We start from the raw sequence: 125653 nt of genomic DNA on the forward strand, positions 1-125653 counted from the left end.
GACTCACATTCGGGAGGACGACGGTTCAATCCCGCGTCCCGCCATACTGATATAGGTTTTCCGTGATTTCCCTAAATCGCTCCAGGCAAATGCCGGGATGGTTCCTCTGAAAGGGCACGGCCGACTTCCTCCCCCATCCTTCCCTAATCCGCTGAGACCGATGACCACGCTGTCTGGTCTCCTTCCCCAAACAACCAACCAACCAACCAACCACTGTTGTATCCACGGACCCAACCAACCAACCAACTCGCTGGCCACAGTTCCTATCGCGGCCGTCGGCGTCTCAGGGCGTTACCGCCCACGAGAGAGGTCGCACCATCGCTGAGCTCGGGTCTGCAGCGCCCTCTGCCTTTTGCATGTAAGCAATAGCGCTGGCCCCGAGACGGACAGTCTATTGTCGATTGTCTGTTGCTAGCCTTTCGCGGAGTTTATAGCGGAGCCATTGCAGTGTCATATTTGCTATTGTATTCAACCAGGCTCAGTACACGGATTACTCTCGGGTGTCACTCGGACTTGTTTTGCTAGTGCACGTTTCGTCAGAAACAAAAGAAAGTTATCTCTACATTCTAGCTGGCGCAATTCTTGTCATTAATTATTTTTCGGCCAACAGACGTAGCTACATCCTGGTCACTACCCACGCTTTATACAATTTGTGGTGGCTGCCCCAAAAGTACCGCCGAGGACCTTTGGTTTGGGAGCCGTCACAAAAATCACAACTGAGACATTGCATCTCATTCTCAAGTCATGCTTTGTTTAACTGTCCATACAGACTCGGTAACGCATCAAAAGTGTGCATATCTCAGCGTCATTGCTGGAAATTCTTTCAACACATATTAAACATTAAAATAAAGTTACTACAGTCTTCGAGAATGTTTTAGCTGTACAGAAACAGAACAATATTCATTGTGAGTCACTGTATTGGTGTCTAACTTGCTTCTGTCATTTAGGCAGTCGAATATTTTGTGACATTTTAACTTGAATTTGAGAATGACTATAAAGCCGAAATCTCTGTTACGTGAAATAAATGAATAGTAATTCACAATTTAATGGCGGAAATTTTCCTTCCAAATAGTCGCCCTTGTATCAGGAGCCGGCCGCGGTGGTCTCGCGGTTCTAGGCGCGCAGTCCGGAACCGTGGGACTGCTACGGTCGCAGGTTCGAATCCTGCCTCGGGCATGGATGTGTGTGATGTCCTTAGGTTAGTTAGGTTTAAGTAGTTCTAACTTCTAGGGGACTAATGACCACAGCAGTTGAGTCCCATAGTGCTCAGAGCCATTTGAGCCTTTTTTTTCTTTTTTTTTTTTGTATCAGGAATGTCGCGAGTACACGGTTATGCAGGGCGATTACAATTAAAGATAAGCTTTGAAAACGCTGTAGAAATAACACCATTGGTCAGAATAACGTCAAATAGCAACGGAATATTATCGGAGAATCGGCAAAACGTATGTCAGAAGAAAAAGGAATAGTTACAAAATGTAGCAATAGATGGCGCTGTAAGCATCATAGTTTAATAGTAGTCGATTACAAATGACAAATGAATCATACAACAATGCCTAGGGTGTACGGCAGAAGAAAAAAATAGTGTGAAAATTGATCAATAGATGGGGCTGTATGTGCCAGCATACGTACATGAAAACACCTGTCACCCGCACGACCCATTAAAGTTGGTATAAACACGCCAGGTACGCGGCTTTTCCTCCATTCACGTCTGCGACGTTCGCCATGACTGTCTCAATACAGGGTCACGCACTGCTCGTAAAGCTGTGTTACAAGGATGATGGCTGTGCACACGTCGCTCTGCGGAACTTCCGGACACTGAAATGTTTGAAAAAAGGCGTCGGTCCGATGACTGCCGTGGGTGTGGAGAAAGTGATTCGGAAATTCGAAAAGACGGCTTCTTTTGGTGTGCAACCTGGTGGAGGGAGGAAAAGAACGGACTCGACGTCAGTGGAAAGAGTGGCCACAGCAGAGCAGGAGGAGACGAGTGTTGGTGTACAAACGTGTAGTGCTCGGAGATTTGCCCGAACATTGGACACACCCGTGAGCACGGTGGGTAAAATCCTACGAAACATCCTTCTTTGCTAGCCATTCAAAATTACCCATGTGCACGAGTTCCTTCCTGTTGACCTGCTAGCAAGAGAGACTTTTGTTTAGAATTTCTTCCTCGCGTGTAAGTGGACAATGATTGGCTGTGGAAGAGTTTGTGGACAGACGAAGCCCACTTCCATCTGACAGGATACGTCAATATACAAAATTATCGAATATGGGCAATGGAAAATCCACACACAATTCAACCAGTAGCACTTCATTCTGAAAAGGTCACTGTGTGGTGCGGGTTTACGTCATCATTTATCATAGGGCCATATTTTTTTCGAAGAGACAATTACTTCCGGTCCTGTTACCTGTACCGTCACTGGTAAACGCTATGAGTGTCTTTTGCGTAACCACGTCATTCCAGCTCTCCAACAGCGTAGATGTGTGGATGGGGTAATTTCAAGCAAGATGGCGCACCTCCGCACATCGTATATTCAGTTAAGCAGCTGCTGAAGCGCCATTTCGGAAATGCTACAATTATCAGCCGACATTTTCCTACAGCCAGGCCGTCCCGATCACCTGACCCTAATCTGTGTAACATCTGGCTGTAAGGCTATCTGAAGGATGTTGTGTTCAACGTTCCGATCGCAAACTTAGCTGCATTGAAGGCACACGATGCGCAACACCTCCTGAACGTGACCCCGGAAACACTTCGATCAGTTGTGGAACGTGCTGGTTCAAATGGCTCTGAGCACTATGGGACTCAACTTCTGTGGTCATAAGTCCCCTAGAACTTAGAACTACTTAAACCTAATTAACCTAAGGACATCACACACATCCATGCCCGAGGCAGGATTCGAACCTGCGACCGTAGCGGTCACGCGGTTCCAGACTGAAGCGCCTAGAACCGCTCAGCCACACCGGCCGGCGGAACGTGCTGTTTATCGATTTCAACTTACTGCAGAAAACGGTGGTCAGCATACTGAACATGTTTTGCGCCAGTCACATGGCAATTAATAATACGACTTTATTTTGACTGATGCTTTTTATAGTGTTTTTGGGCTCAGCATAATTAAAAACCGATGTGATTGATGCTTTTTATGCGGTTTTTTACCTCAGGACAATTAAAAATCGATGCGATTGATGTCTTTTATGCAGTTTTTGCCCTCAGGACAATTAAAAACCGATTTTTCCCATCCGATATGATATGACCTTGCCGTGGTGGGTGGGCTTACATAACTAACAGTATAACACCCGTACACCCATGCACACTGAGTAGTACAGTTTGTTTAACGTCAAAAGTACACCCTAGGCATTGTTGTATGATTCATTTGTCATTTTCAGTCGACCACTATTAAATTATGATGCTTACAGAGCCATCTATTGCTGCATTTTGTAACTACTTATTTTTGTTCTGCCATACGTTTTCCCCCTTCTCAGCTAACATTTCTGTTCTGACTGACAATTTGAAAGTTTTTACGGCACAACTTTTATTTACGTGAGGATATATGGAAATGATTGAATAACAACGAAAAGTCACAATCACAAAGCCAGCAAAAATTTCCTACTAGAGGCAACAAAAGATAACTTCTGAAGTTTCCCACAAGAGTCGATGGTAACACACATACACTTAATTCCAAGTCCTGTTCCCATGGCGAAGACGTGGTATTCCGTGGAGACGTCCTTGAGGTCGGTATTCGTCGTGAGCTGACGTCCGGTGCTGTTTCTAGCCTTTAAATAGTATTGGCCAGCCAGTCAGATGTTGGTGTAGTAATACTTCCTGCAGATCCTACAATACCACTATATTCGCCCCCAATGAAAGAAACTACAGCACCCACCACACCACAGCCCGGAACCAACGATCCTACGGCATGTCACACACTTCTCACTCATGGTAACAACAGGAATCGTATAAACTGATTTAAGTACTGACTAAAACCTAAACAAAGAACCCTAGAAACTATTCAGGCAGATATAAATAAATTGAAAGAGTACTGAATAAAAAACTGGTGATTATATATAAGTTTAAGTCACTGTTTACTTACGATACGCGCGCGTGAAATTAAGCCTAAAATCCGTGCTATAGGCGCGAGAAGGAATATAAACTTCTTTCCCCGTTTAATCTTCTTTAACACTTCACTAACACTTCCACTAATGTAACAACACTTATATTTATACCAACTGGAAACTTTTACCTATAAGTTTAATTCACTGCTTACTTACGTTTCGCGCGCGTGAAATTAGGCCCACGATTCGTGCTACAGGCGCGAGAAGAAAAATGCGCTTCTTACCCCGTTTAATCTTATTTTATACCTCACTAACACTTCCACTAATTTAACAACACTTTGATTACTTTTATAACAACGGTAAACGCTTAGAAACAGCTTAATAACAATGCTTTTTTATAATTATTTATTGCAGAAAATACTCGAAGAGTCCGGGTCGGTGCAGTGTTGCCAACGTACATTAATGATCTCTCATCAGTTACACTGCCAGAAGCAGAGTTCGTTTAGTTTGCCGATGACACAAGTACTGCAATAAATAGTATGTCGAGTGTAGTTCTAGAAAGGTCTGCTAATGATATTTTCATGGATATTAATAAATGGTTTAAAGCCAACTCACTGACATTAAACTTCGAAAAGACCCGCTATATGCAATTCAGAACCTGTAAGAGGTTTCCACCCAGCATATGCATAAAGTATGAAGAAGAGCAGATAGAAGAGGTTGACAGTCTTAAATTCCTGGGATTACAACATGATAATAGATTCAGTTGAAAGGAGCACACCACAGAACTGCAGAAACACCTTAACAAATCAGTATTGGCAATTCGAGTGTTAGCAGACATAGGCGACATAAAAATGAAAAAGCTTGCATACTTTGACTACTTTCGTTCGATAATGTCATATGGTATAATATTTTGGGGTAACTCTTCAAGTCAAACATAAGTTTTCAGAGTCCAAAAGCGTGCAATACGTATTATTTATGGAATAAATTCATTGACGTCCTGTAGAAACCTCTTCAAAAAACTGGGTATACTAACTACTACCTCTCAGTATATTTACTCCTTAATGAAATTTGTCCTAAATAATATATCTCTTTTTCCAACAAACAGCTCAGTTCATACATACAATACCAGGAACAAAAATGATCTGCACAAGGACTTAAAAGCACTTACTTTGGTTCAAAAAGGAGTCCATTACTCAGGAACACTCATCTTCAATCATTTGCCAGAAAACATAAAAAAAATTTTGTTACTAATAAAGATCAGTTTAAAAGGAGCCTGAAAGACTTACTAGTGGCAAAACTCCTACTCCATTGACGAATTTTTTAATAGAAACAAATGATGTATTGTATATACTCATACTATTAGTATTGTTATTTCAGCTTTTAAAAAAATTGACATGTTCCACATCCACGAGGATCTCCTCAGCACGGATCTATGGAACGAAAAACTAATCTAATCTAATCTCCATCTCGAACTCACAGCCGATGTTTACCAATGCTTACGCCTTGGGCATAGACAACCTCGGTCCTGTGTGGCGTTAGATGTGTTGCCGGCCCATAGGGGCTACCTTGGCGACGGCGTAACAATTCCGTTGCAATTTGACACCATTCTGACCAGTTGTGTTGTTTCTTCAATGGTTTGAAAGTTTAGATATAACCACCTTGTACTTCCGAATTCGTGTACTCGCTCTCCTTTCTGAGCGAGTCGAGTCCATTAATTGTACGCCACAATAGGCTCATCCGACGAGTGGGCTGTGAAGGACACTCACGAGTCGGCACAGGGGATGGCGGGTTGGAACATGACGTCACAGGGCGAGTATACGGAGCTCATTTCTGATCTCCGCTAGGCGAAGCCACTCATCTATACTCATCAGCTAGCCCAGACGGTACCAGGTTTCGAACTGTGTATGCCAAGGTGAGGCTACCCTGTGGGTGCTACGCCTGACACTCCGGCCTGTCTCTGAGGGACCTGGGATCGGCGTGGGGCCTGAAGGCTTTCTGCCAGACGCCATAGGCCCCCTGCTGCCTTGTTGCACACAGTCCTAGGAACGCGAGGACACCGCCGCCTCAAATGGCTCTGAGCACTATGGGACTTAACTTCTGAGGTCATCAGTCCCCTAGAACTTAGAACTACGTAAACCTAACTAACCTAAGGATACCACACACGTCCATGCCCGCGGAAGGATTCGAACCTGCGACCGTAGCGGTCGCGCGGTTCCAGACTGTAGCGTCTAGAACCGCTCGGCCACCCCGGCTGGCCACCGCCGCCACACACTGCTGATTTGCTGCTTCAGCATTCAACACTGCTACTAAACTCAACCAGCTGCTGGGCCACTATCGTCAGAGTACTGCACGGAACCACAGAGCAGGGCAGCTCGTGCTACATTTTACCAGTATGATGCAAAATTACAAAAATGAACATATTGTGTTTCACTGTGACTTCATGATAGGCACAGATTAATATTTTTGCGATATGGGCTTTACCTAATGCACTAACATCAAGTATGTCGTTTATATGTTCATGTTTTCTATGATGTTTTTTTATTAATGCACTAACGCGCTGTGTGATCAAAAGTATCCGGATACCTGGCTGAAAATGTTCGTGGCCTCTATCGGTAATGCTGGAATTCAATATGGTATTGGCCCACCCTTAGCCTTGATGACAGCTTCCACTCTCGCAGGCATACGTTCAATCAGGTGCTAGAAGGTTACTTCGGGAATGGAAACCCATTCTTCACGGAGTGCTGCACTGAGGAGAGGTATCGATATCGGCCGGTGAGGCCTGGCACGAAGTCGCCTTTCCAAAACATCCTAAAGGTGTTCTATAGGATTCAGGTCAGGACTCTGTGCAGGCCAGTCCATTACAGGGATGTTATTGCGTGCAACCACTCCGCAACAGGCGGTGCATTATGAACAGGTGGTCGAATGTGTTGAAAGATGCAATCGCCGTCCCCGAATTGCTCTTCAACAGTGGGAAGAAAGAAGGTGCTTAAAACATCAATGTAGGCCTGTGCTGTGATAGTGCCACGAAACTGACACATAATATTTTTAGCGCAACGCAATCTGACTTTCAATAATACCTACAAAAGAATGGCCCTGACTAATAATAACCTATATCTTTCGTGAATCACTTACCTCACAAAAATCTTCGTTACTCAAACTACTGCAATACAGCGTGCGCCAATACTGCCAGCAGAATAAAAGAGTCAAACTACTGAAGGCACTAACTATTGACAGGCATAGTTAGCAAATGAAAGATTTTGATAGGGAACAAACAATCTATTTACCTTAATAATATTCAAAATTTATCATATATATATATATATATATATATATATATATATATATATATATATATCAGTACATGATATACAGTATTATAAATTTACTCTTTCTGATGGACACACGTCCAGATCGTCCGCTCTCAAAATTCTGCCATCTCTCTCCCCACATCCACCACTGCTGGCGGCTCACCTCCAACTGCGCAACGCTACGCGCTGTTCACATCCAACTGCCCAACACTACAATAGCAAACAACAATGCAAACCAGCCACAGACTGCACACAGCAGTGATTTTCATATAGAGCGCTATGTGGCGTTACCAACATAAAAACCTAAACAGCCTACTTACAGTGCTTAAAACATCAATTTAGGCCTGTGATGTGGTAGTGCTACGCAACAGAGCAAGGGGTGCGAGCCCCCTCCATGGAAAACACGACCACACCATAACATCACCGCCTCCGAATTTTACTGTTGGCACTACACACGTTGGCAGATGACGTTCACTGTACATCCGCCACACCCACCCCCTGCCATCGGATCGCCACATTGTATACCGTGATTCCTCACCCATACAACGTTTTTACACTGTTAAGTCGTCCAATGTTTACGCTCCTTACACCAAGACAGGGGTCGTTTGGCATTTACCTGCGTGACGCGTGGCTTATGAGCAGCCGCTCGACCGTGAAATCCAAGTTCTCACCTCATGCCCAACTGTCATAGTACTTGCAGTGAATCCTGGTGCAGTTTGGAATTCCTGTGTGATGGTCTTGGTAGATATCTGCTATTAAACATTACGACCCTCTTCAACTGTCGGCGGTCTCTGTCAGTCAACAGGCGAGGTCGGCCTGTACGCTTTTGTGCTGTACGTGTCCCTTCACGTTTCCACTTCACTATCACATCTGAAACAGTGGACCTGGGGATGCTTAGGAGTGTGGAAATCTTGCGTACAGACGTATGATAAAAGTGACACCCGATCACCTGACCACGTTCGAAATCCGTGAGTTTCACGGAGCACCCCATTCTGCTCTCTCACGATGTCTAATGACTACTGAGGTCGCTGATATGGAGTACCTGGCAGTAGGTGGCAGAGTAATGAACCTACTATGAAAAATGTATGGTTTTCGGGGTGTCCGTATACTTTTGATCACATAGTGTATGTCCTAACTCATCCACTCCCCCCTGTTTCCCATACACTACTGCTCCCAAGCAACAAACATGGAAAACAAGACACTGCATTGCGAACATTGCAGCCACAGATCGAACTCTTTTTATACATTTTCGTATTAAATTTTCTTATATATTCCTTTTTTACCGCTCTTATTGCCTCTTTACTTACAACTGTAACTAAAATGAATAAACACTGAAAAGTTTTCTGTTTATTTCTGCCAGGACTTAATTTCTGGAATGATGTATGGCTTTCTCAGTATTGATATCTGCAAAAGCCAACGAAGCATCAGTTAGCAATTTACACTCTATTCCCATACGCAGATTTTACTGAATAACAACAAGGCAACTAGACAACAATATTTGAATACTTTCCCACAAACTCCAGCATAGACGAAAGAAATCACTTCGGTACACGGCATATTGATAATTTTTACTTTTTGGACCGTCTGAGTACAACTGAATGAACCAAAATTTTCGTTCCATAGGCGTTTCGCCTTTATTCTCTGCAAGGCATCTTCAGTGGCCTGGAATGTGTACATATTTTTACTATGTAGTTTACATTTTGAGGCAATGTACTCATAGACTATAAACAGTTCTGGTGGTTAGTTTTTGCTATGATGCAGTAATATTTTTAATTCTACTTTTAGGTTGGGTGGACGAAATGTATGATACACTGAAGAGGCAAAGGACATGGTACATCTGCCTAATATTGAGTATGCCTCCCGCGAGCTGGCAGAATTGCCACAGTACGACGTGGAATGGGCTCAACTAATATCTGTAGTGCTGGAGGGAACCGACACCATGAATCCTGCAGGGTTGACCATAAACTTCGTAAGAGTACTACGGGATGGAGCTCTCTTCTGAATAGCACGTTGCAAGGCATCCCAGATATACTCAATAAAATTCATGTCTGGGGATTTTTCTGGCCAGGGGAAGTGTTTAAACTCAGAAGAGTGTTCCTGGAACCATTCTGTGCAACTCTGGACGTATGGGATGTCGCTTTGTCCTGTTGGAATTGCCGAAGTCTGTCTGAATATACAATGGACATAAATGGATGCAGGTGATCAGACAGGATGCTTATGTACGTGTCACGTGTCAGATTCGTATCTAGGCGTATCAGGGGTTCCATGTCACACCAACTGCACACATTTTGCTCCATTACAGAGCCTCCAGCTGCTTCAACCGTCCCCTGCTGACATGCTGGGTACATGGATTCATGCGGTTGCCTCCATACCCGTACACGTTCACTCCTCAAGGCCAATGCAATTAAAGTATAATCACTAGCCTAAGAGCTCGTAGGAAGTTGGAAAGACAACTGAAATACTAACTAGAAATCACAGAGGTAATGAAGCTGTTACTTTTAGTACAAAATAATGCAAGAAGGTGGAGCAGCAACCATTTGAAAAAACGTGACAACTGGTACAAAGATACCCTGATGGGTAAAAAGTTACCCTGACTGCTGTATGAAAGGGACTTTCCTTGACACATTAACAATGTTTATGGAGTCTAATGATTCGCCTGCACTTCACCTAACTTTCTAATACACGATAATTTTTGTAAATGTAAGTACTTTTGTTTCTTGAGCAAATGTGTTAAAGATTCTTGCTGTTTGTGGCACACATGTAGTAACAATTGTGGAACTGATTTCTTCTGTACTGGGAAACGATTTTATTACTGTTGACGTTTATTAACAAGTATGTGTCGTTTTCTCTTCAACTACAGCTGTGGTGGGGTACTATATACATTAAATAATGTAAGTATTGCGTTCCATACTCGTTTTCTACGTTCCACATTGACTGATTTGGCTGGAAGTGCAGCAAACAAAACTTCATGTTGTTGGTCCAAAAAAATGGCTCTGAGTACTATGGGATTAACATCTGAGGTCATCAGTACGATAGAACTTATAACTACTTAAACCTAACTAACCTAAGGACATCACACACATCCATGCCCGAAGTAGGATTTGAACCTGCGACCGCAGCGGTCGCGCGGTTCCAGACTGAAGCGCCTAGAACCGCTCGGCCACGCGGACCGGCCATGTTGTTGGCTAGATATACGTCTTTCTGTAAAAGGTCAGGTCTTCTAGTGTTTATTAGATTTTTTGTCTGACAAAGTAAAACTACATACTACAGTAAATATCGGTACTTCGGAAGAGAATTGTAAGTAAACTGCCCTGTAATGTACTGTTTCACACCTGCCAGGGTCCTTAGGAATCTAAGAAAAGACAAATGCGGTGTGATTTTCTACCTATTATCGAGTTTTATGGCACTACATACGCTCTCTACTGTAAAGAAAAACCTATGTTACAAATCAGTATACCGGGTGATCAAAAAGTCAGTATAAATTTGAAAACTTGATAAACCAAGGAATAATGTAGATAGAGAGGTAAAAATTGACACACATGCTAGGAGTGACATAGGGTTTTATTAGAACAAAAAAAAAAACAGTTCACAAAATGACCGACAGATGGCGCTGGACAGCAAAACGTCAGTGACTGCACATGACAATCGTGTATTAAAAAAAAGCTGCTGTAATGAGAGAGAGAATCAGATGCGCCTGCAATCGCAGCCTGGCTGATAAACACCTGCTGGAACGTACGATGTTTATGCAGGATGGCGCTCCACCCCATATTGCTAGACGCGTGGAGGATCTCTTGCGCGCGTCGTTTGTTGACGATCGTGTGCTCGGCCGCCACTTTCGTCATGCTTGGCCTCCCAGGTCCCCAGACCTCAGTCCGATTATTGGCTTTGGGGTTACCTGAAGTCGCAAGTGTATCGTGATCGACCGACATGTCTAGGGATACTGAAAGACAACATCCGACGCCAATGCCTCACCATAACTCCGGACATGCCTTACAGTGCTGTTCACAACATTATTCCTCGACTACAGCTATTGTTGAGGAATGATGATGGAAATATTGAGCATTTCCTATAAAGAACATCGTATTTGCTTTGTCTTACTTTGTTATGCTAATTATTGATATTCTGATCAGATGAAGCGCCATCTTTCGGACATTTTTTGAACTTTTTTTTCTAATAAAACCCCATGTCATTCCAAGCATGTGTGTCAATTTGCACCTCCCTGTCTACATTACCCGTGATTTATTCAGTTTTCAAATTTATACTGACTTTTTGATCACCCTGTAAATGATATTATTTCCACCCACCCAATATCGTAAACAGAAATGTAGCCTCCTGGCCGCTTGGCGCGCTGCTGTCGCAGTGGATAACTAAGACTGAAACACCTAAGTTGAAACAAGGGCCTGGGAGTAGACAACATTCCATTAGAACTACTGATAGCCTTGGGAGAGCCAGCCCTGATAAAACTCTACCATCTGCTGAGCAAGATGTATGAGACAGGTGAAATACCCTCAGACTTCAAGAAGAACATAATAATTCCAATCCCAAAGAAAATAGATATCGACAGGTGGGAAAATTACCGAACTATCAGTTTAGTAAGTCACTGCTGTAAAATACTAATACAAATTCTTTACAGACGAGTGGAAAAACTGGTAGAAGCTCAGGGAAGATCAGTTTGGATTCCGTAGAAATGTTGGAACATGTGAGGCAATACTGTCCTTACGACTTATCTTAGAAGATAGATTAAGGAAATGCAAATCTACGTTTCTAGCATTTGTAGACTTAGAGAAAGCTTTTGACTATGTTGACTGGAATACTATCTTTCATATTTAGAGGTGTAAGGTGTCAAATACAGGGAGCTAAAGGCTATTTACAATTTGTACAGAGACCAGATGGCAGTTGTAAGAGTCGAGGGACATGAAAGGGAAGCAGTTGTTGGGAAGGGAGTGAGACAGAGTTCTAGTCTATCCCTGATGTTATTCAATCCATATATTGAGCAAGCGCTAAAGGAAACAAAAGAAAAATTTTGAGTAGGAATTAAAATCTGTAGAGAAGAAATAAAAACTTTAAAGTTTGCCGACGACATCGTAATTCTGTCAGAGACAACAAAGTACCTGGAAGAGCAGTTGAATGGAATGGACAATGTCTTGAAAGGAGGATATAAGATGAACATCAACAAAAGCAAAACGAGGATAATGGAATGCAGTCCCATTAAATCAGGTGATGCTGACCGAATTAGATTAGGAAAAGAGACACTTTAAGTAGTAGATGAGCAAAATAACTGATGATGGTCGAAGTAGAGAGGATATAAAATATAGACTCGCAATGGCAAGGAAAGCGTTTCTGAAGAAGAGAAATTTGTTAACATCGAGTATAGGTTTAAGTGGCAGGAAGTCTTTTCTGAAAGTATTTGTTTGGAGTGTAGTCACGTATGGAAGTGAAACATGGACAATAAATAGTTTAGACAATAAGAGAATAGAAGTCTTCGAAATGTGGTGCTATCGAAGAATGCTGAGGATTAATTGTGTATATCACTTAACTAATGAGGAGGTACTGAATCGAAATGGGGAGAAGAGAAATTTGTAGCACAACTTCACTAGGAGAAGGGATCGTTTGGTAGGGCATAATCTGAGGCATCAAAGGGATCACAAATTTAGTATTGGAGGGCTGTGTGGAGGGTAAAAGTCGCAGAGGGAGACCGGGAGATGAACACACTAATCAGATTCAGAAGGATGTAGGTGGCAGATGAAGAAGTCTCCACAGGATAGAGTAGCATGGAGATCTGCATCAAAGCAGTCTCTGGACTGAAAACAACAACTAAAACGAGACGGGGTGATGTGACTGTTGAACTGTGGTATGAAGCTCAGAATCTTAGGGTCTGGTAAAGCAAGGGATACAACCCGTTGGCTTTGACAAATGACGTCTTACATTACTCATAGATAATGTCTTCACTTTCAGCCATAGATAGTAAAACTGTTCTGTGTTCCGGATAAACGCTATCATTGTACATTAAAATAATAGAATGTGATTTTAAGAGAGATCACTACATATAGCCTAGCTCAAAATATTCTTCGTGTGCATTTATTTAAATAATTGGGTCTTTGCAAATCATTCGTTACTTAATTTCACTCTTAGTGCTATTGAGGTAATTTGGACTATTAGTTTCTTATATTAGGGCAATTTTTAGTATCTTATTTTCGTTTGTAGGTATGGATTTATCTGTTCCGATGAACCTGGGTGATTTGTGAGAGACTATGGGCGTACACATGTTGGCCACGATTTTTTTTTTTTTCAAATGTGTGGTCTCGTTGCCGTGTATGTTCAATGTCGTGAGTGCGGCGAACATATGCGCCTCACAGGTGTATATCGTCGCCGTACTCAAGACTTACTCGTATGGCACTGCAGCAAAGATCTGCTGTGGCGGTCCATTAGACGAGGGACGTGATACGAAAAATCTAAGCTCGCCTTGAGAGACATTATGAAAATCACGTACTGCTGATGTTTGATATATCCTTTTTAGCTGTGTGTCCATGAATGTCGTGTGGGTAAGTGTACAGCTGTGGATTGGTACTCTTTTTGTAGGGAAGTTTGTGGGGAATACTTGAAATATAGGGGGCCGAGTGTTATGGTCGAAATTGTCGAGTCGCATTTTGGCAAAAGGAAGTACAACAGGAAGGAACCTCCGATGGGATTATGGGTTTGGGGGGCTGTAGTTTCAGGTCAAGAGTGTAACAATGTAGTGTTTAAAGTACTAACCAGTCGAAGGAACGAAGTTCCATTCTAATTTCAGATGGTTTTTCTTCATATAGGGATTTAGGGGAAAGGGGGTATCAGCATCTCGTAGTTAATCAGAGTATTGAGTTCAGATCATTATCCACAGGGGCATGCACAAATAGCATAAAGGATTATTGGTCAGCTGTGAAATCTCTTGTAGGGGAGGGGAAACGCCGGATTTCCACACTTCACTTAGACGAATATTCTTTGAGGCGCAGTATTCCCCAAACATATTGCCTCTTTAAATGTTTTGTTAAACATGTTGGGCAAATGTACCGTCCGAAATATGTTAGCTAATTTCGCATTAGGATTGGGGGTGGGGTGGGTGAATGTGTGTGTATGTCCGTGTATGTGTGTTTGTGTCTGTGTTCATGATGTTTTGTTTGTTGTGTATATGGGTATGTGATTTTTGCTGGTGTCTTTCTAGGCGGCTACGGTTCTTTTAAGAATTTCCCGTGTGAGAAGTTCAGTTTTCTATTTTTTTCTGTTACTGCATTTGACTATTTTGACGTATTTCATTGTAGTGTTACACCATTACGTATGTTTTCGTGTACTCCAGTACATTATAGAAATATTGCAGCTGTCGTTCTTCTTTCGTTTTCCAGCTCTAGTATCAGCACGATTTTTTTTTCGGATATGTACTAGCAATATTACAGGCAAAACGCCCGACACAACTAAAATTTGTATCTCGTCCTTCAGTTGGCCTTTACACTGGCACTACCTATTCGAAAAGAACGACATATGTAACATTGATTAAATTTGCCTATATATGTCAACAGGATACAAATGTTGTGTGTATAGCTACATAGCTCAACTAAAGAATGGGATATTATTGTCACTGATGTGATCAAAACTATAACTTTCTGTCGATACTATTAGCATCGAAGGCGAAAAAGCTGTACCCCATAGTAAAGTACGGGATACAAATTGCATATGTGTCATCTTACTACCTCTTCGCGTAGTTCAACTGAGGTACAGGTTGCAAATGTAATGTACGCCATTTCCACGTTTTCGTTAGCAGAGTACATGTATATAGGTCAACGGAAGTATGTATGGGATACATATATTGTGTAACTAGCTCCTGCCATCGGTAGTACTACTATCTACGTAAAAATATTAGTGGCAGCGGAGGAGAAAGAAACGACACATGTAAAATTTGTATCCCGTGCTTCAATTGACCTATTTTTTCAACTGAACAACAGGCTATTAATGCTAACGAAAACGAAGAAATCGACATACGCTAAATTATATCCCTTATTGCAGTTAACCAATACAGTTGGAATGAGGTTCGGGATACAACCCATATATATTTGACGTGAGGTATTCTATGCTACCGACATTTCCATCCATTTTCCCCCTCATTTTCCACAGAAATAATACGATACAAACCCGCAATATCCTTAACGTAAAAATGCTACTGTGCATCAACCATATATTTCGTCTCTCGTATTCCTTTGTTTCTGAAAGGTCTCGTCAGCTCTTTCATAAATGCTCTCTGGCCATTCTGACGTTATTGGTCAAAGCCGACGATTTGTATCCCCTGCTTCACTAGACGCGAAGTTTCTATATCTCCATGGGCAGCACGGGCCAAAACTATAAAAAAGGCCATTTACGGCATTTAGCGTGGCCTGTAAAATGTATATCTTTAGAGCTGCGAGCACTTGTTCATCTTCGATACCGTACTGTGAAATACATTCCTTCTACTAAATCTAACCTCCTGGCAAAGACTTAGCAAAAATCCTCTTGGTCACACCATGCTTTTTGCTGCAAATTCTAAATTCGTATTGCAGTATGATGGGACTGAAATGGATACACATTGATTTGCGTCACATATTTGCATCGTGCAGAACGAAATTGAAATTTGTCATTTCGATAATTAAGCGACAAACCTATCGATAGTGTTGATCAGCTGTTTGAAGATGCAATGGTTGCTAGGTAACACAAACAGCATGGCGGGGTAATCAATCAACGAAGTATAAATAGCATGGAGACAACAGTAAAGTAGGCGGAGTACATGTAGATAGTGTCAGTAGATAATGCAACATATGTTGACACGTCTGATCGAGATAAAAAAAATGACTGTGATTCGTAACGCAAAGATTAACGTTTATCAAACTTCTGTTGAGGTGCACAAATATCGTGCTTGATTTTGATGACATACATGGACCAAGTACAATAAAGATGGTTCTTGGCAGCCAGTCTACAGACTCCGGCCATAGATATATAGCAAAAATATGTGGTTTCTTCGCGCCTGCTTTCTTCCCTCCTCTTCATATTGGCGTCCTGTATTATTTCTGGAACCAGTACGCCCGAAAAGTTGACAGACATTTCTGTTCCTGCTCTTGCTGGGATACAGTATTTAAAGGTAAGTATTCAGTGTATGACATTCAGGTCATTAATACGCGTTTTTATGCAGGAGTTAATTTCTCTCTAACGGTATTTTAGTTGTTAACCGTTATTGCTGGATTATTTAATATACATCAAGATTGTATTTCCCACTATGTCAAGTGTTCTGTTGATACAATTCGAACTGGATCTTTCATTGTTCGTGTAAGGGGTTAAAAGACGCAGGAGGTCCTTCGGTTCAAAGGCTTGGATTTAATATTACCGCAGAAACTGTAGTTTTATTTTATTTATTTATTTTTTGCAACAGTGGATTTATTATTAGTTTACTATGTCACATTAGCTGGAGTACTGAACATGATAGTGATAGTTTATTGTTAATAACAGTGCATGTGTTACGTTTTTGTGATATGCTTGTCTATTGCAGTAAATGGATGCGTTGAGTCATTCTTCATCCCTGAAGGTTCTCCTTTTTGATCTACTGATCACAGTGAATGAATGGGTGACTGGGTGTTACATGACATTAAGTACTGTGTGAAACAATATCAGCTGTCACTGTGTTATCATATATTCATGAGCTTTATCAAACAGAGCTTGCCAAATAGCACAAGTTTGTAGAGTCTACCCACATAAATGGTCATATGACAATCTTTAATAAGATTTGTTAACTCTGTGTTATAGCAGACGTCATTTTTATACAATAGAAATACATTGAATAGTTACCAACAATGTGAAGTTCTCGTGTAAATATTTGGTGGTGTATTTTCGAGCAATATCAGGGTGCACATTAACAAATTAACTTATAACTATTATATAAAGCCATAAATCAAAAGAAATCAGATACATTGCTACAACACTCAGCTATTAATCAGTATGTGCTGCAGGCAATGACAGTCTCATCACAGTGAAAGCAGTCTGCTCTCGTTTCTCTCTCTCTGTAGGTTATCAATGTAATCGCAACTCAGTGTGGGTATCTCATATGAAATAAGGGCTGTAGCAGTAGAATTGTTTTTTTAATATTAACTAGTACACGGTAATAAGGCCACTGTGTCCCATGCTTTTTAACATGGTTCTACACAGAGAAAAGCTTCCAGCTCACAAACTCTGAAAATGTCATAACGATTGCTTCAAGGAATGAGATTAGATTTGTAATGGGAATTTTTACAGAGTCTCCAACAAAGGGTTGTCACTCACTAAGTTTGCATATCATATGTATCACTTGCTTATCATTTTATTTATGAAAACTTTCATTTGAGCTATTTACAATATCTGGCCGCGGGGTCTCGTTTACTTCATACTAAAGCAAAATCAGTGTGACATCTTGGGAAAGGTTAATTGGGGAGTTGAGAGGAGGGGGAGGCAGGGGATTAGACACAAAAGACGTAAGTATCTTTGTCGAAGTGAATGATAGAATTGTTTGTTATAGGTTGAGTTTGTACATGACATAATTACAAATTGTGTTCAGTATCAAAGACAAAGTGGGGGGGGGGGGGGGGGGAGCTTTGACAGCAATGTACTGTAGATGGGATAAGCAAGAAACTTGTTATTTTATCCAACTACTCCTCCTGAAGCCATAAAAATAATTTTTTTTATGGGGTTAACAATTTTTTCAACTAGTGGGAAAACCCTACTGCTAAATATAACGTTTATATTTCCATTACTTTATTAGTTCATTCACACATTTTATTTTCCATAAATATAACAAAGGAGAACTTTCAGGGAAGTGAAGAAAGTCAAGCTATACATTAACACAAAGAAGCAGGCAACTCCTCTACAATAGAGTCAATACTTGATTTGTAAGAAAAAAGGAGGTTCTGGTAATGTAACCTTCTGGGTGGCGGAGGGGCGGGGGGTGCATTTTTGCAAAATTTAGACATTTTAAAACATTGTTCTAACACATTTTTTTCACCAGTGGTAGAGGTACAGAGTACAGGCACATATCATCATAAATGGAGTACTGAGTAGGCTAATATTAACAGTTTCCTCTTACACTCCACAACTACTGCTTTTCAGACAAAATATTTATGTTACCACACAGAATGCTGTCTGCTGCCTGTATATTGATAAATGTATTTGATCTGAATGCTAAAGAATTTGCATATTTATGAGTCCAAATATTCTGATAAAATCATAGTAGTGGTCAGTAACATGCTCTTACAATAAATTTTTCTTTGAATGTATGGAGATTTTCAATAATCTGCATTGTGTCTACTGGCACCCTGACATAGGCCTCTGCAGCAGAATGTAAAACACTATGCTGAAACCTAGACAGAAAAGTGTAGCCGGGTCGACTGAAGCGTCCGATCCCACCCGTCGGCTTTGACCCGTAAGGTATGGCTGTTGCGGTGTATGATGTTGCGGCGGCACGGAATTTAGTTTGTGATAGTGACGTGTCTGTCGGTGTTGTTTTGATGCAATTGGTGGTGTTCTCTGGTGGTGTGTTTGGTGATGTTTTTGATTTAGTTTGCGAGTGTGGCGTCGTGTGTGAATTTTGGTAAATTGGTTTTTTTATGTCTTCGGTAGGTATGGATGTGACTGACAGGGTCAACAGTTTTCGGTTGTCGGCTATGATGGGGGACAGTGCGTTGTCTCTAATAAAGTTTCTTCAACTATTCAGATTTTTGGATAAAGTTGTGAAGTGTTCAGTATGTCATGAAAAAATGAGGCTTGCTTAAAGTTCTGATGTCTCAGACCAGGGATGGCTGTATGTGGAGATGTAAGGATAACAGGTCAAGGGAAGTGTTCGATCCCAATGTGTGGCTGTGAATGAATGTTGGTATTGGTATCGGGAGATGTTTTTGAGCTATATAGGTCAAGGGAAGTGTTAGGTTCTAATTTATGGGATCGGGAGCTGCTGTTGAGCTATATAGGTCAAGGGAATTGTGTTTAGTGGTATTTGGGGAGTTTTGTGATGTCGATTTTTTTCGTCGTTTTGCGTGGTTTTGTATGGGCGTGGGTGTCTAAATCAGTTTATATTTAGTTTGTCCCCACCCAAAAACTCCCTATTTCCCGCGCTTATCCCGTTAGTGTCATTAAGCTTTTTGTGGAATGTGTGTGTGTTTGTTTTTCAATGTATTTTTGTCCTCATAATGTGTACATAACGACTTTATATGCGCCATATTGGAATCGTAGTTTATGGTTGTTTCCGCCATATTTGTGACGTCATGTGTCAAAGCAGATGGGTGGGATCGGATGCTTCCATATTTCCTTGTGGCCAACATGGAAATTATATTTAGCCTACTTCTGCTATTGTGGTCTTGAATTCTGAAGTCAATTGTAAACACTGTATGTATTAACCACAAATATTAATAGGTAATAAATGTATTGGAATATGAGTTTACCAATTGCAAGGTCCTCAAGGCAACTTTTTTTTATGGCATGAAAAGTTACTGAATAAGAAACTTATCTAGGCCCTAACTGCAAGTACTTAATTTCATTAGTCTTCAACTTTATTGCCTACCACTTCAGTCACTGTGGAAGTTCATTTGAACCACACAAAACGACAAACAAACACATATTTTTACCTTGTAATTGCTGTACTACAATAAGCCACAAATACTCTGAGTTTATATGTTTTTGTTTGCGACATTGCTTCCGGTCAGGTCCACAACATATTTGCAACCATGTTCATTGTTTACTTCTACATCCACACTAGCAACAAACATTTTTGTATGTATATTTTCGTCATCTACTATGCTTGAAGTTGTCAGTAAACATTTCATGTTGTGTATATTTAGAGAAGAGTATGAACTAATTATATGTGGTGCTGTGTTAATGGTAATTAGCTATATAAATAGACACCGACAAAGGTGTAGTGGACAAAAACATATTATGTGAAACAATTACTAACAAAGAGATAGAGGGGCTGGCCAGTACTTACCTCAGCTCAGTACATCCGATAGAAACACAAAAAACAACCGAAAATTTAAGTTCCTAGCTTTCGGAATAAATGTTCCTTCATCAGGGAGGAGAGAGGGGAAAGAAAGGGAAGAAGGGAAAGTGGATTTAGTTACTCACAACTCAGGTTATGAAGCAACAGGGAAAGGAAAACAGGGAGGGTAGCAAGGATGGAGGCATGGTTGTCAGAGGGAAGCCAAAGATATTCTACTGTAGGTACTGTGCCAGCTTCAAACCAAAGAGGATGCATACAGAAGTAAAGAGGTGTATAGTATAAAGATGTAGGATGAAAAGCTGCATGAATGGCTAAAGAGGAAAGTGAAAGAGGAGAAGACTGAAAAGTAAATGGGAGTGAGGTTGTTTAACGTAGGTTCAGTCCAGGGGGATGGCGGGATGAAAGGATGTGCTGGAGTGCAAGTTCCCATCTCCGCAGTTCAGAGGGACTGGTGTTGGGTGGGAGAAGCCAAATGGCACATACGGTGTAGCAGGTTCCTAGGTCCCTAGAATTATGCTGGAGGGCATGCTCTGCTACTGGGTATTGGACATCTCCTAGGCGGACAGTTCGTCTGTGTCCGTTCATGCGCTCAGCCAGTTTAGTTGTTGTCATACCAATGTAAAAGGCTGTGCAGTGCAGGCATGTCAGCTGATAAATGACGTGTAGTTTCACACGTGGCCCTGCCTTGAATTGCGTAAATTTTACCAGTAGCGGGCCTGGAGTAGGTGGTTGTGGGGCAGGTTTTGCAGCGGGGTCGGTTACAGGGGTAGGAACCGCTGGGTAGAGAAGGTAGTCTGGGAATATTGTAGGGTTTAACAAGGATGTTACGGAGGTTAGGGGGACGACGAAAGGCAACTCTGGGTGGTGTGGGGAGAATTTTGTCAAGGGATGATCTCATTTCAGGGGTTGACTTGAGAAATTCATATCCCTGGCGGAGTAATTTATTGATGTATTCGAAGCCAGGATAATATTGGGTGACAAGGGGGATGCTTCTGTGTGGTCTGAGGGTAGGAATACTGTTGTTGGACGGGGAGGAATGTATTGCTCGGTAGATCTGTTTGTGGACAAGGTCTGCAGGATAGTTGTGGGAGAGGAAAGCACTGGTCAGGTTATTGGTGTAATTGTTGAGGGATTCGTCACTGGAGCAGATACGTTTGCCATGAATACCTAGGCTGTAGGGAAGGGAGCGTTTGATGTGGAATGGGTGGCAGCTATCAAAGTGAAGGTACTGTTGTTTGTTGGTGGGTTTGATATGGACAGAGGTGTGGATGTGAGCTTCAACAAGATGAAGGTCAACATCCAGGAAGGTGGCTTGGGTTTTGGAGAAGGACCAGGTGAAATTCAGATTCGAGGAAATTAAGGAGTGTTTCTTCACCATGAGTCCAGACCACAAAGATGTCATCTAGAAACCTATACCAGGCCAGGGGAAGCAGCTGTTGGGTCTTCAGGAAAGCCTCCTCCATGCGGCCCATGAAGAGGTTGGCATAGGACGGAGCCACCCAACACCAGTCCCTCTGAACTGCGGAGATGGGAACTTGCACTCCAGCACATCCTTTCATCCCGCCATCCCCCTGGACTGAACCTACCTTAAACAACCTCACTCCCATTTACTTTTCAGTCTTCTCCTCTTTCCCTTTCCTCTTTAGCCATTCATGCAGCTTTTCATCCTACATTTTTATACTATACACCTCTTTACTTCTGTATGCATCCTCTTTGGTTTGAAGCTGGCACAGTACCTACAGTAGAATATCTTTGGCTTCCCTCTGACAACCATGCCTCCATCCTTGCTACCCTCCCTGTTTTCCTTTCCCTGTTGCTTCATAACCTGGGTTGTGAGTAACTAAATCCACTTTCCCTTCTTCCCTTTCTTTCTCCTCTCTCCTCCCTGATGAAGGAACATTTATTCCGAAAGCTAGGAACTTAAATTTTCGGTTGTTTTTTGTGTTTCTATCGGCTGTACTGAGCTGAGGTAAGTACTGGCCAGCCCCTCTATCTCTTTGTTAGTAATTGTTTCACATCTTTATATGAGATTTTCCATTAATTAGTCAAAAACATAGCACATGTGGCAGGAATGGTATGCTGCATGAGCTGAATGTGGCAGACGACACTATTTTTTTGTAATGAGGATTTTAAAATTCTAACATTTGTTTCAAAGAAAACCACATATTTCTGAAAAACAGTTCCTGGAAGCAAAGTATTAGTACTAGGCTACAATTTTTGGTAATAAGAAGTTATTTTTAACAATTTGCATAGCTATTGTTTACTTCAAGGCCAGCTATATCTCAGACAGTCTCTGCAGTTTGTGAGGTAAAGTGGTCAAAGTATTGTACAAAGGCAGTCCAATTAAGTAAATAACACTGAAGCAAATATTGAGTACTTATAATACATTAATGACTAAAATCAAATCACCTTCATTATCAACACTCAGCACATCTTCTACAATAATGTGTCAACAAATGTGAATGGGGAATGTGATGCTACTGTCCATCTGCCTGCCATGCACATACTGACAGTTCCTCTGTTCTCTTGTATAAATTCAGTTCCGCCTCAGATAGTGCCCAGTACATTTCATCTTTCTTTTGTTGACAGAGATGTCAATTTCTTTTCTATGCCCCTGCTGCTGGTGATTAGTACAGCAGAGATTTGCTGTGTGGAGTCCTATTTTGACTCTGAATTTTTACAGTTCATGCTACACACATTCCACAGGCAGGCTCTGTCCCACAGTATGTGATAAGTCAAGTATCTATCTTCCTGACATAACAGATATTTGAACTTATCTCACTGTATGAGACAACACTATTATTGTACTCTGCTACATGAAATGATGAACTGATTTGTAACATAAAGAAACACTATCTCCTTATAGTTGCATTTAGTGGTACCGGATAAGAAACGACATTATCTGCGATTTGTACAGAGTGTAATCACATCAGCCTGAATGTAGTAGTCTCTCCTGCATTCCCTCTTTGGTAGCACATCAGTTTGTAGTCATGAAGCTAAAAGTATTAATGAGTATGGAATGGCGTCTGTTCAAAAACGTACGCACCACCACAATTTTGGTTGCATTTTACACACATTTTTTATCCTCAAGGTACTATTGTTTACAGCGACAAGTTTTCAGCTTTGTGTGATTAATACTGTGCAAATCAGCTCTGTACCCACAAACAACCAAGAGTGCAGTGGCAGAAGTCATTGAATAACTTGTAATCTCATTGAAGCACAGTCTTTTATAAACACTGTATAAGAATCAGTAGTAGTTGTAGCAAAACACTGAAACAGAGTGATTAAGTGCAGCACAGAACACTCCTCTTATTTACATTAAACATCACCATATACTATCTTGTAGTAATCCACCTGATAAAAGGACACAGCAGTAGTTCACTTAATTCTGTCCTCAGTGGAAGTCACTGTTCTGAACATTCACTTGTAACCACAACAATAGTTCAAGTTTCTTGCCAACACAATACAATTCACTCAAAAAAGTCATTAATTTGAGTGACAGAAATCACTTGAAAGTTTTCAGATGTTGACAGTACTGAGTCTTTGCAGATGCTGATACACACATTTTCATGAACACATTGCACATAGCTATTGTATAAGCAAACACTGGACATAGGTGTGACATGTATGTTAGCTCATCAGGTGTGGGCGTCTGATTATTTAAAGACTGACATCTGAACAAATTGTTGTTTTGGAAATTGCACAATCATTTGAGAAATGGCTGGTTAGATTTTGCTATTCAGGATGAACTTTAAGTATTGACAAAAATTTAGTTTGTAAAAAATGTGGTGGGTTAGGAATTTAGAAAAGTTTATGGAACCATTTTTTGGGTACATGTTAGTAACTCCTGATTTATGAGTACAAACACCATGATGAAAATTATAATAAATTACAAAAATATCTTAATGAGATAATCAGTTAATGAAATGTCCATAATACTCAAGCTGACAAAAGCGTAGTGGCAAAGGGTGGAATTTAATAAGCACAGAGGCAAAATCTGCAATGCACAATGTAGTTTTTTCTAAGACTGAATATTAATTAGGTTCACAGAATTTGTAATACATTACTTGAAAGTTGAACTGCCAATGTTTATAACTAGTGGTGTCACTATACCTGGAAATACATATTAGCTCACAAGGTTTTTGTTATTCTGAATGAGGTGGAATTTTCAGTTAGGTATAACTTATTTCCTAGTAATACTAAGTGCAGCATTAGGATCAAAAATATTATCCTGAGTAATGAATCTAGGATGGATACAGTTTAATTGATGTTTAGGAATATTTGAACACCTCCCACATGTGTACTATTTAGAAAGCATGCTTGGTCTGAGATACAAGGAAAGTGAAAAGGGGAAAAAAAGTTAATAACAGGAGTTGAATTCCTAACAGATGGAATAGTTCCAACTTGCCAAGTCACATAATGGTTCTTATGTATGCAACATTTTGAAAACATCGATAGACCAACAGTAAATGTAAAAATTGTTGCAATCATTGTTACAAAACAGTAATAGCGTGAGGCAAATATCGACTGTATGGGGAATGAGCACATACTTCCTCATTCGTCCACACTTGGCAACTGTGGCACCGAACATTAACACACTTTGTTGCATCTCTATGCCCACACAGATATCTACTTATTGGACCCAGAGAAGTAAGTCATCTCTTCCAGGATCCTATTTGGTCCTGCAGAACAAAAGTAATTCCAAATTTCTGTCTTCCATTTGTAAAATGCATATTTTCAGTCCCTATTGTTTTACAGAACTATCTTTTGGGACAGTGCACATAAAGTAAATAGTGTTTATACAGCAGCAGCAGACCCCCCCCCCCCCCCCCACCAAAAAAAAAAAAAAAAAAAAATAAATTAATTTAAAAAAAATCAGTCTTCTGACTGGTTTGATGTGGCCCGCCACGAATTCCTCTCCTGTGCTAACCTCTTCTTCTCAGAGTAGCACTTGCAATGTACGTCCTCAATTATTTGCTGGATGTAAAGAAAAAGAATGATATCGAAAGGTCCATTTGACACAATTGCACCATTATCTGCTACTAACTTGTCACAATGGTATAGATTCGTTTCAACAAGCACAGTGAAAAGACTGCTCTACATTTAAGCTTCTGGACAAAAAAGTCATCCTTTGGAAATAGAAAAAACACACGCATTCACACAAGCACAACTCACACAAATGGCAGGAGGCATTTGCCATGTATGTGTGTGTTGTGCTTGTCAGAATTTTGTGTTTTTTGTATTTCCAAAAGAGGACATTTTTGTCTGGAAGTTTAAAGGTTTAGCGATGTTTCACTGCACCTGTTTGCAACTCGGTGCCTTCTCTATGTGGTGAGTAGCACTCTATCCTTTTTGTAGTATCGTTCTATTCTACCCTTGACTCTCCATTGTTAAATATAAATACAGTTCGTCTACATCTACATGACTGCTCTGCAATTCACATTTAAGTGCTTGGCAGAGGGTTCATCGAACCACAATCATACTATCTCTCTACCATTACACTCCCAAACAGCTCACGGGAAAAACGAACACCTAAACCTTTCTGTTCGAGCTCTGATTTCTCTTATTTTATTTTGATGATCATTCCTACCTATGTAGGTTGGCCTCCACAAAATATTTTCGCATTCGGAAGAGAAAGTTGGTGACTGAGATTTTGTAAATAGATCTCACCGCGATGAAACACGTCTTTGCTTTAATGACTTCCATCCCAACTCGTGTATCATATCTATCACACTCTCTCCCCTATTACGTGATAATACAAAACGAGCTGCCCTTTTTTGCACCCTTTCAATGTCCTCCGTCAGTCCCACCCGGTAAGGATCCCACACCGCGCAGCAATATTCCAGCAGAGGACAGACGAGTGTAGTCTAAGCTGTCTCTTTCGTGGACTTGTTGCATCTTCTAAGTGTCCTGCCAATGAAACGCAACCTTTGGCTCGCCTTCCCCACAATATTATCTATGTGGTCTTTCCAACTGAAGTTGTTCGTGATTTTGACGCCCAGGTACTAGGTTGAATTGACAGCCTTGAGAATTGTACTATTTATCGAGTAATCGAATTCCAACGGATTTCTTTTGAAACTCGTGTGGGTCACCTCACACTTTTTGCTATTTAGCGTCAACTGCCACCTGCCACACCATACGGCAATCTTTTCTAATTCACTTTGCAACTGTTACTGGTCTTCGGATGAACTTACTGGACGGTAAATTACAGCATCATCTGCGAACAACCTAAGAGAACTGCTCAGATTGTCACCCAGGTCATTTATATAGATCAGGAACAGCAGAGGTCCCAGGACGCTTCCCTGGGGAACACCTGATATCACTTCAGTTTTACTCGATGATTTGCCTTCTATTACTACGAACTGCGACCTTCCTGACAGGAAATCACGAATCCAGTCACACAACTGAGACGTCCTTCCTTTACACACCGACAGATGATGGCCGTGTGGATAGTGTTCGTGCTGCGATTCACAGAAATCGTAGTTTAGCTGTTTAGGAAGTTGTTGAGGAGGTGGGCACCAGTGGGGTTCCATCAAGTTCTGAGTGAAAGACTTGAGATATGTCGTGTCAGTGCAAAATTCGTTCCATGTTTGTCGATTGAAGGTGAGAAGCAGAAGCGTGTTGAAATATGCAAAGAACAGCTTGCCACTGTTAGTGGCAACGAAAACTCTTAAGAACGTAATAACAGGCGATTAGATGTGGGGGTACGGCTATGATGCTGAAACAAAGCTGCAGTCATCGCAGTGAACGGATAAAGGGTCACATCGTCCAAAAAAAGCACAAGAGTCGGTCAAAGATCAAGGTGATGTTGCTTTTGTTTTTTGACTACAAAGGCAGTATTCATCATGGATTTGTGATACTTGGGCAGATGGTAAACAAAAAAGTCTGCCAGGGAACCCAAGTGCACATGAGGGATGTAGTGCACATGAAGAGGCCTGAACTGTGGCGAAAAAAGTTGGATGTTGTAGCATGACAGTGCGCCAGCTTATGCATCACTTCTTGTCTGCAGTTATCTAGCAAAACACCACATTCCTGTTGTGCCCATCTGTCATATTCTCCAGACCTAGCCCCAGCAGACCTCCTGTTTCGCAGAGTGAAAAACACAGTTGAAAGGATGTCATTTCCAAAGCGTAGAGGAGATACAGGACAATGCGACAAGAAACCTGCACACCATCCCACAAAACGTGTTCCAGAAGGCATTCCAAAACTGGAAGAAATGATGGGGGTGGGGTGTTGCCAGTAGAGGGGACTATTTTGAAGGGGACAGTGCTTAAAATGTTGTACAGTAAGCAATAAAGCTGATACAGCAAAAGTTCGGATTATTTTTGAACACACCTTGTATCTGTCAATGATGCAGCACTTCTGCCTTTTGGTGAGTTTTCTCCTTTACTCGTAAATAATTCATTATTCTCAACCAGAACTTTAATACACTGTCACACTGGCCCATATTATACAGTTAAAACAGAGGAAACGCAAAATGTTGTATATGCTTATGAAAATATCTATGTTCAAAGAGAACAAAAAGCTTTGCACATAACTAGCACTGCTATGGAAGCCAATACTTTCAACAATGTGCATCACAGAGGCAGCAAATTTGTTGCAGTTCCTTGGAATTAATTACTTATAACTAAGTTTCGGTTCCTATAATGAGATATCAAGTAATTTTTGTTGTTGTTGTGGTCTTCAGTCTTGAGACTGGTTTGATGCAGCTCTCCATGCACCTCCATCCTGTGCAAGCTTCTTCATCTCCCCAGTACTTACTGCAACCTACATCCTTCTGAATCTGCTTAGTGTATTCATCTCTTGGCCTCCCTCTACGATTTTTACCCTCCACGCTGCCCTCCAATGCTAAATTGGTGATCCCTTGATGCCTCAGAACATGTCCTACCAACTGATCCCTTCTTCTAGTCAAGTTGTGCCACAAGCTCCTCTTCTCGCCAATTCTATTCAATACCTCCTCATTAGTTATACAATCTACCCATCTAATCTTCAGCATTCATCTGTAGCACCACATTTTGAAAACTTCTATTCTCTTCTTGTCCAAACTGTTTATCGCCCACATTTCACTTCCATACAAATACTTTCAGAAACGACTTCCTGACATTTAAATCTATACCCGATGTTTACAATTTTTTATTCTTCAGAAACACTTTCCTTGCCATTGCCAGTCTTCATTTTATATCCTCTCTACTTTGACCATCATCAGTTATTTTGCTCCCCAAATAGCAAAGCTCCTTTACTACTTTAAGCATCTCATTTCCTAATCTAATACTTTCAGCATCACCTGATTTAATTCAACTACATTCCATTATCCTCGTTTTGCTTTTGTTGAGGTTCATCTTATATCCTCCTTTTAAGACACTGTCCATTCCGTTCAACTGCTCTTCCAAGTCCTTTGCCGTCTCTGACAGAATTACAATGTCATTGGCGAACCTCAAAGTTTTTATTCCTTCTCCAAGGATTTTAATAACTACTCCGAACTTTTCTTTTCTTTCCTTTACTGCTTTCTCAGTATACAGATTGAATAACATTGGGGATAGGCTACAACCCTATCTCACTCCCTTTCCAACCACTGCTTCCTTTTCATGTCCTTCGATTCTTGTAAGTGCCATCTGGTTTCTGTACAAATTGTAAATAGCCTTTCACGCCCTATATTTTACCCCTGCCACCTTTAGAATTTGAAAGAGAGTATTCCAATCAACATTGTCAAAAGCTTTCTCCAAGTCTACAAATGCTAGAAACGTAATTATTAGGACACCAAAAAAAATTTTAGTACATGCTTATGTGACAGACAAATGATGCAAAAATTTAAATAGTATCTATCCTTCAACACGACACCTACAAGAAACATTTGTGTGACAAACAGCTTAAAAATTGACCTTATCATACTTACTGACAGCCGTTTTACTGATTTACAATGTGCTTAGTATCTGAGAACGTTCACAAGACCACTCGCCAAAGGAATGAAAGCTTATTAAAACAATGACCTTAAAATTTACATTCAGTTCCCCAAAATGGTGCGCGTGCATCCCCGTGCATCCCCGTGCATCCCCCCCCCCCCCCCCTCTCTCTCTCTCTCTCTCTCTCTCTCTCTCTCTCTCTCTCTCTCTCTCTCTCTCTCTCTCTCTCTGTCACACACACACCATCATCTGATGTTAAGCCTATTACTTCAAAATCATTCTTAACCGAATCCAGGTACCTTCTCCTTGGTGTACCCCGACTCCTCCTACCCTCTACTGCTGAACCCATGAGTCTCTTGGGTAATCTTGCTTCTCCCGTGCGTATAACATGACCCCACCATCTAAGCCTGTTAGCCCTGACTGCTACGTCTATAGAGTTCATTCCCAGTTTTTCTTTGATTTCCTCATTGTGCACACCCTCCTGCCATTGTTCCCATCTACTAGTACTTGCAATCATCCTAGCTACTTTCATATCTGTAACCTCAACCTTATTGATAAGGTAACCTGAATCCACCCAGCTTTCGCTCCCATACAACAAAGTTGGTCGAAAGATTGAACGGTGCACAGATAACTTAGTCTTGGTACTGACTTCCTTCTATGCATAAGAGAGTAGATCGTAGCTGAGCGCTCACTGCATTAGCTTTGCTACACCTCGCTTCCAGTTCTTTCACTATGTTTCCATCCTGTGAGAATATGCATCCTAAGTACTCGAAACCGTCCACCAGTTCTAACTTTGTTCCTCCTATTTGGCACTCAATCTGTTTATATTTCTTTCCCACGGACATTACTTTTGTTTTGGAGATGCTAATCTTCATACCATAGACCTTACATTTTTGATCTAGCTCTGAAATATTACTTTGCAAACTTTCAATCAAATCTGCCATCACGACTAAGTCATCCGCATATGCGAGACTGCTTATTTTTTGTTCACCTAGATTAAGGAAGGGGAAACCTACGTTTCTAGCATTTGTAGACTTAGAGAAAGCTTTTGACAATGTTGACTGGAATACTCTCTTTCAAATTCTGAAGGTGGCAGGGGTAAAATACAGGGAGCGAAAGGCTATTTACAATTTGTACAGAAACCGGATGGCAGTTATAAGTGTCAAGGGACATGAAAGGGAAGCAGTGGTTGGGAAGGGAGTGAGACAGGGTTGTAGCCTCTCCCCGATGTTATTCAATCTGTATATTGAGCAAGCAGTAATGGAAACAAAAGAAAAAATCGGAGTAGGTATTAAAATCCATGGAGGAAAAATAAAAACTTTGAGGTTCGCCAGTGGCATTGTAATTCTGTCAGAGACAGCAAAGGACTTGGAAGAGCAGTTGAACGGAATGGATAGTGTCTTGAAAGGAGGATATAAGATGAACATCAACAAAAGCGAAACGAGGATAATGGAATGTAGTCGAATTAAGACGGGTGATGCTGAGGGAATTAGATTAGGAAATGAGACACTTAAAGTAGTAAAGGAGTTTTGCTATTTGTGGAGCAAAATAACTGATGATGATCGAAGTAGAGAGAATATAAAATGTAGACTGGCAATGGCAAGGAAAGCGTTTCTGAAGAAGAGAAATTTGTTAACATCAAGTATAGATTTAAGTGTCAGGAAGTCGTTTCTGAAAGTATTTGTATAGAGTGTAGCCATGTATGGAAGTGAAACATGGACAATAAATAGTTTGGATAAGAAGAGAATAGAAGCTTTTGAAATGTGGTGCTACAGAAGAATGCTGAAGATTAGATGGGTAGATCACATAACTAATGAGGAAGTGTTGAATAGGATTGGGGAGAAGAGAAGTTTGTGGCACAACTTGACCAGAAGAAGGGATCGGTTGGTAGGACATGTTCTGAGGCATCAAGGGATCACTAATTTAGTATTGGAGGGCAGCATAGAGGGAGACCAAGAGATGACTACACTACGCAGATTCAGAAGGATGTAGGTTGCAATGGGTACTGGAGATGAAGAGGCTTGCACAGGATAGAGTTGTATGGAGAGCTGCATCAAACCAGTCTAAGGACTGAAGACCACAACAACAACAGCATCTTGATCTCACCCAGCCAGTCTATTCTTCTCAACATATGATCCATTAATAATATGAACAACAGTGGAGACAGGTTGCAGCCTTGTCTTACCCCTGAAACTACTCTGAACCACAAACTCAATTTACCGTCAACTCTAACTGCTGCCTGACTGTCCATGTAAAGACCTTTAATTGCTTGCAAAAGTTTGCCTCCTATTCCATAATCTCGTAGAACAGACAATAACTTCCTCCTAGGAACCCGGTCATATGCCTTTTCTAGATCTATAAAGCATAGATACAATTCCCTGTTCCACTCGTAACACTTCTGCATTATTTGCCGTAAGCTAAAGATCTGGTCCTGACAACCTCTAAGAGGCCTAAACACACACTGAATTTCATCCAATTTGTCCTCAACTAATACTCACACTTTCCTTTCAATGATAGCTGAGAAGATTTTACCCACAATGCTGATTAAAGAGATACCTCTGTAGTTGTTACAACTTTTCTGTTTACATGTTTAAAGATTGGTGTGATTACACACACATCAAAAAATAAATTAATTAAAAAAAAAAAAGCCTAGACAGGTACAATGTTGTGTCAAGCACAGTCGCACATTACAGGTACGTACGAGTCGGGCATCGCCTCGTACAAGCACATGTACTTCAACGCGACGTCCAACACGCTCAAGATGTGGGTGGTGACGGTGTTGTTCGTGCTGGGGCTGTACGAGTGCGTGCGCTACCTGGCACTGCTGGCCCTGCAGCACCGACTGCGTGCCTCCATGCTGGTGCTCTTCCTGTCCTCCATCTTTGCGCACTACTATGCGTGGTGAGTACCGGAAGCTGGCACGGCCGACTTCAGACGAGGTCTGCTGTAGCTCTGTCGCATGCTCTTCTCTTTTGGGCATTGTAACATTGACTGGCAGTGGTCGACCTGTAAGAGGAATAATCGTAAAGTTTGAGTTGCGCCTTGAAAAATTAAAAGTTAATAAATCAATTTTTCGTTTGTTTCCACTTCGCAAGATCCCCTCACTTCTGAACTAGTACTATTATTATTCGGCTTAGCCGCGAGTCCGTAGAGGGTGGTATATGTGACATACAGTATAACTGGTCAGCATTTCCACCCGGAATTTGCGAGTGTAAGTCGGACATTCCTCGATCCGCCTCGGTGGGTCGTGTCGTCAGATTTCTTCCTACCTGTGCGCGGTGCAGCTCTCGTAAATGTCGTCCCGTGCAGATTCTTCATTGGTGCACTGGATGTCTCTGTCGGTGGAAGCTAATTATCTGAAATTGCTGTCAATCGACTTTGGGGTATCTATTTACTCGAAATTAACATTCAGAATGCCGCAATATGACTTTTTTTCCTATTAGATCAATAATGAAACACTCGTGTCACAAACCACTCGTAACCGAGAGCGTGGCTACCATCGAACGAGACAGGAAGAGCTCTTAATGCTGACTGCTGACATTGGCGCGCAGTTCGTATCTCTTATTAGTTTTGTCACAGTTTGTGGATTTCCAATCGAGTTCCTACTTACTAAGATATGCATTTGTTAATAAACGGGTGTGAATTTTAATGAGGCAAAATTTTGATAAATAGTTTTAAACATCCAGAGGCTCCTAGTATTCGTGTTGTCATAAATGACTTTAATTATTAAATATAAAAATACAAAATTGGTTACTTTGGCGCCAAGATGGTGTTACTTCCCGTCATGTATATTTCCCAGGCTGACGCTTGTTGCTACAGTCCAGTGCCGAGCCCCACCCCACTACGCGCGACATATGGTCACTTCGTCACCTAGCCAGCCAGTGTGGGAAATGCTCTCCGACTCATGGCCGGCTACGGACTACATCACTTCCTAACTATCGTGAATACATCAATAAGAGACAATAATTTATTAAAACTGGTAAAAATGTCTTCCTCACGACAACCCATGTGTCCTATACACACTGAAACCCCTACACTACAGTTCATGGTTATTGTACATGACTGAAGCCTTTTCATAAAATCAGTGTAGCTACATTGACGTATTGTCAGAAAACTGAATGTTCACATAGTAAAACTCTGAAGGTTTTGTGTTATTGCAACAAGTTTAGATTTCTGCCACGAGAGTGCAGTAGTGAGCAGTTTGGTAAGATGGTGACGGGCGATGAGAAAGTGTAGGTTACCCTCAAAACACATTCACATCCGTCTGCCGAAATAGTGTGACAACACTTCAGAATGAAGTTCAACATTAAGCCACCAACTGACAACTCTATTTCACAATGGTATGTGCAGTTCAAAGCTTCAGGTCACCTCTCCAAGGGGAAATCAATGGGTCAGCCTGCAGTGAATGAAAAATCGGTTGACTGCGCGTTGATGATTCTCACACACAGCCCACAGAAGCTGAAGAAGAGAGCGAGCAGAGAGCTGAATGTACCACAACTGACCGTTTAGAAGATCTAAGAAAACAGCTGAAGCATTACTGTTACCAATTGCTGAAAGTTCTGACTCCCTATGATGCTTTTAATTTTCCACACAGTTGCAACAGCTTATAGAAGATGACAGGTTTTGTGAGAAACTCATCTTCCGCAACTAAACAACATTTTTGTGAATGGCACAGTGAACAGGCAGGGTGTGTGAATCTGGGGCACCTAGAATCCCCACACCATCTTCCAGCAAATTCGAGATTCACCAGAGGTTAATGTGTTCTGTGCAGTCTCACTGTTTAAAGTTTACGGTCCCTTATACTTCTGTGAAAAGACCATTTTAGGATATATTTATCTGGACATGCTGGAAAATTGGTTCATGCCACACTGTCAGTGTGTATTTCGTCTACCAAAACGATGGTGCTCCACCCCCACTTCCATCACGATGTTTGTGGATTGTTAAACAGAGAATTGAGAAACCGATGCATCAGTCACGGTGGAGCTGACGATCAGCAACTTGTGTTGTGGCCTCCATATTTTCCCAATAGATCTAACCCTGAGTGATGGCATCTTTTTTTTTTTCTTTTTTTTTATGTGGGTTTTTGTGAAAGTTGCAGTGTTACACCTCTTCTACCCACAAACCTACCAGAACTGTGAACTAGCATCGGCAAGGTTTTTGAACTTATTGATAGGGACATGCTGCACTGAATGTGGAAGAGCTAGATTATTGACTCTATATAATGCAGAAACAGTTGGAGAACATGTGGAGCACTTGTAATATGTCAAAAAAGAAAACCCTTTTTTGGTTTTATTATGTATGTGTGAAGCCATCTCAAAATATGTCAAATAGTATAGCTGCAGCAAATTTGTGACATCACTTCAATCACTTATAATAAACTCGGAATGTAGCATGCCACTAGAGTGGCCGAGACAAAATGTTGCACGCCACTGATAAAGCAGAGTATTGCGTGGGTCTTTGTTTTCTACATTTGAAGGAAATAGTGCTGCAGCAATCTGTGTGGAGTTAGTAAAGTGTACAACAAGAATACACCATCATATGACACAGTGGTTGTGTTGTACAGATGCTTGCTAGTGTTCATGAGTCTGACTGGTGAAGAACAAAGTGTCTCTGTGAAGGAGTCAGAATCACAAGAGAATTGAGTCCCTGGTGGTCCTAGAGTGTCTTTTCGCAAATTGAGGCAATATCAGAAAAAGTGAAAATCAGTTGTGAACCAGTTTTTGACTTCTTGCATAACTGCTCACACCTAATCAGATGCCCCACTGAACTGAGGCAGCAGTGGAAATGGTGCAACTGTCTCGGCCCGACATCTTTAGCCACCTTATTTCTGTGAATGAGTGCTGGCAGTATCACTATGCCCCAAAACAACAGAGCAAAGCAAGCAGTGGAAATGTGTGGATTTGTCACCGTCAAGAAAAGCAAAGATCTTACTCCCGCCCTATGGACAAGGCGATGTTGAATGGGTTTTTATGATTACTGTTGTGTCGCTAACAGATTGTGCTTGTAAGGGACAAACCATCACAGCAGTATCCTACCAAAAACCCCATGCCATCACAGAAGACTGTAAAGGTGGAACACCACAGGAAGGTGTCTGAGTGTGTATTCTTCCTCCACAACAACACCCCAACTCATTCTGCATAAGACTCATTCACACGTTGCCTCTTTGGCCTATCAAGTTTTACCTCAACTCACGTATTCTCCTGACACAGCAACCGTTGAAGGGTTTTTTTCTTTGCACACGGAATCCACTGCATTGCTGCCATTTCCAGAATGAAGATGGTAGTTTTTGAGGCCGAACGTGTAGGGAACAGCCAGCATGTCCACTCAGTCATCCGTCACTGGGAAAGAAACATGTTGCATTGTGGTATATAGAGGACTAACTCGTGGTCTCAGCTTGATTTTCTTTTACAGGTAATTGAAACTTCATGGCTAGCTCTCATGGTATAGAAACAGCCAAAGCTATTTAATGGAATTTATTTTCATGCTACCTGAACCCATTTTCAGATCATCTAGACAGATGAAGCAGTATTTTCCAAAACAGCATAAACCCTGTCAAGATTGTACACTTACATACAACAAAGTTGACACACACACCAGTTGCTTAGAGTGCCCCCAGAGATTATAATTCAGAGGACTAAGGTCAGGGGAACGTGGAGGCCATGAAACTGGTCATCCTGTACCTATCATATGTAATGGAGACTGATATGTTCTGGAGTTCCATCACGCATAAATCACATGCTGATTCTTGTTTGCAGGGGCACGTCTTCTTGCAGGTCTTGGAGGGTGGACTGAGTAAAGTCCTTAAAGAAGCACCTGTAAGATGCGCCGGAAGAATGTGTGGCAGTAACAGGCAGTGACCTACAATTCCAGCCCACACATTTATTTTAAATGGTTACTGATGTCTAGCCTGTACTGTAGTAAGGGAACTGTGATTCAGTCACACATGTCGGTTATGGAAATTCGTTATAACATCTATTCCAAATGTTACATTGTCTATAAACAAAACTGAAGAGACAGTGGGCTGGCAGTTTGTGCAACAAACCATTAGCAAAAGTTCTCCCAGGTGGGTGGTTGGCAGTCACCTTCACAAGTTGAAGTGATATAGATGTATGTCTTGCTGGTGAAGTATCCTCCATGCTGTTCTTGAGCATGTACTTCATGCCAGGGCCATTTGTCGGACATTGATACCTGATGCTTCTTCAATGGCCTGTAGAACATGCTCTTCCTGGTCAGTCATACGAGCAACACATGGTCTCCCTCAGTCAATAGGCTGTGGTGCTACAAATCCTGTCTCAAAAGTGTGGCGGCACACAGCACCAAAGGTTGGATGACTTGGCTGTCTTCAGTCTGGAAATGTTGTTTGATACAGCTGTGCAGCCTCATGTTGAAGCATCCCCAACTCTCTTGTGGTTCCCTTTTTAGATACTCCACGTCGACGTCTGCTTGTAGATACGTATCGTCGGTAGGTTTTCCGGCTTTACTTCCCGACATGACAGCGACGACTCTCCGATGAGGTGTGGGCCTTGTGTTTTGCTATTACTCTGAGTCTTCTAAATATCACTTTTATTTAGTAATTTTCCTGGCTAAAACTCTCCCCCTTTTATGATTAAGACAGCCTGTGCCACCTTTCGGCGTCAAAGAGTCACAAAAGTTCATATTAATTAGACCATAAAACACGTAAACGTTCACTTCAGTTAGTGTTTTAGTTAATGCCTACACTTTCCGCTAGATGGTGCTGACTTACTGCTGGATATCTTTGCTTCCGTAAAGCCTTCACTGATTAGTACTAGGTAAATGAAATAAGTACAACACTCTTGTATTTCACTTTCACTCTATATTCAAGGATTAAGATGGTGATGGATGATGGTCTATTTAAAAGGTTCCTAGCCTGGAGGAATCTAAGTAGTCTGCAAATGCCGATATGCACGCGCTTTACATCCAGATTCGCAACTACCGGCACACGACACTTTCAAAAGTCCACACGTTAATATCTGAATACCGGTACCTCTGAATTCACTCGTATCAGCAGATAATTTGAGTTTCTGCCGTCTATATGTCCGTAAAGTTCCAATCTAGCAATAAAGTCCTAAAATCCCCTTAATACTCTGTTGCCAACAGTCAGAGATCGTACACTACATCACCTTTAATCTCCGTAATATTCTAACAGTTTATTGTGAATCTTAACACGATAAAGTCCAATTTAATTATTGTCTCACTGACTGACACGGGTTCCAAGCCCTTTAACAAAACAATCAAGGAAAAAAGGTGGCAATAATGATGATCAGACCTTTTTATAGGTTTTTCATCACAAGAGTTTAACATCACTGCCGTCTCCATGATGGAGCTTCCGTGGCTTTGCTATACTTAGACCTTTAACTACTTGCTGATATACTATAATTTTGATCTGCAATTACCGAACTCTGATTCTACACTATTTTCCCCTCTAAAAATTCTGTTCTTAATTTTAAATTATTCTTTCTATAGCTTTTATCACTGTAAACTGAACCGAGGTGTTACAATGTCCATTACTATTAACACAGCCATACACAAAAATTATGTCTGCCTGTTCATGAAATGAATGTCCCTCACCGTTTGAACTGAGCAATTTCAGTTAACTCATTACCCATGACACATGTACACAGTGGACGTGTTGAAGACGGACAGATGATGAATGTAAACAAGTCTACCTCACAACATGAGGCCAATGAGTAAAACGGGTGCGTAGATAAGTGAAGTTGTTGTTGTATCTGGGAAGCCATTGAATGTTAACTAATGGGTGTGTAGATAATTAAAGTTGTGGATTGTATCTGGAAAACCTAAGAATGTCAATTTTCGTCAATAACTTGAAAATAGGGATTTTTGGACATATATTTATACGAACTTTTTTCTTGTTTTGGTGTAAGGAAACTGACCCTGAAGTTAATTGAAATATTTTTGAAACACACAGTATAAACTTAAATTTATTATCTGGTTGGTTATATTGAACATGCTGACTTGAATGGTGAATTAATTTCACTGGAAGCTTTGTTAATTAGAAAATGTGGCTAATTGAAGTTAATATAATAGATAGTGATCCAATATGCAATTTCAGATATGTAAACATACACTATTCAAAAGGCAGTCATCCCGATTTCTAGTAACATACTTTGAATTGTTTTTGTTCATCTGTGTACATCATTTGACACTTCCACACTGGCGTTCCAATCTCTTGGCAAACCAATGACCAGGCATTTTCAGTGGTTGAGATATCTGGAGCACCTGCTGGCCAGGACAATTGTCTAACAACCTCTGTATTGAGACATGTGAGACAGCATGGGTAACATGCAGTCTTGTGATATCTTCTGGAAAGTTAATGTCATTGAAGCCTTGAAGTTATGAGACAGCCACTGGCCTTAACACATCAGAAATGTCATATCTCCTGTCCAAATTACCAGCACATACCAGCTGTGCGAGCGAAAAGAGATCATGCTGTGTACCCAAATGTACCTCGTACCATCTCGCAAAGTGTTGATCCTGTAAATAACAGGTTTGCGTCTTCAGGTGTTGGTTGCCAGGGGCAGTGAAACCCTGCATGGGGTTGAATATGGTTCTCCTGAATCCTTTGATTCCATATTTGCATGACAGACATGGGATTCCAACTGACTTGAGCAGTATCACCGAACAATAAACCTCAGTCTCGACAGGCCACTATCGAGCCAGTGTCGAGTCCCGACTCTTGCTGGTAGATGTTTATCTTTCTGATGTCTGGCATAACACAATCTACTCCGAAACACTCAACACCCAAATGCTATTACTGAATGACAAGCCCAGTGTGTAATAGTTCCTTGTACACAAAATGGAGATGACATTACTCCTCTGTACTTCGTATGGATGCGGTGAAATGCTGTATTTCTTCCAACTGGGAAACTGTAGCACAGCTATAGACAATAATTTTATTCATTATTCATTTGTAGATGGACATTCTGCTAGTAAAAGGGTAAATGGCCTTTCAGACCATGACACACAAATTTTAACACTAAAAGCTTTTTGTACTTAAACAAATATTATGTCTAATTACAAATGTGGAAAAGCTAATGCAATAGCAATAGAGAGTATTTTAAACCTTATTAAGGAACAAGAGTGGCAGGATGTGTATGGTGCTGACAACATAGATGAAAAATATAATGCTTTCCTTAATACATTTTTCATGCTCTTTGAAAGTTGCTTTCCCTCTGAACGTTCTAAACAGGATACTAGCATAAAATGCTGCCTGGGTGGCTGACTAGTGGGATAAGGATATCATGTAGAAGAAAGTGGGAATTGTATCAAAATGTTTGAAGTAGTCACAGTCGAGCTACAGCAGCCCATTACAAACAGTACTGTAAGGTGCTTAAAAACGTTATAAGGAAGGCAAAGAGTATGTGGTACGCAAATAGAATAGCTAATTCATAGGATAAAATTGAAACCATATGGTCAGTTGTGAAGGAAGTGTCTGGTCAGCAGCATAAGGCCAAGGATATGAAGTCAACACATTGTAAAAATGTTTCTGTTACTGAAAAGTGAGGTGTATGTACTGTATTTAACCTTTCTGATCATAGCATAGTTTCTACAGAGAATCATATAACTCTCTTGGAAAATGCCTTTCCGAGACTGATATCTGAAATACTCCTCTGTGATACTGGCAAGGAGGAGAATGAGTCAGTAATTAAAACACTGAAAACTAAAGACTCTCATGGAAATAATGGAGTATCTAGCAGAATACTAAAGTACTATGGAACTCATGTTAGTCCTGTTCTTAGCCATACTTATAATTTTTCCTTTAGCAATGGTCAGTTTCCTGAATGATTAAAGTACTCAGTAGTAAAACTGCATTATAAAAAGGGAGAAAGGGATAATATAGATAATTTTAAACCTATTTCTATGCAGTTTTGTTAAAGCTATTGAAAGGGCTGTGTGTTGTTGTTGTTGTGGTCTTCAGTCCTGAAACTGGTTTGATGCAGCTCTCCATGCTACTCTATCCTGTGCAAGCTCCTTCATCTCCCAGTACCTACTGCAACCTACGTCCTTCTGAATCTGCTTAGTGTAGTCATCTCTTGGTCTCCCTCTACGATTTTTACCCTCCACGCTGCCCTCCAATACTAAATTGGTGATCCCTTGATGCCTCGGAACATGTCCTACCAACCGATCCCTTCTTCTGGTCAAGTTGTGCCACAAACTTCTCTTCTCCCCAATCCGATTCAATACTTCCTCATTAGTTATGTGATCTACCCATCTAATCTTCAGCATTCTTCTGTAGCACCACATTTCGAAAGCTTCTATTCTCTTCTTGTCCAAACTATTTATCGTCCATGATTCACTTCCATACATGGCTACACTCCATACTAATACTTTCAGAAATAACTTCCTGACACTTAAATCTATACTCAATGTTAACAAATTTTTTTTCTTCAGAAATGCTTTCCTTGCCATTGCCAGTCTACATTTAATATCCTCTCTACTTTGACCATTGTCAGTTATTTTGCTCCCCAAATAGCAAAACTCCTTTACTACTTTAAGTGTCTCACTTCCTAACCTAATTCCCTCAGCATCACCCGTCTTAATTCGACTACATTCCATTATCCTCGTTTTGCTTTTGTTGATGGTCATCTTATATCCTCCTTTCAAGACACTATCCATTCCGTTCAACTGCTCTTCCAAGTCCTTTGCTGTCTCTGACAGAATTACGATGTCATCGGCGAACCTCAAAGTTTTTATTTTTACTCCATGGATTTTAATACCTACATCGAATTTTTCTTTTGTTTCCTTTACTGCTTGCTCAATATACAGATTGAATAACATCGGGGATAGGCTACAACCCTGTCTCACTCCCTTCCCCACCACTGCTTCCCTTTCATGCCCCTCGACTCTAATAACTGCCATCTGGTTTCTGTACAAATTGTAAATAGCCTTTCGCTCCCTGTATTTTACCCCTGCCACCTTCAGAATTTGAAAGAGAGTATTCCAGTCAACATTGTCAAAAGCTTTCTCTAAGTCTACAAATGCTAGAAACGTAGGTTTGCCTTTTCTTAATCTAGCTTCTAAGATAAGCCGTAGGGTCAGTATTGCCTCACGTGTTCCAACATTTCTACGGAATCCAAACTGATCTTCCCCGAGGTCGGCTTCTACCAGTTTTATCATTCGTCTGTAAAGAACTCGCGTTAGTATTTTACAGCTGTGACTTATTAAACTGATAGTTCGGTAATTTTCACATCTGTCAACACCTGCTTTCTTTGGGATTGGAATTATTACATTCTTCCTGAAGTCTGAGGGTATTTCGCCTGTCTCATACATCTTGCTCACCAGATGGTAGAGTTTTGTCAGGACTGGCTCTCCCAAGGCCGTCAGTAGTTCCAATGGAATGTTGTCGACTCCGGGGGCCTTGTTTCGACTCAGGTCTTTCAGTGCTCTGTCAAACTCTTCACGCAGTATCGTATCTCCCATTTCATCTTCATCTACATCCTCTTCCATTTCCATAATATTGTCCTCAAGTACATCGCCCTTGTATAGACCCTCTATATACTCCTTCCACCTTTCTGCTTTCCCTTCTTTGCTTAGAACTGGGTTTCCATCTTAGCTCTTAATATTCGTACAAGTGGTCCTCTTTTCTCCAAAGGTCCCTTTAATTTTCCTGTAGGCAGTATCTATCTTACCTCTAGTGAGATAAGCCTCTACATCCTTACATTTGTCCTCTAGCCATCCCTGCTTAGCCATTTTGCACTTCCTGTCGATCTCATTTTTGAGACGTTTGTATTCCTTTTTGCCTGCTTCATTTACTGCATTTTTATATTTTCTCCTTTCATCAATTAAATTCAATATTTCTTCTGTTACCCAAGGATTTCTACCAGCCCTCATCTTTTTACCTATTTGATCCTATGCTGCCGTCACTATTTCATCCCTCAAAGTTACCCATTCTTCTTCTATTGTATTTCTTTCCCCCATTCCTGTTAATTGCTCCCTTATGCTCTCCTTGAAACTCCGTACAACCTGTGGTTGTTTTAGTTTATCCAGGTCCCATCTCCTTAAATTCCCACCTTTTTGCAGTTTCTTCAGTTTTAATCTACAGGTCATAACCAATAGATTGTGGTCAGAGTCCACATCTGCCCCTGGAAATGTCTTACAATTTAAAACCTGGTTCCTAAATCTCTGTCGTACCATTATATAATCTATCTGAAACCTGTCAGTATCTCCAGGCTTCTTCCATGTATACAGCCTTCTTTTATGATTCTTGAACCAAGTGTTAGCTATGATTAAGTTGTGCTCTGTGCAAAATTCTACCAGGCGGCTTCCTCTTTCATTTCTTTGCCCCAGTCCGTATTGACCTACTACGTTTCCTTCTCTCCCTTTTCCTACTACCGAATTCCAGTCACCCATGACTATTAAATTTTCGTCTCCCTTCACTATCTGAATAATTTCTTTTATTTGATCATACATTTCTTCAATTTCTTCATCATCTGCAGAGCTAGTTGGCATATAAACTTGTACTACTGTAGTGGGTGTGGGCTTCGTATCTATCTTGGCCACAATAATGCGTTCACTATGCTGTTTGTAGTAGCTTACCAGCATTCCTATTTTCCTATTCATTATTAAACCTACTCCTGCATTACCCCTATTTGATTTTGTGTTTATAACCCTGTAGTCACCTGACCAGAAGTCTTGTTCCTCTTGCCACCGAACTTCACTAATTCCCACTATATCTAACTTTAACCTATCCATTTCCCTCTTTAAATTTTCTAACCTACCTGCCCGATTAAGGGATCTGACATTCCACGCTCCGACCCGTAGAACGCCAGTTTTCTTTCTCCTGATAACGACATTCTCTTGAGTAGTCCCCGCCCGGAGATCCGAATGGGGGACTATTTTACCTCCGGAATATTTTACCCAAGAGGATGCCATCATCATTTAATCATACAGTAAAGCTGCATGCCCTCGGGAAAAATTACGGCTGTAGTTTCCCCTTGCTTTCAGCCGTTCGCAGTACCAGCACAGCAAGGCTGTTTTGGTTATTGTTACAAGGCCAGATCAGTCAATCATCCAGACTGTTGCCCCTGCAACTACTGAAAAGGCTGCTGCCTCTCTTCAGGAACCACACGTTTGTCTGGCCTCTCAACAGATACCCCTCCGTTGTGGTTGCTCCTACCATACAGCTACCTGTATCGCTGAGGCACGCAAGCCTCCCCACCAGCGGCAAGGTCCATGGTTCATGGGGGAAGGGCTGTGTATGTAAGGATAATTAATCATTTTATATCGTACAATTTACTACCAAACGCACAGTTCGGCTTTAGAAGTCATTTAACATCTGAAAATGCTATATTCTCTTTTCTCTGTGAGATACTGGATGGGGTAAACAAAAGGTTTCGAATGCTAGGCATAATTTTTTATTTAACTAAGGCGTTTGTTTGGTAGTGTTGATCACAAAATATAGCTCCAGAAGTTGGACCATTTCGGAATACGGGGAGTAGCACCTTTTCCATAACAACAGACAGCAAAAGGTAAAAGGTCATTACTCACAATGTTGAGAATGGCTGTGATTGGAGGGTTGAGTGTGGTACGGTCAAATGGGGGGGGGGGGGGGGGAGGGAGGGGGGGGTGCCCCAGGGATCACTGTTGAGGCCACTCCTGTTCCTAATTTATATAAATATATAAGTGATATGCCCTCTAGTATTTCGGGTAATCCTAAAATATTTATGTTTGCTGATGACACTAGCTTGGTAGGAAAGGATGTGTGCAACATTGACTCGGTTTCAAACAATTTCTGACACACAATTCAACAAAACCCGACATTTTAATTTCACAGAATGGGAATGTAACTAGTGGAACTGAACAGTTCAAATATCTAGGTGTTCAGATAGATAGTAAACTGTCATGAAAAGCCCATGTTCACAATCTTGTTCAAAGAATTAATGCTGCCATTATTACTATTTGAACGGTATCTGAAGTAAGTGATCATTCAACACAAAAATCAGTCTACTTTGCTTATTTTCATTCACTTATGTCATATGGTATTTTATTTTGGGATAACTCATCCCATTCTAAAAGGATATTTTTGGTTCAGAAATAGGCAGTTCGAGCAATAAGTGGTGTGAGTTTGCGAACCTCTTGTCGACCCCTGTTCACTAATCTGGATTTTGACATTGGCCTCGCTATATAATTAATACTTGCAGAAATCCAATCTGCATTTGGATCACACTTCCTTATCTCCTGCGCACTATACTGCTGCACCCATTTCCAATAAGCTACCACAAGAATTCAAAAATCTTACCAGTAATCTGTGTGCTTTCCAATCTGAACTGGAGAGTTTAGCACAAATCTGAACTGAAGAGTTTACTTATGGGTCATTCCTCCTGTTCAGTTGAAGAGTTCCTTGAAATAATTAAGCTGATTCCTGTGTTATGTTGTTGATTGTGTTTACATAATTTTATAACTTGGTGTCTTTTTAGGATTCATAAACATATTATTTTATCTGTTATTACTTTTCTGTTCTAATTTCACATTCTGACACATTCCATGATCATGGAGATTTGCTCCTCAGTTTGGTCCTATAGAACTAGTTGTGTAAAATAAAATAAAAAATAGACTCAGTGGTGGCCGGGTTGTAATTTAACCTGACCCAAAATATAATTTTTTTAACTGCAAAAAAACCCAAGCAGCTGTTTACTGTTACAAGAACTTATTTTATTAATTTTGTGTTTTAACATTCCTTGCAATAGAAGAAACGCAGCTAAATAACCTTAACACTTCCAGAAAAAAAACTATTAACTTAATGTAGAATCGTAATGACTATAAAGTACAGTTCACTGCTACTTGGAAGCTTCAGAAATTTATAGCTTTTCACTAACTTCTTGGGTCTTGTCTCTCCTAAATTTAATTAGTTCTTAACTTTGACCAAACAAGCCTGTAGGTAGAGTCCCTCAGTGGATGCAGTGCTGGCAGGACAAGAAAAGTTGCACTAATAAAGTAGTTCTAAAACTGTGTTAGTGTTTCGAAAAAATGAAAATAAAAAGAAAAGAAAGAAAACCAAGCTTCCTCATGAAAACCTAATTTTACTAGTAGTTTGGTTTTTTAAAAAATACCCTGATTTTTCTCAACCCTGCTCATGCAAAATTTTACATGTGTACTATAATGTGCTGGCATAGCCTTTTGACTTGCAAGGGTAGTAATCATAACTTAACTGAATATATTAATAATATTATGAAAAGGAAAGTTGGTACTGAACATATAGCAGAGATAATTAGTCACAGATAGGCACAACAAAAAGTCTTGTCACAAATTAGCTTTCGGCCAGTATGCCCTTTGTCAAAAATACATGACACACACACACACACACACACACACACACACACACACACACACACACACACACACACGCACACACAGACGCACACACACAGACTGCAGTCTCTGGAAACTGTCTGAATATATTAATTTTATGTATGTAAAATGAGCTGTTAAATAGATTTAAATTATATAATTAACAGTTTAATATTGCGAAGAATAACAAAAATGACAGTAACAGCGGAAATCGAACTTGAGCTGATGAATTGCCAGTCAGTGCAACTTACCAATGGTCCATGGTGCCATTATGTCACCTGCTCCTCAAAAATCCCTCATACTCTATGCGTGCAGAGTACTTAACATACACCTTTAAAGAAAAATACTGACCTGCTGCTGTGAGCAATAGTACCAAAAGGAACGAAGTAGCATGAGAACACACACACTTGATAACAGACACCTGCATCCCTTCTCTGAGTTAATTGTAGCATGGCTGACCATGGTGTCTAGTTATCGCAAGGGGAGTACTACAAAAAATGTTTCCGTTCATTTTATGTGCATATCAGGAGGCATTTGAAAAGAAATGTCATAATTTTTAATGTGGTTTCTGGCTTGCATTCAAAGAGAAATGATGTAATTTTAATGTAAATGTCCAGCTCATGTTCGAAGAGAAATGACGAAGTTTTAGTACAATAGTTACAATAGCATATTATGAGCCCTTCACTTGTGTATCAAAACATGTAGTACAGTTTATACCAATGTGGTGGTTATTGCATATTGCCTTCCAACTGTTGAAATTTTAATAGACAGCAGACTGTTTGCTAGCATAGAGATGATGTGGTGTCAGCTCCATGTTACAATGTGTCACTTTTGCATTTCTTGGCACTTTTTACCGTGTGTGTTCTCTTTTATTCCATTTTTCCCTTTTCTCTTTTGTGGAACTCCCCATACTGTTACTTTCTTACATTTCTCCCACAGGTGGGCGTACATAAACTACTGGAACGACGAGTTCTACTCGCAGTGGAACCACCAGCTGTTCTTTACCGTCACGGAGCTGGCCTCGACCGCCCTCGTGTTGCGCATGGCGGACGCCAGCTTCTCTGTGACACCCCGAGCAGCTTTTGGGGTGGCGGCCATCGCGACCCTGCACCTCGTTACTGGTGCACGTGACCAGTTTGTCGATAATCTCGTGCGTGGTGCGGGCCACACTCACCAGGTAAGTTGAAGCGTCAGTAGAGTATATCTTGATGATAGAAGATGTGATTAGAGTAAGGACTTGTCCGTAAACAGTTATTGGTGTATGATCTTCTTCTGATTAATGTCTGAACTTCTGCTTTAGAATCTCATAATCACAGTTACACATTCTTTGAAGTTCTGAAGGTAGCAGAGATACAGTACAGGGAGAAAAAGGTTATTTATGAATTGTATGGAAACCAGACTGTGGTTCTGAGGGTCAAAGGCCACAAATGGAAGCAATAGTGGAAAATAGAGTGAGACAGGGTTGCAACACATCCCGATGTTATTCAATCTGTACATTAAATAAGCAGTAAAATCTGTGAGAAATTTGTTGAGAGAATTAATTGTGGACACGTGACGTAGTGGATGCCAGTAGCGCCATAATTACCAGGCTACCTGCTGGTGACGGAAACACTGCCTGTTGCAGCGGCGGCTGCCATAGTTTCCTGTGACATCAAACTGTTGCTGCTGTTGTTGTGCTGAACTGTTGTTTGGTTCCCACTAACATGCTGCTGTTTGGTCTATTTTGTTGCTGTTGCCATCCAGACTACTGAGTTTGTTCCTCAGTGACGCAGCTCCAGCAGGCCCGCGATTCAGCAACCTACAGAAATGGGCTGTATTGTTGGTGGACTGCATTTCTGGATACTGCTCTTGTCAATCTTCAGATCATGTATTGTATCATTAGTTCTTACCCAAAGATCCTCACAAATTATTTGCTCTGCGCTTGTAATGTTCCTATCTGTTTGTAAGTGGATGACCAACACAAACACAGTTTGTTGCAGACAGTTAAATGTCCACTTTTAAAGTGATTTATGCACTTGTAAATTTCTTGTTCACTGAGGAGACACGTCACTATAATGCAGCAACATTCTGCAAATAATCTCTACACCTTTAGTAATGTCAGAGTAAAGAAAATTAATCACTGTGTAACCTTCCGAAAGACTTTGTCACACATACCGACAGATACTTGCATAAGGATACCAATCATCATCCACAACAGAAAAGAGGTGTAATTAAAAGTCTAGTGGACATAGCTAAAAGGATTTGTGTGCTGAAATACACGGACGCCAAGTTAAAACATCTAAAGCAGGCTTTTGAGAAGAATGGGTACCCTAGTAATGAAATAAATAGAGTTTTGCGACCGGATAACAGGGCACCTAAGGACAATGATGGGACACACTGATGGAAGAACACTGTATCTCTACCCTTCATCAAAAAAGTAACCGATCAAATTGGCAAGATTTTAAGGAAACATAATGTTCCATGTACATGTGGTATAGTCTACATTGGAACTACAAAGAGAAGTGTGAATACACGGTTGAAGGAACATGAAAGTCTTTGCCGACTAGGGAATACAGACAAGTCAGCCGTGGCGGAACATACTCTTCAGGCAGGTGATCACGTAGTGAAATTTTCAGAAACTGAAGTTTTCTGTACTATGACGAACTATTATCCACAGCTAAATAGAGAAGCCTTCGAAATACATAAACATGGGGATAATTTTAACAGAAAAGAAGAGGCTATGAAACTCGTGGATAAATGGACAGTGGCACTACAGAATTGATCAGAAGTTTTTATCTTTGACGTACTGTGATCGATAGTTATATTTTATCCTTGACAAGGTTTATCTCTGCTATCACGTGAAATCCACACCACACCCACTTTCTGCAGTATTTAGGCCGACTCGTCAGTTGGCAAGACTCAGCACAACCAGGAGCACCTCCGACCTCCGAAGATGTCCAACGTAGCTTTGGACGAAATGTCGGGATAGAAGAGTTCCGTGGACCATGGCCATACAACCCGGAAGAATTCTCAGCAGCTACAATTTTTATAGCAGTAATGGATATTGTATGGGTACAGGTTATGATAGCGCTTCTATGTATTGTATCTTCTTTGACCTACCTCTGCTGTCGGGTTGGGGATGCCCCGTCAGCTAGCAAGTGGGGTGAGCTTTTGCCGCTTACAGTAACTGTGCGCAAGCAGGCAGTCTGTGGAGCGAGGTCTGAGTGAATACACATGAGTCGATGTCAATACAATCGGAAAGAAACATATACTACAATGAAGAGCCATCCATTGAGATTTGTTCTAACTCAGCACATGCTCAATATGTCCACCATTTTGTTCCCTAACTTCCTTCAAATGAACACTGAAGTTAGTGATTACCCTACGGCACATGTCTTCCGTAATTTCACTGCAAGCTTGAAGAATAAGTCTTTTGAGCTCCATTAAATGACGTGGATGTTTGGGAAAAAAATTTTTCCTTTAGGTTCCCCCAAAGAAGAAAGTCACACGGATTGAGGTCTGGACTAGTGGGGGGCCAATTTTGTCCGTCATTGAAGCGACCTGGAAACCTGAGTGAAATGATCTGCATGTCAAAATGCTCGTGTAAAAACTCCAACACAGTGTTTGCAGTATGTGGCCTTGCTCCATCTTGCATCAACCACTGTGTGTTGAAGGGCAAGGCAGTAGCAAGATGCTGTGGAATGAAGCTATTGCGAAGCGTGCTCAAATAATGCTCGTTATTCACAGTTTCTTCAAAGAAACAGGGTCCAATAAGTCCGTGACTGGAAATTGCTGCCAACTCTGTAATCCTCGGAGCACAATGTTGTTGTTCGTGAAGCACTTGTGGGTTTTCAGTGGCCCAAAAGCGTACATTTTGTTTGTTAACCACACAGTCTAAATGAAAATGCGCCTCGTCTGAAAACCAAACGTTGCTGAGAGTTTCTTCCCTATCCTCCCCCCACTGAGCAAACAGTAGTCTCTGCTGCTTGTGTTCTTCAGTGAGCTTCTGTGCACAGGTCATCTTGTATGGGTACATATGGAGGTCACTTTAAAGAATGCGTTGAATGGAGCGTCTGGATATTCCCAGTTGCACTGCTGCCTTTCTACACGATTTCCCGGGACTTCTATGTACAGCAACTCGTACCACTTCAATATTCTCTGGCGAACGAACAGGCTTAAACCGAGGTCGCTTCGCTTCAAATACTGTTCCTTCCTGTACAAATTTATCGTACAACATGTGGATGGTCTTCTTGCAAGGGACCCATAGTGTATTAAACTGTTGTCAAAAATGCCTCTGAGTCACAGCAAGGCTTTTCGTTTCATGAAAAAGTAACACAATTGCTGATCGTTGCTGTTGTCAGTCTTCCATTGTCAGCCATTGCTGCTTACTAGTCTCCTAGCGACAGTATCGTGAATTACACGTCATTTGTTTTTCTATGCTCTTCTGGTACTGCTGTAGAGATCCCAACAGCATATCCAACTTGCGTCATAATTGTGAAAGAAACAATTGGTAACACATTTCGTATGCCACCCTGTAGATGTTATGTCCTTCCCACATTCTTTGTTAATCAATATTAATGTAATTTCTCTGGCCACTGGTGCTTCAAAAATGACTTTCTTCAAAACATTTTTTTTTATTAAAGATTAATTTTGATTTGTGGAAATTGAACACTGTATCCACAGTAAAACAACCATTCTCCAGATGACATCCACTGTCTGCGAGCTGTTTCCGAGAATTTCCTTTCTCAGATAGTTCTAATGCAGAACTGATTCACAGAAAATGTGTGCACTAAAGTTAATAGAAAAGAAACTCAAAATTAATATACAAAACTCATTAATAAATTATGAGGCAGATTTGCTGACCAGTACATATCTTCAGCAGGCGAAATGTTGTAATGACCAAATCCATGTAAGATTGCAAGAAAAAATTCACCTAAGAATGAAGATTAGCTGTAATCCTTGTAACCTCAGTAGAGTCACAGAGCACAAGCTGTTTTCGTCAGTCCTTTAAGAGATAATACGCATTAAGAAATTGCTTATTTCACATACACTGACTGTGAATTGATGGTAGAAAAGAGATGCAGTCGTATATCATCATTAACTAAACAGCCTCAGTGCCATATACATAGGACCTGAAATGACCGGCAAGGTAGAATTAGAGAGTTACAGCAAACAGAAGGGGTCCAGTGACAACAACTTTGGATGGATGAGCCTACAGAAAATACTGTGTAAGTGAGCAGTCAGATAGATAATGTGAACAAGAAAATTAAAGAGGCCTTTGGATAACAGAGAAACAGCTGTATGAATATCAAGAGCTCGGATGGTAGACCAGTCCAAGCAAAGAAGGAAAAGCTGAAAGGTGGAAGGAGTATATAGAGGGTCTGTGCAAGGGCGATAAACTTGGAGGAGGGCAATGTTATAGAAAGGGAAGTGGATGTAGAGGAAGAAGAGATGGGAACTGTGATACTGCAAGAAGAATTTGAGAGAGCTCTGAAAGATTTTTAAGTTGAAACAAGGCCTCAGGATTAGACAAGAGCCAGCCATGACAAAACTCTTCCATCTGGAGTGTTAGACATATGAGACAGGTGAAATACCCTCAGACTTCAATAATAATGTAGTAATTGCTATTCCAAAGAAAGCAGATGTTGACAGATGTGAATAGTATTGAACTATCAATCTAATAAATCATGGTTGCAAAATACTAACAAGAATTCTTTACAGAAGAATGGAAAAACTTGTAGAAGATGACCTCGGGGAAGGTCAGTTTGGATTTCAGAGAATGTAGGCACATATGAGACAATACTGATGCTATAATGTACATTAAAAAATAGGTTAGGTTAAGGAAAGGCCAACCTACATTTATAGCATTTGTAGACTTAGAGAAGGCTTTTGACAATGCTGACTGGAATATTCTCTTTGAAATTCTGAATGAAGCAGGAGTAAAAGTGAAAGGCTATTTGCAACTTGTACAGAAAAGAGATGGCAGTTACAAGAGTCGGCATGAAAGTGAAACGGTGATTGAGAAGGGAGTGCGACAGGGTTGTAGCCTGTCCCCAATGTTGTTCAATCTGTACACTGAGCAAGCAGTAAAGGAAACCAAAGATAAATTTAGAGTAGGGATTAAAGTTCAGGGAGAAGAAATTAAAACTTTGAGGTTTGCCAATGACATTTTCCCCCCTGTGGGTTCGGGGGTAAGAATAGGCCCACGGTATTCCTGCCTGTCGTAAGAGGCGACTAAAAGGAGTCTCAAACGTTTTGGCCTTGTGAGATGGTCCCCTAACGGGTTTGACCTCCATCCTTCTAAATTTTCCGAAGAGCGAGCCGATTGGGGAAGGGCGCCTTACAAGGAGCGATGTGTCCATCAAGCATTACCATCTCTAGCCAGGTTTGTCGTCATCGCTTAGCAGTCCCGCTCACCTACCATCTCTTGGGCGTGGATTTGTTCTTGGGTGCGGTTTCTTGCAGTCTGCTATGCTGTGTCGCTTTATGCGCCAATGACGATATTGGACTACATCACCTAAAATCCAGCACGGTAGCCAGTCCGTTGTGGTGGGGCCGCCATGTACCCTGTTGGTTGTAGCCCCCTGACTACACAGGGATCGCTCTGCTGATGCCAGCGCCGTTAACTCCCCACGTATGCCAAGGAGTAGATGCCTATCTCCTTGGGGCATTGGGACTCCCGGCAATGGCCATCCTGCCAGGTGGTCGTTGCTGAGGCTGGGTGGCGCCCGTGGGGAGGGCCCTTGGTCGGAGTAGGTGGCATCAGGGCGGATGACCCGCAATGAAGCGTGGTACATCATCTCTTGCTGGTGGCCAGCCGCCAGCAGTCTCTAAGCGTTCCAGGGCTCAATACAACGCAACTACATATGACCCCAAATCGTTCCCCTCCCTGGCTACACCATGGGAGGAACGAAAGACTAAGGATGCCAGCGAACCATACTCGCCCCGCTACCTGGTGTGTACGAGAGCTGATGGTGAATCCTTTACATCCATGAAGCCTCAGTTCTTCGTCGAGCACTTAGAGGACAAGTTCGGGGAGGTGGAGGGCTTGTCCAAAATGCGCTCGGGCTTGGTTTTGATCAAATCGGCGTCCTCCGCCCAGTCCCGCCGGTTACTCGATTGTAACAAGCTGGGGGATGTTCCGGTTACAATCACGCCCCATAAGAGTCTTAATATGGTCCAGGGCATAATATTCCATCGGGACCTTCTATTGCAGTCCGATGACGAGCTTCGCGCCAATTTAGAGCGGCGAGGTGTTCACTTCGTCCGGCGCGTACATCGTGGTCCAAGGGATAAGCAGGTTGCCACCGGTGCCTTCATCTTGGCCTTCGAGGGTGATACTTTACCTGAGAAGGTCAAGGTGATGGTCTATCGTTGTGACGTCAAGCCATATATCCCTCCCCCGATGCGGTGCTTTAAGTGCTGGAAGTTCGGGCATATGTCTTCCCGCTGTACTTCCGGCCTCACATGTCGAGATTGTGGACGCCCATCACATCCCGATACTCCATGTGCTCCGCCTCCCATCTGTGTAAACTGCGGAGAGCACCACTCACCTTGCTCGCCGGACTGCAGGATCTACCAGAAAGAGCGCAAAATCATGGAGTATAAGACCCTGGACCGCCTGACATACACTGAGGCCAGGCAGAAGTTCGAACGCCTCCATCCTGTTCGAATGACTGCCTCTTACGCCGCGGCTACTACTGTTATGGCCCCATTGGCTCTCCCTCAGACTGCCACCTCTCAGAGCCGGAATGCTACACCTGCCCCCTTGATGGTGGGGGGCACTTCACTCCCTGCTGCTCCTGCACTACCTGCCTCAGGAGCAGCAACCGCCCAACCATCGGGTACATCAGTCCCCACTTCTAAGCTGGGGAAGCCTCAAACTTCCCCTGCTCGAATAGCACGGAAAGGGTCCCTTGGGTTCCTTCCTTCCCAGGTTTCCGCCTCTGGGAAGGGTGACGTCAGCCAATGGAAGAAAAGCAGACCAGCGGCTGATCGCAGGGCTTCCCGCTCCTCCTCCGTCCCGGAGACTGACTCGCTGGAGCCCTCCCAGCCAATGAAACCCAAGGACCAGAGAGACAAGACGAAGAAGAAGACCTCTAAGGCCAAGGACCACGCGGTGGCATCCACCCCACTGCTCCCTACAGGCTCTGCGTCCGGGGATAAGGTGGAGATCCGGGCGTCCGCTGAGGACCTGGATCTCGCCGGACCCTCAGACGCCATGGAAGCAGATTGTACTGGTCCTCCATCGGTGGCACCAGGTGACCCAGTGGCGTGATCTGCCTCCTCGGCCCCTTCACGCCTTTTTCGGACATGGACAAAGCAATACTCCAGTGGAACTGCAGCGCTTTTTTCCACCACCTTGCTGAGCTTCGCCAACTCATTAGCAGTCACCCTTTCCTCTGCATTGCCCTACAGGAAACTTGGTTTCCGGCAATGCGGACCCCTGCCCTACGTGGGTATCGGGGTTATTACAAGAACCGGGCAGCTTATGAGAGGGTATCTGGTGGAGTCTGCGTCTTCATCCTTAACTCTGTCTACAGCGAATGTGTACCTCTTCACACGCCTTTAGAGGCTGTCGCTGTAAGGATGTGGTCGCCTCAGCCTATTACTGTCTGCAGTTTGTATCTTCCGCCAGATGGTGATGTCTCGCGTCATGTGTTGGCTGCATTGATAGCACAACTGCCTCCTCCTTTTGTGTTACTGGGCGACTTTAATGCCCATAACCCCCTGTGGGGTAGCGCCGCGATTACTGGCCGGGGTAGAGATGTCGAGACTCTTCTCTCGCAGCTTGACCTCTGCCTCTTAAACACGGGAGAGCCGACACATTTCAGCGTCGTCCATGGCACATTTTCGGCCATCGACCTTTCTATCTGCAGCCCCGGACTTTCACTATCCATCCACTGGAGTGTCCATGACGACTTATGTGGTAGTGACCATTTCCCCATCTTTCTGTCACTACCACAGCGTCACTCTTCTGAACGCCCCTCCAGATGGGCTCTGAATAAGGCTGATTGGGGCTTGTTCTCCTCTCTCGCCACTATCGCACCTCCTTCCCCTGACACCATTGATGCGGTGGTTCAGTCGGTCACCACCGGCATCGTTTCTGCGGCGGCATCTGCGATTCCCTGTTCATCCGGGTCCCCTCGGAGGAGGACTGTGCCTTGGTGGGCGCCCGAGATCGCAGAGGCGATTAGAGATCGCCGGCGGGCTCTTCAACGCCATAAGCGGCACCCGTCCTTGGAGAACCTCATTGTTTTTAAACAGCTCCGTGCCCGTGCCCGACGCCTTATTCGCCAACGGAAGCAGGAGTGCTGGGAACGGTATGTTTCCACCATTGGCGTCCGTACCTCTGCATCGCAGGTTTGGGCTAAGATTAGGCGACTCCATGGCTATCGGCCGCCTGTCTCTGTCCCTGGGCTTTCGCTGAATGGAGTGGTGTGTACTGACTCCGACACGATTGCGGACCGGTTAGCAGCGCATTTTGCTCAGTGTTCCGCATCTACAAATTACCCACTGGCCTTCCGCTCCCGGAAAGAGCGGTTGGAAAGTTGGAGGCTTTCCTTTCACACGCGCCACGCGGAGTCGTACAATGCTCCTTTCAGCGACTGGGAATTCCAGAGTGCCCTATCTGCTTGCCCTGATACGGCTCCTGGGCCAGACCGCATCCACAGCCAGATGCTGAAACACCTCTCTGTGAATTGCCAGTGACGCCTCCTAGATGTTTTCAACCGCATCTGGGTTGAGGGTGTGTTCCCGTCTCAATGCCGAGAAAGCATCGTCCTCCCCGTGTTGAAACCTGGCAAGAACCCGCTGGAGGTGGACAGCTACCGCCCCATAAGCCTCACCAACGTTCTTTGCAAGTTGCTAGAACGTATGGTGAGCCGGAGGTTGAGTTGGCTCCTCGAGTCTCGAGGCCTTCTGGCTCCGTCTCAGGGTGGGTTCCGCAAAGGCCGCTCTGCCGTCGATAATCTGGTCTCCCTAGAGTCTGCCGTCCGTACAGCCTTTGCACGCCGCCAACATCTGGTTGCCGTCTTCTTCGACATGCGGAAGGCGTACGATACGACTTGGCGATATCACATCCTGGCCACACTTCATGGGTGGGGTCTTAGGGGCCCGCTCCCGATTTTTATTCAGAATTTTCTGTCGTCTCGTTCCTTCCGCGTGCAAGTTGCTGCGTCCCATAGTTCCTCCCGGGTCCAGGAGAACGGGGTCCCACAGGGGTCTGTCCTCAGTGTCTCCCTGTTTTTAATTGCGATCAATGGGCTCGCTGAGGCAGTGGGATCGTCCGTCGCAGCTTCGTTGTATGCAGACGATTTCTGCCTCTACTACAGCTCCGCTGGCATTGCAGTTGCTGAGCGCCGGCTGCAGGGCGCTATCCGCAAGGCGCAGTCGTGGGCTGTAGCGCACGGCTTCCAGTTTTCGGCCGCTAAGACCTGCGTTGTGCATTTCTGCCGGCGTCGCACGGTTCACCCTGAGCCACGCCTTTACCTTGACGGTGAACCTCTTGCTGTGGTAGAGACGCATCGGTTCTTGGGACTGGTATTTGATGCCCGGTTGACTTGGCTGCCTCATATTAGGCAGCTTAAACAAACATGCTGGCGGCATTTAAACGCTCTCCGTTGCCTTAGCCACACCGGATGGGGTGCCGATCGGTCCACCCTTCTCCAGCTGTATCAAGCGCTGATCCAGTCCCGCCTTGATTATGGGTGTGTGGCTTATGGTTCGGCGTCGCCATCAGCGTTGCAATTGCTGGATCCCATCCATCACTGCGGGATCCGACTCGCCACAGGAGCATTTCGGACAAGCCCTGTTGACAGCTTACTTGTGGAGGCTGGTGTTCCTCCATTGCGGATCCGGCGCGACCGACTTCTGGCCGCTTATGCTGCCCACGTTTGTAGCTTGCCAGGGCATCCCAACTACCGTCTCCTGTTCCCGCACTCGATCGTCCATCTTCCAGACAGGCGGCCCCGGTCAGGGTGTACGATCGCGGTTCGCATCCGGGCTCTACTGTGTGGGATTGAGTTTTTTCCTCTCCCGCCTGTTTTCCGGGCCAATCTCCGTCTGCCCCCTTGGTGTGTGCGCCGACCATGCATTCGGCTGGATTTGGCACAGGGTCCGAAAGACTCGGTCCCTCCGCCGCCGCTTTGTTGCTCTCCTTGCCGAGTTTCCCGGATCTGCCGTGACCTATACCGACGGTTCGATGGTCTCTGGTCGCACTGGTTACGCTCTTACTCTAGAGGATCATTGTGAGCAACGGTCGCTGGCACCCGGGAACAGTGTATACACTGCCGAGTTGGTTGCCATCTATCGCGCCCTAGAGTATATCCGCTCCCGCTCAGGTGAGTCCTTTGTCATCTGTAGTGACTCCCTGAGTGGTTTACGAGCTCTTGACCAGTGCTTTCCTCGTTCCCGTCTGGTGATGGCCATCCACGAGTCGCTCCATGCTCTTGCCCGTTGCAGCCGCTCCGTGGTCTTTGTTTGGACCCCAGGTCATGTCGGCATCCCGGGCAATGAGCGGGTTGACACGCTGGCTAAACAGGCAGTGAGTTCACCGGCTCTGGAACTCGGCCTTATGGAGTGTGATCTCCTGTCGCTTTTGCGCAGAAAGTGCTTGGTGCCTGGGGTGACGAGTGGCGCACCCTGCCCACGCCCAACAAACTTCGGGCGGTGAAGGAGACGACCCGTGTGTGGCGCTCTTCCATGCGGGCCTCTCGGAAGGACTCTGTCGTCCTCCGCCGGCTGCGCGTTGGCCACACGTGGCTGACGCACGGCCATTTGTTGCGCCGGGAGGACCCACCGCTATGTCGCTGCGGGGCAGCTCTGACGGTGGTCCACATTTTGGTGGACTGCCCGCTTTTAACAGGACTCAGGCAGACGTTTGCGCTGCCTGATACCCTCCCTGCCCTTTTATGTGATGACGATGCTATGGCGGACCTCGTGTCGAGTTTTATTCGGGCAGGGGGTTTTTATCGTATGATTTGAGTGTTTGTCCTTCTATTTCCTGTATTGACTTGGGCCTTTGGCCTGTGGTTTTAAACTGTGGGTTTTAATGTCATTTGGTGGTTGGCTTTTCCTTATTTTCATGGTCGGCCAACCACCTTCACACTCGGTGCGATTTTAGTTCCGTTTGTCTGGTCTTTGTCTGCCTTTCTTGTATTGTGTCGTCCCTTCTCTCAGTTCTCCGTTTTTAACGACTGACAGTTTTTATTTCGTGTGATTTTATCGTGGAACAAGGGACCGATGACCTTAGCAGTCTGGTCCCTTCAATCCCACACCCAACCAACCAATGACATTTTAATTATGTCAGAGACAGAAAATGTCTTGGAAGAGCAGTTGAACGGAATAAGCAGTGATTTGAAAAGTGGGAAAAAGATGAACATCAACAAGCAAAACAAGGATAATGGAATGTAGTCAAATTAAATCAGATAATTTAGATTAGGAAATGAGACACTTACAGTAGTAGAAGAGCTTTGCTATTTGGACAGCTAAAAATGTATGTTGGCCAAAGTAGAGAAGATGTAAAGTGTAGGCTGGCAATGACAAGAAAAACATTTCTGAAGAAAAGAAACTTGTTGAAATCGAGTATAGTAAGCGTATGGAAGTGAAACATGGACGATAAACAGTTTAGACAAGAAGGGACTAGAAGCTTTTGAAATGTGGTGCTACAGAAGAATGGTGAAGATTACATGGTTTATCACATAGCTAATGAGGTGGTACTGAATATAATTAGGGAGACAAGACATTTGTGACACAACTTGACCAAAAGAAGGGATTGGGGTAAAAGTCATAGAGGGAACCAAGAGATGAATATTGTGAGCAGATTCAGAAAGATGTAGGTTGCAGCAGTTACTTGAAGATGAAGAGGCTTGCACAGGATAAAGTAGCATGGAGAGCTGCATCAAATCAGTCTTCAGACTGAAAACCACAACAGTGAGCAGTCAGACTCGGTTAACTTTGTCCACTAAGGAGGACTTGCATAGCTTGGCTCTGGGCTAGGGTTATTGATTTCCATTGTTCATTTGTCTACTGTTCCTATCACTTACATTGTGAAGATTACTTGAACCTAAGGGTTTAATTAGAACAATAGAATCTGACACTTACGTGGTTCTTGGTTTGTAGTACCATACATTATCGTACATACCTGAATCTTAATAAGGTTATAAGCTGGGATGGCTGTTTGTTCTGGTAATTGGTTGTTAGCATCATCTATATCTTACACTTACTGAAGTCATAAACTAGTGTCTATGCTTTTCTGCATGTTTGTTGCTAACATGTGCAGAAGCAATATAACACAGACCATTAAACTGACCCAGAGTCTTATTTTCCTTATCATACCCCATACCTACCTCCTTAGCCCAACATCCGAGTTATTTTGTACTGTCTCCAATCACAGGGCATGAAAAATCTCAGCTCGACCCTGTCGCTGTTTCACTCCTGTACACGTCCGCTCGTGTACTGAGAGACAGACGACCGAAAATTCCCCCTTCACCTCCGATCGGAGCGTGAGCTTCTAGACTAAGTATGTCTCGACCCACGTCAGATTATGATAGTGTGCCGATGGATACATGTAAAAGAAATACGTGTCCTAGCTTTTGTAACTAATAATTTCTTCCTTGGGGGAGAAAATAGGGATAGTCTGGGAAAGATCAAAACAGAAGTGCAGGTCACTCAGACTCTAGGACGAGAATGAGGATGTACCCTGTTTCTTACCTGAGGTAATATAAGGGGCGTTCAAATGAAACCCGGTCACTAGTGTAAAGTAACGGTAATGATTTTATTAACTCAAAAATGTAGTTATACACAGTACACATACTCAAAAAATAGTCACCTAAACTGTTGGCACATTTATCCTATTGTGACACTAGCCAGTCGATTGCATCCTTGAAGAAGCTAGTGGGTTGCTGTCGGATCCAGGCCTGGACCCAGTCATACACTTCATCATCCGTCGCAAATCGATGTCCGCGAACAGCTTGTTTTAGTGATCCAAACACATGATACACACGGTGAAAGGTCGGAACTGTGTGGTAGATGTTCCAGCATTTCCGACCGAAACTGCTGCAATGTAGTCTTCACTGCATTGGCCATAAGTGGGCAGACATTATCGTGCATGAGGACAACGCCATTGGACAACACGCCTCGGCATTTCTGCTTGATGGCTCGTATGAGGTTGTGTGAAGTGGCTTGATAACACTGAGTGCTGATGGTGGTTCCCCGTTCCAGGATCTCGACAAGCAGTGGGCCATTGTGGTCAAAAAAGGAGGACATCGTGACCTTACCATAACTGGTGTGCACGGCCTTTGATTTCTTTGGAGGTGCTGAAGTCGCATTTTTCCACTGCTTGCTCTGATACTTGCTTTCTGGTTCAAAATGGTGACACCATGTTTCATCACCTGTGACAATATGTGGCAGAAAGATGTATTCCTCTTCACGATAATGTTGCAGATGACTCAACGAGTGCCATTCGAATATTGTGCCATTTGGCGGTCAGCGGTCAGATTTTCGCAAGTTCAAGTGTTGATGCGTTATGATGTGGGCGGTGCCCACGCTCATACCCAGTAACTGATGGATCTTGTCCACGATGATTGTGCAGTTTTCCAACACTAAAGCATTCACTTCTGCAATCATTTCAGTGTGATGAAATGATGAGCCTGTCCAGGATAAGCATCGTCTTCCAGTGACTCGTGCCCCTCAAGTAATCGCTTGTGCCATTCCACAACACGTGGACGACTCAGACTGTACTCACCGTGCACAGCCTTCATCCGTGAATACATTTCATGGCCTCCAACTCCCTCTGCTGCCAAACATTGAATCACTTCTCGTTGTTTCCGCTTACTCGCCTGCACGTTTTGTAGTGGACGATAACTTGTGTGACCATCTTCTCTTCAGTGTGAAACCACACTGGCACTATGCAATATAAACCGGTGTGCACACATCAGTCTCTCTACCAATAAATGGCGCCACCATACCTGCATTTAAGTGGTGACACCTTAAGTGTAAGGCTAAGGTAGATGCACTGGCCAGGTTTCATTTGAATGAACCTCAATAAACAATAGTTCTGAAAGGTGTGACTGAAGGTATGTACTAGCCAGTGATTTTGTCTCATAATTTCTTAGTTTTCTTTACTTAATTTTCATTTGATACTAGGAAATACATTGACTTTCATCACAATACAGGTCCTTTTTTATTTTTTTATCTAGATGGTTTTCAGTTACATGCTACCTTTCCTTTTATGCGTTATGTTTTTATGTTTATAGACCTTGATTTGAGGACTTTTGCTGTTGTAAATACACTGACAGACAAAAAAAGAGAAGCACCAGAAAAAGAGGAGGAGGAAACAAAATGAAACTTCTTGGGTTGATGTGGTAGACGATGTTATTTGAGTGATTACATTTACTGGAGTGTTTTTTCTCATCTGTCTGTGTGTTTTAGTTGATGAATGAATGCTACAAAGCATATTTTCTGTGGTTGCATATGTCATAAAATTATTGGGTGGGTGCATAAGTTTGAAGAGTATTTCCATAAGTTTAATAGACACAACAGATACACATAACAGAGACTTTAATCATCAATAATATGTTATCTTTCATTATTTCCAACAGTCTGCCAATGTTGGGGTAACTTTCCAATTCCACGAGTGTATAAACTGTGTTATTTTGAGGCAACGAACTTGTCGAGCCATGTTCATAGCGCATTTTCATCTGGAAAAGAAGCTGTTCGAAGGTTGTTCAAAAGAGAGCAGAAAAACTGAAACGCTGAGTGTGCAAGATCTGGTGAATAAGATTTGGTGTGGAATCACACCTCAACTCCTGTGTAGTGATTTTTGTCTATGTAGCTTAATGTTGGGAAAGGGGGGGGGGGGGGGTGTAGTTGTGAACCAGCATCACTTTGTGCAGTTTTTCTGGTTGTTGTTCTCCGATTGCACCTGCAAGACATATCACTTGTTGACAGTAGCTGTCAGCAGTTGTATGTAAAGTTGTTGCTTTGTGTGGACTTGACCATTCCTTTCTTTTCATTTTGTTAACATAAAGTCACCATTTTTCATCACTACTAATGGTACAAGATACGAATGGTCAGTGTTGTTCACAAGCCAATTGATGATGACACACACACAGATTTTTTGTGATTTTGGCTTACAGCATGCAGAACCCACACACCTGATTTTTGAATCTTCCTCATTGCATGCAAATGTTGCACAATGATGGAATGATCACAGTTCATCACATTTGCCAGTTCTTGAGTACGCTGGCATGTATTGTTGTGGATTAATGTGTTTAAACCATCTTCATCAAATCCTGAAGGTCTTCCTGAATGTGGAGAGTCACTAGAATCAAAACAATCCTCCTCAAAATGAGAAAACCTTTTTTGTGCTATGCACTGTTCAGTGGCATTATCCCCATATGAGCTGCAAATGTTTCTGGCTGCCTGCGCTGCTGTCACTCCTCTTTGAACTCAAACAGAAGAATGTGTTGAAACTGTTCTGATTTCTTCACTTGGCACTCCATTTTCTAACATCCACAGCTCCACATACTATCTCTAAATGACAATATGTAAACTCTAATCGCAACAATAAATGATAAATAAAAAATGACAATTGATAAACAATTGATAAACAAAAGCACTATTAGTTGAGTAGCCCATAGCAGGTGGAGGCAATAAATTCATCATCCCTTCTCACAGATTACCTCGTATTACCTGCACATAATAATAAACCATTTCTCTGACAATATGCTGACTATAACCAAACTGTTAATAACAACATTTAAATATTACAATTGTCTTTCATCATTGAGAAGGGCAGAGATTTTGCTTAAAATTAAAAGGTGTACTACTTTGCTTCCACCGTTTTTTCCCCAACATTTGAGACTTTGATGACAGAAATTGGTTACACATGTATCATTCAAAGTATTTTCCATTGCCGGCTACTACTTTCTCCCATCTTCCGGGCAGTGTACGAATCCCGCATTGAAAAAGTTATTCACCTTTTGAAGCGATCCACGAATCGATCCATTTTGTGACTTCTTCATGGGATTGGAAGTGTTGGTCAGCCAGGCCATGCGCCATTGATCTAAACGGGTGATAGTCGGAGGGAGCAATGTCTGGAGAATATGGTGGGTGGGGTAGGACTTCCAATTTCAACGTTTCCAAGTATGTTTTGACCTCTTTTGCAACGTGGGGTTGAGCGTTGTTGTGCTGCAAAATCACTTTATTGTGCCTCTTGCTGTATTGCAACCATTTGTCTTTTAATTCTCTGCTCAAACACATTTATTGCATTTGATAATGAGCACCTGTGATTGTTTCACGCCTCATAGTACACGATGCCGAGCTGGTATCACCAAATGCAGAGCATGATCTTGGAGCTGGAAATATTGGGTTTGGCCATCAATGTGGAAGCATGGCTGGTATATCCCCATAATTTTTTTGCATTTAGGGTTATCGTAATGAACCCATTTTTCGTCCCTGGTCGCAATACGATGCAGAAATCCCTTCTGTTTTTGCCTCTGAAAGCAACTGTTTACAGACACACAAACGCCGTTCAACGTGTCTTGGTTTCAGCTCACACGAGACCCAAGTTCCTTCTTTCTGAATCATGCCCATAGCCTTGAGACGTTTTGAAATGGCTTGCTGTGTCACTCCCACTAATCGTGCCAATTCTTCTCGAGTTTGACATGAGTCTTCTCAGCAATGTCTCCAATTCTCCATCTTAGAAAACATTCTCTCTTCCACCACTATGCCGGTCTCCGACGTTAAAATCACCGTTCTTGAAGGTTGAAACCACTCACGCCACATTCTTTCACTAATAGCATCCTTACCATACGTACTTGAGAGCATTCAATGAGACTCAGCTGCTGTTTTCTTCATATTGAAACAAAACAGTAACACCTCCCGCAAATGACAAGAATTAGGCTCATAAACTGATATTTTCAATCAAGAACAACTTTATGATTTACACACAAATCGACTAATGTTTGAATGCGGTAATGTTGATGGTGATCCAAGCTAACTGCCTGACGTCTGCGATCTGTTTCTTTTGACCGCTACTTACTGTTGTCAGCAAAGTTGTACACCTTGTATGTGTTACACCTCACTATTAAAATTTAGAAAGAAATTGGCACTATGAACCCACTTATCACTATGCAGAGTCTTGTACCACAAGGAAGCAAGGGAGAAGATGTTGTTATGGGTGGCCGAGATGCTCTTTCTACAACACAAATGCACATGTGGATTAATACGGTTCTTTATTTACACGAATGTTTACTTAACTTGAATAGATTCCACATGTTGTGGTACAAGCTCATCAGTAATAGTCTTCTTGCAGACAGTATTGGTAATCTCGCTATTACAAACTTTAGTCTCACTGTTGATCAAGTACAAGTCCCACAGTAGTCACTAATCTGGTCGCAATGTTCTGTCATAGACTATGATGAACTAAACTCGCTCCGCGTGTAACTGACTGAAGGCAAACTTGTTAGAGTCAGGCAGTGACTGAGGCCCTCCGGTCAGAGACGGCAGTCTAAATACCTGCTGTCTAGAGGACATTGGTGGTGTGTTTCTCGCAGGTGTGTCTCTGGCCTCTCTCGTGAAACGTGCACTCGATCCGGCACCTACTATCGATCTTCGCATTTCACCTTTGCCAACTGGTGTGCCAGTGACAGCTTACGCCGGTACACAGTATGATGTTGTATCCCTTACGGTGTGAATGGGTGCACTGATTCAGACAGAAAAGAAGTCGTAAAGCCATCGTATCCTCTCCTGAGACGAGCTGGCCCACAGCTGTCATAACTGGTCTTTGATCTCCCAGATACATCCTGGGACTGGTCCCACATGTGTGTTCTATCAGGGACAGATCTGGGCTTCTTGTCGACCACAGGAGTACCTCGACACCTTACAGACAGTTCGAGAGCTGTGGGCATTGCCTTGTCGAAATATGGCACCGTGAGAGGTAACTCGTGAAGATGCAGGAAGTCTGTGATATGCCATTCTGCCATTGTAGTTCCCTCAATCTGCACTATCCTCAATCTGTAATCCTATCTGATGGCTTTCCACACTCTGATGCCAGGAGTAACTCTGCTGTTCCTCTCAAAAACATTCAAAGAACTAGAGCTCACCCCAGATCGCTGCCATTGTCACTAACGGTGGTCATCGGGGGTGGTGCAGAATGGTCACTGAATGGAATGCACTGCCATTCATCAGTAGTCCGCAATTCCCAGTAAAGGCACCACTTGAAATGCAATCATTTGAATTGTGCTGTTAACGGCAGCCTACATGTGGTATGGTAATTCTCTAGTCCAGCTGCTGCTGGTCTCTGACTGATGTTGCAGGGAGTCCATTATTTGTTCAGACGGTGAGTGCACCGAGTATTCCTATCACTGTGTTCTTGTGCAGTTAACCTCGGGGCACATTCATAATCGAATGCCCAACAAATCTAGATACTGCACAATTCGACGGGTCAGCCAAATGGTGACCCACGATGATGTCCCTTTCAGATTGTGTCAGGTTCTGATACCACGCACATCAGTGCACAGCATCTTTGTGTCCTTTGCAGTTATCATTCAACATTTGACACTATTCACACCCCTTATGCAGCCTCCACTAGTCACAGAGAATGGCATCTTCAGTCATCTACATCGCCACCGACGGTAGGTACGTGTGCAAAGTTACATTGACACCCGACAGTGTCATGTGGGTGCTTTCCTCTGTGTGTCAGTCAGGTTTCAAACTTGTGTGTAGTGATTGCAAAAGCTCTAATTGAACATTTAATGTTACAAAACAAATCACCTGATTCAATTTACAAGTTCTGTACAAAAATTATGAAAAAAATTATAATCTGATCGCCACCAACGGTATGTACGTGTGCAAAGTTACATTGACACCCGACAGTGTTATTTCCTCTATGTGTCAGTCAGGTTTCAAACTTGAGTGTAGCGATTGCAAAAGCTCTAATTGAACATTTAATGTTACAAAACAAATCATCTGATTCAATTTACAAGTTTTGAACAAAAATTATGGAAAAAATTATAATCTGACAGAGATTGTAGCTTTACAAAATAATATGCAAGACCAAATACCTGCTTTTGCAGTTACAAAACTGTGATAGATTGACAGGACCACACTGGTGTATGAAATATTTGACAGCTTGCCTCTCAAAAGGTACTAATGATCTGATCGAAACTGCTCGTCACAAAAACTGTACAGGAAATTCTCAAATTCTCCGAGTCACCGCAGTTGTGTCATGTAAACCATTACTGAACTGGCCGATGCGCCCTTACAAAATTATAGGGAATGTTCGAGCACAAAAATATTGCAGCTATAAAAACATAATTAAGCCTACTGCAAACTGGAAGATTAATGCCGATTTGTACTGTATTTGACATTCTGCAGGTGGTCCGTGACTTGGGTCTCATGGTGCCAGATGTGTTGCACCTGGTGCTACCGTTGGTGGAACTGGCGCGCAGCAAGCACCGCGCGTCGGCCAGTTTCGGCAGCCAGCTGCGCCGTGAAATGACGGGCCTCGTCCTGCTCGTCGTGGGCGGCTTCATCGTTTGTGAGCAGCTGTAGTCTGGCTCTGGGTCGGGGTTTGCCTGACCCCACACGGCAGATTCTGATACTAAATTGTGTGCTGCATTTAGTTCTGGGTTTGCTACACTTCTTGCATCTTGGAGCAGATTTAGTGTATTTTGTTGAACTCCACATGTCTCCTCAGAAGCCTTTTGCTCCAGGTCTGGGAGGTGGAAGTATGCTTATTCACTAAGGAAATTAGTTCGTCACTTAATGCTCTTCATTTCTCTTCCATAGATTGTCAACCAATGTTCTCTCATTTTATTTAAGGAGCTTACATGCCCATTTAAAAAATTAGCGAGCAAACTGTCGAGTTTATCTGGGATAATATTATTTCTTCTTCCAATATTTCGACTGATAATTGTATAGCAATCGTTGAGGTGAGTCGCTGGCAGAATTTAAAACATATTTGGCTAAATACTGTGGAGTTAACAGTTTGCTTGCTAGTTTTTTTTACTATTTTGTAGGTAGTTTTACCCTTTTATTCTCTTGACTAGTACAATATTTTGTGCAATTACGTTCTGGAAGTATTACAAAATAGTACCTGCTGATACCATCCTTCTGCTTTGACCCACAATGTCAGCAAATTGGACATACAACACTTGTCAGAATCCGATATGGGAAAAATTTATGATGTTACAAGAATTATAGTCAGTCTTGTAATGCCACATTTGTCGGATTTTTCAACTCGCAACCAAATTGTCACCTTCCAGTTAAACCGAGGCCACGAGTTATGCTACAGATCAGTTTATCACCATAACCTAAGGTTGTAAAAATAGTACAGAAACAAAATAAATATTGCCAGTGTCCTGTACTGTCTCACTTAGCACTCTTATTTCAACATGTGCCATAACAATTTTACATCACAGATCAAAGCTGGCGTCTGGTGTCAGTATGTTCAACTCACCACAGATGTTTGCGGTGCCTTACTTAGCACATAGAAATTGTGATTCTTGAAGTTTTACTAGCAGAGATAATGTTCGATGAGGTTTTAGGAATACAGCCGATTCATCGAGCCATCCTACAAAACGTGTGTAGTATAAGACAAATGGCACAACTGGTTCTTCAGGGAAGTAAATGTAATGTAGCTGTGTATAGTGTCTTTATAGGTCATCTAATGAAACATAACATTCTGGTTACAGGCAATGCCTCATCTTTTGGGAATTTGTGCTAAGAAAACAGTTGCAATACTGCATACATCACTTAATGTAAATGTCGTGTGACTAGGGCCTTCCGTCGGGTAGACTGTTTGCCAGGTGCAAGTATTTTGATTTGATTCCACTTCGGCAACTTGCACGTCGATGGGGATGAAATGATGATGATTAGGACAACAGAACACCCAGTCCCTGAGTGGAGAAAATCTCTGACCTAACCAGGAATCGAACCCAGGTCCATTGTTAGAAAAAGAGCAAGAGCTTGAAAGCTGTGTGAATAATGTTTTCTGTTATGTATCATAAATCAGTCTATATAAGTGAGTGGCTGCCTTTCATTTACTTTACTTTACTTTACTTTACATAATTAAAGAAAATTACATTTACAAAGCCACCCTAATGTTACTCCATGGCAGCATGTGCGTGTTTTCATTTGGATGCTGCATGGAGATTGGTTCATTTTACCTTCTCTGTAAGAAGAATTTTTGCTCTGAAATTTCACTATTGGGTGTCCTGATGCCTGCCACTCACTTCAGTGGCCTGCCTGGAAGAAATAAATGTGAATTGCCTAAAATGACTGGAAAGTTCCTAATTGAAACGTTGATCTGGGAAATACTAATGATATGGCTGCACTCCCAATACCTCACCAAACGTGCTGATGCAGTGTCTAAAATGTACGGTATAGCATAGTGGCCGCAAGCACACCTTTTTTTTTTTATATGCCCTCCAGTTACTTAATTCTTCTCAGCCTCAGAGTACATTCCTGTAGCTGTTTGCTGTTGTGCCCAATTCTGTAAATCATCTCTCATTCCTGATTTGCCACGGATTCTCTTTTGTGAATGTGTGTAAAATAAAAATAGATGTCACCCTTACAGGTGAGAAATTTTTAATTTTGTTCATAAGTTTGTGCAATAATTTCGTGTTATGTTCCAGCCTGTCAGCAGTATTTTTCCTTATAGCTATTTCTTGTTATTTATATAAATTTGCAGTTTTTGTTTGGGGATAATTGTTACATTTATCGAGAACATAATTTTCAATGTTGTCAAGTATTACCGTGTCTGTAATGGAGGCCGTCCAGTGTAACTTACATGTATATTTTGCACTATGTGATTTGTACATAAGGCTTAAAATGAACATAGTTTATATTTAATGCATATTACTATTTATCTGATCATGTTATTGTTGTTAGCGTGTCAATTGTTCCATATTGAGCATATTACTCCTATTTTTACCTTTCTATCTTTGTGTTAACAAAATAACAAGTAACAGTATTTGAAAGAAAATACCAGGAATAATAATAATAATAATAATAATAATAATAATAATACTGGCGGTAGTTTAATTGTATTGAACTGATGACCTGTCTTCAACTTTTAAGGTTATTGCCAGCATTTTTAGGACAGTCCATTGGACTTTGAAAACTTTAAAGCAACGGTTATTCCTAACATATATCCGTAAACATCGAATTCTGAGACAAAAAGAATCCACTGACACTCTATTCGAATACGGATGTATGAAACAGCTGTGCTAACTCTTACTCTTCCAGTGTACATGTTACCTGTGTTCTTTCCAAGGAGTGTCTTTTGCTCTCAGGTTTCTGTTTCACAAGTGTATTCTGAAGCTTATTGTGGTCTTCCTTTTTGTTAAATGTATATATTGATTCTTCATTCTGTCAGTTTGTAAGGTTGCCTCAGATATTTTACTTGTAAACAGAATTATTCTCTATAGTCACTGATATTTTTAGATGGAGTTGTCACAGTTGTTCATAAGAACTGTGCTTGTGATTCACTAAATGAAAATTGCAAATTCTTTGTTTTTTTCTGACAGTCAGAGCAGACGACTGCGGTTTTTAACAGAAGGGGCACTACATTACTAGTGTTCCACTACAGTTTTTCCCTGCTCATCACTGGGCCAGGTTTGACTGTCATCAAAGATGATAATTTGCAGAAAACACAAAAAAAGTACATGACAGTTATTATGGTGGGAATTTAATGTTTGTAGTTTGTATACTATATATGTACAGTGACTTACTCCATCACAGTAATGCCTGTTCTACTGACATTTAATTACTTTCTCAGGGTTTTGCTTTTGGTGTGTCTGTGCCATCAGAAATTATTCTAATCAAGTGCATGAAGGTATTTTGTTTTCGGATAAAGTAACTGGATAGACAAAAAGATCTACTCACTACTTGCTGCAGGACGACACACAGAGAGAGAGAGAAGCTTTTAGGTATGCAAGCTTTCGGAACCAGTGGCTCCTTCTTCCGGCAGAAGAGTTGAAGGATATGGAAGAGGGACGAAGGAATTTTTCTTCAACAATAATAAGAAAATGTAGATCTTTTATCTATCCAGTTACTTTATTTTGTAAAAAAAAAAAAAATTTAAAAAATCACTATTTGTGTTTGTTGTAGCACTTAATATTTTATCATATTTTATCATTGCACTGAAATATAGTAACATCGTATAGAGAGGCCTATTTTGTATATGGTGTTTATTTATAAAACAAATAATTTGTTGTCTTCATGTTTACTGTGTGTGTGGCTTTTTTTTTATATAGGAAGAATGTGGTAATCCCACAGTGCTGGGTAGGCAAGGGTCATAAAGGAGATGCTGGTATGCCGTATTTATTTATCTGATCAACCTTTCTTATATAACACACATAGCAGCATCATTTCGATCACTGCACTGCACACAGCTTGTGAATCTGGTTATGTTATGGATAAATACAAAAGTCTGGTGCTATAACATACAGAGAAATGACAGGGAGCTCATTAATTCCCCCATGAATAGTGAACTTCTGTCAACAGTGAATTAAACAAGATCCGTGTAAAAATGCTTGCTACTGCCGCTCTTTCTCTGACAGGCTCTTTCTGAAAAATTACTTGTAGCAGTGGAAGCCATCAAGTTGAATACCACATTTTGGATATGACTTACTGACCTTAGTATCTTATATTTGGTCTTCTCAGTAGGCTGCATGTCAGGGATCTTTTCTTTTTTTTTCATTCCTTTATTTATTTATTCTTTGGCTTCTGCTCTTTAACTACTTGCAGAAGACTTTAACTTTATCACATACAATTTGATTTCTCCTTATTCTTCTCCTGTATCGTGTTTGTGTCTTTCCTGAAAAGGAGACGAGCTGTTATACCTTTCCTCTTTGTGTGTGTCAGTCTATTCCGTCCAAAACAGCCATCCAAGATTGACATATGGTCTAGTTTAATCATTTTTTTGCATGGCTTTAACAAGGTATTGTGAAGCCGGCATGTGATTTTTAAATGATCAATAAGAGTGATAAACACAAGCTTTTTTGTATATTACAATTAAGTGCTAAATATTTGGAGAGAAATATCCAGTGCTTGATTTGATAGTATGCCATACCTGTACCTGTGGCCAAAAAAGCATTAAAATAATGTTTCAAGACATCTAAATTAAAAAAAAAAAAAGAAATGCCACAAGGCCACAGTACCAGAACCTCTGTTTTTACAAATCAAGCACAGCATTGATCAATAATAGTCTTAAAAATGCTATGATCCGTGTGACTACAGCATCAATAAATCTTTGCAATATACATACATTTTTGTAACTGAACTGCGTGATGTATATGAGAATTTATATTTTTTTAAAATGGAAAAAATGTGATTATTATGAATGCCAAATGTGTCACTTTCATAAAAGAAGTAATTAACTAATATTCATCACTTGACTGCACTCAAAAATTGAGAGAGAAAATAAAAATGTATATATTTTGCTATTAATTTGTGTGACCATTATTTTCCTGTTTTTTGGAATAATTTTTTGTATCAAGTTGTTCAAATGTACACAACATGTTACATGTAAAATGTGTATTAGAAGGCATTTATCATGGAAATAGCTGCATGTCATGGTAGTCATATTTTTAGGCATGAGAGCTTTTGGATTGGGGGGTTACTTAAAACTATTTATTACTTGCAAATGAAACTGATCAGTATTTCTAGGTATTGGAGGTGCTGAGATGACGTCTCCAGAACTTTCATGTATCTTCTCTCAAGAGATGGGGTGGTAAATTGTCAGCTGGTGATTATTTTACATCTCTGTAGGGTACATAATCACATCCTAACCATCATCTTCCTGTTGTGTTTCTTCAACACTGTCTACTGGTTTGTTGCAATTTCTTATATCACCACCTTTTGTCTGATTCAGTTCTGGCCTCTCTTCTAGTATATCTTTTTTTTTTTTTTTCTATCTATCTACTACAGCTGATACCCTCTGCTATCAGTTCTACGTTTTCTAATCTCTGCCCACTCTTACAATTTATGTGGTCTATTGCTCCTTGACGTATATCTACTGTAGTAGATATATCTTTAAGTAGTTCCTTCTAGTAATGGATTCCGTAGGCATCTTTCTTTGCATGGTCTATCAACTATGCCTTTCACTCTATGACCTACCTGTTCACTTAATTTTTAACACCCTTCTGTATCAGTACATTTTAAATGGTTCCAGTTAGGTTTTTGACACGGCCTTTGTTCCACTCCATACAATTTGTGCTCCAGATGTACACGTTTGAGCACTATTTCCTTATTTCCATATCAGATTTGACATCAGTAAAGCTTTTTGGTTGAAGTACACTATATTACTTGCTCCTTTCTTGATTGGGCCATCCTTTATTGTCTTTCATAGGGAAGAGAAGTTACAACTTCTACAACTGTTCTAATCACAATTTTGATGTTTACCAGGTTCCTATTTGCCACTTGTTCTTCATAAAGTTTCTGGTAGTTCCACTGAATAATCTTTCTGTCAACCTGAAGAGTGACACTTTATGAATCTTAACATTGGTATCAGATCCTCTTGTGTGTTTATTGCTTTTACAAAAGTCCCTATCATCCCCCACCCCCCCCCCCCCCCCCCACCCCCTGCCCACAGCATGTGTGTTAAACTTGCCAGTGGCGAAGAGCTACAGACCTGCCTCACATCATTGTCTTTCTCACTCATATTTTATGACTCCTCCTTTATTTTTGGAAATATTGTAAATTAATTCTCTCTCTGTATTCATCTCATATTTGAAAATTCTTTCTAGGTCTACAAATGCAATAAGTTTGTCCTGAATTAGTCTTCCTTTCATTAATAAGTGCAAGACCAGATTTGGCTCTCTGAAATGTTTACTTGCTTAATCTTTCTTCAGTGCATCTGCTGTTCCAAACAGCAGTGTATGAAAGTTAGATGTCTGACTGATCACCCACTAGTTTTTAAGTTAATTCATTGTCACATAGTAGAGCCCATTAAAGAATTGTAATGACATGTTCTGCATTAACAGCCAATGCAGGCTTCTTTGGTAAATGAAAATAATGCATTGAGTATACTTTGGTAGTGTGATGGCAGCATCTTTCTGGAAATATGAGGGCAGATTTCCAGTTTATTCCATTGGTTTTGGTAACTCAGAAAGTCTCTTACTGATCCTTGCTCTTTTTTTTCAGTCTCTCATCATTCAGTGCTCCATACTGGATAAATAGTTTCATACTGCCTAACCATTTTCAGTAAAACTTACCTTCAGTGTACTGCTACCACCCATCTTTTCCTACTCTTCTCATCACACAAAACTCACAGTTGAAACATTCTTTTTCCATCTTTCTTCAGGCATTTAACCAGCTCAGAACCAATTTTTAATATATTCTGAGTGACTGTTTTGCCACATAATCTGTTAAAATTTTTCACTTGTTATGCAAAATAAATTCTTTTGCATTTCACAATATCAGAACCAATTTTTAATATATTCTGAGTGACTGTTTTGCCACATAATCTGTTAAAATTTTTCACTTGTTATGCAAAATAAATTCTTTTGCATTTCACAATATCAGAATTTTTTCCCCTTCAGACATGTTTTGTTGTCAAACGTATTGAAGCACTGTAATAAATTTTACTATGCTGTAGCATAGAAAATAATGAAAACATTACCACATGGAAAGTGCAGCATTTCAATTTTTATGAAAGCATACATGTTCATGCTCTGTTGGTGGAACCATTGCCACTATTGAGTGTTCTATACAGCTTTATTTCAGAATTTAATAACATAGCAGTGAATATAAATGTCATCTTCCATGGATCAATGTGAACTTCCACATCTTATCATACAGCACAGTTTGTGTACACTGGATCTGATGAGTTCCCACCCTGTTAAATTGTTTTTCTCCTGCAACACAACACAATGCAATGTTATGGATAAATAAAGCAATGTAACAGAATAACAGTTGCTGGTCTGTTCAAGGTTTTTTAAGGTACACCAGTGTCAATGACAGATACATTTACCACGTTTATTCTACATGAAGAGGGGCACAACTGCTCTCATCTGGTAACATAAGTGGTAAGCATTTGTGGCTATTTCCATTCTCCCTCACAATCCTTTATTGGATATCAGACAAAACATTTACATGGCTACTTAATATTTGTATTGTTATTTTTTTTCCAAAGAGACATTGGTCTTTGAGGAGTTCCCACACAAGCATCAGCAAGTATTAAAAACAGGTGTTGGTGACATGCAGCTATGGACACATGTATTGTCATAATTTGATGGGATATCTTGCATATCTGTAAAAATACCTTCCATATTTCTTTGTAGCTTGTAAAATACTGTACAATAAAGTTGTGAGTGTTGGATCAACTGAATGCTTTGACAGGTGAACCTTGCTGAAAGCAAGTTTATGTTGTGGAATTACATGCAATTTCTGCTTTTGTGCAGTCTACAAAACAGCTGTAATGAGGAACATATAGTTTTACACAGAGGGTATGTATAGAATTCAGTTGATCCATATTTCATATTTGTAACTACCTTGGATATTGTCTCAAATATAAACTGAAATTTGTGTAACCTAAATGTCTGCTTGTACCTCTTACAAAATAAGCATTCATTTCTGGTACAATGTAAGTTAGATTAACTTAGATTCCCCTTGGGCAGCATCATTAAATTCGTACTGTCACCCTTTTACACTGCATGTAGATGATAGCCTAACACAGTCGCACAGTCGAGCATTACTTAAGCACAAAAGGAATTGTTTTTCAAATGACGACAACAATGTTGTTACATGGAATTGATGTGTGTTCTGATGTGATCCCTGAACAGATTTTTATGCACTATTTTTTTAATATGGAAAAAATATCTTTTATAGAAATTTTGAAAGAGGGATTGTTTTTTTTATCTTTACTTTTGAGATACTGTCACTGGTATTGCATTTTGTTTGTGCTCCTTGTAGTTAGTACCAGTTCTTGTAAAAGCATTTTAGGCTTTTATATGTAGTGAGGAGGACTGTTTCTCAGTATCTACACAGTAGTGTTTAGTATTTACATACTTAATAGCTGGGAATTTATATTGGTAGTGGAACACAGGAAATGTAGAGTAATGTGATCAGAATGCTCTGACCATTTGTAGACTGTCTGTAGTATTGTGGTAATAAGGGAATGCTACACACAGCCAGAAATGTGGTTGGGAGAAGGGATCTAATGATCTGTTGGATTTTTTTGAATGTTTCCTTTTCCAGGGCAGCCATGTTGGCTGCAGCAGAAAACGTAGATCGTGAGTGTACAGAGCAAACATTTTCTCATTGGTGAGTGACAGGTTCCTCAAAATCCTGTGAATGAAGAGGCAGTTTGTCATTCACTTTTTTAAACTAACATGAGACTTTTGTAAAATTATAGATGTTTTGATTTCCTTAAGCTGTGCAAGCTACATTGTGGTCTTTTCATTTGAGAAACTGGGAGACCCTAGTTATCTTTTCTACAATGTTTCCAATATGGGTATGGTAGTTGAAAGTACTTTGTTGAATATAAATAGTGAGAGGGATATAGTTGAAATGCCTATAGGAACATAAAGACTGAAAACATTGTTAGCTTTTGGACAAATCTTCCTTCAGAGCTGCCGAATACTCGTACACAAGCACAGCTTATCGTGCGCACCAAAGCTCAACAGGGTTGAGGGGAGAAAGGATGTGGGGGTCGGTGATAGCTAGAGGGAGATACAGCAGGTGCACGGGATATAAATGTGGCAACAGTCTAACTGGCTGCAAGCAGGGGGAGTTGTGTGTAGCGCACAGTCACAGGGAGGAATGGGATATAGAACAGAGGAAGAGGAAGGTGAGAGTGAAGGGGCAGAGGGCTGGTGGAAGGGTTACGGCATTGAAGAACGTGTTGCAAGGAGATTGACATCAGTCGGAGAAGCTGGGTGTAAGGGGGGGAGGGTCCAGATGGCGAGGGTCATGAAGTATGATTCGCAACAGGGTGGTTAACTGCTCCGACTTACAGTTTGGCAGTGGCCATTTGTGCAGGTGGACAGCTGGTCGATGGTTGTAAAATGTTGTGCAGATGTAACAGCAGAGCTGGTATGTGATATGGAACCTTAAAGATCAATTTAGAAATCAAAGTATCTGGCTGTGTTTGTTGTCATAGTCTATAATAGTAAATTATAAATTGTGTGTAACCTATTTGAGATATCAGAAAAGTGTGTCATTTTCACTTTCATTCGAATAATGAATGTTACTGTCCTCATAAGACCGCTGTGTACGTGTATATATACTCACTAATGTGATATGTGTAACTAAAGAAAATTGTGTTAAAGTATGTTTTGGTGCAGAGTGTAAGATATAAACAAATTAGTTTCATAAAATAATTTATTATGAATTATTTTGCCATAAACATCTAGTATGAAAATTATATTCAACTGTTCAGTATTATTGTTGATTTACTTACTTTTTCCTCTTTCTTGAAAACATTTAATTTATTTTAGTGAAAAGTGAAATGTTACTTGCTTCAGCACTATTAAAAATTATAAATATATATGTGTATTACATCTGCGATAATACATATTACTGAATTTGTGACAAGGGTATTTCTTTCCTTGCTGTCACCCAAAAGTATGTGAAGGCAGGTGTGAACTTGACACTAATTTACGATGTAAACAAGTTTATTTTTCATTATTTCCAACAGATAATAAAGATCTGCTAACTTAAAAAAGACAATGCTTAATCACTTACTTTCCAACAGACTATTTTGAAACATTTCCTACTGCATTGTCCCTCCCCTTCTTTTTGCAGAACAATTATACGTAACGACTATGAAAACACTGAATCTTCCTCAAAGCTGATGGAATCAAATGCTTTAATAAAGTCTGGTAATGTCAGTGTTGTGGCTTATTTCAGGTTATCGGTTACTTTAATTGGTGCAGTGTTTGCACTTTGTTCACAGAAACTGGACAGACATTTGTCTTTTAGAGTTAGTGTTCAGTTGGTTGATCACACACATGTATTCCACAGCTTTGGCTATAGCAGGTAAAATGTTGATTGCTCTCAAAAATCTTACTGCATGCCTAACATTGCAGTTAACAGAATAAAGAACCTCAGCCACTACAGAGAAAGTCTTGCAAACACTTCGGAGGCACCAGTTAACGTACATCAGCCACATACCAAATATCACTTGCAGATGCTCACCTACTGCAATGCAGTGTATGAACTGCCATCATTGAGGGGTATGAAAAGGTACTTTTTGAATCTGCACAGTGTATATGCAATGACTGAGAGGCCTCAGTCAGATCTCCAGGTAGGAGCAACTTCGATGTCCAAAACACAAAGATGTACTGAGAAGAAGACGCAGATTTTTCAAATCTGTACATATAACCGTCGCTCTTTGACAGGCAATGAGAAGCTATAAGGGATCGAGAAAGAGCTTAGCAAAAATCAACTGGCGTATTGTTGGTTTAAGTGAAGTATGCAGAAAAGGAAAAGACTGTCTCTGTTTGCTATCTGGCGACTCGTTCTACTTTTGTGGCGACTCGGAAGGAAAACTCTGTGCAGTTGCGTTCTTAATTAACAAGAATATCGCTGATAGAGTATCTGTTTCAGAAGGAACTTCCAGTAGGACAGCTCGAATGGTCCTTAAGGTGTCAAATAGGCATAAAATACAGACTGTTCAGGTGTACACTCCCACCTCAAGCCACCCTGACAAGGAAATTGAAACTTTTTTTTATGAAAGCCTGGACAGCACCTGTAAAAAAGGTAGCAATTGTCATTTCCAGTTGGTTATTGGCAGATTTTAAAGCAAAAATTTGCACCGAGAAACAAGGTGACACAGTGGTGAGCAACTATGGGATTGAGGACCGAAATAATAGAGATGAGAGATTAGTCCAGTTAGTTGAGTACACCAGTATGTCCATCATGAATATGTTCTTTAAGAAGCACCCTGACCCAAAGTAGACTTGGAGGAGCCCAAATTTCAGTGTTAAAAATGAGATAGACTTTATTCTATCAAACATTATGCAGACTGCAAAAGACGTATCGGTGCTAAATCAGTTCAACACTGGCAGTGATCACCATCTGGTGAAAGCAAGGGTCAAACTCGATGTAAGAGATGAAAGGAATAAACTTATGAAAGGGAAGAGAAATATAAGTAACCTCAAAAACCAGGAAGAACATTCGTTGAAATTCCAAGTAGTCCACCAAAGCAAGTCTCACGTAATTAAAGATGAAGATTTGGCGGAAGTGATGGCAAGTCATGCTTAAAGTCAGCTGAACGCAAACTCACAATCTATAAAAAGCAGATTATCGCACTTGAAGGAAATGACAGTTGAATCACTGAAAAGGTGGTGGTTTTGAAGTTCCTCAGAGACTTTTATAGCGATTTGTATAGCAAACCCAGGGAAAATTTAAGTGTATCTAAATTAAATGATGTACCTAGTGTTCCAGTGCATGCAGCATTACTGTATGGTTAAATGATGATGGTGTCCTCTTGGGTAAAATATTACGGAGGTAAAATAATCCTCCATTCGTATCTCTGGGCGGGGATACTCAAGAGGACGTCGTTATCAGGAGAAAGAAAACTTGCGTTCTACGAATCGGAGCGTGGAACGTCAGGTCCCTTAATCAGACAAGTAGGTTAGAAAATTTAAAGCAGGAAATGCATGGGTTAAAGTTAGATATAGTGGGAATTGGTGAAGTTCGGTGGCAGGAGGAACAAGACTTCTGATCAGGTGCAACAGGGTTATAAACACAAAATCAAATAGGGGTAATGCAAGAGTAGGTTTAATATGCCAACTAGCTCTGCAGATGATGAAGAAATTGAAGAAATGTATGATGAGATAAAAGAAATTATTCAGATAGTGAAGGGAGACGAAAATTTAATTGTCATGGGTGACTGGAAGCCACCTGTAGGAGAAAAAAACGTAGTAGGTGATTATGGAATGGGATTAAGGAATGAAAGAGGAAGCTGCCTGGTAGAATTGCATAACTTAATCATAGCTAACACGTGGTTCAAGAATTATAAAAGAAGGTTGTATACATGGAAGGAGCCTGAAGATACTGAAAGGTCTCAGATAGATTATATAATGGTAAGACAGAGATTCAGGAACAAGGTTTTAAATTGTAAGACATTTCCGGGGGCACATATGGACTCTGATCACAATCTATTGGTTATGAACTAAAGATTAAAACTGAAGAAACTGCAAAAAGGTGGGAATTTGAGGATATGGGACCTGGATAAACTGAAAGAGCCAGAGGTTGCAGAGAGCTTCAGGGAGAACATTAGGGAATGATTGACAAAAATGGGGGAAAGAAATACAGTAGAAGAAGAATGGGTAGCTTTGAGAGATGAAATAGTGAAGGTAGCAAACGATCACGTAGGTAAAAAGACGAAGGCTAGTAGAAGAGATATTGAATTTAATTGATGAAAGGAGTAAATGAAGCAGGCAAAAAGGAATACAAACATCTCAAAAATGAGATCGACAAGAAGTGCAAAATGGCTAAGCAGTGATGGCTAGAGGACAAATGTAAGGATGTAGAGGCTTATCTCACTAGGGGTAAGATAGATACTGCCTACAGGAAAATTAAAGAGACCTTTGGAGAGAAGAGAACCACTTGTATGAATATCAAGAGCTCAGATGGAATCTGAGTTCTAAGCAAAGAAGGGAAGGTGGAAGGAGTATATAGAGGCTCTATACAAGGGTGATGTTCTTGAGGACAATATTATACAAAGGGAAAAGAATGTAGATGAAGATGAAATAGGAGATATGACACTGTGTGAACAGTTTGACAGAGCACTGAAAGACCTGAGGCAAAACAAGGCCCCAGGAGTAGACAACATTCCATTGGAACTACTGACGGCCTTGGGAGAGCCAGGCCTAACAAAACTCTACCATCTAGTGAGCAAGATGTATGACAGGCGAAATACCCCCACACTTCAAGAAGAATATAATAATTCCAATCCCAAAGAAAGCAGGTGTTGACAGATGTGCAAAATTACTGAACTATCAGTTTAATAAGTCACAGCTGCAGAATACTAAAACAAATTCTTTACAGACAAATGGAAAAACTGGTAGAACCGACCTCGTGGAGAATCAGTTTGGATTCCGTAGAAATGCTGGAACACGTGAGGTGTAAAGTGATAAGCAAAGCAAATGAATACCCAGCTGCCTCTCTGCATTGCCTTTGTTGATTTTGAAAAGGCGTTTGACTCTGTTAGCTGCATAGCTCTCCTGCTAGCTTTGAGTGAGCAAGGAGTGGGAGAAGCGGATATTGAAGTGCTTAGCAATATCAACGAAACTTCAGCTTAAGATAATATCGGCGAATCAACTCATGAATTCCGCATCATGAGGGGTGTCAAATAATGCGAATCCATCTCCCCAAAACTGTTCTCAGCTGTACTGGAAATGGCTGTGTCAAAGCTGAGCCAGAAAGGTAAGGAAATTATAATTAATGGAAGAAGGTTTACCAACTTGAGATTTGCTGCTGATATTGCCTTACTGGCCTACGACTTGAGCTCCAAAACTTAGTTACAGATCCTGCAATGGAATGTCAGCTGGTTGGCTAGAACATGAACCTTTCCAAAACAAAACAAAAGTAATTTCCAACAAATTTCCCAGTTGGAGGTTGATGATTATTGGCGTGTGGGCACTCAACTGCGCGGTTATCACCGCCCATAGAAATTCCCAACCTTTGATCAGTCCAATCTCGCCACTTTCATGAATGATAATGAAATGAGGAGGACAAGACAAAAACCCAGTCACCTCGAGGCAGGTGAAAATCCGGTCCCAGCTGGAGTTGTGAAAGTCAAGGACAGTCCATTAGAAGAGGTCAGTGAATATATCTTCCTTGGCCAGATTATAAATATGAAGGAAGATGAAAGACCAGAAATTTATTGGCACATCAACTTGGCTGGCAACCATTTGGGAGGAATTCAACAGTATTCACATCAAAAATGCCAGTAAATCTAAAGAAAATAGTATTTGATCAATGCATTCTTCCTGTGCTGACGTACAGTTACGAGACACGGACACTGAACTCATTTACAAAAGGAAACCTTAGGACAGCACCGACAGCCATGGAAAGATCAATGCTGGGCTACACAAGAAAGGATAGGAAAAGGGTAAATGACATCTGGTATTGAGACGAAGGTTAAGGACATCTTAGAGACAGTAGGCTCTTTGGAATGGCAGTGGGCTGGCCACATGGCGAGAAGAAAAGAGAGCAGGTGGAAGAACCTAGTACAGGAATGGAGTCCGAGAGAGCTTCGGAGGCCTAGAGGAAGACCACTGGACAGATGGGACCAAGATATCAAGAAGATCACTGGTAACACCTGGCAGAGAACTGCCCAAGACCGTCCCACTTGGAGAGGACTGTTGAAAGCCCACCTGAATCCATGATTCGAAGAGGACACATCACTTGATGATTGAATTGGATGCTGATGATGATGATACGCAATGAAAGGAACTTCAACAGTACTGCTGCAGGGTGTGTATGTTGGTCGTGTTTTTTATTTTATTTTATTTTTATTTTTTTCCTGAGAGAAGATACTGCTGAAATCACTGGCAGCATTTTCAGTCTTATTTATGTGAATGTCACACACCCAGTCCCTGACCTACCTATTTAAACATTGTCACAGAGGGAGAAGTGTTACAAATGTTTACTTAGCAGTCACAGATTTAATTATATCTATGAGAATTTACTTAGTTGTGGCAAGGAAGTTACATACAGCTAAAGATGGGGAGGTTAAGAGCTGTAAACATCTGTTTTATTACCAATCCCATCAACTTGTTTTCATCTTTTGGCATAATTTGCAGCACTTTATATTTACATTACATAAGAAGTACTTGCAATTAACAACACTGTTTATTACCTAGTTTCCATGTATGAATAGTTCTGTTTGTACTTACACTCTTCATTGCCTTTACAACACTAATTTCATTCAGTTTATCATCACACTGGAATACACTCCTGGAAATTGAAATAAGAACACCGTGAATTCATTGTCCCAGGAAGGGGAAACTTTATTGACACATTCCTGGGGTCAGATACATCACATGATCACACTGACAGAACCACAGGCACGTAGACACAGGCAACAGAGCATGCACAATGTCGGCACTAGTACAGTGTATATCCACCTTTCGCAGCAATGCAGGCTGCTATTCTCCCATGGAGACGATCGTAGAGATGCTGGATGTAGTCCTGTGGAACGGCTTGCCATGCCATTTCCACCTGGCGCCTCAGTTGGACCAGCGTTCGTGCTGGACGTGCAGACCGCGTGAGACGACGCTTCATCCGGTCCCAAACATGCTCAATGGGGGACAGATCCGGAGATCTTGCTGGCCAGGGTAGTTGACTTACACCTTCTAGAGAACGTTGGGTGGCACGGGATACATGCGGACGTGCATTGTCCTGTTGGAACAGCAAGTTCCCTTGCCGGTCTAGGAATGGTAGAACGATGGGTTCGATGACTGTTTGGATGTACCGTGCACTATTCAGTGTCCCCTCGACGATCACCAGAGGTGTACGGCCAGTGTAGGAGATCGCTCCCCACACCATGATGCCGGGTGTTGGCCCTGTGTGCCTCGGTCGTATGCAGTCCTGATTGTGGCGCTCACCTGCACGGTGCCAAACACTCATACGACCATCATTGGCACCAAGGCAGAAGCGACTCTCATCGCTGAAGACGACACGTCTCCATTCGTCCCTCCATTCACGCCTGTCACGACACCACTGGAGGCGGGCTGCACGATGTTGGGGCGTGAGCGGAAGACGGCCTAACGGTGTGCAGGACCGTAGCCCAGCTTCATGGAGACGGTTGCGAATGGTCCTCGCCGATACCCCAGGAGCAACAGTGTCCCTAATTTGCTGGGAAGTGGCGGTGCGGTCCCCTACGGCACTGCGTAGGATCCTACGCTCTTGGCGTGCATCCGTGCGTCGCTGCGGTCCGGTCCCAGGTCGACGGGCACGTGCACCTTCCGCCGACCACTGGCGACAACATCGATGTACTGTGGAGACGTGTTGAGCAATTCGGCGGTACGTCCACCCGGCCTCCCGCATGCCCAGTATACGCCCTCGCTCAAAGTCCGTCAACTGCACATACGGTTCACGTCCACGCTGTCGCGGCATGCTACCAGTGTTAAAGACTGCGATGGAGCCCCGTATGCCACGGCAAACTGGCTGACACTGACGGCGGCGGTGCACAAATGCTGCGCAGCTAGCGCCATTTGACGGCCAACATCGTGGTTCCTGGTGTGTCCGCTGTGCCGTGCGTGTGATCATTGCTTGTACAGCCCTCTCGCAGTGTCCGGAGCAAGTATGGTGGGTCTGACACACCGGTGTCAATGTGTTCTTTTTTCCATTTCCAGGAGTGTATTTCCCATGAAATGTAGTGAGTCTTAAAGACATTTTCAGGCAAGTACCATTTCTCTTCATTCACATGTAATTGTTAACCTGAAACACTTGAACCAGTAAATTTCCTACACATTTTATTAATAACTTCTCATTACACTACTTTGCCCTAAATTCTTTAATGCTTCCTTTTTGCACTTCCATTTCTTACCTTCTGCTGATAATTTTATCACACTTAACAAACATGCTATTAAATATAACTGGTTTCATCCAATATTCTTTCTACCTCACACACACCGCATCTCAGTACTCTCAGCTCGTATCCAGCACTACTGCAGATCGGTTGAAAAATCTGTGTTGTTGAGAGGAATGTGCCTCACAAATGCTCATCTCCCCAAAGCACTGGAGACCCTGTCTGACACAATACCCTGCAAATCATTGCAGTCACATTGGGAAAGTGTCTTCTTGTACACGACAAAACAATGACCAGACAGGTACGAGTAATATTATTGAGCAAGCGTAAGACAGTGGACACTTCGTGACAGAGGAAAGAGTGTCATCTCAACCGTGTGCAGTTTGTTGGAGGCAGAAATAGCCCATCGTGCTTGCAAATCTCTGCCCAGTATCTCTCTTACTGAGGCCAGCTGTGTAACTGATCCCTCTCTAAGCAATCTACTCTCTCATTCCCCGAGACTCCTATACAATTTAGGATCCAAAGGCTAAGGGTGCCGGATGGCTGACATTGTAATGGTCACGGGCAGCACACGCTACCAGATGCAGAGTGGAGCATTAGTGCTGATAAATGAATATGCTAAAGGTATTCATGATAAACTGAATTACTTAACCAGAGTTGAATAGTTGCAACAGGATTCTACAGATTCCTGGGCCTAATACACATCTATGTACGCGGTGTATCGCAGACGCCATTGGTGGCAAGGCTGGGACGTGGCACGAGCAGGACGTCAGCAGTTCACACTGAAGTGGCGCTCTCAGAGAGACCGGGAAAGTTGTGCTATGTATGGATCAGAATATTTCATCTTCATCAGATGGAGACATTGATGCACTGAGTCTTTTGTTACTCGTAAGTGCTGAGCAGTGAAGAAGATATTAGATATATCCACTACAGTTGAAATAAAGGGAAGAAATACGGCACATTCGATGTAATGAAAGAACTGAACATGTGTATTGATTGAACTCTTTACAACATTTTTAAAGAATGTCTCAAAGGGGTTTTTCTATTTCGTTAAACGAAGTGAAGGGCAGTGTTCAGAGAAAAGTAAGGAAACAGGAACATTTTGATCATAACTCCTGTTTTTCATAGTTTTCTTTTGAACGTACGCCTAAATGTTGCTGATTTTGTTAGAGATGTTCAAAATAATTCGACGCTTTTCCAAAATCTGATCATCCATACATATTACACTGTTGTAGACCAGAAATTTCTCATTACAGGGCTTAGCTTCCTACCATATGAAAGAGATTTTGCCCTTACAGGAAAGCACAAAATATCCTTTCACCCAGAAAACAGGAATCCAGTCATTGTCAATGCCGAGGGCAACGAATCCTTCTGTGCAAGATGGAACAAGAGGATTTCAGTGATCTCAGTACACTAGAATAAGTATTGCACATAGATTCTTTCAAAGTAACAGAGTATGTCTGGCTAAATACATCATCTGACAATCCTACTACACTAAGAGGATGGATAACTCATAACATTCAGCACATCTGTCAAAGCATTGTATAATAAAATTAGCCAATAAAAAGTGCCAAGAAGAAAACCTTACTTGACATGAGACAGTATATGAGCCTGAATCAAGTGACAAGTGGATTTGCATATCTGTCTGGCAAAATGCAATTACTAAGGACAAGAAATGTAATGCTGACGGTACATGTTTAGTGTGATGGCAACAGGAAGTTGAAGTTTTTTGCATCTTTTGCTGCAGCTGCTGCTTGTGCCGATTTGTATTTCAGTGCAAACTTTTCTACCTGTGTTGTACTTTCTGAAAATAAGGTTTCTGTTTCTGCAATAAGTAACACAGAAAAACCACTGTGTTTCAGCACCACAACATTGTAACTACACAGATTCAACATTGCCCACAAAAATAAAAAAATAATGCTATTTTTTCAACGATAACCTAAGTAATTACTTTACAAAAACATGCAAACAGACAGTTTCTCTAATGTATGCTGCCTACATTGAAAAACCTCAAACAGATAAGCATAAAAGACAGCATAAAATATCCCTAACACTTCAGTAACTGTTATATAAATAGTAAACTCCTGTTTCTCATTCACTGTTCCCAGGATCACATGCCATTTGTCTGACAATACATGAACAAAAATAGTTACTGAATATTTTGTGACAAACTGTCAGTTTAGGCAAGAAAAATTTACGTATACAGTATATAGGTAAGTCTGGGTTGGAAAAAGAAGAACCTTAAAGGAAACTGCAATGCTTTTGCAGATGATATGGCACTGTTTGCTGAAACAATGGAAGAAGCATGGGGGGGGGGGGGGGCCAAATTCTTGAACTAAAGAAACAAGCAGCTAAAATAGGTCTTCACATCTCCTTTGAAAAAACTAAGATATTGACAAACATCGAGCACTCATGTAAATACCTCAAAGTTCAAGAACAGAAGATTGAAATAGTAAAAGAATTCAAATATCTTGGAGAATGGATTAGTTGCAATGCCGGGGAAAGCAAAGCAATGGAATCCAGAAAAAATAAACTGGAATTGGCCTTCCAACTAACAAAAACTACATACAACAAAAAATGCCTTTCCTGGAGGTCCAAAATTACATATTACAAGACAGTGATTAAGCCAGAAGCACTGTATGCAGCAGAAACACTTAACATGAATTTCAAAGGTCAAATGGAGAAACTTGAGCTAAAGGAAAGAAAAATTTTAAGAAAAATCATTGGGCCAAAATTCACGTCAATAAGTTTGTTGTTGTTGTTGTGGTCTTCAATCCTGAGACTGGTTTGATGCAGCTCTTCATGCTACTCTATTCTGTGCAAGCTGCTTCATCTCCCAGTACCTACTGCAACCTACATCCTTCTGAATCTGCTTAGTGTATTCATCTCTTGGTCTCTCTCTACGATTTTTACCCTTCACGCTGCCCTCCAATACTAAATTGGTGATCCCTTGATGCCTCAGAACACGTCCTACCAACCGATCCCATCTTCTGGTCAAGTTGTGCCACAAACTTCTCTTCTCCCCAATCCTATTCAATACTTCCTCATTAGTTATGTGATCTACCCATCTAATCTTCAGCATTCTTCTGTAGCACCACATTTCGAAAGCATCTATTCTCTTCTTGTCCAAACTATTTGTCGTCCATGTTTCACTTCCGTATATGGCTACACTCCATACAAATACTTTCAGAAACGACTTCTGACACTTACAAACCTATACTCGATGTTAACTAATTTCTCTTCTTCAGAAACGCTTTCCTTGCCATTGCCAGTCTACATTTTATATCCTCTCTACTTCGACCATCATCAGTTATTTTGCTCCCCAAATAGCAAAACTCCTTTACTTCTTTAAGTGTCTCATTTCCTAATCTAATTCCCTCAGCATTGCCCGACTTAATTCGACTACATTCCATTATCCTCGTTTTGCTTTTGTTTATGTTCATCTTATAACCTACCTTCAAGACACTGTCCATTCCCTTCAGCTGTTCTTCCAAGTCCTTTGCTGTCTCTGACAGAATTACAATATCATCGACAAACCTGAAAGTTTTTATTTCTTCTCCATGGATTTTAATACCTACTCTGAATTTTTCTTTTGTTTCCTTCACTGCTTGCTCAATATACAGATTGAATAACATCTGGGAGAGGCTTTAACCCTGTCTTACTCCCTTCCCTACCACTGCTTCCCTCTCATGCCCCTCGACTGTCATCTGGTTTCTGTACAAATTGTAAATAGCCTTTCGCTCCTTTTATTTTACCCCTGCCACCTTCAGAGTTTGAAAGAGAGTATTCCAGTCAACATTGTCAAAAGCTTTCTCTAAGTCTACAAATGCTACAAACGTAGGTTTGCCCTTCCTCAATCTAGCTTCTAAGATAAGTCATAGGGTCAGTAGTGCCTCACGTGTTCCAACATTTCTACGGAATCCAAACTGATCCTCCCCGAGGTCTGCATCTACCAGTTTTTCCATTCGTCTGTAAAGAATTCGCGTTAGTATTTTGCAGCCATGACTTATTAAACTGACAGTTCGGTAATTTTCACTTCTGTCAACACCTGCTTTCTTTCGGATTGGAATTATTATATTTTTCTTGAAGTCTGAGGGTATTTTGCCTATTTCATACACTTGCTCACCAGATGGTAGAGTTTTGTCAGGACTTGCTCTCTCAAGGCCGTCAGTAGTTGTAATGGAATGTTGTCTACTCCCGGGGCCTTGTTTTGACTCAGGTCTTTCAATGCTCTGTCAAACTCTTCATGCAGTATCGTATCTCCCATTTCATCTTCATGTACATCCTCTTCCATTTCCATAATATTATCCTCAAGTACATTGCCCTTGTATAGACCCTCTATATACTCCCTCCACCTTTATATACATCAAAAATGAAACTCTCTACAAGAAAATTGAAAAACTTTCAGTTTCTATGTGAAAAAGGAGAATAAATTTTTATGGTCATCTTCCCAGAATGAATTCCAACAGATTAACTAAACAAATCTCTGACTTCTTCCCTAAACACAAAACGAAACCCAACTGGTTTAAAGAAACTGAGAAAGACCTAGTAGAATTAAAGATTTCAGAAAATTCACTTATTGATTGAACAGCTAAATTAATTACTAAAGATGAAAACATAAGGTTCCAAGACAAATCCACACACAAGTCCGAACCCTTCATCACGGAAGAGGAGAGGAGAAGTAGTTCAGAAAGAATGAAAAAATACTGGGCCATAAGAAAAGAACAATGCACAAAGAAATGATTGATCCAGCAAAGAGGGTGAAACGAAAGAAGAAGAAGAAGATAGCTAAGTCTGATGCTGACTCTGCGACTGTCTACTTCTAGTTTTAAAATGACAACACACAGTAAGGGGGGGGGGGGGGGGGGGGGAGAAATTGCAAATCCAAGGAGTAGTTGCGTGACAAATGAAAATGGGTAGGTGTGTTTCTACATCTGAAATGTGATGTTGTCTCTTCAAATTTTGCGACAGTCGCAAGAAGAGCGGTGACAGTAGCGCAACTATGAGGATGTGAATCAGGTTAGCTTTAATTATCATGAGCATTATTTATGTACCTTTTAAGACTGGATGCGGTGAGTCAAGAATGCCTCTGAGGTGACAAATACACAATTATTAATACCTCTCCGAGTTTGAACGAGGCTGCGTAATGGCACTACGAGAAACCAGATGTTCCTTCGCGACAGTGCACGAAGACTTGGCAGGAACGTAGCCACCGTGCGTGAGCGCTGGCAGCGGTGGTCATAAGAATGTACGGCCACAAGAAAACCGAGCTCCAGACCCCCAAACAGCACTACTGAGAGGGAAGTCTGGATGATTGACTGATCCTGGCCTTGTAACACTAACCGAAACGGCCTTGCTGTGCCGGTACTGCGAACAGCTGAAAGCAAGGAGAAACTACGGCCATAATTCTTCCCGAGGGCATGCGGCTTTACTGTATGGATGAATGATGATGGCGTCCTCTTGGGTAAAATTTTCCGGAGGTAAAATAGTCCCCCATTTGGATCTCCGGGCGTGGGCTACTCTGGAGGATGTCATTATCAGGAGAAAGAAAACTGGCGTTCTACGGATCGGAGTGTGGAATGTCAGATCCCTTAATCGGGCAGGTAGATTAGAAAATTTAAAAAGGAAAATGGATAGGTTGAAGTTGGATATAGTGGAAATTAGCTAAGTTCGGTGGCAGGAGGAACAAGACTTTTGGTCAGGTGAATACAGGGTTATAAATACAAAATCAAATAGGGTAATGCAGGAGTAGATTTAATAATGAATAAAAAAATAGGAGTTCGGGTAAACTACTACAAACAACATAGTGAACGCATTATTGTGGCCAAGATAGACACGAAGCCCACACCTACAACAGTAGTACAAGTTTATATGCCAACTAGCTCTGCAGATGATGAAGAAATTGATGAAATGTATGATGAGATAAAAGAAATTATTCAGGTAGTGAAGGGAGACGAAAATTTAGTAGTCATGGGTGACTGGAATTCGAGAGTAGGAAAAGGGAGAGAAGGAAACATAGTAGGTGAATATGTATTGAGGCTAAGAAATGAAAGAGGAAGACACCTGGTAGAGTTTTGCGCAGCATAACTTAATCATGGTTAACAATTGGTTCAAGGATCATAAAAGTAGGTTGTATACGTGGAAGAACCCTGGAGATACTAGAAGGTATCACACAGATTATACAATGGTAAGACAGAGATTTAGGAAAGCAGGTTTTAAATTGTAAGACATTTCCAGGGGCAGATGGGGACTCTGATCACAATCTATTGGTTATGAACTGTAGATTAAAACTGAAGAAACTGCAAAACGGTGGGAATTTGAGGAGATGGGACCTGGATAAACTGAAAGAACCAGAAGTTGTACAGAGTTTCAGGGAGAGCATAAGGGAACAATTGACAAGAATGGGTGAAAGAAATACAGAAGAAGAAAAATGGATAGCTTTGAAGGATGAAGTGGTGAAGGCAGCAGAGGATCAAGTAGGTAAAAAGACGAGGGCTAGTAGAAATCCTTGGGTGACAGAAGAAATACCGAATTTAATTGATGAAAGGAGAAAATATAAAAATGCAATAAATGAAGCAGGCAAAAAGGAATACAAACGTCTCAAAAATGAGATCGACAGGAAGTGCAAAAGGGCTAAGCAGGCATGGCTAGAGAACAAATGTAAGGATGTAGAGGCTTACCTCACTAGGGGTAAGATAGATACTGCCTACAGGAAAATTAAAGAAACCTTTGGAGATAAGAGAACCACTTGTATGAATATCAAGGGCTGAGATGGAAACCCAGTTCTAAGCAAAGAAGGGAAAGCAGAAAGGTGGAAGGAGTATATAGAGGGACTATACAAGGGTGATGTTCTTGAGGACAATATTATGGAAATGGAAGAGGATGTACATGAAGATGAAATGGGAGATATGATACTGCATGAAGAATTTGATAGGGCACTGAAAGACCTAAATCGAAACAAGGCCCCGGGAGTAGACAACATTCCATTACAACTACTGACAGCCTTGGGAGAGCCAGTCCTGACAAATCTCTACCATCTGGTGAGCAAAATGTATGAGACAGGCAAAATATCCTCAGACTTCAAGAAGAATATTATAATTCCAATCCCAAAGAGAGCAGGTGTTGACAGATGTGAAAATTACCGAACTGTCAGTTTAATAAGTCATGGCTGCAAAATACTAACGCGAATTCTTTACAGACGAATGGAAAAACTGGTAGAAGCCGACCTCGGGGAAGATCAGTTTGGATTCCGTGGAAATATGGGAACACGTGAGGCAATACTGACCCTACGACTTATCTTAGAAGCTAGATTAAGAAAAGACAAACCTATGTTTCTAGCATTTGTAGACTTGGAGAAAGCTTTTGAGAATGTTGACTGGAATAATCTCTTTCAAATTTCTGAAGGTGGCAGGGGTAAAATACAGGGAGCGAAAGGCTATTTACAATTTGTACAGAAACCAGATTGCAGTTATAAGAGTCGAGGGGCATGAAAGGGAAGCAGTGGTTGGGAAGGGAGTGAGACAGGGTTGAAGCCTCTCCCCGAGGATATTCAATCTGTATATTGAGCAAGCAGTAAAGGAAACAAAAGAAAAATTCGGAGCAGATATTAAAATTCATGGAGAAGAAATAAAAACTTTGAGGTTCGCCGATGACATTGTAATTCTGTCAGAGGCAGCAAAGGACTTGGAAGAGCAGCTGAACGTAATGGACAGTGTCTTGAAGGGAGGATATAAGATGAACATCAACAAAAGCAAAACGAGGATAATGGAATGTAGTCGAATTAAGTCGGGCGATGCTGAGGGAATTAAATTAGGAAATGAGACACTTAAAGTAGCAAAGGAGTTTTGCTATTTGGGGAGCAAAATAACTGATGATGGTCAAAGTAGAGATGATATAAAATGTAGACTGGCAATGGCAAGAAAAGCGTTTCTGAAAAAGAGAAATTTGTTAACATCGAGTATAGATTTAAGTGTCAGGAAGTTGTTTCTGAAAGTATTAGTATGGAGTGTAGCCATGTATGGAAGTGAAACATGGACAATAAATAGTTTGGGCAAGAAGAGAATAGAAGCCTTTGAAATGTGGTGCTACAGAAGAATGCTGAAGATTAGGTGGGTAGATCACATAACTAATGAGGAAGTATTGAATAGGATTAGGGAGAAGAGGAGTTTGTGGCACAACTTAACTAGAAGAAGGGATTCGTTGGTAGGACATGTTCTGAGGCATCAAGGGATCACCAATTTAGTATTGAAGGGTAGCGTGGAGGGTAAAAATCGTAGATGGAGACCAAGAGATGAATACACTAAACAGATTCAGAAGGATGTAAGCTGCAGTACGTATTGGGAGATGAAGAAGCTTGCACAGGATAGAGTAGCATGGAGAGCTGCATCAAACTAGTCTCAGGACTGAAGACCACAACAACAACTCGGACAGACAAACTGACATCTGGCACTTGTACAACACAATGCATGCGCATTTGCATGTTTGAATTCAACATTCTAGCAGTTACACTGGATATTAATGTACCAGCATTTCACATTTGCACTGGCTTATTGTGCACTCATATTAACCTGTGATCTTGCAATGTTAATCATTTGTCACCTAGACAAATGTATTTCTGAAATTTCATTACTCTACCTTAATCAATTTTTTGGTGTTGTGAGTTTTTTTCGTCAGTGTAACTTTTAATGCAATATTAACTTAAAATATGATTGTAACTGACTTCCCACAAATCTGCTGTGTGTTGTAGCAAACTGCAGCCAAACAAAAAAATGTATCCCTTATTACTCAGGACTGGAAAAAGGTATCACTCTCCTTACACCATTAAAAACAATTTTGATATATCAGTATATTTTGTACACAGCAACGTATGTCCTAAAATTCACCAAATGTAAACTGGCCAGCAGTATTCACAGCAAACTTTTCAAAATATGCCCTGAAGTTTACTTATTCGGAAAGTATCACAACTACTATGGGCAATAATGATAATAATACATCACATGATCACACTGACAGAACCACAGGCACATAGACACAGGCAACAGAGCATGCACAATGTCGGCACTAATACAGTGTATATCCACCTTTCGCAGCAATGCAGGCTGCTATTCTCCCATGGAGACGATCGTAGAGATGCTGGATGTAGTCCTGTGGAACGGCTTGCCATGCCATTTCCACCTGGCGCCTCAGTTGGACCAGCGTTCGTGCTGGACGTGCAGACCGCATGAGACGACGCTTCATCCAGTCCCAAACATGCTCAATGGGGGACACATCCGGAGATCTTGCTGGCCAGGGTAGTTGACTTACACCTTCTGGAGCACGTTGGGTGGCACGGGATACATGCGGACATGCATTGTCCTGTTGGAACAGCAAGTTCCCTTGCCGGTCTAGGAATGGTAGAACGATGGGTTCGATGACGGTTTGGATGTACCGTGCACTATTCAGTGTCCCCTCGACGATCACCAGAGGTGTACGGCCAGTGTAGGAGATCGCTCCCCACACCATGATTCCGGGTGTTGGCCCTGTGTGCCTCGGTCGTATGCAGTCCTGATTGTAGCGCTCACCAACACGGCGCCAAACACGCATACGACCATCACTGGCACCAAGGCAGAAGCGACTCACATCGCTGAAGACGACACGTCTCCATTCGTCCCTCCATTCACGCCTGTCGCGACACCACTGGAGGCGGGCTGCACGATGTTGGGGCGTGAGCGGAAGACGGCCTAACGGTGTGCGGGACCGTAGCCCAGCTTCATGGAGATGGTTGCGAGTGGTCCTTGCCGATACCCCAGGAGCAACAGTGTCCCTAATTTGCTGGGAAGTGGCGGTGCGGTCCCCTACGGCACTGCGTAGGATCCTACGGTCTTGGCGTGCATCCATGCGTCGCTGCGGTCCGGTCCCAGGTCGACGGGCACGTGCACCTTCCGCCGACCACTGGCGACAACATCGATGTACTGTGGAGATCTCACGCCCCACGTGTTGAGCAATTCGGCGGTACGTCCACCCGGCCTCCCGCATGCCCACTATACGCCCTCGCTCAAAGTCCGTCAACTGCACATACGGTTCACGTACACGCTGTCGCGGCATGCTACCAGTGTTAAAGACTGCGATGGAGCTCCGTATGCCACGGCAAACTGGCTGACACTGACGGCGGCGGTGCACAAATGCTGCGCAGCTAGTGCCATTCGACGGCCAACACCGCGGTTCCTGGTGTGTCTGCTGTGCCGTGCGTGTGATCATTGCTTGTACAGCCCTCTCGCAGTGTCCGGAGCAAGTATGGTGGGTCTGACACACCGGTGTCAATGTGTTCTTTTTTCCATTTCCAGGAGTGTACTTATCTGCTACTCAACAGCTGCCCTGCATTGTGGAAAACAGTTTTATTATGTCACTGTTGATATTGAACCTCCTTAGTTTACTATTAACATATCAATTAATCAGCCTATTATTTTTTTCCATAATCCCAAAGTAATTTAATAGCCAATGTTTAGTTATTAAAAAAGAACAATTGTAAGTATTTCAGGAATATTTTATTTACAAACTTCTATATTTGTCACATTACATTCTTTTTTACATATAAAAATAAAACAATCAACGCAACAATTGAAGTGTGCAAATAATTTTCAAGAAATTCAATGAAAATCATAAGGAAATTATCTAGACTGCAAATTTCCAAGTTTTGATCAGAGAACTGAAATACGAAAATGATAGATGTTTCCTTTGCCTTATCTTCTACACCATCGAGTAGCTCATAAGTACGTGTATCCACCAGTTTCTGCACAAATCCTCCATTTGAGCTACAAGTAGAAATAATACACTTTGGCACCTAATAAGTAATACTACGGCTTTTCGAGTAGCTGTGGTATTTGTGGAAGCCAAACATTTACTAAGATGCTCTAAAAGGTTTCACATCAAAACTTTAGGAATGACACTTTGTAACATTCTCGTCAAATTTGGCATGCGACAGACATTATTCCTCAAGAGTGTCTCGAATATCCGATACGATTCACACAGACCATATGTCACATTACATTATTACTAATGAATGAACCATGTAGCTCCTACTTGCTATCAGATACACCAAAGTAACGTAAAGTATTCTGCTCTCAATGACACGTGCCCTAATAAATGATCTTATTAACAATTCTGCAGACACTTGTCACAATTAATATTACTGCAATTAACAAGAAAAAAGTACAGCATAAATTTCTTTTGCTATGGAAATGTGTGAGTGATAAAATGGCCAAAATAAGTCTAATACAGTAATAGCAAAGAAACCCAATTTGGTCTAACTTGTAGCATTCAGCTGTGAACTGTTCTCACAATATTCTGTTTGGTCACTTTAGTATTAATGGGTGCAACCTGTAAAGAGTGTAGGAAAAGGAAAGGAAACCAATCCAACTTAATCACTGTGAAAGGTAAAAAGTAATGTATGCTCATGCACTTCTGATGCAGTAGCGTTACATTAGCAGTTTGTATTGTTGATTTTACTACTGTGCATTAAAAGCAATTTTGTTCCATGCAGGACTTCCTCAACGATTATGATGTCAGAACAGATTTATCGTCACACACACTCCACCCCATAACCTACCTTGCTATTTTTCTCAAATCCTAATAATTCCTGACAGATTGTGAATGAGAATTTGCACTATTAAATTAAATAGTATCTACAAATAATAGTATAGGAACTATACCTTCAATAGGAAGCAAGTTACCAACAAGCTTTTTCTGGTGTTCACCACAAGCAGAATACTTGGTGAGCAATGTAATACTAATTGAGCAATGGATGTTGTAAATTTTAAGATATCAAGTATTTATAGAAAGCTCTGCAGTAAAGTGAATGAATGAGACTAATAAAAATAGCCTGAAATCTTACAAAATGTATCCGAAAGCAAATGGCTACACTTACATGACAAAGCTTCAATAAGCACATTATAAAAAAGCACAGTACACAGAAATGAAAGTAATACAAACAATGTTATACTGACTGATTCACTTTTCCCTTAAGTACACAGTGCACCTTTATGAGTAACAAAATTAGTACAACATTTTTCTTAACACTAATACAACATCTCTGATACACTAAACACAGATAAGAAAATATGCTTTAAACTTCACAATACCAAGAGGGCGGGGGTAGGGGGGCAGTTACTTCATTCTCAGCTTTTGAAAACATTGTAATTTAGCCATGAACTTTATACACACACTTGAATGGTTTCCTATACCAAATTCCAAAACAGTTTTAAATTTTTCAGCAAAACTTAACCAAAAAATTTAAGTTGTAGTAGTGAATGTGACTTTTTACAAAAACTGTTGTTCATATTTTCACGTTCAGGACCCTTATTACACATCTATACATCTTTAGAAAGTATGTTGTGAAAAAAAAGGCAATGAATAATCAACGAAATTTGCATTTTTAAAACTTTTCTATGGTCATAAAGTACCCTTCCCGCTCGCATACACATGGTGGAAAATGTGATGATATTGCTGAGATTGTGCTAAGACATTTTCAGGTCCTGGACGCTACTTATACAACAGTACCTATTTAAAAATATGTTGTTAATAAAGATTAACAACAATTAACAAAATTTTCTTTTTAATATTTTTTCTGGTGGGTGGAAAGTCTCCCACCCTCCCCTCCCCCTTGGTAGTACACATTATGGAAAATGCGTTGATACTGCTAGGATTAAACAGGAATGCCTGCTTGATAAGCATGGAGATGATTACTGGAATGATATCACTTACAAACTAATTACAATAAGAAATAACATTTATGATAAATTGCAATCTCCTGACTTTACACTGCTATTGTACAATGGCGAAAAATTTGCAAAATGTATAACACTAGACCTAACTACTTCTTTTGTTTGACTAGTAAGGTGGTGGTAAGATGTTACCAGAGAGGATGTGGGATGGGGGTTAAGGGACTTGGAAAAATGTCAAATTGCATTATCAAACAGTAGAGATTCTCAGTGATAGTGGCGGTACTACAACACACTTCAAACAATCCCAAACAAATACAATAGTGAAGCACCTCTTTTAATCTTTCAGGCCACTCTTTTCCACATATGTGCGGTATATACAGAAAAATTTTGCTAGTAACTGGAACATCGAAGAACAGCCAACAAAACTATAATTATAGAAATTGCATTTAATTATGATGACAGCAGTGACGGATATACCGAGAATGGAAACTGTGTTGCTCCTACTCTTCCCCAGTACCCCTCTGTGCAACTGCTGCACTTCTTCCACTTAATTACTCCACGCCCGCTCTGCTCAAAGAATACTGAAGATGATTATCTTGGCAGTTTAAAAAAAATGAGAAAATAATGTGGAGGCTCTGGACAGCAAAGACATGTCTAATGACATGTACAAATTCCTTAACAAGGTTTTTATAGGCCACTCCTAATTAGTGACTGAGCTTTCTGGACTTCACCATTTCTCATGTGAGTGAATATGTTGTAACCATATTTTAAACAATAATTAGAGTTGAGCAATAATAATAATAATAATAATAATAATAATAATAATAAAAGAATTTACAAAATTTGTGTACAAGGCTGTTTTCAGCATTATAGAAATTGCATTTAAATATGATGGCAGCAGCGACGGATATACTGAGAATGGAAACTGTGTTGCTCCTACTCTTCCCCAGTACCACATAATTTGTAAAGCAGATTTTGAAAAAAATCCACTTACTAATCCAGAAATAATAAGAAATATTTATGTAATTAAACTAAATTTCTCACAATGTTCCAAATAAGAGATGGTGTAAATACAGTATGCTGTATCTATTGGAGCATGTTCAGAACCAGAAACTTATGCACAAATAGGAAGACATACTAAAACCGTAAGTGAGCACAAACTGCAGTTATTTTGTACAAAGTGTGCACTTTCTGAGACATGTTTAGGAGGGGGGGGGGGGGGGGTGCAGCAACTGACAGAACTGACTCCCCCACACACAGGCGGACTGCCTTGGGGGCAGTTGGCAGGAGTGCCCACAACCTAAAGGTCACCCACAATTTGACAAAAATGAAAAGGTGCATTTGGAGCATAGTATTAAACCTAAGTGGATTGTGGACTGAGTAGAAGCTGAAAAAGAAGAGTAATGAAGTGTGACTGGTGTGTGGTGATGTGGACAATTTACTGGCCAATAAGGTAAAAAATGAGGAGGTTCTCCGTGGAATTGGTAAGGGAAGGAATATGTAGAAAAGATTCACAACAAGACGGGATAGGATGATGGGACATGCGATGAGACAACACGAAAATACATACATAGTATTTAGAAGGAGCTGTGGAGGGACAGACGAGATTGGAATGTGTAAAGCAAATAGTAACTGAAGACATTGGCGTGTTGGCAAGTTTGGAGCAGGAAAAGAAGTAGTTGTACGTTACGCCAAAACAGTAAGAAGAGTATAATAAAAGCACACACAAAATTAAGAACACTCGTTGGCAATGACTACTGGCTTCAAGAATTTTACTGAATTTTACTGAATGAAAACTGGATGTTGGGGGAATTCACAAACCACACGTGCAGCTGAAACAAGACTACCGACATGCTCTCATGAAAATAATCGATTTTTGAAAATATAATGTAATTGACTGGATAAAAATCTGCTCACCAAGCTGCAGCAGGAGAAAACACACAAAGCTCAGGTAAATAGGCAAGCTTTCAGACCCAGTGGCTCGTCCTTCTGGCAGAATGGCTGAAGGGGAAGGAAGAGGGATAAAGGAAAATTACTGGCAAGTTTTAGGAAATGAGAAGGGTTTGGAAAAGTTGCTCAGAATCCCAGGTTAGGGGAAACTTACTGAATAAGATGAGAGGGAAAGACTGATTGTTGGGAAATGCACTGGATGAGTTTGAAAAATTTACAAGTTAAAAGTGGAAGATAAGGTAATAAATAAGCAAGACAGGGATTACTGACAAAAATCATGCAAGAATTAATAAGAGTAGAAGGCTAAGTGATTTATATGTGGTAGACATGGGGGGGGGGGGGGGGGGGAGTGACAGGGCGTGGGAGGAAAAATAGACAGGTCAGAAAATGAAAGATATAGAAAACTAAAAGGGAGTGAAGAAATGCTGGTGCCAAATAAATTAATGTAAATTAAGGGCATGTGGGCGGTGAGAACCACAGACATGTAACACCAGTTACCAGCAGTCCAGTTCTGAGAAACTTGTGTATGGAGGCAGAATCCCGATGGCATTTGTTGACAAACAGGCACTGAAGTCACAACTGTATGTTGTAGAGCACGCTCTGCAACAAGACGTGTGTTGCCAGTATACACCCTCTGTCAAAGTACATTCACCCTAACTGATAACTTAGTGGTAGTTACACAAATATAAAAGGCTGAACATTGTATACATAACTGCTAGTACACAACATATGCAATTTCTCCAGCCTCAGCATTTCTTCTCAGTAAATATTCATTTCTACATCTCTTTTCATTTTCTATATATTTTGTTTTCTGATCTGTCTATTTTTCCCTACCTTATACCTGTTTCACATACAATGCACTTAGCTTTCCACTCTTATCAATTCTTGCATGATATTTTGTCAGTAATCTAAGACTTGCTTATTATCCTATCTTTTACCTTTAAGCTCTCTGATTTTCATAGCTTTTCTGATGTAGTCCCCAACAATCAGTCTTTCATTCTCACTCAGTCTGGTAAGTCTCCCATGACTCGGGGTTGTGGGCAACTTTTGCAAACTCTCCTAATCCTTCACAGTCCTTTTCCTACATCCCCGTTCCTTCCCCTTCAACTCTTCAGCCAGGAGGAGGAGCCACTGGCTCTGAAAGCTTGCACATTTACGTAAGCAGTCATATTTTTAGTTAGACAAATAACAGGCAACATATTCGCCTTACCTTCAGAAACCTTCCTTACAATCAGAATAATAAAATGTAGCTGCATTTAAACCACTCCATCTACAAACCGCTCTCAAACATATACTAAACATTTGACAATATGAGCTGTGAACATCCTCACTGTCTGCCTTATAGTTGATCGACTAAAAGTAATATTGGTCATAATGAACAATAGTCTTACTGGTGAAAAAAGGAATTATTTGCAACCAATATATGAGCATGGGCAAATGTGCAGTATGGACTACATAGATATGAGAAAATGGTCCTTACGTACAATTTTACTCCACAAGAAGACTTTGATGTTGATTTTAAAATGCAAATTGAAATGCAGGGATAATTAATAACAACTGTTGAGAGCTAGGCATACTAATTGAAAATTTGTTGCATTACCCGTTACCAATTGCATTACATAAATTCAAAACTGACATCGAAGCAGAGAAAACACTAACAAAAGACCCCAGTAATTACTTTTTGTAGAGCAGCTCTCAGTTCAAGCATTCACTCAGAATATGACAATTCTAAAAATGGGAATTCAATATTGTACACTCTCTGCTTTGATATTTACAGCCAGTAGCTACACACACACACACACACACACACACACACACACACACACACCCACACAAATTATGCATATCTTATTTACATGTGCATATTTAAAATTACAGCCATTTACAAGGATAACTTTAACACATCTCCAGTCCACGCTCAATCCCACACGAATTATGCATCTTATCTGCCCGTATTCTGTTATTATTTGCCATTCAAAGAATACCCCTGTACTCCGCAACATATACATTTACATTTTAACATTCTACCAATAACCGAATAACAAATATTCTTACTCCGAGGCATTACTCTGAGAACTTTTACACTTCAAATTACATACGGATGAATCTATTTGAAGCACCACGAAGTAAATCTACCCATCTATAAAAATGAATTCTTCCAGTGTTAACTGACAGATTGCTCAATTAACAAAACACCCTGTACAGATGACGGAGCTATTGCTTCAAAATATTTTCTGGTAAATAGTCCACAATGTAAGCAAAATCTTCCACGGAATCCTGTTTTCTCAAATGATGTAGCTGAAAGCAAACTGGTCAATATTTTTACTTTTCTTACAGATGCTCTACCACAATAAAGTACTGTACAGTCAGAACATATGACACGATACAATAATGCAGAGCTGTACTTTAAAAAATAATTCTGAGTGCAATTACACTAATATAGAACACATTTTTGAACACTGATTTCCTATGTGTGGGGCTGCTTTACTTACTATGCAGTGAATATAAAAAGCCATTAATTATCCAAAGTTTAAGTGCGATATGATTTTATATACACTCTGGATAAATATTTGTAGACACACAGGGCTACTGAAAAGATTTTCACAATTCAAATGGCATATGAACAGTTTCTATAGATACATTATACAAAAGATTACAAAAATAATAAGCCATATATTAATCTATGAAAAGACCCTTTGCATCAATTGTGAGAAACCGCAACACTCGAGTGCAAATGTGACAGCAACAAAAAAATTTTTATGAGTAAGAATCACGGGCTACAAAAAATAGAAGCGATTTCCTTCAAGAATGCAAGCAGGCAAGAAACAAGGGATGTGTAGATAACACTGAATCCATGTCTGTTAGGCAAGAAGGTAATGAATACTCAAGTTTAGAGATGAACTTTCTATGCACACTTTGTCTTCCTCTTGCTTCCTCTCAAATTTCAATTACTTAATTTTGTTTTGCGATGTCAGTTTAAATTTTGTTTCACATTCTTTCCCTCAAATTTTGCATCTTTACTTTCACACACAGTATACTGCTTTGCTTTTGTGTTCATTCTCACAGCAGGCTGTCTTTGGCACATCAGAAGTAAAAGGAGATTGGGGCACAGTATTTGAAAGTACGGATAATGTGACTGCGTTATACAAAATGTTGCAGGAGGTAGGAGGGAAGAAGAAGACAAAGAAGAAGAGAGAACTGCAAGAAGGAAAAAAAGAAAAGAAGAAGAAATGGAAGAAAGAGCAATAACAAGTTAACAAGAAGAGGCATAATGATAACTTTGGCAGTAAAATAGATGAGAGTTAAATCACAGAGGTGGATGAGAGGACAAAAAGAAGTTTCAATACATCCCACCTCTGCTCACGCTTTCCAGCTGCAAGAACCAAGAGAAAGAATGAAAATGAGAAAAAGGATTAAAAAAGAGTACTGGAATGATGCTACACAATAGTCTAGTATTCTAACAGACAAGTCACAAGACTTCTCTCTGGTTGTACAGTGACTGCAGCCCAGTAGGACTGCCACAGGCCATTACATTTTATCTGCAGCTTCTCAAGGCTGCTCCTCCGGGCCGACACACGCTGCCGCCACAGCCGCCGCCAAAGGGTTTTCGACCGGCGCGCCCTCCACGGAGCTGGTCGAGCCCTCGTGCTCACGGAAAACTTTCATCTGGACGTCGCGAGGCTGTGGCTGGGCTCCCCGCGCACCGGCGGGTGGGGCGCCACTGCCGGCAACGGCCGGTGCCCCGAGTGGCAGCTGGGCGGGCGGCGCGGCGCTCCTCCTGTATCCCCCGGTCGGCTGGGGTAGCACCGATGAGCCGCGCGGAGGCTCCGTGCCCGCGGGCTGTGCCTGTGCGTGGGCGTGCAGCTCCCCCGCTTCCAGCGCTGGCTCCACTTCCGCGGGTGCCGCACCCTGTCTGGAGGTCAGCAGTGCGCACAGCTGCAGACAGAAAAAGAAACTGACATGCCGAATCAGCCCGAGGTCCCTTTGTCCGTACCGCAATGCTGTAACTGCAGGTTTTCAGGTAATGTAATTACAATGAAATGAACACCCTTAGCTGCTTACAGGCGTTGACATATGTCACCGGGGACAGATGAAAATGTGAGCCCCGACTGGGACTCGAACCGGGGATCTCCTACTTACATGGCAGATGCTCTATCCGTCCGAGCCACCGAGGACACAGAGGATAGCGCGACTGCAGGGATTTATTTCTGGCACGCCTCCTGCGAAACCCACATTCTCAACATATTGTACCGCACTACATTCGTAGTGCCCCCGCCCATTATACTCATTACTTGTGGCGAGTTGCCGATTCCCATAAGACTTTGGGCACTGATTGTGCATTCGCACAGAAGAAGAAGATGGTCAAGTGGTCGGTGAGCCTTAACTATATATTTACTAAGATGGTATCTGTTCTTTTGGACATGTCCGAAAGAATGTGGGTTTTGCAGGAGGTGTGCCCCACAGTCGTGCTATCCTCTGTGTCCTCGGTGGCTCAGATGGATAGAGCGTCTACCATGTAAGCAGGAGATCCCGGGTTCAAGTCCCAGTCGGGGCATACATTTTCATCTGTCCCCGTTGACAAACGTCAACACCTGTAAGCAGCTAAGGGTGTTCATTTCATTGTAATTTTATTCTAACGAGCTGCTTGGTCACCGATGGTATCTGTTCTTTCTGACATGTCCGAAAGAACAGATACCATCTTCATAAATATGTAGTTAGGGCTCACTGGCCACCTGACTATCTTCTTCTGTGCGAATGCACAAACAGTGCCCGAACTCTTACAGAAATTGGCAACGCGCCGCGAGTAATGAGTATAATGGGCGGGGGCACTACAATAGTAGTGCGGGACAATACGTTGAGAATGTAGGTTTCGTGGGAGGTGTGCCAGAGAGAAATCCCTGCAGTCGCGCTATCCTCTGTGTCCTCGGTGGCTCAGATGGATAGAGCGTCTGCCATGTAAGCAGGAGATTCAGGGTTCAAGTCCCAGATGGGGCACACATTTTCATCTGTCCCCATTGATGTATGTCAACGGCTGTAAGCAACTAAGGGTGTTCATTTCATTGTAATTTCATTCTGACGAGCTGCTTGGTCACCGATGGTAGCTGTTCTTTCGGACACGTCCGAAAGAACAGATACCATCTTAGTAAATACTTCAAAAATGTTTCTGTATATTGTGACTCTGTGGATATCCACAGTTGTGGAAATAAATTTCAGCTCGTGCATAAATTTGGCTACTTTGATAACAATGTGATGTCTCATGAGGTTGCTCATGAAGATTTCGAATCTTTTGGTACTCACACAAGGTGTGAGAAATTTAAATTGTGGCTCAATTTTTGCACCTGTGTCGATACCCTGAAAACCACTGTGAAGTACATGACAGAGTATGCCCCCACTTTATCACTGATTGCAAACTGTAGTTAGTTTAATATCATTTCTTCCATCCCTTTGGGAGAGATCTGTAGGAACATGGAATTTGCAGTCACTGGGGTGGTTTGTGTGTCTCCGTGGTCAGGATATCCTCTACCATAGATGCAACTGTAACTGAGGAGTTTCTGTTGAGAGGCCAGACAAACGTGTGGTTCCCGAGGAGGGTCAGTGGCCTTTTCAGTAGTTGCAGGGGCAACAGTCTAGAAGACTGACCGATCTGGCCTTGTAACATTAACCAAAATGGTCTTGTTGTGCTGGTTCTGCGAACAGCTAAAAGCAAGGGGAAGCTACAGCCATAATTTTTCCTGATGGCAATGCAGCTCTACTGCATGGTAAAATGATGATGGTATCATCTTGGGTAAAATATACCAGAGGTAAAATAGTACCCCATTTCGATATCCAGGTGGGGACTAGTTGTAGTCATGAGAGGAATCAAAACATGCATTTTCCAGATAGGAGCTTGGAATCCCAAATCCCATAATCTGGTAGGTAGGTTAGAAAATTTAGAAAGCAAAATGGATGGGTTGAAATTAGATATGATGGGAATTACACAGTTTCACAATAAAAACAGTCTCTGTTGCAAAATTATTAATATCAATAATGTGTTTCTTCCTTTTGTGGCATCATCGGATTGTATAAAAACAACCGGATGTGAAACCCATCCAGTTACTGTTGTGTCCTTTTTCCATTGCATAAGGCTATATGACAGATGGATTTCATATGCAGCTCTTTTTATACAATCTGACGATGCCCCATAAGGGTGAAATGCATCAGTGACATTACATAACTGTTTTTATTCCGATATAACATTAAACTGGTTGCTGTGCCACCCTGTCACAATGGAATGGAATAACTTTTACATGAATTAGTGCAGTTTGGTGGCAGGAGGAACAGCACTTCTGATCAGGTGAATATAGCTAATGCAGGAGTATGTTTAAGAACAAAGAAAAAAATAGGTATGCAGCTATGAAAGTATTATCATAGCCAAGACAGACATGAAGCCCACACCCATCAAAATAGTACAAGTTTGTATGCCAGCTATGTCCACGGATGATGAAGAGATTGAAGAAATATATGATAAGATAAAAGAAATTATTCAGATGGTTAAGGGAGATGAAAATTTAATTGTGGTGGGGGACTGGTATTCAATAGTAGGAAAAGAAGGAGAAATAGTTGGTGAATATGGACTGGGGACACCGGAAGGTTTCTGTTTGATTATATAATGGTCAGGGAGAGATTTAGGGATCATATATTAAATTTTAAGACATTTTCAGGGGCAGATGTGGACTATGATCACAGTTTATTGAGTATGAACTCTAGATTAAAACTGAAGAAATTGGAAGGAAAATGAAGGGGATGGGACCCAGATAAATTGAAAGAACCAGATGTTGCTGAGAGTTTCAGAGGGGGAATTAGGCAATGGTTGACTATAACAGGAGAAAGGAATACAGTATAAAACGAATGGGTAGCTTTAACTTTAAGAGATGAAATTAATGAAGGCAGTAGAGGATCAAATAGGTAAAAAGACAAGGCTTACTACAAATTCTTGGATAACACAATACTAAATTTATTGATGAAAGAGGAAAACATAAAAAATGCAGGTAATGAAGCTGGCAAAAGGGAATACAAACATTTAACAAATCATACTGATAGGAAGAGCAAAATGGGTAAACAGGAATGGCTAGAGAGCAAATGTATGGATTTATAAGCATATTTCACCAGGGAAAAGATAAGTACCACCTACAGGAAAATTTAAGAAGCCTTTGGGGAAAAGAGAAGCAGCCTCATAAATACCAAGAGCTCAGATGGAAAACCATTCGAAGCAAAGAAGGGAAACCTAAAAGGTGGAATGAGATCTATACAAGGAAGAGGAATTTGAGGCAATACTGTAGAAATGGAAGAGGACGTAGATGAAGATGAGTCAGGAGATATGATACTTTGAGAAGAATTTGAGAGAGCTCTGAAAAAAAAAAGGAGCCCCGGAGCAGACAATATTCTAGAACAACTACTGATAGACTTGCAAGAGCCAGCCATTACCAAACTCTCCCATCTAATGTGCAAGACTTATGAGGCAGGACAAATATCCTCAGACTTCAAGGAGGATATAATAATTGCAATTCTAAAGAAAGGAGGTACTGACAGATGTGAATGTTATCAACTACAACTTTAACAAGCCATGGTTGCAAAATACTAACACAAATTCTTTACAGAAGAGTGGAAAAATTGATTGAAGCTGACCTTGGGGAATTGCAGTTTGTATTTCGGAGGAATGTAGGTACACCTGAGGCAATACTGACCCTACGACTTACTTTAGAAGATACGTTAAGGAAAGACAAACCTTCGTTTATAGCATTTGTAGACTTACAGAAAGCTTTTGAAAATTTTGACTTGAATACTCTATTTGAAATTCTGAAGGTAGCATAGGTAAAATACATGGTGAAAGGCTATTTACAACTTGTACAGAAACCAGAGGGCAGTTAATAGGAGTCAATAGGCATGGAAGGGGAGCACTGATTGAGAAGGGAATGAGACAGGGTTGTAGCCTAATTTCTTTAAACTGGAAAAATTGTGCATGAAAAAACAATTGACTTGCCACTCAGCTGCTGAAACTAGTCAGTCATCCCACCACTATCTACAATTGTGCCTATGTGATCAACCCATTTCATACCCCACAAATTTTTACAGTCAGCTCTGTGTATGACTAGCCTTTGTACATCTGTGACCCACTGAATTGTAGGCCCAGAATACTACATTTATGGTCTGACAAAGTGCGAAAATGTACATTACTTTTTAAACAAATTGCTTATTTTAGCATCACTTTGAAGTTTTATCAAGATTTGATTGAATATTAGTGCTGCTTTTTTACTAAAGTATCTGTATAGCACTGATGTAAGAACTTGTTCAACACAGCAGCCACAAAGAGCAGTAGTTGTGGTGTCTGGTAAAATGAGTTAATGTGCCTTTTCTCTCACAACTTGTATTTACATTTTGTGGTGTGACTACGTGCCTCTATTGGTAAGCATCATGCTACAAATCCAAAGATCTCGGATTCAATTTCCAGTCAGGATTACATATTTTTCACCACCTCTGACTATGATTTGTTAATGCGAAAAATGTCGACTTTCCAGTGGCTGGGACTTTCTGTGAAACTGTATGTTCCGTAACAACTATCTACATAATTCACTTCAAAGGTTTTCTAAGGACCAAAAGCACTTGGTCATGATCTACATCTACATGATTACGCTGTAGTTAACACTTAAGTGCTTAGCATCAACAACTTTCAGATTGCTTCTCCTCCTCTCTAATAGCCCATGGAAAAAATGAACACCTAAATCTTTTCATCCAAGCTCCAATTTATTTTATTACAATGGTCACTTCTTCGTATGTAGGCCGGGATAAACTGAATATTTTTCCATTGGGAATGGAAAATCTGTGGTTCAAAATTTGTGAAAAGATCTTGCCACAATGAAAGATACCTTTGCTTCAATGATTCCCACCCCAATCCACTTATCATACCTGCAATACTTTCCCCCTTGCTTCGTGACAACACAAAATGGGCTGCACTTCTTTGAATTTTTTTGATGTGTGTCATCAGTCCCATGTGATAAGGATCCCATAGTGTATGCAGTCTGTTTAGAAGATTTGTTGCATATTCTGTAGATTTCTTGCATATTCTAAGTGTACTGCCAATAAAATGCAGTCTTTGGTTCACTACAATATTTGCTTCATGATGGTTCCAATTTAAGGGGTTTGTATTTGTAATCCCTACATGTTTAGTTGAATTGAGAGCCTTTAAATTTATCTGATTCATTGTGTAACAGAACTTTAATAGAAACAAACTGAAATGGAATGAAATGGTCATACAATACTTTTGGCTGGGAGACTCCATTTGGAATTTTTGATGCCACTTCGGTGAACTGCGTGCCAATAATGACAAAATGATGACGAGACAACACAACACCCAGTATCCGAGCAGATAAAATCTCTGACCTGGCCGGGAATTGAATCTGGGCTCCCCCGCATGGCAGTCTGCCATACTAACCATTCAGCTACAGAATAAGACACTTTAACAGAATTTATTTGCTACTCAAGTAGAGGACCAAACATTTTATTGTTCAGGATTGAGTGCCACTTTGACACATTATTCTTGTGCTGTCATGGAGCAAATATAGCTGCCCATTATCCTCACGAATCTCCTACTATCAAAATTCAATGACTGACAGCAAGAACTCTACTGATATTTGATAGAGTTCTTCCAACTGAAAGACCTTGGTTTCTTTAACCTAAATTTCCATATACTAATAATTGTAACATAACTACAACATAAAATCACTTGAAATTTCTTGCCCATTTTCACACCAATTATTTTACAAATAATTATGAGAAAAAAGTTAATCACCCAGAACATACAGTCGGATATCAGTGCAACTTTGTACAGGTTCACAACATCAGCAAGTGTGTAAATGATTTCTGTAGCCATCTGTAGGTGGAACAGTCACCAGGCACTATCTGACAAAGTTTGAAAGAGGCCCCACTGTGCGTCTCCACTCTGCTGGCCAGTTGAACTCTGCTGTATCCAGATATGTGGGGACTCTAAGGTGCCAGGGCCCAACTTCGGTCTGCACAGGAATGTGAGGACAGCCACACTTGTCGTGAAGGATCCTGTTGATTACATCTCTCGAACCTTTCACACCTGTGCCTGCCATATGCAAACAAGTAATGGTGTCTCCGCAGCAGTCTTTATCCTCCTGCACTATCGGTTCAGAGGCTAGCAACAGTCAGACTAGCGAATTGGTGTGCACGCACAGGCGACTGCTGACACCACACCACAAATGTCTGTGGCGGGAATGGCCCAGGGACCGAGAAGTGTGGAATGCTAGTGGCATCGCATTGTGCTCAGCAATGCATTTCAATTCTGCACTACTCCAAACGGGCACTGTCGTCAAGTATGGCAGCGGTGTGGGAAGAAGTTCCGTTCTTCCAGTACTTGTACTTCGGAGAAGCACAGATGCATTACTCCTAGCATCACGATATGAGGAGCCATCGAGTAAGACTTCAGGTCACAGCTGATAGCAACTGAAGGAACTCCGACGGCACAAGTGTACACAATAGACTCCCTGCATCCTTACTTATTACCTGTTGTGTGACAGTATTGTGCTGCCTTTTTCAACATGACAATACTCCTCCACAAACAGAACGTGTGTCTACCGACTGTCTGTGTCGTGCTGGGACCTCTCGTAGCCCACAAAATCCATAGTGACGTCTGCCACAGCATACTTCTAGGGGCAGCTTGGATGTCAACTACACCCCAAGTGTCAGTATTCGGGACATGGAGGATCGGTTACAATAGTTGTGTGTACCAGCTTGCCTCGGGAGAGGATACAACAGCTCTACAACGATCTTCCCAAACAAATCGGTGCATGCAGCCAGGCCAGAGGGTGCAATTTCATACTGATTTGACTCGTTTTTGCGATCACTGAAATAACATCAAATATCCTCCCAACCTGTGAAGTTACATTTCATTCTCTCCTCCCTTTCTTATTTATTTCCAATTTCTTTGTCATGCAGTGTATATATGAGGTGTGATCAAAAAGTAACGGGGCTCTATACACTCAATTAAAAATAATTATCTCATTGGTACACTTGTTCCTGATGTATGTTAACATTTTCAGGTGTTTTGAATGTTTAGTTTATTGTTAACAGTCAAGAAGGTTATAACTGTTTTCAAATTTTTACTTTTGAACAACATGGATAAAGGAATTTGCTTTAATTTTTTTTAATGGAAGAAGTGTAGCATCACACTCAAAATGTTGACTGTTGCTTTTGGTGAATCTATGATGAGTGTGACAAGAGATTACAAGTGGTGTAAACTTTTCGAAGAGGGTCGAGAAGATGCTGAAGACGTCGACTCTCCTGGGTGCCCTAATATGTCATTTACTGACTACAATGTGGAAGAAGTATGGAAAATGGTTCTGGAAAATGATCAAATCACCATTAGAGAGCTTGCTAATGATGTCAGCATATACTTTTGCCCATGCCAAGCAATTTTTCAGGTGTTTTGGACATGAAATGTGTAGCAGCAAAGTTTGTTCAAAAACTGTTGATTTCTGGCCAAAAACAATGTCACTTACATATCGCTCAGGGACTGCTGAATGAAGCTGACAACAATCCAGAACTTCAAAAGAAGATTATAACAGGTGATAAAACACCGACTTACGTGAACAACATTGAAACAGAAGACCAACCATCCCAATGGAAAATGACTTACGGGAACAACATTGAAACAGAAGACCAACCATCCCAATGGAAAATAACAGAGTAGCCAAGACTGGAGGAGACTCAGGTAGTGCAATCACATGTCACACCCGAAGGTTCTTCTCTGTTTTCTTTGATTACAATGGGATAGTGCACCACGAGTTCCTGCCATATGGTTGTGTGGTCAATAAGTGATACTACCTAGAAACTACGTACTGCTTCCGTGAAACAATCTGAAGGTTCAACAGCTTAGATTGCATAAAAATTTCTTTATTCATGACAACTTGTTTCGACTGACTTTGCTACCATCTTCAGGTCTTCAAAAATCTTCTTGTTATGAAATGTGTCCATTTTACATGGGTCCAGTTTACATAAACAGATGTGTTACTATGCAGTGTGTTTTTGAGATGCAACAAGCATTTGTGATGTGGACATAACCATTTGCACAAGGTGCTTTAGGTTTTTAAATACTTTACTTACAACAAACCTTTTATATTGTGCTGATTTTTAATATCTGATGATGACAGCAAAGTCTGTCGAAACTAGTTACCTTAAATAAAGAAATATTTATGTGATCTAGGCTGCTGAATGTTTTATTAAGAAGTACTTTTATCTAGAACTTTGGAAAGAGCTGGCAAAAAGCACTTCAGTGACATAACACGAGTTGATCTCTATCAAACAGTACCTAGTGCCACAAATTACTGTGTTGCCATCAGGAGTAGAAGTCCCACAAATGTCTGCCCTACAATACCAAATGTAAGCAAATACAAAACACAGGTGTGGTTCATGTGTTATAATATTATGACAGTCATATCAACTGTTCAGAACGTTGAGTTGCAGTGATATATGCTACAAAGCTATAAAGCAATTACAGACAGACAATGCCATACATGGACTTTCATCTGGAGTTATAGCACGACAGACCCGTGTTATATGGCATTTTTGTGTCACTGGGAGTTGATTTTTTTAGTAGACATTGTGTTTTAAGAGTTGCCGCACACAAATGCATAGAGATGTTACGTCTGGTGAGCACTAAAGTCATTTTGTGCTTCTTAAATAATATCTCCAAATGCTCCGTCCTGAAGCAAGTCTTTTTATAATTGTGGTCGAATATGTGTGAGATACTCTAGATATTTGTAGTTATTTAGAGTTCCATAAATAAAAAAGTGACCAACCATGTGAGTCTTGAAATGACCACACCACTAGTTAATATACCAAGGTCACTGTTCATCCGCTACTTTTAGCCAGAGGGGATTTCCAAACTGACAGGTGGGGCATAGAGCACAGACTGATTTGTCAGTGGTTTGTAACCAACTGGGGAAAACAAAAAAAATCTTCCACAAAAATGCTGTATCATTTTGCAGTTTTTGTAGACACTGTTCAGATAACTGTTACATGAAAACCCTTGCAGCTTTTTAAATAAAACAAATTTTATTAAGATTCTACATCTCTATACCTCACTTCTGCATATTTATTTCTCAATATGGACAACTCGGCAAACAAATACATTTTTCTCAGGGGGAGACCAGTTTGTTGATACCATCACTGTAGAATGTTTGACTTTTTTGACAGAGCCACAACTTTACTTTGCTTGCACCACTTCATCACTATCAAAATGCAGGCCTTCAAGGTGTTCTTTAAGTTCTGGAAACAGATTAAAATTGCACGGACCAAGCTGGGACTGTATGGACGACGATCAATGACAGTGAACCCAAGGTGTCGGCATGTTGCAGACGTTGCAGCACTCGTGTGTGATATGGCATTGTCTTGTTTAAGGACAGGGTGACCATTGTGTGGACAAACTTTTTGAATTCATGCTTTCAGTCTTCACCTCAGTATTGACATTGTGTGCCGTTTCCACACATGCACATAGTTACGTTACACACCACCATGTTACCACCATTCAGAGCCCTCTAGCGGTAGACTCTAAGAATACCGATGTAAAATTTTAATGAATCTACAAAAAAAAAATTCAGAGGCATTATTTTCAGCATGCCCTCATCTTATATGCAAAACATTCTTTTGGCTGACCCCCTTCACATACACAAGCTCTCTTGTAGAGACACGTGGGTTGTGCATCACCACTGCTAAAATTTTATTTCCATTTCTCTAATTAACTGGGAATGCTGCCAATGAGTAGAATGCCACACTATAATTGATTGAAGCATTTCAGTTGAATGTGCAGCTGCAGTAGTCACACATTAGAGACATTTGTGTAACAGTAGTGTGCACATCCATCACGACACAAAGCACAATTGTGATCAGTCAGCAGGCCTGCATTATTATATTAGACGTAAAAGGCTCGTCAACCGGGGAAGTTTCACGATGTGTGCACTGGAGTCCAAATGATCTGGTGCAGACATGGAATCAGTTCTGACTGACAGGTAATGTTGAGGAGTTACATCGCACAGAGCATTCACATTCAACAGGCACACTGGATAACCAATATATACAACCTCCGAGTCAAAGGAACTGAATTTGGCATTTGAAGAGACTACAGTACTTTTGTGTATCACATCAAACTGTTAGGAGATGAGTGAATGATTTGAATCATCATTTCATGTGAGCAGTATGTCGTACACCACAACACCACAGACTCCGTTACAGATGGGCAAGAAGTCACGCAGAAAGGGCACCCGAGTATTGGCACTTTGTGTTGTTTCCGGACGAAACTTTGATCTCTCTCTATCCTGATGATCACAGCCAAAATATTTAAAGACAATCTAGTAATATCGAATGCCTAAAGCAAGATGTCCCATAAGTGCAACAAGAATGTTGGTGGTGGTGGTGGTGTAGGAGGAATGAAATTATGGTGTGGCATAACTTGAGGACACCATAAACCTCACGTGGTCATTAAGGGCAATCTCACTGTTGTAAAGTAGAGGGAAGAGATTCTGCAATCAATAGTTGGAGTGTGTCACCAACATTTTGGTGACAATTTTATATTAATTCATGATAACTTGCTTGCTCATCTTGCTTTTCTTGTGAACACATACCTTAAGCATGCTAGGATCACAAAAACGGAGTGGCCTACCTGTTTGGCAGACTCAAGACATAAAGAATGTGAGAGACTGATTCAAACAAGCTGCTTTTGGTCATTGCTATCAACCACATACCCTGCACACCTTATGCAGAATCGCCATTGAAGAGCAGAACATTTGGACCATCGTTGGCTCGATCTCATTGACGGTGTGCCAATACAGATTTGAGCCTTCGTCTGAGCCGGGAGATATTCCGCCATGTTCTGAAATTGCTCAGAAGTGCTGTGAACTGTCACACCTCTTCCACCCTCCCCTCAATGGGAAACAGACAATTTTGTTGTTACACAAATGTTTTATATTGTACATGAATGTATTCTAAATATAGTGATGACACAAAGCTTATGTTGAGGTGTGTATAAGTGTTTTATGTTTTATTTTTTATTTTTTTATTTTACCCCTTTAAAGGGAATATATAGAAAGAAAGATTCTTTATCATTTAGCTACAATATAGCAGATCAGCAACTGGAAACAGCTAATTCCATAAATTATCTGGGAGTAGGCATTAGAAGTGATTTAAAATGGAATGACTATATAAAATTAATCGTCGGTAAAGCAGATGCCAGACTGTGATTCACTGGAAGAATCCTAAGGAAAAGCAGTAAAACAAAGGAAGTAAGTTACAGACACTTGTTCGCCCACTGCTTGAATACTGGTCACCGGTGTGGGATCCGTACCAGATGGGGTTGATAGAAGAGATAGAGAAGATCCAATGGAGAGTGGCGCGCTTCGTTACAGGATCATCTAGTAATCGTGAAAGCGTTACGGAGATGACATATAAACTCCAGTAGAAGACTCTGCAAAAGACATGCTCAGTAGCTCGGAATGGGCTTTTGTTGAATTTTCAAGAACATACCTTCACCGAGGAGTCAAGCAGTATATTGCTCCCTACTACGTATATCTCGTGAAGAGACCATGAGGATAAAATTAGAGAGATTAGAGCCCACACAGAGGCATACCGACAATCTTTCTCTCCACGAACAATATGAGACTGGAACAGAAGGGAGAACTGATACAGGTAGTCAAGGTACCCTCTGCCACACACCGGAAGGTGGTTTACGGAGTATGGATGTAGATGTAGACGTCGATAGAGAGGTGTAATGAAGCAACTATATTCATTAAACACCTACATAGTACGCGGGCTATGCCGAAAGTTTTTAGTAGCCCGTAAACCGTAAGGTGGGGGACAATGGGGTTGTTTTAATTCAAAAGAGCGATGTTTTTCGACCTTGGGACATGCACGCGCAGCCCCTGGCTAGCGGTACCCCTCCCCTCCCCCCCACAGTGCGGTAAGAAAGCACAGGCAGTGTTGAGTCAGAGACAGTGCAAGATGGAGCTCTCGCGCCGCGACTTTTGCGCCATGGTTTTTTACGATTATAAAAAGGGTTTAAGTGCCGAAGAATGCCATTCTTCTTTGCTGAGTGTTTTTGGTGAAGCTTCCCCTTCTAGGGCCACAGTTGGAAATTGGTTTCACGAGTTTTTGAGGGGTCGGCACTCAACTGAAGATGAACCTCGCCTCGGTTGGCCAGCAACAGCTGTGACTCCTAAAAACATTGATGCTGTGGGGAAAATGCTCAAAGAAGATCCACATCTTACATTTTGTGACATTGAAGAGACCCTAAATATTGGACCGTTCATAGTCACTTAGGCCTTACTAAGAGATGTGCCCGTTGACTGCCACATTCCCTGACAGAAAGACAAAAGCAGGCGAGAGTGGACTGGTGTCGTTTCATGCTCGAAAAATTCAATGGAGGGAAGACCCAAGACACCTACAATATTGTCACAGGTGATGAAATGTGCGTCTATCATTATGAACCTGAAATGAAGAGAGAGTCTTCTGTGTGGTGCTTTCCAGGGGAGGAACCACCCACAAAAGTTCGACGAAGTCAGAGCTCTGAAAGGAAGATGGTGGCAACTTTTTTCACAAAGATCGGGCATCTCACCTCTGTGACCTTGGACACACGTCGTACAGTCAATGAAGAATGGTATGTGAATGATTGTCTTCCAAAAGTAATCGTCACATGGAAGTACTGCATCCAAAGTCCAAGAGTGGGCACCTACTGCTGCAGCACGACAACGCATCTGCGCACAGGGCTGCCAGAATGACGAACTTTCTGGAGAAGGAAAAAGTGCGAGTGTAACCCCATCCCCTCTATTCACATGACCTGGCCACCTGTGACTTCTTTCTGTTCCCTAAGACTAAGGAAAAAATCGAGGGTTGTGGTTTTCATCAGATGAAGAGGCCATTGCAGCATATGGGAGTGCACTAAGTGACATCCCAAAAGAAGCTTGGACTGACATTTTCTAAGTGGTTTCAGAGAATGGAAAAATGTATACATGCTACTGGAGAGTATTTTGAAAAGTTGTAAACGTTTTTTTGCAAATAAATTTTTTTTTTCACACATTCTGCTAAAAACTTTCGGCATAGCCCTCGTACGTCAGAAAACTTGCTCCATTATCTGCTATAACAACAGGTGTCACATACTGCAGATCTGCAGAAAACTCACCTCGAGTATGCCATTGAGTGCTTCGGCGACATCAGGGTGCTCGGTGGGTAGGATAGCCTTCTTGATGTCGGAGTGGTACTGTTCCAGCTTCAGCCGACACAGGGCCATGATGGAGCGCGCGTGGTGCAGTTCTGCATACAGCAGCAGTGGATCCTGCAAAAGAAATGAAAGCAAAACCATCACAGGCAAAGCATGTATAAACATGTCCAGGAAACAGTGTGCTACATCTGACATCTAGAGGAGCTCTGTACTCAGGTACTGAGTTTAGACACAAAGTGAGGCACTGAGCCACTGCTCGTATCCGACACGCATTTGACGCTAGGTCTGTGGATGACTTTGCAGCGTGCTTGTGCGGTGCAGTGATTCCCTCATCTTTGTGTGGATTAGTACAAAATAGAAACATAAGGTTATCCACAACTTGCACTGAAACCAGACTGTGGTTCTAACAAGAAGACCATGTGGCAATCAGATCTTTGTATTTTTTTTCGTTTATGATGCCTAAAAAAGTTCAGAGCTCAAACCGCAGTCTCTCAGAGCAGTTTGAGGGAACTCTCAAAAACTCTCAAGAAAACTGACTTTGAAGGATTCTGTGTATCTTTAGCACCCTAATGCAATGTCGTTTCTTCAGTGGAATGCATGGCTCTCCAGTAGAATGCCTGCCTGCCATGAGGGTAGCACAGCACCATTTCCCAGGTGTGGCAAATTTTTAAACAACAGTGAGCGTTCACGAACATTTCCATGACAAGTAAACTAGATGAAAAACATTTAATTTGCATTTTTTTGTTTGAACAATCTTTTATAAGATTGTTATTAAGCATTCATATCTGCAATGAAAAGAGGGTTCTCATGTGCAATAGAGTATTAGGAATAAGATGTGCATGTTTTATAAATATTACAATTATCTCTCTCTCTCTCTCTCTCTCTCTCTCTCTCTCTCTCTCTCTCTCTCTCTCTCTCTCCATTTAGTTGGTTCCAACTCTTCGTGATCCCATGAACCAAATCATGCCACTATTTCCTGTCTTGCACTTTCTCCCGTAGACCTTCCAGGTTGGAACACATTGCTTCTGTGATGCCATCGATCCATCTCATTCTCTGACGACCTCTGCTTCTAGTTCCTTCAATTTTCTCCAGCAAGGCATGCCTTCGCATTGTGTGTCCAAAGTAGGTCAGCTTTTGTTTTAACATTAGACCTTCCAGGAAGAAATCTGGTTTTATTTGCTCCAATATTGATCTGTTGGTTCTCTTTGCAGTCCATGGAACTCTAAGAAGTTTCCTCCAACACCACAATTCGAAGGAGTCAATTCTTTGCCGTTCAGCTTTTCTAATGGTCCAGTTCTCACATTTATACATCACAACTGGAAAGACCATAGCCCTCACAATATGGATCTTTGTTGCTATTGTTATATCTCTGGACCTTATAACCTTGTCAAGGTTTGACATCGTCTGTCTACCGAGCAACAGGCGTCTCCGGATTTCATGGCTGCAGTCGCCAGCAGCAGAGATCTGGGAACCGAGATAACTGAATTTGGTTGCTACCTCCATGGTTTCTCCTGCCATATCCCACGAATTAGTAGGTGTAGTTGCCATAATTTTCGTTTTCTTCACATTCAGCCTAAGACCAGCCTTTTCACTCCATGGTTTCTCCTGCTATATCCCACGAATTGGTTGGTGTAGTTGCCATAATTTTTGTTTTCTTCACATTCAACCTAAGACCGGCCTTTTCACTTTCGTCTTTCACCTTCAGCAAGAGTCTTCTCAATACTTCTTCACTTTCTGCCAATAGGATCGTATCATCCGTGTACCTGAGGTTGTTTACATTTATTCCAGCTATTTTAATTCCTGTTTCTCCTTCACCTAGCCTCACATTCCTCATAACATGTTCCGCATACAGATTGAATAAGTGCGGTGACAGTATGCAGCCTTGCCAGACCCCTTTCTGAATCTTTATCCATTTTGTTGTTCCATACATAGTTCTCACCATGCCTTCTTGGTCAAGGTATAAACTCCATATCAGATGAATGAGGTGATCTGGTACACACGTTTTTCAGTACGTCCCATAATTTGTTTTATACATGTGTTTAATTACTACTTATTTGATGAATGTTATATTTAAATGATGAAAGTATTTGAACTACATGGAAAAATATCAAGAAAATAATGAAAACTGACTCGAACCATCGATTCAGCAATTACCAGTTTGAGCACTACTGCCCCCCAACGCCCCCCCCCTTTTTTTTTTTTTTTACTCTTCACATAAATGCTCCTAGAACATGCACCCTTGTTTAAAAATTTACCTTGGCCAGGAATCAAACCCAGGCCCTTTACATGGCAGGTGAGCATTCTACCACAGTCACAACACTCATTGTCGGAAAACGGACACTTTAAGTTATTAAAGTCACTCGGGAAACTTCAAAGACGATTGCTCTGGAATTCTTTGAGTGTTACACAGAACTGCTGTGAAGGACTGATATTTAAGTTCTGAACTTCATGTACCATAAGTATAAAAAATTACAAAAGCCCAAATTCTGTGTAGTGTCCTTGGGAGAGTGAAAGAACTTGAGAGTGAGGCACTAATTGGGAATGGACTGAGAAGGATTCACAGCCTCTCTCTTTTGCTAATCAATTTGTATACAGGGAAAACAGTAAAAGAAACCAAGAGAAATTTGGAAAAGGAATTAAAATTCAGGGAGACAGAACTGAAATGTCATTCATAAATCTTAAGGATTTAACAAAGGAGTTGGAATATCAGTTGAAGAGAATGGAGTGCCTGAACAAGTGGTTTTAAGGCGAATATCAACAAAAGTAAAACTAGGGTAATGAACCATCGTCAAACTAAATCAGGCAACACTGACACAATCTTATAAGGAAATAAAAAACTGAAGGTCACACTAGTTTTGCTGTTTGGGCTGCAAAATAACTAGCGATGGCTGAAACAGAGATGATATAAAATGATGACTGACAGAGCAAAAAAAGCTATTCTGAAAAAGACAAATATTTTAAGATACAATATAAATTTAGTTCTTAGTGTGTGTTTTTGAAGGTATTCATCTGGAGTGCAGCCGTGCATGGAAGTGAAACTTCAATAATAACTGACAAGAAGATAAGACAACTGTTTGAAATGTGGTGGCAGTGAAGAATGCTGAAAATTAGATGGGTAGATCAAGCAACAGACAAGAAGGTACTGAATCAAATTGAGGAAAAGAAAATCTATTAACAACTTCACTTAAAGGATACAGCCTGAGACATCAAGTAATTGTCAATTTGGTGATGGAGGGAAGCATAGGGTAAATATTGTGGGGAGAGGATAAAGACCTGAATACAACAACAAGCAAGTTACATCACGTTTTAACACACCATCAACAATGCAGTAATTAGAGACAGCAATGGGGAAGGAAATTGGCCATACCCCCTCAACAAACATTCACGGTATTTGCCTTAAGCGATTTAAGGAAGCCATGGAAAACATACATCTGGATGGTCAAACGGGAAAATGAACTGCCACCTCTTTAACATGATTTGAGTGATTCAAACCACTGGTCCACCTCGTTCAGTGGCTTGAATACAGGAGACAGGATCAAGTGGATGTAGTTTGCAACAGTTATGCAGAAATTAAAGAGCTTGCACAGAATAAATTAATGTGGAGAGCTACAATAAAGCCCTCTTTGGAACGAAGACCATAATAACAATATCATCATCATGTTGTCCAACAGGTGGAACAGGTGGATTTCCATCACAATGTTTTGGATTTAGTACGAGTTACTATAACAGCCCTGTACACAGGTGCTCTGTGCTACAGCTCTGCTATTGCAAGGATGCTGAGGTGAAACTAAATGTGCACAAAAATACCTGTTCTCACTTAGAGGCAGGGCTGTCATGCAAACAGCTGTAGCTGCACAAGTGAAGTAATACGAACTACGCTTTTGCATATTTTCCTGGGAAATGCATGTACATAGCTACCTCACCTAATACGTAGTAAACAAAGTGAAAGCATTCTATGACCTCAGAAGTAAAAAACACACGACAAACATAATGACGTGAGTAAAAGAAGCAGACTGCCTCACAGGTAAGGAGAGCATATATATTGCTAAATTCGTAACCTGCGGCACGATCTCATTGTAGAATATTTATCTGACAGCTTCTGGGGGCGACAAGAAATTGATTTTCAATGCTTTATACAGTCGCTGACCAAATTGGAAATGAAAAAAAAAAAAAATTGAAATGTTTTCACCATCTACTCAATAACAGCTATTATCTTATGTAAAAGAACTAATAGAATAAATCAAGTATTACAGTTAGGAACTGTGTATACTCTTGAGGCAGTGTTACTCATGGCAAACAAATAACCCAGCCTGTATTCACCCAGTATTTGAAAATGAGAGCACTTAACTGCTTCCACCAAACTTTGCACATACAGTAGTGTGTCGATTATTCAATGTAGTTGGGAGAAATCATTCTGTCAAATCCTACTGTCCATCTAGGCACTCTTTTGTGAGGTGTAAGCCACAGACATATTTACGTCTTTCAAACTATGCAGTATTATATATATGGGAAATATATATTAAAAACAAAGATTCCAAGACTTACCAAGCGGGAAAGCGCCGGCAGACAGGCACATGAACAAAACACACAAACACACACACAGAATTACGAGCTTTCGCAACTGGCAGTTGCTTCGTCAGGAAAGAGGGAAGGAGAGGGAAAAATGAAAGGATGTGGGTTTTAAGGGAGAGGGTAAGGAGTCATTCCAATCCCGGGAGCGGAAAGACTTCCCTTAGGGGGAAAAAAGGAGAAAAAAAGGACAGGTGTACACTCGCACACACACACACATATCCATCCGCACATAAATTGGATTTCTAAAATTCTAAATTGGATTGCCTATTAAATTGTTCAAAACTGAACCAAGTAAACTCATAGATTGAAGCCTATGTTTTCAATTGCTTCCTAAGATGGAAACAATTACAACAGAAATGGGAAACATCTTTATACATATCCGACACATACAAAGGGTGACAGGAAAAAAAAAGTGCAAACTACAACTGAGTAAGTATATCAAATTCTGTATCCAGATTATATAGAGAAATTATAAAGGCAAGATTTGAACAGCAGATTGTGGGTGAGGAGTAACAGAAAGGGTTCCGTGACAGAAAATCATGCACAGACAATATGCTTTGCCTAAAACAGCTCAATGAATAAATAAATAAATAAATAGAGAAAAGAAAAAGACTAAACAGGAATTTAGAGACCTGTATGGTTTCCATTGATCTTAAGAAAACCAGTGACAGAATTTCCCTCAGTAAATTGCAGACTGCAGTGTTAGAGTATAAAGTGAAGAGAGAGAGAGAGAGAGAGAGAGAGAGAGAGAGAGAGAGAGAGTGTGTGTGTGTGTGTGTGTGTGTGTGTGTGTGTGTGTGTGTGTGTGTGTGTGTAATGATAAGCTACTTACTTTCCATTTTGCTGAAGACCAAGTGGCTACTTACTTTCCATTTTGCTGAAGACCAAGTGATTATGGAGATGATGAGGTATTTGGTTATTAGACAAACGGATCAAGACCCGACGTTAGGTTTTGAGGTACTATGGTCTGCGAGGTCTCACAAACATTAGAGTGTCGTTAACCAAGATGGATCATATACAGAACAGCACTGGCCAAGACAGACAAGCAACCAAACATGTAAATGGGATTTTCTGGAGCACACAGATTCGTTCAGAAGCCAAGAATAGGATATTTAAAACTATTATAAAAAGTGTAGCCAAGTATGTAAATAATTGAATGAATTAAAAGGAACTTACTGCCAATGGAGCTGGGATTTTGGAGGTTGGTTCAAATGGCTCTGATCACTATGGGACTCAACTGCTGTGGTAATCAGTCCCCTAGAACTTAGAACTACTTAAACCTAAGAACATCACACACATCCATGCCCGAGGCAGGATTCGAACCTGCGACCGTAGCAGTCGCACGGTTCCGGACTGCGCGCCTAGAACCGCGAGACCACCGCGGCCGGCGGATTTTGGAGGTGCTGTTGCAGGTTAACACTGCGGGACAAAATTAAAAATGAAGATACTCATAAGATAATGTACCTCAGGACCACTTTACTGAAGCAAAATGACAAGTGATATGGGCATATATGCCACTTGAGTGAGGACAAACAAATAACTTGGTTAAAGGGAGTCACGAGTACTATGCCAGAAAGTAATTTGCAGGTGGAAGACTGGGGAGATAGTACACGCGGAACTATATTGTTGTATTAAATTGGTCATCCCCCTCTTTAAGGAATATTAAAATAGGACACACACAGCTGCAGAGTGAAAAATTCATTCTGGCATCACTTTTCCATTCTTTGCATTACTGACACATCCCATATCTTGTTTTATTGGTTTGGCTGCAGTTTCTTTTCACTTCTTCTGCTGCTTCTTCCTACTGGCATACTGCTGTAAATTGTGTACATTTCTGCAGAAGGCTCAGCCCTAATCAACATTTCACTTCCAACTTTCAGAAAGTATTCAAGATAAGTGCATACAGACCAAATACCATGCATTGGAACTTACAATAAATATTTTAGCGTAGTGTGCCAAAAGCTCCCCAGAAGTTGAGAAATGAGACACATTGGCATCTTGTTTGATGTACCTTTACAGTGTGAACGTTCCAGCAGCAATTCTCTACCATAAATACCCCAGACAACGAGTCAAACTTTGTCCCAAAAGCTGCTATAGTGTTTTCAAGGAAGCAAGGAAGGCGAGAGAAAAACAGCAAGGCTACTGAATACTGATTAGTTGTTCTGGTTACAAGGAGACCCAAGTATGAGCTTAGCTATCATGTTACTGAGCTTGAGCAAGCTAAACAAAACCTACACCTGTAGATTCTGCACCTCATTCCTGACGAACATGAGCGTCTAGGGAGGAGTCTGGAAATGCAGAAGACAGGCACTTGCAGGCTGGAATTTAAATTAGTGTAGTGGGTTTGATTTTGGGCCTGCACACACTTTTAGCATCTCTAGAAGTTTCGTAAAAGTTTTGGTACGGAAATTGCTTCAGTTAAATATGAAACTCTGAATCTGCATTGTACATTGTAGATATACTCCATAACATCTAACAGAAATCATTGAGAAAAATAATTAAGGTTGGACTGACGGAAGAAACACAGTATCTTCTGTTTGTTAATTATTCTTTTCTTTGAAAATAAAAAAAAAAAACATCCTCAACATAATATCCACTGAGATTGTCACACTTGAGATTGCAAGTATAATGTACATGAAGTACAATAGAAGAAACTAATGGCACAAAAGATGCAATACCGGTTGGAAACAGAGAAGAAGTGTCTAAGGAAGAACATTTCAGATATATGTTTGAAATGTTGGCAGACAACCCAGTTACATGAAACAATTGCAGATAAAGACATGGAATCACCATTACACAGCAGCAACAAAACCAGGAAGAGGAAAGGAGGCCATAAGGAAAGGAGAGGGGGCATAGGGGAGCAAAGAGGATATCAGGGCAGCACAGATGGGCAAATAGGGGTGGGGTGTGGAATGTGCAAGTGGGTGCAGAGCGGGGCGGGGCGGGGGATGGGAAAGGATGGGGAGGGGAGGCTAGTTAGTAGTGGAGAGGGGGAGCCAGTGAGGGGGAGGGGAGGCTAGTAGTGGAGAGGGGCAGCCAAGAAGGCATAGCAACGGAGGGGTGAACCAAGGAGAGGGGGAGGCTCCAAGGAGAGGGGGAGGCTCCAAGGAGAGGGGGGCAAGTAGGGGAAAGTGGGGCAAGTGTGGGAGGGGGGGACAAGTGTGTGGGGAGGGGGGGACAAGTGTGTGGGGAGGGGGGGACAAGTGTGCGGGGAGGGGGGGGACAAGTGTGCGGGGAGGGGGGGGACAAGTGTGCGGGGAGGGGGGGACAAGTGTGCGGGGAGGGGGGGACAAGTGTGCGGGGAGGGGGGGACAAGTGTGCGGGGAGGGGGGGACAAGTGTGCGGGGAGGGGGGGACAAGTGTGCGGGGAGGGGGGGACAAGTGTGCGGGGAGGGGGGGGACAAGTGTGCGGGGAGGGGGGGGACAAGTGTGCGGGGAGGGGGGGGACAAGTGTGCGGGGAGGGGGGGGACAAGTGTGCGTGGAGGGGCAGCCAAGAAGGCATAGCAAGAAGAGGGGGAGGCTCCAAGGAGAGGGGGGCAAGCAGGGGAAAGTGGGGCAAGTGTGGGAGGGGGGACAAGTGTGTGGGGAGGGGGGGACAAGTGTGCGGGGAGGGGGGGAACAAGTGTGCGGGGAGGGGGGGAACAAGTGTGCGGGGAGGGGGGGGAACAAGTGTGCGGGGAGGGAGGGACAAGTGTGCGGGGAGGGGGGACAAGTGTGCGGGGAGGGGGGGGGGACAAGTGTGCGGGGAGGGGGGGGGACAAGTGTGCGGGGAGGGGCAGCCAAGAAGGCATAGCAACAGAGGGGTGAACCAAGGAGAGGGGGAGGCTCCAAGGAGAGGGGGGCAAGCAGGGGAAAGTGGGGCAAGTGTGGGAGGGGGGATAAGTGTGCGGGGAGGGGGGACAAGTGTGCGGGTGTGCGGAGAGGGGGGGACAAGTGTGCGGGGAGGGGGGGACAAGTGTGCGGGGAGGGGGGGACAAGTGTGCGGGGAGGGGGGGACAAGTGTGCGGAGAGGGGGGGGACAAGTGTGCGGGGAGGGGGGGGGGGAGGGGGGGACAAGTGTGCGGGGAGGGGGGGACAAGTGTGCGGAGAGGGGGGGGACAAGTGTGCGGGGAGGGGGGGACAAGTGTGCGGGGAGGGGGGGACAAGTGTGCGGGGAGGGGGGGGACAAGTGTGCGGGGAGGGGGGGGACAAGTGTGCGGGGAGGGGGGGACAAGTGTGCGGAGAGGGGGGGGACAAGTGTGCGGAGAGGGGGGGGACAAGTGTGCGGGGAGGGGGGGGACAAGTGTGCGGGGAGGGGGGGGACAAGTGTGCGGGGAGGGGGGGGACAAGTGTGCGGGGAGGGGGGGACAAGTGTGCGGGGAGGGGGGGGACAAGTGTGCGGGGAGGGGGGGGACAAGTGTGCGGGGAGGGGGGGGGACAAGTGTGCGGGGAGGGGGGGGACAAGTGTGCGGGGAGGGGGGGACAAGTGTGCGGGGAGGGGGGACAAGTGTGCGGGGAGGGGGGACAAGTGTGCGGGGAGGGGGGGACAAGTGTGCGGGGAGGGGGGGACAAGTGTGCGGGGAGGGGGGGGACAAGTGTGCGGGGAGGGGGGGACAAGTGTGCGGGGAGGGGGGACAAGTGTGCGGGGAGGGGGGACAAGTGTGCGGGGAGGGGGGACAAGTGTGCGGGGAGGGGGGACAAGTGTGCGGGGAGGGGGGGACAAGTGTGCGGGGAGGGGGGACAAGTGTGCGGGGGAGGGGGGACAAGTGTGCGGGGAGGGGGGACAAGTGTGCGGGGAGGGGGGACAAGTGTGCGGGGATGGGGGACAAGTGTGCGGGGATGGGGGACAAGTGTGCGGGGAGGGGGGACAAGTGTGCGGGGAGGGGGGGAACAAGTGTGCGGGGAGGGGGGGGAACAAGTGTGCGGGGAGGGAGGGACAAGTGTGCGGGGAGGGGGGACAAGTGTGCGGGGAGGGGGGGGGACAAGTGTGCGGGGAGGGGCAGCCAAGAAGGCATAGCAACAGAGGGGTGAACCAAGGAGAGGGGGAGGCTCCAAGGAGAGGGGGGCAAGCAGGGGAAAGTGGGGCAAGTGTGGGAGGGGGGATAAGTGTGCGGGGAGGGGGGATAAGTGTGCGGGGAGGGGGGGACAAGTGTGCGGAGAGGGGGGGGACAAGTGTGCGGGGAGGGGGGGACAAGTGTGCGGAGAGGGGGGGGACAAGTGTGCGGGGAGCGGGGGACAAGTGTGCGGAGAGGGGGGGACAAGTGTGCGGAGAGGGGGGGACAAGTGTGCGGAGAGGGGGGGGACAAGTGTGCGGGGAGGGGGGGACAAGTGTGCGGGGAGGGGGGGACAAGTGTGCGGGGAGGGGGGGACAAGTGTGCGGGGAGGGGGGACAAGTGTGCGGGGAGGGGGGGGACAAGTGTGCGGGGAGGGGGGGACAAGTGTGCGGGGAGGGGGGGGACAAGTGTGCGGGGAGGGGGGGACAAGTGTGCGGGGAGGGGGGGGACAAGTGTGCGGGGAGGGGGGGACAAGTGTGCGGGGAGGGGGGGACAAGTGTGCGGGAGGGGGTGACAAGTGTGCGGGGAGGGGGGGGACAAGTGTGCGGGGAGGGGGGGACAAGTGTGCGGGGAGGGGGGGACAAGTGTGCGGGGAGGGGGGGACAAGTGTGCGGGGAGGGGGGGACAAGTGTGCGGGGAGGGGGGGGACAAGTGTGCGGGGAGGGGGGGACAAGTGTGCGGGGAGGGGGGGACAAGTGTGCGGGGAGGGGGGGACAAGTGTGCGGGGAGGGGGGGACAAGTGTGCGGGGAGGGGGGGGACAAGTGTGCGGGGAGGGGGGGGGACAAGTGTGCGGGGAGGGGGGGACAAGTGTGCGGGGAGGGGGGGGGACAAGTGTGCGGGGAGGGGGGGGACAAGTGTGCGGGGAGGGGGGGACAAGTGTGCGGGGAGGGGGGACAAGTGTGCGGGGAGGGGGGGACAAGTGTGCGGGGAGGGGGGGACAAGTGTGCGGGGAGGGGGGGACAAGTGTGCGAGAGGGGGGGACAAGTGTGCGGGGAGGGGGGGACAAGTGTGCGGGGAGGGGGGACAAGTGTGCGGGGAGGGGGGACAAGTGTGCGTCTGTCTCGCGTGTGT

At 42.0% G+C, this 125653-nt stretch overlaps 2 protein-coding genes across 2 annotated transcripts; one reads left to right on the forward strand and one right to left on the reverse strand.

Annotated features, from left to right (window-relative positions):
* Positions 1 to 16017: 16017 nt before the first annotated feature.
* On the forward strand, positions 16018 to 72991 carry LOC126293341 (uncharacterized). Its single transcript, XM_049986533.1, has 4 exons — positions 16018 to 16485; positions 31949 to 32156; positions 46521 to 46758; positions 65943 to 72991. Exons 1-4 carry the CDS (start codon positions 16302 to 16304, stop codon positions 66117 to 66119), a joined length of 807 nt encoding a protein of 268 aa, XP_049842490.1. The 5' UTR covers positions 16018 to 16301; the 3' UTR covers positions 66120 to 72991.
* Positions 72992 to 98044: 25053 nt separating this feature from the next.
* On the reverse strand, positions 98045 to 115083 carry LOC126293342 (uncharacterized). Its single transcript, XM_049986534.1, has 2 exons — positions 114937 to 115083; positions 98045 to 101645 (listed from the first exon to the last, which is right to left on the reverse strand). Exons 1-2 carry the CDS (start codon positions 115042 to 115044, stop codon positions 101259 to 101261), a joined length of 495 nt encoding a protein of 164 aa, XP_049842491.1. The 5' UTR covers positions 115045 to 115083; the 3' UTR covers positions 98045 to 101258.
* Between the last annotated feature and the right edge of the window lie 10570 nt (positions 115084 to 125653).

The sequence above is a fragment of the Schistocerca gregaria genome, chromosome 10, assembly GCF_023897955.1.
Source record: "Schistocerca gregaria isolate iqSchGreg1 chromosome 10, iqSchGreg1.2, whole genome shotgun sequence".
NCBI classification, from domain to species: Eukaryota; Metazoa; Arthropoda; class Insecta; order Orthoptera; family Acrididae; genus Schistocerca; species Schistocerca gregaria.

Bases quoted from the DNA above. Each gene is read 5' to 3' on its own strand.
- LOC126293341 (XM_049986533.1), top strand. From the start codon at position 16,302: ATGGTTCTTGGCAGCCAGTCTACAGACTCCGGCCATAGATATATAGCA. The intron at 16,486-31,948 runs GTAAGTATTCAG...CGCACATTACAG, and splicing joins CTGGGATACAGTATTTAAAG to GTACGTACGAGTCGGGCATC. The intron at 46,759-65,942 runs GTAAGTTGAAGC...GACATTCTGCAG, and splicing joins GTGCGGGCCACACTCACCAG to GTGGTCCGTGACTTGGGTCT.
- LOC126293342 (XM_049986534.1), bottom strand. From the start codon at position 115,044: ATGGCCCTGTGTCGGCTGAAGCTGGAACAGTACCACTCCGACATCAAG. The intron at 101,646-114,936 runs GTGAGTTTTCTG...TTCTGTCTGCAG, and splicing joins CACTCAATGGCATACTCGAG to CTGTGCGCACTGCTGACCTC.